Below are 143439 nucleotides of genomic sequence, written 5' to 3'. Positions count from 1 at the left end.
CTCTCCCTTTCCTGACCAATGTCTTGTGAGAGCTTCTGCTCTAGCGTCCTCTGCAGTCTACCTCTGCCCCCCAACCCCAGGGGCTCCAGGTACTCTTGGTTCTCCTCTTTCCTCTCCAGTGCCCCCCTCCCTCTTTGCCTGCCCTGCCGGCTGCTCTTCCTCTACCTATATTTTAGAAGATGGTTTCCCCATGGTTCTTGCCAGACCTAATCTCTTCTAGCTCACTCTCTGGGCCAACAGCCTGTATCCTGGTTCCAGTTTTGCCCTAATGTTCTTAGTGATCTTGTGAATCACTTAAACTCTCCGGACCTCAGTTTCTGTATCTTTAAAAGAGGATTTCTGAATCTTGGCAATACTGACATTTTGAGCCAGATAATTCTTTGTTGAGGGAGACTGTTCTGTGCACTGCAGGATGTTTAACAGCATTCCTGGCCTCTATCCCCTGGATGGCAGTAACACCTCCTGCTGTGACAACCAAAAGAAATGTCTTCAGATGTTGCCAAATGCTCCCTGGTTGGGGGGGGGGGGGGGCAGAATTCCCCCATTGAGAACTACCACTCTAAAATGAAGAGTGAACCAGGCCATCTAAATTTGTTTGCTATGGCTCCCATAGCAAAGCGACACAAACTGGCGTGCTTAAATGAGAGAAATTTATTGTCTCATAGTTTTGGCGGCTGGAAGTCCAAGATCAAGGTGTCAGCAGGGTTGCTTCTTGAGGGCTCTGAGGGAAAATCTCATCCAGGTTTTTCTTCTACTTTCTGGGGGTTTGCTGGCTATCTTTGACATTCCTTGGCTGATCTCAGACTGCATGTTCATGTGGTGTTCACCCTGTGTGTCTCTGTCCAAATCTCCCCTATTTACAAAACACAAGATATGTTGAATTAGGGGTGCACCCTATCTATGTGTAACCTCAATTTAACCAATTATATTTGCAATGACCCTATTTATAAATAAAGTCACAATCTGAAGTACAGGGAGTTAGGACTTCAAATTAATTTTTGGGCACACAATTCAGCCCATAACATCATCTTTTATGCTCCTTGTGAGCTCTAGTGTTCTATAATCTAATGAACAGAAAGGAAATATTGGTCTTTGTGGACCTCAGTGTAGATTCAGATTCTTTCTGCTAAGTTTCTTCTTGCACCAACCGCATCTCTGGACACTTCTCTTCGGGCAAACCATTCCTTTTCACTTCAGATAAATTTCAAAGGAAGTGAGGGAATGGGAATTTCAACTGCAGCTATCTACACAGTCTCTGGTAGGTAAGACTGACAAAGATCTCAAAGAATGCGAAGGGCTACCATTACAATGCTCATCTCCCATCCTTATGTTACTGTAAACACACAACACGGAACTAATAACATGAATTAATCTGCATAGTTATAGAAACTATGTTATTTTGGAATTACTCAATTACCTCCCTCTACCCCTCTAACCCTCATCCTCTCTCATCACAAAAAAGATACAGCTACAGATCTGCCCAGTCTGTCCAAAGAGACACTGTTTCTAGAGTCTAATGATGAACAACTTGGATGAGACATCAACATTTGGGGGCTGGTTATGCTTAGGTACTAAGCACTCCTCTCTGCTTAGTCTGATAGGGGCTGACCCCAGGAGGTCAGGACCTTCGGGGGTGCTGATAGCCCTTAAGGCATCATAAGCTCAAACAGACTGCAAGTAGTTATTGTAGGAGGAAGCATAACATCCCAAATCAGGAGGCCTTTTCAAGTGGATCTTCAGTGTGATAGGGCTCTGGCAGTTCCTACTCAGACGTCAAAGGCATCAGGATGTCAGATCCACAGCCATGTCTCAGACACTCTTTGTGAACACAGGAGTTCCCAAAAGAATAGTAGCTCTTTCCCTCACCCCTAATCTGTTCAGCTTGCTACCTGTAGTTGGCAAATAGTAAGTATTTTGAAGGACTCTGAGCCATTATGATCTCATAGCCATGTCTCTAAGGCCATAAGATAAAATATTTCTGCTTTTACATTCTGAAGTATGCAGTTGAGCAATTATTTGAGTAAAGTCAGAAATCTTCCCTCTCAATAATGGTGCTTTTGCCCAGGGTTGTCTGGAGAGTGCCCCAGGCCTCAGCTCTCCTCCCTCTGTTGTTGTCTTATAAACCAGAACACAAGTAACATTACAGGGGAGTAGAGAAGCAGGTGTCCAAAAGGGTGCCCCGGATATGAAGTGCTGGCACTGTTCATAAAAGTAGGCATCGCCTGAGTGTCCAGCAGTTCCTGAGAATGTGAGGACAGAAGTAGGACTTGCAGAATCTTGTTGGAGGAGATAACTGAACTCAGAAATGTCAAAAGCGCTCTTTCTAGTCTAGGTCAGAAGGAGAAGTCCTATGAGGAAGAAAAACCAGGGCAATGTGGCAGAACATAACTGGGGTAGTGGGGCTAGAAAAGTTCTCTCAGTGAAGATGACATCCAGTTGAGACCTGAACAGTAGGAAGGACGGAGCCATGAGAGGTTCTGAGAAAAGATCAATCAAAGCAGGAGGAAGAGCAGGTGCCAAGGCCCTGGGCCTGTACAGACACATCTGAGAGTGGTGCATATCCAAAGATAGACAATAAGTCGGTAAGCATAAGGATAGGGAGCTTCAGGGGCTGAAGTATGTAGAACCTTCTAGAATTTTGGGTTTATATTTTGATTGCAATGGGAGGCTATGGGAGGTTTTAAAAGGGAGGGGGAGATAGTATTGTGATTTAAGGTCTAAGAAGATTCTCTGGTTACTGTGTGGAGGATGAACTACAAGGAATGGAGAGAGAGGGGAGCTGAAAGTGTAGCTGAAAGACTGCTGCAGTTGTCCACATGAGAGATGGAGGTGGCTAGAACTAGGGTTGTAGCAGTGAGTGTGGTGAGAAGCAGTCAGGAGGGCCATGTAATTTGGAGATAGAGCTAACAGGACAAATTGATGGATTTGTTTCGTGGTTTCCCTTGTGTTGACTGGGATGGGGAGAACCGTGGGGAGCAGATTGAATGGGAGGGGTCATGGAACAATTCTGCCAGGGCTACATGATGTCTGAGGCGCCTCTTAGACATCTGTAGCCCTCAGAGTTTAACCAGAGATGTAGAGCTGCTAGAGTATGTATCTTCTAGAGTAGGTATCCTGCAGAAGCTGGGGCCCTTTGTCACGGAGCTAAACAGACCCCTGACTCAGAATCCAGAGAAGCTGAAGGAAGGTCCAGAGGAAGGTAGAGCAGTTGCAGGCCTCACTGCTGCTTCCTGCCAAAAAGTGAGCCAGGAGATCAGCAATAATCGCTGGGAACTACAATGGGGTTGCTGCTTTCCTTCCACCCTCCAAAATCTTCCAAGAATCTCCTCTGTAGCCCAGCCTACCTGGAAATATACAAGAAGAGGGAACCTGGGAAATGTAGCTCAGTCTAGTCAATATGACACATTCCAAAGCCACCACCATATCCACATGGCACGGTTGAGTGAGTGGTTGGAAATACAAGTCTGGAACTCAGGAAGAGGTCCAGGCGGGAAGGAGACATTTGGCAATCATCATAAAGCCAGGGAGCTGGAGAAAGTCCTCTGGAGAGAGAAGGTGGACAGAGAATAAGAAGAACAAAAGAGCCCTGAGGTACTTCAACACTTAGAGGTTTGTTAGAAAAGGAGGAAACATCAAACGAGAATGAAAAGAAATCAGTGAGGTGTGAGGAAAACTAGGCAAGTAAGGTAGCACAGAGGTCCAGGGAAGAGAGAAGGAAGTGGCTGAGCACATCACACACCTCCGAAAACGGAAGTCGGATGAAGACCGTGTCAATACGACTCTGCGAAGATAAGATCCAAGGGTTACTTAGGATGTCATCCGCTATGGTCTGTATGTTTGTGTCCCCTAACCCAAACACATATGGTGAAATCCTAACCCCCAAAGATGATGTTATGAGGACCTTTAGGAGGGGATTAAGTCATGAAGTGGAGCCCTCATGAATGGAATTGATGCCTTATAAGCAAGGCTCCAGAAAGATCCTTAGACCCCTTCCATGTGAGGGCATGGCAAGGAGGCACAAGCCATGAACCAGGAAGAGGGCCTTCAGCAGCATGGGACCATGCTGGCACCTTGATATCGGACTCCTCAGTCCGCAGAACTGGTAGGAGTAGATTTTAGTTGTTTACCTGTGGTGTTTTGTTATAGCGGCCCAATGGACCAAGACATATCCAGGTACAAGTACAGTACTGAATAAAAGGGTCATGGGTGGTCAGCAGTGGGAAGGATCAATCCGCATTGACCTCTGAGTTACTGGGGAGCACCTCAGAAACTAGTTCATGTTTAAGAAGAGCTCAGAAGGTCCAGTGGAATCGGAGCATTTGTGACAAATAGGATCTGCAGGGCCTTGTTCATCTCCAAACATTTTCAAGAGCCACTTAAAAGTCACAAATCCCTAACCATTTCCCAACAACCCACACAGAGACCTCTCAGCCTCCTATGCACATCTAAGAATAGCCTACTTGGCTGCAGTTGGCCTGAAATTCTTGCTTTTTGCGTCAAAACACTTGGCCACTATTTTCAGGCTGACGCTCCCGTCTACAAATGAGAAGAGGTGCCATTGCTCATTGGAAGTGTTCTCACTTATTTGTTGTTGGCAAAGGAATGTGTCAGAACCTGGACAGTAAGTCAAAGAGTTTGCTGAAAGGAATCACTTTGGTTCTCTGCCTGTGGGAGAATCTTGATTTCAGTAGCTCAAGAACAGGCAGAAGCAGGATTAAAAGATTAAAAAAAACAAAAAACAAAACGCTCAGTTTATTTAGCTTCTGAGTAATCCAGAAATCTCCAACAAGGCCTTTCAAACAAAAGGAATCCTTTCTTATAAATGTGGAAACACCACTGGTTTTTTGGAAAGCCCACTTCTGCACAATGGAAGACTGTATGAGAAAGGAGGAGGCAGACCCAGCCCCCCTTATTATAAATAAATCACTTGGATGTGTTTTGGTGAATAAATTTAGCACATTTTAAAATTCTATTTAGAAATATTGGTTTTTGACGGATTTATAATAAGCAGCCGGAATGTCTGTTTCAAGATCGCTGGTCAAATGGATTGTTTAGTTCTGCTTCAGATTGTGCTTTCTTATGGGTCTTACCACTCTAGAATTGCTAAGGGAGGGGCGTCCTCACTATCGGTGCTACTTGAATAGAGGTTGCTTGAGACTTTAGTGGGCCCCTGGCACTTTTGCCTTTGGGGACCCCATCCTCCACTGAAAAAAAAAAATCTATTTTATAACTGCATTGGTATAAAGATGACTGTGTTAAGATTATATGTTAAAATATTTTCTTTTACCCAAAGAAATTCATGTTTTTTGTTCTTCTGAAAAGAAATGAAAACGTTTTTTGTGGGCCCCATGTTAGTTTCTTATTGCTACTGTCACAAATTACCACAAATTTAGCAGATTAAAACTACACAAGTGTATTATCTTACACTTCTGGTTTTCAGAAGTCCAAAATCCATCTCACTGGGCTGAAATCAAGGTGTTAGCAGGTCTGGTCGCTCCTGGAGACAATCGGGGAGAATCCGTGTCAGCTCTGTTGAGCTTCTCGAAGCTGTCCACATTCCTTTGCTTGTGGCCTCTTCTTCCATCTTCAAAGCCAGTAGATTAACATTTTGAAACCTCTCTCTGACTCTGAACTCTGTTTCCCTCAGCTCATGTCCTTCTCTGACTCCTCCCCTCCTGCCTCCCACTTACAAGGAGCTCCATGATTATTTTGGGCCGCCCCAGATAATCTGGGATAATTTCCCCATCTCAGAATCCTTAATGTCATCACACCCACAAAAGTTGCTTTTGCTACGTAATCTCTACAGGTTCTGGAAATTAGGATGTGGCCATCTGGGGTGGGGGGCCATTATTCAGGCTACCCCAGTCCCTAACGTTATTGTGGGGCCAAGGCAGTGTGCCTGCTATGACTAAAGGACAGATTGGTCCTGACCCAGAGCGCCAATCCAGGAACAGTTTGCAGCAGAATGGAAACTGCTGCACTGCATCCTTCACTGAGAAAGTCTTGCTATGAAAAACCGCTTAGTGACACAGTCTATTTCCAGTCTGGTGCAAGCTCCTCATCTCCTAGCAGACCAGTAACCAACAATTAGGGGCTGACAGACTGACGTAGGTGGATGAGGTCTGTGTTAAATAGCTACAGGAATCTTCCCGTTATTTTACTCGTTCTCTTTCTCTCTGGTGATTTGGGCTATCCTCGGATGCACCTGTGGGCACACTCTGTTTTCTCCCCAGCAGACTGCCCTGGCGAATAATTCAGAAGGTCGGGGAGCAGGTCTGATCTCCGGGAGGTGCTGGATACTCGCTGGGGGTTCCACTGAGGCTTGTCCGAATGGGTGAGTGAATATATTCACATGAATGGAATTTAAGTATCCAGTGACTCTGGGCCCACCAAGGAAGTGGTCTGTTTACAAGTTGGTCCACAATGATCTTGAGAGAGAGTAAAGCTCTGTGTAAATGCCTTAGAGGTCCTGCCTTGGGGGAAGGGCGAGCTTCTCGGTCGCCTGGATCGCGGCTTCCAAGTGGTGGTGCCAGTGCAAGGCCCCTGAGCGCCACTGCCTCCTGCGCTATGTCTCCGCGCTTGGACAGGGCTCTCCGGATCCCCGAGGACAGTGGCGGCGGACTGCCATGTGGTGGGGGGCTGGGAGGAGCGCGCCGTGGCAGTGGCGGTGGCCGCGGAGGCCTAACAACACGTAATTTTCTTCTCACTTCACGCGTCCTTCTCCATCCGACGTGGCAGGTGCGCTGAGAAGGAACGGTGTGTGAATCGATTCGGAGAGGGTCAGGAACACGGCAGCGAGCCCGGGCCGCGCCCCGAGCCATCGATCGCCTCCAAATCAATTTGCACACCGCTCCCACTTAGGTCACCTGCCATTTCAGACAGGGACGCAACCGTGAAGTGAGAAGGAAATTATGCTGGGAAGTCCGGGGACCCTCTCTCAAGAACGTGGGGGTCAGCCTTCAGCTGCTCTGGCATCTGCAGCCTTTGGAGGGGACAGAGCTCCCCAGCCCAGGCCCCTCGCTGTCGCTCAACCCCGCCCTGAAGGGAGGGGAAGCTGGAAGGCTGCAGCAAAACGGGGCCACTCCGAAAATCTATCAGCCTTGAGCTCACCTCTGGGGTTTGGGCTGCCACAGTCATAATCCTAAGAGCTATTTCAGAAAACCCAAATTGCCAACAGTAATAATCTCTCCGCCGCGGGACTGGTTTTCATTTGTGCCTCTCAATGCACTTTACAATTAATTCTCACCAACCTCTGCCTCCCACGAGCCAGGAGCCCAAGGGGAGCCCAAGGCAAGGCTTGGAAGCTTCATGGCTCCCCCATTGAGAGGGCAAAGGGCTTTCCCACTGGGAAGACAGGCACCGAGGCCCAAGTCTTCCTCAAGGAGCCAATGACAGCAATCTTTTTTGAGGAGAGAGAAGGCAAGGCCATATGGGGGTTGGATAAGGAGCTAGAGGACGTCTCTGGCTCCTGGTGTGTCCAATCAGCCTCCAATCAGTTGAGGCAAGAGGCATCTTAACTACTTACAAGGCGGAAGACCTGATCAGTAAATGATTTCCAAGGATGCTGTCCATCTAAACCCTGACTATGCAGTGGAAATGCTGTCTTCTCCAGAGCTATGGAGACAGTGGGGTCCACTGCCACCCTGTTAGGTCGCAGGAATCCCAACAAAACAAAATGGAAGATGACTCCCTGCCTGCTAGTGCTCAGCACAGTGTAAGACACTGAGTGGGTGCTCAAGAAATGGACACTGAATCTGAAGCTGCTTCATGTTGACTTGGTCCCCTTTCCCAAGTGGATGGTTTAGATTATCAATACATTGCAGTTGGCTAGGCAGATTTTCCTTACTGTTACTAATGCCTTTTGTCTACCCCACCGGAAGCAGGACCAAGGTCCACGAGAAACCTTGTGGCAGGAGCAGAGAAAGTGCAAGTCTGTACCCACCTTGAGTTCTAAGAAGAAAACAGGAAAACCAACTCACCTATGTCGTGCCTCCTGCAGTGCTCGGGTATCCCTGTAGAGCTTTCCCTCGCTGTGAAGGAAATGCTGATCAGGTCCTCCCTGTCCTGCCAAGTCGCTCCTGCTTGTGCTTCGGATTTGTCAGAGCTCCAGGAGAGGGCTCGGGGTTAGGTTTTGCATTTTTGGAACTTGTATCTGGGGGATGGAAATAAAGCAGTAGAGACTGTGACTCAAGAAGGTCTCACTCACCTGCTCCCCGAATCAGGCCATTTGCTCCCAACAGGTGGGTTTGGTGAAGCAGGGTTCCTGAGTGCTCAGTGCCCAGACCCAGCCACGTTGGCACGTGTGGGGATACACACACACACATAGACCCTTCTGCTCAGCCCAAGGTGACACTTTCCCAGCCTGGCTGGAATCTCTCCTGGGTGACGCCTTCTCTCTGCAATCCCCGAGCTCAGGACTCTAGCTGTTTCCACTTTGCATGGAGATTAAGTCTTCTTTATAATCAGGAGAGACTCATTCAGACCCTAAGGCCAGCCCTGCTGCCCAACATACTCCCTCTAGCCCAACTGCAGGAAAGCTTATCTTCCTGTCTCATCATTTCTTTGACCTCATGAAGCACTTCCAGGGTAAATAAAGAACAAGTTTAGAGTTCACTTCAATGATATTAGACTGGGCCTGGGATGACCAAGAGGTTGATGGTGTGGTCCCCGCCTGGAAGAGCTCTACTGGTCTGGTGCATCTACCTTGACTCCTTGGCCAGATTTAATGCTCTTGGGGTCCAGGCTTGTCTGCGTCCATGCCACAAGGCCCAATTCAGCAAATATGTGACAGAATCAAGACTATGGGGATTGGAAGCTTAACTGTAACCAATTCTAACTTGCTAAATGACCTCGTAAAATTTGTTGGAATCCATGCTGGAAGATGGAATTGGATGTTTAGGAGAGAAGACTGAGTTAGAAAGAAATCGAGCATCACTGCATCATTTCTAAGAGCTTCAACTCTATCCCTGTCTTTTAAAGCAAGCCAGGGGGTAAATGCTTCTTTTCTGCCTATCTCCCCCAGTGAGCATTTTCTGAGGCAAAAACCATGTAAGAGGCATTTGGTCAACAAAGAGAAGACAACAGGTACGTTTTGCATCCTCACCAAGTAAGACTGCAAGGGCCTCCCCTGCTGAACAGGGTCGTTCCACCCAGGAAAACCACTGCTTGTCCAAGGGCCACTGGACATGTGGGTTAACTCCCTTTCTGTGACTAGCTGGGTTGTCTGTGTAGACTCTGGGTCCCCAGAAGGCAGGAAGCTGGCGTGTTTAGCTATTTATTAATCTTTGGCTCCAGCCACATTTGCACGTGGTACATACCACAGACACATTTTATTAAATGTATCTTTCTATTACTAGACGCTTTCGTTTTGAACAGGAAATACGTGCGTTTGGCACAAGAGTGGGAAGAACCAGGAGCCACCCTTTCACATTTGTTCCCTAGACACGCGGCTGCCTGAGGTCACCGGGCAAGTACTATACCCAGTTGCTTGTGTGACGTTTCAGAGATATTCCACATATGCAAGCCCTATATTAACAAGTATTCTTGGTCTGACTGGATTATTTTTATTCCTCCCACATAGACAAGTACGTCCACTTCCTTCCACTTTTTCTGTTGGCATTACCTCAGATGCCTTTCTTAGCAGCGTGACCTGTTTGCCTCACGCACAGCATACCTAGCAGAATGCACCAGAGCCGCCGAAGCAGTCGCCGTCGCGATGACACCGCCGTCCGCGCGAGGATTCCAGCCGAGCTCGGCGGTTCTGGCCGCGCGAAGGTCGCGCCGCGCCTCCGGGGGTGCAGTGCCCGGCTCCGGCCGCACGATGGCGCGCGCTTCCTGCGGACCCGGCCCTCCGCGGTGGCGCAGACAAAGGCGGGCGCTGGGCCTCCCCCGCGGGGTGGCGGAGGCGGCGGGCGCTCCGGGTGGCCGCGGTCGCCCCTGCGCGCCGATCCGGGCAGCTGCCGCCTGAGCCTTTGTCTTGCGCTGCCCGCGCTTGTGCTAAAGGACAAGGGAGAGGACGCCGGGGGCAGGTGGCGCCGGCGGGCGTCCACCCGAGTCCCGACCCGGCTCCCACGCTCGGAAGCTCGGTCCGGCTGGAGCTTGGGTTCAGGGCGAGAAGCTGGCAGCGCCGGAGTGGGACCCAAACGCCTGCCCGGGAAGCTTCCTCCCCCTTCCTCCCCTTAGCAAAGAATTGGCCCCAGAATTCCGCTCTGTGGAGGTTTTTCACCACGGCCCTGAATCCCCGGTTGAAACGCTATAGGGCCTGGGTGTCACAAACGCAGAGAAGGTACTAGCGTTTAGATTTAAGGAAACTAGTGAGCGCTTGGGTCTGGCTCCCAAGCTCAAGTCCGCAGGGTCCAGGAAAGCTTCTCTGCTCTCTTGTCCCCTAGTCCCGCGATCCCATAGAACTTTCTGTGATGATGGAAATGTGCTGTATCTTCACGGTCCAGTATTTGGTAGCCATGAGCCACATGTAACTATTGAGCGCTTAAAGTGCGACTAGAAGAACTGAATTTTTTATCGTATTTCATTTTAATGAACTTAGAGTAGCCACATGTGCTTGCATGCGTGTGGGCATATAGCTACCCCTCTTTTAGCCCGCGCAGCTTTAAGGGCTCAAGTTCATCTGGGCGGTTGAGTATGCAGTTATGCTGTTAACAGCAAAATCTTATAAAGATTCACATAAAGGACGGAGCATGTGCTTGTTACACCTGAAAAGATGCCTGAAAGAAGCTGGCCTGGCCGAGAGAAAAAGTGGTGTTGGTTGAGTTTATTTTGGCTCTTTGGGGAGATGAGTAGGGGGTGAGCTCTGTGCGGGGTAAGATGGCCTGGGAAAAAGGTGAAGAGGAAATGATTCTTTAAAAGGCTTTGCTGCTATCGCAAGTGGGACTGGCCCAACTTTGATCTGTATTTAGAGAAAATTTGGGGGCATAATCACTGTCATGTGACTGAGCATACACCTCTCTCATGCTGAGCTTCCTGGAACAGGTTAATCAAACCCAGAAGCAGCTTTGACGGAACTCGGGGTCTTCTTCAGTCCTGTGGGCTTGTAACCAGGCCTGGAGGAGGGCCTGTGCCTGCATCACTGGCCAGTGGAGGTTGGGGTTATGTCGCTTCTGTTCTCCCTGGATGGTGATAAATATCGCACAAAGACAGTAAGAAGTATCATTGTAGGTTAGGACAGCGTGTATCTGTGGGATGGAAGTCATTCCCGGATAGAGAAACTGGAGGATTAGAAGTGTTTCTTCATGGGCAGAATGTCTTAGGTTGCAAGTTGACTTCTCACTCATCATCGTCCTTTTTATGTTCAAGGAAATAGTGAAATGTAAAATTCACAAGTTACCTGCAGCCCAAGAATGCCTAATCACCTGTTTCCTCCGAGAGTGTAAAACAATCAACAACTTCCATTTATTTTTATTGAACATAAACATGTACACCTCGATAGTTTCCCTGGTCAAGTTTATTGAACATTTCCAATAGCAATCCAATGATGTGGATTCTAAAATCCGACGTGGATGCTTCCTTTTGATCTTTTAAATAACACTGGGGTGTGTGTGTGTATGTGTGTGTGTGTGGTGGAGGTAAATGGCGAGAAGGGGCGAAGATGGACCAAGAAATCTTGTATTATCTTTGCGGATTCGATGTGCCCTTTAACCTATTCTAAAGTTTCCAGAAATCAGCCTGTGCACACTGACATCTTGATAGAGCGAAAGCTCGGCGGAGGTGTCCTGGCAGGGCTCCTTGCCCATAGTAGGCATTCAGTAAATATTTGGTGAATTTTTAGGAGAAGGTAACATGGGCTGTGATACCATATCCAGACTATCATTGTGGGTTGTCCATCCCTTTTTGGTTTTTTTGTTTTGTTTTTTGTTTTGTTTTTCCCCTGGAGATGTTCCCGATCACAAATAAAGGACAAGGGGGAAAATAGTTAAGCACACCTAGAGCTGCGTCCAAACAAAAGAGGCAAGAGACTAAACAAACCCAAGGTTTTCTATTTCTCCCTGAGCCACGTAATCCCTTTGATTACATCTAATACCTGCCAAAACCCAGATGGTGTGCCCACCCATCTCCCGTGTGATAATGCCACATTGTGAAATCTACCCATTAATATTAATTGTCAGCTAGAGAATCTGTCTGAACTACTAAAGCTTGAGATTGCCTTGAGAAAGCAGGCCCTGCTTTAGCAGGGATTTTAAGATAATTCTCATTCTTTCATTCTGTATCTCACATATGTAGAATGTTAAATAATAGCAGGAGAACGCTTTTCTAATTTTGGCACATGTCTGCCTCTCACAATCCAGGTCTTAAACCACTGTTCACTTGGGGTCTACACCTGCTGACCAAAATATTACCTTAAACTGCTGTGGGCTTGCCAGTGACATGTCGGCACCCACTGTTCGCCATATAGAGAGAATTTTAACTCCCTGGGAGCTGTTTGAATTGAATGTGCCCTAGCATGCGACGCTCAGCGAGTCCCCCCTTTATTTTTCTCCCTCTCAGTAATTGACTTAGTAATCCTTGAAAAGTATTACAAAATCTTGGGGTTTTTTTCAATTATTGCCTGGGCCTTCCTGAGGAAGGAAGGCAGGGGCAGGAGAGAAGGCCTGAGAAGAGAACTTGAGGTCCAGGTGCCTTTGGGGTGCAGCTCCTGGCGGATAATCCCATCTGCAGTGTGTGATTTGGGCTATGACCATAACCATGCCCAGCGAGGCGCCACAATCCGATCGGAGTTTCCAGCTCTCTAGGTTGAGATCTCTCAGTGTTGCAGTTTCTGCTGTGTTCACTGAACTTTTTTTTTTCAAGCCACAAAATTTTAGAATCCATTTATGCCTGAAATAGATATGAAAATTTAGTAGGTGTGAGATTGAGTTTTTCCTCTGGAGTCTCCCCCCCCCCCTCAATTCTCATGGGTTATGGTACAAACGCCTCTTGACAGTCGTTCTTATAGCCAACACCTTAAACTTTATGAGTAAATGCAGAATCCAGCCCACACACTGCCTTTGTTTTTGCCAGGAGCATACAGGGCTGGGAAAAAGAATTAATTCGATATTCCGTGTCCCTTGTTCAAGGAGCTAGCTCCCCGTCATCTTGAGCTTGATGCCCAGCTCTGGCCAGCGTGGCAGCTGATGGCTGACTGACTGGGACAAGGGACAGTGCACAGATGAAAACTGGTGACGTTCTGTTCTTCTGGGTACATAAATGAATGTTTACCTCAAAGCCCTGACAGTTCTTTTATTAGCAAATATTAATTTCAACTGAAAAAACCAGAAGACCTTCCTGGAGCAGCACGTCTAAATAGACATTGAGATAATTTTAAAAACACCTATTGGTATGTAAAGCAACCTTCCTCATGAAAAGAAGTAACTGCACAAGTGGCAGAAGCCAGTTTACACAGCTAAATATTTTGATTATTTAATTTATTGCCATTATTTTACAAAATGTAAAAAAAAAGCAGTTGAATTGCAATTTTGTTCCCATTCCTGGCCAACTTCGCAATTCTATTTTGAACGAATGCTGAATTTTGGGAAGAGATGAGGGACGAGAGAGCAAATCGCTTTCTGTAGAGAGAGGTGAGTCCTCTTGGCCACTTAGTCTTCTGTGTCAATGGGACTGGTGAAGGTGACTTAGGGTCCTGCCATGAGGAGACACAGTCGCTGGGTGTTCAGCGGAAGGCGTTGTGAAATAGTGGTGTCCCTCCGCTTCTGTCCTGCCTGTGGAGGTTTTGCAAAGTGTTCTCTATCTCCTTCAAGGGACGCCGTTAAATGGGAGGCACATGTACAGGGTGAGGGGGATGGCTCTCTGTCTCCTCCCCTCTCATTGGAAAGTCGCTTTCTGATGACAGAGATGGGGACAAGTTGTTCTAAAGGCACTCAGAAGGCAGAAATTAGCACTTTTAAAACTGAAGGTGAATCAGAAGGCCTATTTCTGCCTCACATGCTTCTGTTCAACCATTTAAAAGGACCAAAATTAACTTCTGAACACATCCATTCTTTGTACAAATAATAGTGGGAGGTGGACCAAATCGTTTTGTGAAATAGAAATCCTCTCCGAGGGTTCGTTTCCAGTGTATATGTTTTCAAATGATCAAAATGCAAGTTCTTACGGTGTTTGAAAGAATTCACCCGCAGGAGCAGACCCTAACATTTCAAGCTTAGCTTTGAGCAAATTTTTATGGCTGGCTTAGAGACCTTTGAAAAATACACTTAATTATAACAAGGCAGCATTGTGCAAACATGTGAGGGTGATGTTTACACTATTCCATTCTTATCAGTTAGAAGAAACACAACAAAAATATTAAAGAGCAAACAAGCCAAAATCAATGTGAAAAGGGATGAACGTATACTTAATCGAAAAAGAGAGTGCATGTGAAAATAGTGTAAAAATTGTGAAGCATCACCCCACGTAAGGTAATATCCTATTACCATAATCATCTCTAAGCCTTAAGAGAGAGCACACAGTGCCAGTGCAACGTGGTTCCTAATGTGCTGGGGCTGTCTGCTGTTTTGTGTATTTATATATTTCAGTTGCCGGACACCGAGCCATTTTAAACCTCTTGGTAAACCAGTCTGTGCCTTCGTTTTATGCTGTGCCTTCTCAAAGGAATTTCCTGAAACCTGCAAACATTTCTGATGCTCCTCGCGGGAATTCTGGATGGCCAAGTCCAAATAGAAGCATAAGTGGTTCTAACTAAACATTCCTTTTTAGGGAAGAGTGTATCTTGAGATGAGAAGGTCAATTTGAAAAACAGTGTGAAGACATATTAGCGGAGTCTATAGACGTCTTTTAACACCATCCCCCTCACCCCCAGGCCAATTTATTTGATTTCCCCTGTAGAGGTCACCTACTGAGGTACAGTGCTAACCCCTACCCACACACACACCGTCCTGAAGGCAGAGCTGAAGACTGCAAAATTCCAATATCCTGGAGCCCTTGGGTCTTTAAAACACTTGTTTGCAGTTCCTACTCTGGTTGGAACAGAACTCAAGCCAGGGCTTCTGAGCTGACACCCTAGGAGTTCCAGGGGCTCCCCGCTCCTGCTCCAGAATGGAGCTGCTGGTATGTTCTTATAAATCCAAATGAAAAGAAATCTCTTTGATGTCTACTCTATAGTATCTGAAACCAAGTTTTCTTTTACATGAGCAAATTGAGGGGTAAAAACTTTGAAAAAACCTACTTCCTCCCAAATCAGAAAAGCAAACAGACATGAAACAGACTTCTATACTTCATTGCCTAGGATCTTGACATTTTTAATTGGCTGGCAGAAAGTTATCTAATTATAATGGGCAGGGCAAAATAAATATGTAATCTGATAGTCTGTTAGCAACTCTTTTTACTTACCACATGCAGAACATTTTCCAATTTTCCCTTTGATTGTAAATAGAAATCTAGTTTATTAAGCAGAAACATAGATTATTAATAAATAAACCACTTGATGCCTGTAAAGCACTTTGAGGGTGAAAAGCCCCTACTAAATGGCAAATATTATTATTTTTATTGCAAGCTAACGGGAGGAAAGTAAGCTAATGAATGCTTACAGAGCCCAGAAGTAGTCATCACACTTAAACTGCCATATATTATAAACTATTAAAGTTGTTTCTTAGATAGAGATGGGTTTAAATTTTAAGTTGATACTTTTTAATTTTTGCCAAGGATGAAAAGCAACACTTATGGGTCTGTAATTTAAAGAAGAATAACTCAAGGGATTAATCAGCTTTTACATTTAAACAGAAGTTGCCTAAAACATATACCACTTTTGAAAGTACAGCTAACAAAAAAAAAAAAAAAAGAAAAAGAACAGACCGAGATGTATTTTCTGAGTTAAATTGTTACCAAGAGATATAGCTTTTTATAAGTATCACTTCTTTTGAATAATATCATATCCATACACCAATCTACATTAAAATAATACCCTAAACAGAGAAAGTGAAACCTGATGTTCTAGGGTTCAGGCTCAATGCTTTCTCAGGCTATCCTCTTTTGTATTTGGCCTTGACACTATGGTTTATATGATATGTAAGATGAATGAAATCTTCTACTATCTGATATTTGAAGTAGGGAACCATATAGAAATAATACCAAGTCACAATGGAATAGTTGAAAATGGAATTATGGATGTAAGTCTGATTTTCCTCCCAGCATTTTTCAAAAGTCAGACCGTAATTATTCACTTTTGATGTTAGTTAAAGTGGACATACTGTATATTTTAATGTATTATGTTAAATTTGCTAATACACATATGAATATGTGTTTACATAACTGGAACCCACACTTTTTGCTCATTCTTATTGACAGTAGATTTAATTTAAACCAAAACACATAATTTAACAGAGAAACCGATAATAATTGTAAATGTTACAATAGAAACGACTTTGTTTAAATCTCATATAAATATATATTTTGGCTAAACCCTGCATGAGAAATCCATATGGGTTACTTGAGATTTTCCTCACTGAAAATGTCAAAGCAAGTCTTCATTCTCAAGAGAACTAGGTTCTGATCTGGGATCACAGTGAAGGTGTGCTGAAAGGAAAGCATTTAAAGACAATTTTCTTGTCTCTCCCCCACCTCCACACACACACATTCCAGGCATTTTAAAATGACACCATTATGCTCCATGTCCAGGACTGGAAAACAAAGTCTCCTCCTGTTTGACAAGATTCAGCCTGCAGTGATTTTAGCAGCCAAGATACAAGATTTTTAAATTAGGGCCTTCAGAATGGAATATTAGCAGACCCGTATTAAAACAATGCTGGCAGCCCTTATGATGAGACAGGGTAATTTGCTAATTAGCAGAAGGCTATTTGAAATGCAGCATGGTGTCCCATTTTTCATACTGGTATTTTCTACTGGGTGGAACTAGAGAAATAAAACAAAAGCCACTAAACCTCACAAAGTTCTATAAATTGGTCTCTCCAGCCCTGTAAAGACAGAATCTAATTTTAAAGGGTTTTTAATTTACAGAACTCAGCTTTGCTGCACTAGGAATGTTGTGCTAAAAACCAGAGCACCGTTCAACCAGTGATCAGATCACAATAGCTACTCTCTAGTTATTTGATTTTAGGGTTTAAAAAAATGGATAATGGCCTGTATTATTCATCCTTGTTTCCTTAAAATCTGTGTGTGCATTCATTTTTGTAAGAGGGTTTAGCAAAGGGCTGTGCATAGAGTGGATGCTGAGTAAGTATGATTGGGTGGTTCGGAGGCTTAGATACCTTCCACTCTTTATTCTTTTGAGGTAGGAAAGAGAGGTTTCCTTCATGAGTTTGGGTCTTCCTTTTTGGCAGATTGGGTCAGGGGAAGGAGTAAGGGTTGGAGGTAAAAACTTTTGGGACTCACACAGGGAAAGGCAAATTAGATTCTTGACATTAAGATTTCAAATATAGAAGCATTCAAAGAACAGATTTTTATATGTGAAGATTTCGAAAGTCAGTCATCCTGTGCATGTAAATAGAAATCACTGTCGAGCGCATCATCTTCAATTATGAAGGAGAAAGCCACGGTAATGTTCCATCCAAGTTGCGTCATTTGCATATGGACTTCTTCTTCTGCAGATTGGCGAACAGGAAAATAGGTTCAATGGCAGAGAACAACTTGCTTCAAGCCATCCTCCAAATTGCCTCCAGGTTTTATTTCTCCAAAGAGCATGTCACCTCCCACCCTTCTCAAAAGCCTCAAATGGTTTTCCACTGCTTATGGAATTTGGTCAAGATGGTGAAGCCTGCCACTCGAGGCCCCTGCCTAACTTCCCCAACCTCTCTCTCCAGACATCTTACGGCCACTCCACTCTGCGCTCTAGCTGCACCAGGAGAACTGCAGCCCCAAACTCCCCGCTCCTGTTTGCGTGCCTAGTCTTGGCTCAGGCCAGCCCTTCCTCCCTGAGCGCTCTTCCCACGTCTTCCCACCCACCAGAGCCCTGCTCACCCTTCCCCAGGAGCTGAGAAATCCCCTGCTTTGGGGTGCCTCCTTGATCTCTTCTTTATTTCCTATCCTTAGTCTGACTCGGTTTGTGGCCAGATGTGTGTCAATTTCTCCCCTGGACTGGGAAGGACTTGAGGACATGGGGATATGAAACTTTTTTCTTTCTTTCTTTCTTTCTTTCTTTCTTTCTTTCTTTCTTTCTTTCTTTCTTTCTTTCTTTCTTTCTTTCTTTCTTTCTTTCTTTCTTTCTTTTCTTAATTTGCCTTCAGTCCCCTCCACACTCGGTACAGGAGCCTGAGTATGGTAGACAACAGACCTGGTATTACACTGACTCTAAATAAGAGGCCTGCCTATGTCACATCATACACAGTATTCAATATTCTATAAATCAGAGAGATCGGTTAGGAAGCAAAAGCAAAACGAAACAAAAGCAACAGCTGCCATGTTCCAGGAATCACACTTTGAGTAGAAAGGGCGAGAAAGCAGCTGATGTTGAGGGTTATCTGGAGCAAGTTCTTCACTCCCTTCCACCTTGTTCCAGCATGATGAAAGCGACTTCTACATCCTTCCCAGGGCCTTGGGATTCACAGTTTGACTTTTACCTGCACTGGAACCGGACAGATCCAGCCCACTCTTCCCTCTGCCTGACACAGCCTGATAAACACAGACACAACTTAGGAAGTTTTGGCTTTTGGATCATGGGGCAAATGTTTCTCTACAATAAAAGGAGACACGTCCCCTCCCACCCCCTTCCCCAGAACAGTCAGGGTTTAAGAAAAGAAAAAACAAAAGGAAAGAAAAAAAAGTGATCATATTATTCTATGATTAACTGAACAGAATTGGAATTCTTTACTCTTAAGATGATTAAAAATCAACGTGCTTATTTGTCACGTCTGAGCCTGGGATATGGTTTAAAAAGCAGTACGTTCAACTCTGTGTTGGATCTCCTGTTCGACTCCTTGCCCTGATGATTCCTGCTTATCCTCTTCCTTGCTTGAAAGCCAACAACTCGGTCCATCCTAGGTGATTTTTCACAGTTTCTGCTGGTGGAATAGTAAATTCCATTGGATCCTGTTTGCCAGGCCCTCAACAACTGCTTTCGATAGCCATGGATGACAGATCTACCCACCAGCTTTCTTTCCCACAAGTAATAAGCTAAATTGTTTCTCATACTTTTTTGTATCTATGTCTCTATTTGATGGGTTACCCCTTTTTCCTCCAGGTCTGGGTTCATGGAAATTTGTTTTATTTTCTTCCTATCCTCAGAGGATACTGTGAGTGTTCACACAGGTCTCCCAACATAGTTGACATCTATGACCAAGTTGGGGTTACTGCACATTGCAGTCTACTTTACCACATCAACCCAGGGGCTTGCTTATAATCTAATAGACAGAGGTAAACAGATTTGTACAATATTCAGGAAAAGCACTAGAACCTGCATCTTCTGATAGAGCATATGTAAGTAATTAAGAAAAAAAATAATTGCACGTTTGAGAAGGTGGACTCACCAAGCAGTTGTTGAACTATAAAAATGCATTAAGTGTAGTCAGTTTCTTTTTTTAATTATTCAGGAATGTTGTTTATGTTATCATGAAAAAAAGAGGTGAGAAAATATATTCGACAATTTTTGGTTTTCCCCCATTTGAGCAGATGGCAATTTGTAGTTCAAAATTTGTAACTCAAATTATTTCACATTTTTATTAATCAGTACAATATGTTTTTAAAACAACAAACTGCAGTTAGAAATATCAGTGTAAGTTACCCAATTTGCCCAGTTCCAACAGAGAGCAGTTTAAGAATTAGAGAATTTGTTAGCAATATTGGGGAAACAGGACATTCTAGTTCAGTATTTCAATTGTAATTATTTTTATTCCAGTGTTCAGAGTATCTCATATGGGGGAGGGGGCAGTTGAAAATAGTACAGAAAATTGCAATGGGGAGCTGTAAAAAGCTGGGAGAATCTGTTTCAAGATGTTTGCTTTTTTGGTAGAACAAAAAGTGCATTTTGTTAGAGACAAATATTTTTGTGATAAAAAAACATTTTATGTGAAGTGTAGATTGGACTTTTAATATAAAAAAGAAATGTTAAGCCATTCTATTTTAGGAAGGTTTGCCGTCTTAGAATGAAAGCTGTTAGAACTGCATATATTGGAATGTTCTCACAACTGTTGTCATCCTATGTTCCTCTGCAAACCTGTTAAATTACATGAGTGTAGGAATAAGGGATCTTTTTTATTATTATTAATTGACACTCATTTTTAGCTGGCATGTGCTGGCAGGTCTTTCCAGACAAACCTCAGACCGTATAAGGCAGAGCTTCAATCTGAAAGTTTGGAAGTATTCTAAAGCTCTGTAATATGGAAGCTAGGAAGTGTAATATTAAAGTGATAAACATCTTATATTCAGTGTAATTCACAGTTTCTTTCATTCTTTTTACTATCTATAGATCTAAATCAAAACAAATTCCATAAAAGAGGGGGTTATTTTCAAGCACATTTTCCTTCAGAGAGCTCTTGAATATTTTATCATATCTATTTCTATACATATGCTATACATTTCTAGATCCCTGTTGAACAAAATCCAAGGTGATGATTAAAAAAAAACAACTATGACATTAGAATTCCCAGGAGACATAAAGTTAGCCTTTGTAAATGAAATAAACTTTGTTTGGGCAATTAAGGAATACACAGGGATATTAAGTCAAAGAACAATATGTCTGAACTATTAAATTTTTTTCCAGGAGGTTATTAAAAATGTATTTCAAATTACCAGAGTGGAAGGAAAAAATAAAAAATAACAACTTAAAACGGTTACATTTTCCTTTGCTGTTGAGAAGGAATATTGGATTTCATACGATTTGATTTCCAAATAGGATATTTCCAAATATCCACTTTAGGTCGCAGTGAGAGGTTCACCCCCCACATTCCCAATAGTGAGATCTTTTGAGCTGTCAACTGCAGCTAACTGTGAATGGGTGGACACTTCAACTGTCATCTGGCAATGGGAATATATGGATTTTCTGGGCGTCCCTCGAATTGTGCAGACCCCCGGGTTTAGACAAGCTCTTCACAAGGTCAAACAAAAAACCAGACCCGGATCACGGTGCCGCCCAGCATCAAATGGGGCAGGAAGGATAAGCTTATGATGTGAAGAGGCAATCTCTGGTGTCTGAACAGCGTCTGTGTCCTCAAATGGTTAATTCCCCCAGGCTGTCATATTGCATAAACAGATCCTCCTTTAATAAAATTAATTAGGTTCTGAGCTTTATAGGGTGATGCCCACTGACCCTTTACATGCCTATTGTTCCCAGATCCAAGCGAAAGAAAAAGGAGAGGCTGCCCAGTCGACAAGAGAGAGTCCCAAGTTGAAAGATTAGAAATCTCAAGTAGGAGCCGCGAGAGGGGGTGGAGGAAGCTAGGTAATGGTTGCTTCTGCACGGAACTTAAAAAACAAAACAAAACAACACAAAAACCGGCACCGTGATGGGGTTTTGCTAATTTCGCTTTTGTAAGCGCCGCGAAATTCAGGCTGTGTTGAGCTCCTGAGGAACATGCAGAGTAATTGCAGATTGCAGGGATGCGCAGTTTTAGTTCAAAAAAGACCCGAGGCATAGGGGCAGGGTTAGGTGGAGGGCACCACAGGATCTGCAAAAGAAAAGCAGTAACCTGCAAACCCGCTTAGATTCCCACTGCATCCCTCCCTTTTCTTCTGGCTACCCCCTAGCGCTATCCCGGGCATTTCATGGCACAAGTTGCTTCTGATATTCTTTTAAGTTTGCTAAGGGAACTCCTCGAGGGTGGGAGCGGGCGCTGGGATGGGGAAAGGTGAAATGAGGACCGTGTCTTTCTTTTTTCTTCATCACAAGGGGCTTGAGGTCCCGGTCCTGAGGATTGAGTGAGCGCATCCCGGGCGCCTGTGGTCGAAGAAAATCTGAGGCACGACAGCAAACACTGCCCGGTGTTGTTAGGGAAAAAAAAAAAAAAAAAAAAAAAAAAAAAAAAAAAAAAAAATTTAAAGGGAAAGAAAACAATCGTCGTCGACCGGATGTTTCCAATTACAGGGGAGCCAGAGAACAGAAAGTGGGTAGGGGGTGGCGTTTGGCGAGGATGCGCCAATATTTGGAGAGGGTGGGGGAGGGTTGGAGGTGAGAAGAGACGCAGGAGGATAAAATACAAGAAATGAGGCTTCTGTGAGAAGAAGAGGAGAATGGGAAAATGAAGCAGAACTAGAAAAATGACAAAGTGTTGAGTGCTGATTTATTGCAGAAGCCTCTGGTCATTTCCATATATTGAAATGCGCCCAAGCGGCCAGTCAGTCAATTTCTTTTGAGCTGCTGCCGCCGCTGCCCACGGGCTGCCCACGTGACTCCCCCTCAGTCAGCCTCTTTACCACCCAGCCCCTGAAACAGACAGAAGAAGAGGAAAGAAAGAGAGTGTGAGGCAGAGGAGGCATGTGTGTACTGTAGTGGGTGATTTGAGAAGGAGCCATTTGGGTGGGTTTTGGGGAAAGGAGGAATGTGGCCTGGGGAGGGGAGAGGTAGGTTTCAAGCTCCATTCAAGTGTTACATCCAGTTATCTCTCTGTTTGGCATCTTTCCATCTCTCTCTTTACTCTCTCTTTTCCCCTCAGTCTCTTCTTTTCCTCTTTATCTCTTCCCTCTTAAGCAGTTAAAGGGGACAGAATACACGGAGAGAAAAAGAATCTATCTATCTACAAATACAGAACGGAGATGGGTGTGGAGATGTAGGATATTCCAGTCGGATTTGATTTTGGTGTCTTTGATAACTGTCCGCTGCTTTTGGCAGATTTTTCTTAAGGAAAGGCTCGCGGGCTCGCGCGCGCGCGCACACACACACACACACACACACACACACACACACACACACACAAATCCTAGATAAAAGCCAGTGAGTTGTTAAAAATGAATTTGCAGCATTAGAGCTGTTAGCATCATTCAGCAAGCAGCAAGCTTGATAATTTCCAGGTGTTGGGGAAAGCCGTTGTCCGGGAGCTCTTACAGAGCTTATAAATCCCTGTTGGGAGGGAGAAAAAAAATCTTTAGAGGTGAATGAAATATCAAATCACAAGACTCCTATGTAGATTTATGATTGCATAAGAAGCTTGATCATTTCCATATACTGAAATGTGCTGTCCTCCTGAGCCTGCCCAGCCCTTCCAGGAGAAGAGGCGCTCCGTTCTGCCTTGATCAATGTTGACTATGAAGCAAGAAAGGCGGGGGTGGGGGGGTGGAAAGCAGGCTGGCACCAGATGGAGCGGGGTCTCGGGAAAGGTCAAGGTTAGCCCAGGCTGCTATTGAGTCGGTAGCAGCCTCACAGATAGATCTCTGCCTCGAAGGCACCCACTGGGGCTTCTCAAAATCAAATCTAATAGAAAAGGCAGTCACAGAATGAAATCGCTTCATCTGAATGCTAAAATTGTTATTAGGCTACATTAGAGAGATATCAGGCACGTGGTTACCAAAAAAGGGAGCATGCCTAGCAGTTTGTGTCTGAAAGAAAAGCTATGAATATGTTGATAACATCGGTAATGGGCAAGTAGAAGAGAGAGATATCTTTTTTCTTTTCTTTCTTTTTTTTTTTTTTTTTGTCTGAAGACCAGATTAACATATTAAATGAACATTTTTTTCCTCTCTTTTCAGCAGAACTACCTTATATTTTGAATTGCTTGGAATTCTTCTTTGGGAGGGGGGTGTTTGTGGGGAAAAAAAAAAAAAGCCATTCAATCCAGAAATAGGTGATCCTTACTGATCAAGAAGTTTGACTCACTTAAGGAATTTTGTTAGCCTCTTCCACCAGGTGTGTGCCTTTGGAAATTTATTCCTCAGGCATTATATTAGGGGTTGACACTACCATGGAAATCAGTCTTTCTGGCTTTGGACCACTGGAAATCTGTCAGAGGCCTTCCTCCTCTCCCACTTCTTCCCCACCCTCTTTTTCCTTTTGCATTCTTTTTAGAGACAGAACTGTTTCTGGAGAACATTTCATCTCACAGGAAAACCCAGCCTAGGAGAGTGCTTGGGACCAGACATGCATAGCCTGTTAGGGTAGCCGCACTAGCATTTTTCAGACAGTCTCTCCCCCCAATTATCATAATGAAACCCACATTAGCAGTTTTTAACCTATAGCACAGCCATATCTTAAAGAAGGATTTAGTCTTGCAAAATAAATGCGGGCTACACTAGATTAAACATGATGACTGCACTCCAAGGGTTAATAAATTTAGAATTAACAGATCATCCCAGCTTGATACAGCTACTATAGATGATTTAATATGCAGCCTAAGTAGGTTGACAGTCAGCTCACAGATGCAGATAAGATCAAACAGTCTCTTGATTCAATAGATTGAATGGTTGTACTGAGTGTCTAGAAGGTGAGTGACAGAACATATATGGCAGGGGTTCTGGTAAAGAGGAGCTTCGATGCCCAACTGCTGTTTTGTGCACTGGTTTTCTTTTTTTCACAGTTCACCTTCTGCAGCAATAAAGACCAGAGCAGGGGCTTAAAAATTCTCCTTCTCATATAGAATAATGGGAGCTTGTTTAAGTTTTGAGTAAGGAAAAGATGGATACCTTTAATATCAAGATCTATTTCTAATTAGTTCTGCCTAGTAACTAATACCCACCAGTTCCTCTCCTTCTCTCTCCTCCCAGGCTCTCAGGTCAGGGCTCCACAGACAGGATACAAGATTCCTGGACGATGCAGATAAAGGCAGACTCATTGCTAAAATTATATAGGTAATTTCCTCAGTCCTTTACTGTGCTCTAACTGTGAAGATCTGAATATGGAAATGAAGTGCGAAGCTAAGGTGAAATTCAAACTCCAGTACATAGCCACTGTAAGATGTTTACACTGGGAGAGAGCCCACAGGTCTGAAACTGATGGTAAAAAATAGCAAAGCTTGGGGGTGGAGGACTTTGGGGTATTGGGGAAGGCTGGGGAGTGTCCAACAGCCGAAGTATCTGTGTCATCAAGGCTTGCCTTGGCTCTAGCTAGAGATTCTAATACGTAAGTGAGGGTTGCTTTTTTTTTTTTTTTTAGGTTTAATTTCCTTTATGTATTCTGACTCTAGTATTTAAAGAAGACAAAAACAGTTCTTTTTTTTTTTTAAGATTTTATTTATTTATTTGACAGAGATAGAGACAGCCAGTGAGAGAGGGAACACAGCAGGTGGAGTGGGAGAGGAAGAAGCAGGCCCACAGCGGAGGAGCCTGATGTGGGGCTCGATCCCATCACGCCGGGATCATGCCCTGAGCCGAAGGCAGGCGCCCAACCGCTGTGCCACCCAGGCGCCCCCAAAAACAGTTCTAAAAGAAGTGTGTGTGACCTGATGTGATAGACAAGTTTATAACAGTTTTTATGATTTGATCAAGAGCGAGGGCTCCTCCTAAACCCATTAGATTCTGTCATGTGAATATATATTCAGGCAATTTAAAAATGCATATTATGTAGTCAATAGACCGGCACAGGTCTGAATTGTATCGTGTTACTCTGCTCTATCAACCCCCCCCCAAAATCTTAATATGAAAATCTGTAACAGTGACAGTAGAGCTACGGCAATCAGTTTTCCAATGTTCCTAACTTGGTTGTTTCTTTTATTTCTTTTCTTTCATTTTATTTTTGAATATCAAAATGTCCAGTCCACGCTATGAGCTAACGGCCTACAAAATTTTCCTTCAATAAAAAAAAGCCATTTAAAACTGAATAATAGCTCTACACACTGTTTACACTTTAACTTTTCCCTTCCTACTCTAACCTCCTAGTGGGTAGCATGATATTCTTCTCATTCAGAATTTATTATCATTAGGTAACCTCTAGAAAATTCTTACAATATTTCATTCTCTAAAAAACGCAGTTGCAGATCTTGGTGTGGCGTGCTTTTTGAGAAAGAAAACCTATTCCTATGTAACCTGCATATTTAAAGATTTTGAGATAAAAGCAAATCTTCCCAATTTTAGGCCAAGGACAGTGTTTAAAGTGTCTTTGTGACTGGCAGAAGGAACTCTGAACGTGGGTATGGCTGTTTCTGGAGTGGGGGTGGTGGGCATTTATTTCACATATTAAACAGATCTAAATGCTTCTGCATTTTATTCTCCCTTTCTTGGCCAACCGGTGATTGCAGCAGGGGGCACTACCAACATACGAATTACTTGGAAGTAGGCAGCTCCAGCCTCCTGTTTCCCGGACTACTTGGAGGCATAGCCACTGAAAACAGTTATCTCTCAGAAATTTGCATATTTATGGTGCCTCCTGCAGGTTCCTGTGATTGCTTTACAGTCAGGAAAGGTAACAGAAAAATATATATCCTCCTTTAAAACATGAAAAAGGATCATATAGGAACAGTGACTCTAATAGGAGACTAATCCTTGCAAAGCCTGTAGCATAAAATTTGTTTCTGGAACATTTTTGTTGTGGTTTTGTTTTAGGATTTGAAGGGAATATTTTGGAAGTTATTGGACTAAGTCCCCGATTCCTTGAAAATAGATATAGGAAAATACTTAACATCTTGAGAAAAAAAATTAGCATAGACTTACTTATTCATTGAATGAATACCTCTAAAGAACAGAAAATTCCTTACAGACACAGAAAAGCCACCCAATAGATCATTTCAAAGCCTGGTTCCATGCCACATATATTTTTTTCGTCCTGGTCATAAGCAACGAACAAATGCGCAGGATAGCTTTGGATATAAAAGTTAATTAGGTCTCAGAAGAGAATAGTTTCATTTTTATTGGCTCTGAGTTCCAAGGCTACCTTTGATACACCTTTTCTCACAGCCCTTGTGGAAGTGGTACATGGGCCACTCAGGTGTATTTGGTTCAGGATGCCAGATTTCTGTTACTCTGTTCACCTCTGAAAAGCATTCTGCCAAAGTAAGCATCACCATTGAAATTACACCCAGAGAGATCTAATGTTATCTCCACCTCAGGACCAAGGTGCAGTCCGTGTGATATTTGATTAGGGGTTTTAGTTCGGTGAGAGGCTTTGTGCAATCTTCAGTTGGCAATACCTGAACACAGGAATATGGGGGCTGAGACTTGAATTCCAAGTCGTTCCCTTTCTGTGTATCTTCATGAGGACCTTATCCTGATTTTATCACAAGTCTATTGTACTTAATTTCCTCGCCTCTGGACAGGACTCCGAGAGAACTGTTAGCGCAGCCATCAGCAAACCTCCTTAGTGATGGTGGGACTCCACAACACACAGCCTTCTCAGGAGCCCGTCCTTTCCTGTGGAAGTGTCTATCGAAATCTAGGGGATGAAAATGATTTCTCCTGCAATTAGACTTTAGAAAATAAAGACACCATATAGTAAAAGTAATATGTGCTATCAATAATATGTGGTGACATAAATGCCCAAAATGCCAATGGAAGGATTCTCTTAACACACAGTAGTCCCCACAGCAGTATTGTACTTAGGTTCCACCTTTCAACGCAACATTAGGCGATGTATCTGTTTGTTATTCTGGCTGAGGAAATTCTCATTAAAATAATTACTGCCATCGTCTTATTATTTCAGGGCTGGTATATCCACAATATTTAGGCATTTGGTATTATGTTGAAAAAATATATATATATATATACCTCAGGATTCAAATTTATTTACTTGCTGCTGGTCAATCCTTTGTCCCTAAAAAAGGAAGAAAAGATACCACCTGAAATCAGGCCTCTTTTGCTCCTTTCGGGTCCCATAGTGAAAAGTGTCTTCCTTCTAGAATATTTAAAAATTGGAAGTAATGAATCACAACCTCTTAGTATTGTCAGAAGTATATTAACTTTGAATGTTTCTACAAGCAAGATGTCGTACTGAGGGTAAATTAGCTAAAAACACAAGCCTGGACTCAGCTTAAAATTTTTCTTTTTGTCGCATTAGTTTTAAAGAGATTGAAACCCTTAAATGTGAAGACCGGTGGAAATAAAACAATCCAGCTTGGAATTCTAAAGATGTTAGTAGAACTAAAGTTTTATCGATTTTTTTTTAAAGAGTAGTCCCTTTTTGGTTTGCAGCTGCTTTTCAGTGTGATTTATTTATGCTAAAATAAAAGAAAAAAAGTTGAAGTTTGCAGGTTCTCATAAAGAAGAGTTGACTTCCTCTAAAACATGTTTTAAAATGAGCATATTTAAATCTTCTAGAATCTTTAAATCAGCACAGGCAAAAGATCAGTAATTTTAGCAAAACTCCTTTAAATGCTTAATATTCAAATAATTAATATGTATGCTTTCCCCGCTCATGTTTACAGTCCCAAATGGAGGTTGTTTTGAAAATCCACTAATCTTGTGTTCTACTAATTAAGCTTGGAGTTCAAGATTCAATCTTTTGAGGAGAGGGTCATGATTCTTTTTCCATCTTATGGGAAGAGCACATGTGATATTTCCCTTGTTCCCTGAGCAAGGCCACAGAAATCACTGTTTGGAATAGGTAGGAGGGTGGATGCCAATACAAGTCTCCAGGAGCCTTGCTTCCTTCAAGTAAGAACCAGCTAAAACAGGCCTCGATATTTGAAGAAGGTAGTATGTGAAGAATCAGGCTCCAGACTTAATCTCTCAGAGTTACTCTGTTACAATGCACTTGGATTTGAGCTGTTTGAATATTTTATTGTGTTTCAAAATCTGAGAACTGAGAACAATGAAGAGGACATTGCAATCCAGGGTAGGTAGGATTTTGAAGCTCCTGAAAATCTGAGTGGTCCACTTTGTAAGTCTTTATTCACGTACCAGACATTTTCCTAAGGTCCTACTCTGTGCTGAGGTGTGTGTGGGGGAATGATGAAAATGACAGAGGCTCTGCCCTATAAGCCCTGACAACCCAGGACCTGAGTCAGGCAGTGGTGGTGGTTTTTATGACAGAAGTTATTATGTGAAATATACACAGAGAGACATGCAATTGTTTCCACCTGATACAAATGGGGTTGCAGTTTATAATGTGTCAGTTAGATAGTGCAAATGGCCTATACTTCTTAACTATTTAAAAAGTGAAATAATATAATTTTCCACTGCATGCATATTTAATTTATTAGTGAGCAGTCACAAATACTTGTATCTTTCTCACCTGCAGCAGCATCTGAAAATGCATTTGTGGGATTCATTCCTTGATTCAAGAAATGTATTAAATGCCCACTCTGTGTTAAGGAAGTGAAACAGTGTCATTTTAAAAAGGATACATTCACAAATGCATGCTAGAAATAGCCTATAATATTGCCTACAAAACAAATGTAATACAGAAAACTCATTTCTCAAAAGTAACTAGTTATTTTATAACATTGTAGAAATTGAAAACAATAGATTATCACAGATATTCATGACCAGACCTCCTCATTTACCATTTTCATTTCTGGGAAAACAAGTTCTTTCTCTAGAAAGTAAAAATCTTGTGTCAGAAGTGACCAGAGCGGTGTTCCCTCAGACAGGTCCTTGCTAAAGGTTTAGAACTATTCAAATCAGCAGTGTGAAACCGGGGCTACACGGAGCAAGGATAATAGTGTGTATCAGTATGGCTTTGGCATGTGTGACTCCCGAACTTTATGGGATATGCTTGTGCCTGTGTATGTGCGTCCTAGTGCCTTAAAAATAAAAGGCATCCAGGAGCAGGGACCATGTCTCATGTCTCGGTGCAGTGCTCCATAAAGAAAGAAAGAATAACAATTCTTAGGACAAGATTCTTCATTTTATAGGAACCTGGAGGCTTAGATAACTGATCTTGTGCAAAGAATGTTTTTTAAGAGAAAGAAAGAGAAAACAGGCAAATTGTATACAAGCAGAAATGGGAGACTAGAGAGATTTGTTTATCCTCTACCAGGCTGCCAAAGAAAGATGAAATAAGAAGAGGCGTTTTCTACCAGAAAAGTTCCCTTTGCTGAATTTGGCAGGAAAAACAAATACTGATGATTAACTATTAGGGAAAAAAGGTGTTTTAATTTCTGGAAAAGGGACCAGAATAGTCCCAGCTATTCAGTGATCTGTGGGAAGGGTGGGTACACATCTGGAGTGGTCGTAGAGCTTGGTATTTGCGGGGTTTATGAGAAACTGGCAGAGAAGGAACTTGAGCTTGGTGACATGTCTTGATGACTACTTCTCTTTTGTTACCTAACTAATGCCAGAAGAGACCAACTAAAGCTATTGTGAGGTGAGAATTATCAAGGCTATAATGATACCTGATGATCTGGTTTGGTGGTCTGATTTCCGTAAGTGAGAATAGAGGAAAATGAACTGCTCTTCTTCTTGAAGTGAAAAGATTTCTGAATGCAGACATGGTGGCTGCACAGTTTTTGGTGGGTCCTTCTGTCTGAAGTCAGTGACCTTAGGGCCTACCAACAACACCCAGCCACGGCCACATCTTGCTGTGTGTATGGGAGGGGCATAGGGCATCGTGCATTTGAAAACTTCCTTTGAAATCATCTACCATCTGCTCTACATGGAACAGTTAAAACAACAAGAATTGGAGAAGCAAGGGCTTGAGCTTTTTACCTTCATCTTCGTCTCATTTTTATTGTGCTCTCATGGACATGTTAACTAGAGAAACCACCACTATCCCTGTCTCTCACCCCATGGTCATCACTATGCTCTCTGCCACCATCACCTCCGTTACCACCCACCATCCTTGTTTTCCTTATGATAGAATCAGCCACGTCCTCACTAACAAACATTAATTACATAGTATATTGGTGGTATACCAGGTTAATAGAACATACTGCAAAACTCTGACACACTAGATAATCTGAGGTACATCCTTCATTTATCTGTGAACAAACAGAAAGATCTCGTGTATGTGTATACGTAGTCCTTGGGTAGTTCAATGCTGACCACTACTTTCTGAGCAAATCAATTGATACCAGGAAGACACAACTTTCTAAAATAAGATGTTAATACCTCTTTTATTTTTACCACATAGTTGATAGACTAGATAATGAAGATCTGAAGTGCTTTATTTCTCTTTGGTAAATTTGTACATTTTATCAGAAAGTAACACAGAATATATACATCTGTATATGTATCTGAGGTTGCAACATCCCTTGATATATAGTCTGAATTTTAGTTGTTTCTCTCCATCTCTCTCTTCCTCCTTTTCCCTCCCCCCCCGTATGTATGTATGTATTTTCTAAGATAATAAAATAATAAAAACTTACAATAACAGCAAAGAGAACTTGTCCAAATAAAGGACTAACTGCCTATAAAATTTCCTTTTAGACAGTGAAGTCACAGCTAGAAGTTGGCAATAAGACCATCTGAAACCACTAAAAATCATTTCTGTGATGTTCTATGAGGAAGAGAAGGAGGATAAGAGGAAGGAGTGGGGTGGGTAAGAGGGAGAGGGAGAGAGAGTTCTCCAAAAGCTTTCTCAGCTAAGTTATTCTGTCTTTTATAAAACAACTTCACATCTGGACTGATAACTTGAATTCCACCCAGTGCCATTTAAATAGCCCAAGTTATAAACCTCTTAAACTTGAGGTTTATAATAGAAACACTGACAGACCCTTAACTATAGTGCCTCTATAGTAATGAAAGCACAACTATTTCATTATAGCAGTGTCTGGCAGGGCTGCTATAATTAAGAGTCTGTCAGCGTTTCCATTATAAACCCAAATTTTAAGAGGTTTTTAACTCACATTGTTTTAAATCACATTGGGCTGAAACTTGCTGTACAAAATGTCAGACCAGATGTGTGTGTGTGTGTGTGTGTGTGTGTGTGTGTGTATCATGTTGCTTTTCCTTTTATTTACCCCTCCCCCTGCCAAAAGAAGCAAATAGGTGAGGCTTGTTTTGTGATTGGATGTGAAAAACATGTCCTGAAAAAATTATTACCTTGTTAAAAGAAAACGAATAAAAGGGGGGGCAGAGAATTAAGTTTGAGATACTTTTTTTAAATTTTTGATTGTTCTGACTATTTTTCCTTGAGAGGTGCTCTCCTTTGGGAAACCAGATTTGTACAGATCCAAAAAACAGTGCTAAAAAAAGGAATCTTTTGATACTGGATTCCTGATACTGGTTTATTTGGAAGATGTTTGATAATGTAGGCTGCTGGAGATGATGGGAATATCTTGCATTGTATTCTTAATTATTCAATTGCCCTAATATTTGGGATGATCTTTTTGAACTCACCATCCTTGGTGGGAATCACTTTTAGGCTAAAAGTAGCTCTTATAATAGGGTTGCCTGATCAAAACCATACTGGCTCTGGGGGAAACTAGTAGAATTTGAATGGTCATGTTGGTTTCATTCACATGGTAATAGGATTTATTCACTTAATCACTCCAAAACCATTTATTGAGCACCTACTGTGTGCGAGTTTTGTGTGTTTCTAATGCAGTACATTGGACTGGATTTATTGCCCAACACTGATGTGTCTTTGATGTCAATGTTAGGGAACTAAATTGAGTATTTTACCTAGCAGTGTTCTAACCAGAACTCCTTCTTGTCTTCAAAGGGGCCTTTTACTTAAATGGTGAGACTGCTTCCCCCTACCCATACATTATTGACTCAGCACACAGCAGCCCAGTCTAGAGGCAAGTATAGACTTAATTAGAGCAGATTCAGCTTTCTCCTTCTTTTTTCCCCTCCTTTTCTCCCTTCCTTCCTCACTGCCTCCCTAACTTCTTCCCTCCTTCTCTCCCTCCTTACCTCCCTTCTTTCTTTTCTTTCCTTTTTTGAGATGGGACCATCCAGGTAGGTGGAGCAGCCTACCAGCCAGCTAAAGGCCCACGGAGCCTCTGGAGAAATGCCAGACTAACTGTTCCCCTAGGAACCTCCTGGGGGATGTCTACCCTTGCATAAGGTGTAGACACCACCCCCCAGGGGCCTCCTTAGGTCCTCAGCTCTGGATCACAGGGGCAGTGGAGGGGGAAGAAATGTTATAAAGAAGTGGGGGCTGAGGGAGGCTGGGGAGAGGAGGGGTCCGTGACCCTTCTTTCACCTTTCCATTTAGGATGCCCACATAAAGCCCACCCCCTTTCTCACACACAGCCCCCCCCTTTTTTTAAATTAAATTTTCCTTTGTTTTAAGGACACCCTAGCATTCAAGAATCCTAAATGCAAAGCCTATGTTAAGTATAGAATCTAAACCTAAGTTTTATTTTTATGAAGATGACTGCCCATTCTCTATTTTCTGAGCTGCTATTGGGCCAAAAAAGAAGGAGAAGGGGAAGGAGAAGGAGGAGGAGGAGGAGGAGGAGGAGGAGGAGGAGGAGGAGGAGGAGGAGGAGGAGGAGGAGGAGAAGAAGAAGAAGAAGAAGAAGAAGAAGAAGAAGAAGAAGAAGAAGAAGAAGAAGAAGAGGAAGAAGGAGGAGGAGGAGGAGGAGGAGGAAAGAAAGAGAAAGGGGGGAGGAAGGAGAGAGAGAGAGAAAGAAAAAGAGAAGAAAGGAAGAAAGAAAAGGAAAAAGGAAAAAGAAAGAATGAAGTTAAAAGTAAGGTGGGACTGATTTAACAATTTTTTAACCTTTCAGTCATTCATTTATTTATCTTTAAGCCTATAAAGGTGTTTCCCCCTAAAGGCAGACAGTGAATATTTTATTTTAATCTTGTAGTTTCCATCGAGACAGACCTTTAACCCTTCATTCTCCAGCTCAGCCCGAGTCCCCCGCGCCAGGAGATCCTCCGCACGAGGGTTGGGACTGTATTAAGTCTCCCTCTTGGAGCTGTTTGTTGACCACATTCACGTTCAGAGCCCTGGAGCTAAAAGCACTTTACACCATAAAATAAAAGCACTGTCTTTTTTTCTAAAAGGTTACGTCTGGAGGCCACGCGGCTCATACTTCATACCGAAAACTACTGAAAGGACTATGAAATCCTCTATGATTTACACTCTCTCACTGCATTAGGGTATAGATCTACTCGACTCTAAAAATACGGTGGGTTTCTAACCGACGTGAATATATGTGCATTATTTCAGAAAGTCTGTTAGAAAACTTGTCAACACATTATAAAGCATAAACCAGGACTTGGCTATTAAGTACGGAGATCAGAGGCAGAATATATACTGCAGGAAGTCCTGGGGAGTCTCCTCCGCGGGCAAGATAAAAAGGGGGAGGAGGGGAGAGGAGGGGTCGTCTGTTGGCCTGGAGTTTACATTCAGTGTCGTCACCAAAGGTTTGGGAAAGAGCCCACGGAGCGTAATTAGCAAAGGTTCCACAGCTCCAAATGATTACCTGAACAGCCAGAAAATAATTTTAACGTTGTCATAATTTATTACTTTCTAAAAGCCACTTTGGGAAAGGTAAATATACTTATTGTGTATCCAAGTGTGCGCGTTTAAAATGACCTTTCACCCCTCTACAAAAGCACCTGCATCGTTAATCAATACTTATGTAATATTTTTTAAACCTTTTAAAACAACACATTTTTCTTTCTTTGAAGACACATACAAACCCTCCCCCTCCCCCCACTTTTGAGCTCTTTAGCAAGCATCCAGCAGGATTGAGGGAGGGGGCATCATTCTTAGGGGCGAGCACGAGGGACCGGCAGTGGGGGTCCGCGACGAAAAGGGATCAAATGCCAGTACACAGCCCAGGTTTTCTGGACTGGGTGAAATCAGGCTGGGGGAGGGGCGGGAGCGGAGGGCAGTTCCTATTTCACTCTGGGCATTTTATGGTGGTGAAATTAAATATATGTTAATGGTGGAAACGTCGCTGCTTACCTCTCCATTGGCACCCAGGGAAAGCAGCTGCAAAACTGGGTTTTTAACGTATGTTTTAAGATGTGGTTTCGGAAGGAACCCCCTGGAATCTGAAACAAGTGCAATAACATAGCAGACCTACTTGTAAGTAAGTGCTTAATTTCCTATGATTTTTTTAAAAAAGAAAATCAATAAAATGTTGCCAGTTATTTATTGGAAATAACCACAGATAGCGGCCCTGATAGGGTGCCGGTTTTAGAGAGCACACAATTGTGTAATGAATTGTAATTCAGAAGACTGTTAAATGTGAACCACAGAACCTTTCAGAGGTAATAAAGTCATTACTTTTTACACTACAGCCAACCCTGAAAAGCTTTATACACACCATTATATATAAATCATACATATATATTTCCACAACACACATTTGCCCATTTATATACCTTCTCTATATATGGACTTTTATGGATGGATGGGGGAAATACTTAAATTTGAAAAACTCGGTTTCGAAAGAATCTGACTCACTATTGTTACCTGAAGAGGCTTTTATTTTATTTATTTATTTATTTTTCAAAGACCTCCCAGTTGCACTTTATTCTTCCCTCTCCTCACCTTCCCTCCAACCATTATTCTCCACACACACACACACCCTCCCGTGCAATGACACTCTTTTGGTTGCTCTAAAGCTAGTTTAAAAAGACGAAGATGAAGAAGAAGAAGAGGAGGAGGAGGAGGAGGAAAAAGGAGGAGGAGTAGGGAAGGAGGAGGCGGAGGAGAAAGGACAAGAAGAAGAGGAAGAAGAAGAGAAAAGTCAGTAGTGGGAGATGCCGACCTGCTCTGAAGAACTCATGAGGAAATGGTATAACGCACCCACTACAGAGCTTTACTGCAAGTGAATCTTCCTGCTTCTTAAACAGGATTTGAATGCCCCCCCCCAAGCTGGAGAGAAACAATAACAAAATACATTTACGCAAACCCAGTTCAGCACATATCTCTCCTAATGTTGAGCGTCAAAACCTTCTTTCTTCCTTAGTGGGGCCCGACGCTTCGCGGAGCCAGGCAAGCCAGTCATTTTCTAATAGGTTTGAAACTTTACTAAGACAACACGAGAATAAACAGCCGCTTGCCGGCGCGGCAGGGAGGTGGGTGCACACTCGCAAGCCGGGGGCTTTAGCTTAAAGCAATAAACCCCCCAGCCGGGTGGGTGAATTTACGGAAACGACGTCCCTTAGACTGAGGAGGGGGAAAGAGAAGACGCGAGGGGTTGTGGAGCTGCTTGGAGGAGAGGGAAGGAAGGCTCCTCGTTCCGCAGACACACACTCACACACGTCCACCTGCAGCTCAGAGTCTCGCGGACCGCAGCGACCCGCCTCCACCCTGCACCCTCCGCGCCTCCTTTAGACTTGAGTCCATTTGCCTCTCCCCCCCTCCTCCCCGCCCTTCCCGATTTGGAATCGCTGCGCGGTCTCGGCGGCGGCGGCGGCGGCTGAGGCTACAGGGTGGCGCAGGCAGGCGGGGAGGCTGGGAGGCGGGAGACGCCGGGGGACTTTGCAGACACGTTTCTGAATAAACTTTCCAATCGCAGGGGGTGCTGTTGCTGTACATTTTACGTAAAACTGAAAGTATCCCACGCCAGAGTGAAGCCCGCTTTTTGACAGCGGCAGCACGCGCGCGCGCGCGCGTGTGTATGTGTGTGTGTGTGTGTGTGTGTGTGTGTGTGTGAGTGTGCGCGCGCGAGCGCGTGTGTGCGTTAAAGAGACAGGGGTTTATTTCCAACAGGTCTTTAATTTCCCGGGAACGTCTGTAGAAAGGCCGGAGGGGCCTGCGGGCTCCAGGGCGTGCGCCTTGGCTCTGGGCGCCTGAGCAACACGGCTTTGACCCAGGGCGGTCACCCCACCACCGTGGTCTCCCTGCTGCTACTGAGAGACAGTCGCTCTCTCTCCATTCCCCATTTTCTTTCCCCGGGTAACAGCACAGGAATAGTTGTGCCCTCCCTGTAAGAAACATTTTTCTGTCCATTCCTCTTTGCTTTAGCAGTTGCTCTTGAGTGGGAGGGGGTGTGTCCATTCCTGGGACCCGGCTCGAGGACCTCCCGCGGCGCCGGGAGCACGTTCCCAGGGACTGGAACTCTCAGGACTGCCCATGCTTTGTCCTCTGGCCCGCGGCCGCTCGGTGAGGTGGACGCCTCGGCGCCTTCCTCGCCCCGGGCCGCGGCGCTCCCCTCTGGGGGCTGGGACGTGCCCCGAGTCTGACTCCTCGTTCTTTATTCCTTGGCCTCTCTCTTTGCAACCCTTAGGAGTCTCGAGTCCGTGCTCCCAGTTTCATTCAGACCCAATCGCTTGTCAGGGCGCTCAGATCCCAGCACCCCCCCCCCCCCGCTCGGCCTTGGGGGTGCCCTCTAGCCCGGGCCTGCGCCGCCTCCCTCGCCCTTGCCCCCTCTCTCCAGGCTGCCCGGGCACCTAGAGGCCCCGGAGCTGCCTTTCCGTACCCGCAACCCTCCAAACTTGGGCTGGACTTCGTTTTGCCGCGCTCTTCCTCCCGCCTCCCCTAGCCCGCTGCGGAGCTGTAACTTGGAGGCTCAGCTCTCAACTTCGGGTGATTTTTCTTTGCTATCCTCTCCTCAGGCAAAGTTTCCCGAGCGCAGCCCCGGGCTCAGGGCTTTCACTACGGCCCCGGGCGTCCGCACGCGGGGAGCGAGCGCTGCAGCCGCGCGGTGGTGAGGGGAAGTGGGTGTGCGCACGGAGGAGGGTGTCCGGGAGCAACTCTACCTGGCTTCCCTCCGCCCGCGCTTCCCGGGACCCAAGCTGCAGCCTCGCCGTACACTCTTGCCTTTTTTTTTTTTTTTTTTTTAAGTAATCTTTCTTTTTAGGGTCCGCGTCGGGGGGGGGGGAGCAGGGCGCACGTCTTGCTCCCCCCACCCTGCTCCCCCCCAACCCCGCCGCCCCTTTCTTCTCTCTCGGCCACGCTGCCGCCACGGCGCTAGCTGCGGCCACTGGTGAGCCCGCGGCCCCAGCGCCCCCTCCCCTCCTCCCGCCCCTCCCCCGGGGGCCGCGTCTGGCGTCTGCGGAGCCCCCCGCCCCGCACCTCCCCCGCCCCGCACTGGCCATTGGCTTGTCCTGGTCTCTTTTTCATGTCCAGCCCCTGATGTGTGTCCATTGGTGTGAGCTTCCCCTTCCCTCCTCCCCTTCTCTCCTGCTCGCCCTGCCCATGTTTTGTGTGTCTCTGTCCATCCAGACTCCTGACGTTCAAGTTCGCAGGGACGTCACGTCCGCACTTGAACTTGCAGCTCAGGGGGGCTTTTGCCATTTTTTTCATCTCTCTCTCTCTCTCTCTCTCCCTCTATCTCTCTCCTCTCTCTCTCTCTCTTTTTTTTTTTGCTTAAAAAAAAAAAAAAGCCATGACGGCTCTCCCACAATTCATCTTCCCTGCGCCATCTTTGTATTATTTCTAATTTATTTTGGATGTCAAAAGGCACTGATGAAGATATTTTCTCTGGAGTCTCCTTCTTTCTAACCCGGCTCTCCCGATGTGAACCGAGCCGTCGTCCGCCCGCCGCCGCCGCCGCCGCCGCCGCCGCCCGCCCCGCAGCCCACCATGTCTCGCCGCAAGCAAGGCAAACCCCAGCACTTAAGCAAACGGGAATTCTCGCGTAAGTAACCCAATAATAGTAATAATAATTATTAATAATCACGAGAGCGCGCAGGACGAGAAGTAAGAGCGAGGGGGAGAGAGGGGTGTGTGCATGCATTTTTTAATTTTTTCACTAGATGAACCTCCGAGAGTCGGGATAAAAGAGCTTAAAGGGAGAAAAAAACAAACAAACAAACAAACAAAAAACAAACCTCATCCTATCCCGAACCACAGCCGTACCTATACTTTTGGGATAGCACGCACCTTTTAATTTTTATTTAATTTATAAAAATTTGACTCCTCCTCTTTCATGCTTTCCGCTGCTTTATTTCGCTTTTCGAAAAGGAATGCAATGATTTCCCCTCCAATTTTACAAAATAATGAACAATGCTTTGGATGCGAACAACTCTCTTGCAAACCTAGAGGAGGGAGCTGGAGGGGGAAAGGGGGGTTGCTTCCACTCACCGAAGGAAGGAAAACGGGGCGGGAGGAGGGAGCCCAAGCCAAAAAAACAATTCTCTGGGAGAAAAGAGGTGAGACTGGCCCTCGGACAGCAGCGCGCTCACGGTCAAGTGTGCATCAGGAGGAAAGTAGTCATCTCCACAATAGTGAGAAAGTGGGATTGTGGGAGGGGGCCCCCCGGCGCTCTGCAGTCCGCCGAGTGTGGAGAGGGGCCGCGGCGGCCGGGAGAGCTTGGCGACCGGGAAGGATGGGAGTCTCGGCCGCCGCTGCAGCCTTTTGTTCCGGCCCGAGGTGGGTGTTTGTCCCGCTGCCTTTTGTGCCGGCTCCTCGCGCTTGCCCTTCCGCGCCTCCGCCGCCGAAGTGCAGGAGCAAGGGCCCGGGGCGAGCGGGAGATGGAGGGAGGGCGCTCGGGCCGCCGCCGCCTGGGTTCCCGCTGCCCGCCCCTCCCAGTCGAACCTCAGTGGCGGCGAAAAGACATGAAAAATAAAATAAAAATAAAAACAAAAATAAAGCAAGGCAAGAGGATATAACATTTCTTGCCCCCAATCAGAAGCCAAACGCTCAGCCTGCAGTTTTCTGCAACGCTCTCCTCTTTGACTCCCCCACCCCCCCCTGCAAAAATCTCAATCTCTGTTAGAGGGGGAAAAATACAATTACCCCCTTCCCCAAAATCCCTTTAGTTGCAAACTTAGAGCGCCGGCGGCATGAAGAGGGAGCGAGGAACTCCCTCCTCTTACTATTTTTTGGAAGATTTTCAAAAAAAGTGGAAGTGGATTTTGATTGGGAAAAATCTCGTGTCTGAATGTTTACAAGCACCGCGTGTGCGGGAGCCTCCTGCCAACAAACAGACAGAGGACCGAGCGCGGCGCGGCAGCCCGGGAGCGGGCGGCGGCGGCGGCCGGGCCTCGCCCGGGCCTCGCCGGGCCTCGCCGCGCCCCCGCCCTGCTCGGGATCGCCCACCCCGCGCCAGCCGTCTGCCCGCCGGCACAGCGGCAGGCCGTGCGGCGACTCCGCGCCAGCCGGGTCCACAGTGCACTCTCGCCCCTAGCACAATGCCCAGACCTCCTCCCAGTCCATCAGACTGCGAAATCGGCTGGGGAGAAACGCAGCTTTGCGAAGCATTTTTATTTTTCAAAGCAACTGAAAAAGCGCGTATGCTCCCCCCCTCCCCCGCCCCCCGACGTTCTTGTCCACAGCTCCCGACCGCGGGGAGGTCACCACGTGCTTTCCTTGCCCTCCCCCCCCAGGTCTGGCCACTCGCCCCCGCCTCCCGAGCGCGACCAGGCCAGGTGGGGAGTGAGTTGGGGGGGGTGGGGTGGTGGTGGGCAGAGTAGTGTGTACGAATGTGTGTTTGGGGAGTGCTGGATCCCGGTACTTCGTGCACCCCGCCCTTGAGTTCCTGCCCTCTAACCCAGGCCTGTCTTGGTCAGGGGTGTGTGTGGGGGGGGGGCGGTGGTCCTTTTGAGTCTTTGTGGGGTGGTGGGTGGGTTACCGTGTCCTGGCTAAGAGTGGTCTGGAAAGGCGGGCAGTGGGCACTTAGGAAAGTTTGGCAGCCGGGGAAAGAAAGACGTGAGAGGGCCCACATCCCTTCACCTCCTCATTCGTGACCCTTACTTTAATTTTTGTTGCAACTTAAAAACAACACCTATACCCAGTTTTGTATTTATTAAAGGGTTGGGGGGTGCGCATAGGGAGTTGAATTTTTCACTAGGCCTTGGAACTTGTCACACACTTCGGAAGCTCCCCCGCCCCGGCACGTTGCGGGGCCCTCCCTCTCCCCACCCCCGCGCATCCCTCCCTCGTCGCTCTCCCCCGCCCCCCACTCCCCCGGCCGCGCCGGATGCGGAGCAGACGCGGCGCGCGGCGGTGTGAAGTTACAGCCCGGCCAGGTACCGGCGGGAAGGAAGGGCAGTGTTCGCAGGACTCGGGAAAGCCGGGCCCTTCTTTGGAAGGATGCACTGGGGGCTCAAAAGACGGACTGAGGCTTGCAGTCCGGGCTGCTCCCCTGTCCCCCACCCACCCCGGGTCCATCTCGGGACACTCCAGGCTGGGTGGATTTAGCCGGCCTCTAGCCTTGTCTCAGTGCGGTCTTTGGGTTAAGGGACTAGTATGGAGGGGTTGCGGGGGCCGCTTCTTTCTCATTTTCTGGGTGCGCAGAGGGGGCGGGAGCCATTTCGGTCTTCAAGACCCCCCCTCCTCCCCAGTTCTCCGCTTCTTGGGCGGACTGAGCCATTCGGTCGCTAGGAGGCAGAACAAGATCAAGAAAGCTCAGCGAACTTGAACCTGTACCAGAGCCTCCCCCACTCACCGCTCTGCGTTTCTCGGCCGGGGAGGGACGAGCCTTGCGAGGGTGGGGGTGGGGGAAACGGACGGTTAGGCAGAATTCCCTTTCTCCCCCCATCACCCCTTATGTCTTTGTTCTTCCTTTTGACTTTAAAAATGCTTCTGGCCAGGGCTGCGGAGAAGCGCTTGGGAGCGCGGCAGACAACCCAGTGCGCCCGACGCTGAGTGGGGTGCAGTTTTCGCTTTCTTACGGGGCGGGCATTTTTGGTAGCGGGAAAAGGGGAGTACGCACTCTCAGCCTTCGAGGCAAGGCCAAAGGGAGGGATCCAGCAAGTTTGCACTTAGTCTCCGGGTTCACTTCTTCTACCCCCACACCCCGGCGCAAAGCACGGACAACGACGGCTACGGTGGGATTGCACTGAGGCTCTGCAGCCCGGCCCCTGGCTCCCCCGCCTCCTGCAGCTCTCGCCTCGGAGCCCGAAATCACAACAATAGTAATAGTTATCATCATAATGATGCGGGCTAGCAGCATCATTAATAATGAATAACCGCAGCCGCCGCCGCGCTGCGCACACTCGTGCCCGGAATTGCGGGAGAAACGCATCTGCAGAGATTCCCCCAAAGTAAAAAGTGTGAGCCTGGGGACACAGAATGAATTTCAGGGCCCCCTCTTGGAAGTGCGTGTGTGGTGATACCGAGACTGCACCAGGTTAACCAGCCGAGTTTTCTAAGCCTCACTTCCCGTTTCTCCAACTGGCGGGGCCAGGGAACGATGGTCACCATGAGGCCGGGCTGGACGGCGGTGGAGGCAGCAGTAGGGGCCCCTGGCTGCCCGTCGCCTCCCTGCCTGGCCCGGGCCCCACCGCCCGGCAGCCGCCGCTGCACGTGTTTGCAGCGAGCGCGGCCGGAGGCTGCAGCCAGCAAGCTGCTTGCTTTGTGCCTGAGTCCCGGCGCCCAACTTCACTTTCTGCAAAGCCCGCCCCCGCCGGGCCCCCTGCCCCGGGCCTGTGGCCGTAGCCTTCGCTTTTGTTTCTTTGCTTTTCCTCTCTGCATTTCAGACTGGGTTTGCTTCCTTACCCTGTTAAGACAATCAAAAGGAAGGACTTGGAAAGCAAACTTGAAGGCATAGCTCCTTTCCCCCCTTCCCCTCCCCCAGCAGCCCTCGTTTCCCTCGCTCCTTCCCTACATTTCTTCTAAAGCTTTTTTTCTTCTTTAAATTTATTCCTTTGCAACTGCAGAGAGGAAGGAGATCTCAGTCAGCCGCTGGGGCATCGAGACGTTCCAGTCTGTTTTGCTGTTTCAACGCAGAAGCATTTTATTTTCTATTTCTTTCTCCCTTGTAGAGAATTCGCGGCTAATTATTATGATTATTTGCCCACTCCCTTCCACTTCAATCCTGGACTCCCCGCTTTGTAGCAGGAGGTTTAGGCCGGAGCTTAGAAACGATGGTATTGTGGGGGCGAAGGAGGATGGAGTTGAATTGAGGGAGGGGGTAAAATGGCTGAGGTTAGGAATGTTTTTAGGGAAAGAGGAATTTGCATTAAAATACAGAGAAATTATCAGATGCCCAGAAAGGAAATGTTGATTACCACTGAGAAAAGATGTCAATGCAAATCAGTAGACTACACCAAGAGAATTGTATTTTCATATTTTCTTTGTGCCCCACTTCGTCTCATTTTTAATAATATAGCAGCAATAATAAGAACACGTTTTGGTATTTCTCTGAACATAACTAGCCAAATGTTTTGCAAGAAGCCCGATGTTAGACGTATTTCATACATTAGGATATAATTCTTGTTAATTAGCAATAATTTACGTTAAGAGCATAGAAAATGTTGAGGTTACAGGTTTTATATCTGTACATTTGATCATCTTGTTATTTTCAAGAACTTTGCCTCCTATAAAATTAATTAGGTGAAATGTGGAGGTGTAATCAGCAACCTCTGAATTACCACTTCATTTCCTGGTTTTGATTGTAAATCAGTTCAGTCACTACATTTAGAAGACTTTAACCAAGTCTGTTTGCACCGCATTACCTTTAACTATTTGATACCTAGGCGAATATTTCCCTTTGCTCCTAAATAATATTTCTACTTTCAGAAATATGTCAGGCCTTGGGGATAAAAAAAAAAAAAGAATCTTAACAGTGGAGTTTAAAAAATGATTTTTTGCAAAGGTTCTGCGTAGTACTAACTTTAATAAAGCAGAATATTATCTCTGAGTCTTTCTTTAATCTGTGAACCTCAGAACTTGTAGTTAATGCTGAACAACAACCAAAAAAAGCACGTTTATCAATGTGTACTTAATAATCCTTAATTCAGATAGCAGGGATCTTGGAGATGACTTCCCTATTCAATTCCTCACTTGGTCAAAATGAAAGCAAATGTAGAAAAAAAATGACATAGAGGCAAAATGCAAAAGCACTTCCGTTTATCTCCTTTTATTTGAAAAGCGTGCATGTGTATTCTGTATTTATCTTTTGGTCAGTATGTTGGGCAAAGAAACATAAGTGCTTACCTTGCTGTCTTTATTAGTGGGAATATAACCTTCCTATTCCTGTGGTGACCTCACGTTAAATTAGGAGGAGTACCAGAGGCTAGAAATTATGACATGTCCTACTTGAGCACAGGTGCAGGTAGGCAGGGCTCTCTCAATATTATTTCACCCGGCACATCTGGGAGTTACTCCAGATCTTCCCCCTCAATATTCAGCCTGGGTAGGGTTGAAATAAATTTAACCTGAGTTCACTGGATTTTTGCACTTTATCAAAATCGGTTCCAATATTCTACACTCAAATTAAAATCTATTTTTTGATTCTCTGTGGCTTTAAGTTCATTAAATGTGAAATTGGCAGCTTGCTAAAGAAGGTCAGACTGATTAACTGTTTAAGACTTGTACATTTTCTGCTTCAGTTTTATTAACTGGCAGCATCCTGGATGTGTTTTGTATTTTGTGATTTTTTTTTTTTTTTTAATAGAGTAAGCATTCGGTTTCAGGAGCAGAGACTTAACTCTCTTTTCCCCTTTGGAAGGTTCAAAAATGATAGGAACTGTTCAAATGAGATGCTGGAGTATTTTGGTGCAAAGTTAAAAAAAAAAAAAAAAGGAAACAGGAATGAAAGACATATCTACCTAGTTATACCATCCGCTGGTGATTATGTGTGTAGAAATAGTCCCATAATGAAGCGTTTTGGAGCTCATTCAGAAAATTAGTCAACTTTGACAACATTAGGCGAAGTATTTCAAGTCTAAAGAAAGGACTTCTCAGCCTTGTTCTGAAATGTGGCGTTTGCTTGACCATTCTGATTTTTATGTGATGCAGGCCACCAAGTGCAAACATGTTTAGAATATTTTAGGCATTCCTTTCTTCAGAATGAAAAAATGACTAATTGGCTTATTTTCTTAAGTACTCAAAAGTATCCCATTTAGCTAATGTGTCTGAGAAGAATTGCCAGTGAATTTGGTATTTCTTTGATTTTGTGGCACTGCTGAGAGTGAGATCAGAAAGGTTTTTGGCAATATGAATTATGCTGCGTTATGATTATTATTTAGATCCGTTTCACAGGTGAATGCAGTCGTTTTCTTATTATGATGGTGTAAATGTGGCACATTTTCTGTGTGATATAGTAGCTTTCTGATTTATGAAGCCATGTCTCTGTACATTTAGGAGTATATACATTCACACACAAAGGGGGTGTGTGTTTATTCACCTCTCCTTTTATTCTTTGGCACAATGGACAACTTAGTCTATAGGAAAAAAGAAACAAATTTGGTTTCAGTCCATGTTTTATCAGTTTTGAGGGTAGTTACTATTTAAGCTTTCATTATATTCCCTGCCTTAAGGATTTATTTAACAGTCAACATTGTTTCTAAACTCGCAAACCAGACACAGTTGTGTGTGTGTGTGTGTGTGTGTGTGTGTGTGTGTTTTCTCAGGAGTTAGGCAAGTCAGAGAGTTTTCTTTAAATATATGATGATTTGTCTCATTGATAAATTTGCTTTCTTGTTGATAACCTTCATATCCTTATACATTTTAGGTGCTTATGTTTTCTGGGTATTATATGAAGGAGCCTAGAAATTTATATAATGTGGTGGGATGGGATGGGGTTGAGAATGTATTTCCCCCTTTCCTCTGTTCTCTGGCGCTCTAATAATTGTGCTTTTGTTTCTCCAACCACAGCCGAACCTCTTGAAGCCATTCTTACAGATGATGAACCAGACCACGGCCCTTTGGGAGCTCCAGAAGGGGACCATGACCTCCTCACGTGTGGGCAGTGCCAGATGAACTTCCCATTGGGGGACATTCTTATTTTTATCGAGCACAAACGGAAACAATGCAATGGCAGCCTCTGCTTAGAAAAAGCTGTGGATAAGCCACCTTCCCCTTCACCAATCGAGATGAAAAAAGCATCCAATCCCGTGGAGGTTGGCATCCAGGTCACGCCAGAGGATGACGATTGTTTATCAACGTCATCTAGAGGAATTTGCCCCAAACAGGAACACATAGCAGGTAAATGAGAAGCAAGGAGAAAAGCTGTTTGCATGTTTTCTTTTCATTTTCAGAGGTGCTGTAGTCAAGCACTAAGGAGTGGTGAAGTGCTTTCTGTATTTCTCCATGTGACTGTCCATGACAGTCCTGTAATGTTAAAATAATCATTCCTATTGCTTACGTCCAGAACACAAAAAAATAAATATTGTCCACTTCACTGAGTCAGATGTAGGTGGTACACACACCTGATACCCTCTCTCTGGATCTACTGATGCTGAATTTCTTTTCTTTTCTTCCCCCCTTCTCATTTGTAAGTGTTGAACCTTACTTTACCTGGCCCAGTTTCCACTGTCCATTTCCAGCCATAGTGACAAGTCAGAGGCGAAAGTGGCCACACAGGCATTTGGTAGTTTGGCCGATGACCCCTTTGAGTCAGAATACCTGGTCAGACCTCCCTAGGGGTACCGTTAGTTCTCAAGGCTTCCATGAAGCGGGGTGGGCCGGCAGGGCATTTTGGAGTGGGTAGAAAGAGTTAACTGGGCTTCAGGGCTAGCCTCGGATCCGTATTGGCTGTCAGCCCGTATGGGGCTGTAATTAAACACAGCCCCGTGGTGGGATGACACTGTGACCTTGACTTTAAGATGCCATTTTCGACTGGCCAGGCCAGAGTAGAGAGGGCAGTTGCTGAAGCGCACAGACATGCTTACTCGAAAAGTTTAAGGGCATGTTGGAAATTTCAAAAGGTTGGTTTGACAGGAACGGCTGCTCCCTGCAGCCTGCCTCCTCAGCTAAATGATAAATGCTTCTCTGTGCTCTCTCTTGTCTCTGATGTGGTTTTGACAGATGTATCTTGATTTTGTTTGTGGTTTACACAACCACATGTCACCCTTACAAATGTCCAGTCCAGACTTCACTGTTTCTGCTATAACACAATGTAAAAATTCTCTTGGAAAAATACGTACACATATTCAACAGCTCTCTTTCCTTCGGTTAATTTTAGCAGAGAGGTAGCTAGGTGTGTGGGTTTCTCAGCAGCTCATGGGGCAAAGGAATTAGCAGCTAACAGAGGGATTTATATAGTGACCCTTAAAACGTGTTTTAAAAACACAAGACAAAGTGAATGCGGAGTCTGTGGTGACAAAAAGGCCAAGCCTGTTGGTGGATCCCTTTCTTCTGTTTCTCCTGCCCCTTCCCCTAAAAGGCAGAAGGTTTGTTCAGTTTTAGGAAAGAGAGTGCGTATAATCCATTGATTCACTGAAACTTGGCTTTCTGACCTAGTTTGACCACAGAGTTGAACTGTAGTAGGTCAGCGGTCCAGAGAGGATTAAATGTCGTATTATTTCTCCTTTCCCCCACTGGAATTTGATCATTAAAATCAAACGTGGCATTTTCTTTCTTTCTTCTTCTTCTTTTTTTTTAATGCTTCCTGCAGTAACACTCAGATACTTCTCATTTAGTGAAATGAGAAATCTGTACCAGAGAAGCTGCATTTACAAAATATTTTTCTAGAATCCACCACGTTTAGCTTATGTGACATGTAGGTTAAGATTTTATACCCCCCGCTCACCGCCCCCCCCCCCCCCCGTAGGATATGGCAATGACCATTTCCATGCGCTGTCTTGTGACTGGAAGGAAAACGTAACGCATGATTAATGAAGCAAGAGCAGGCGGAAGGGGATTTGTCGTCTTCGGAGATCCAAAGCCTTTCTAAATCACCAAATATGGAGTAACACTTGCGTGATGTAACATCGTATTTACATATCGAGCTGCTCGTTTAAAAGACAAAACACAGTGTCTGTCAAGCAGGAATTAAAACCACACTTCTTACTGAGGTCCCAAATAGGTTATTCACTCTCAGATTAACCAGCTCCAAAATTCTGTGCTTCTGTACTTAGAAGAGGAATCTAAAAGCTGGGGGGAAGGCACTGTAGTGAAAGCTTTTTAATGTGATAGTTGCGAATCTACATAAGGAAAGAAAAGATATTTTCCTTAACTTCTGGTTGTCATAAAGATTTTTTTTTTCTTAAAACCTAGTACAATAGCAGAGCCTAGAGAAGCACCCCGCCCTGCCAAAAAACAAAAACGAAAACAAACACAAAAGAAAGAAAAAAGAAAAGAAAGCGAATTTAAAATGTTTTAGAGTGCTAATACGAATTTCACTGAGATGAAAAGCAGTGTAAGCTATCTAAGATATTCAATGGGTGCACGAGCGCTGCAACCCAGGTGAGGTAAACTTTTCATGCACAAATAATTACAAAGCCTTGATTCCTTTCATTGTGTTTAATCACCTGTTCCCACCCTGGAATTGGCTGAACATAAATAGCGTGGTCACATCTCAAAGCGAGATGTCAGTAACTAGAATCACGACTTCTCATAATTCACAGTAATGAATTAAGAATTTCCTATGGTGAAATTAACATTCTACCATTGCACATAAATTAAGATGCCCTGGCTCTCAGGTGCCTCTGAGGGGAAGTTCTGGAAGACGGCTGTGCACTACTAGCCCATTTCTCTCAAGCACGTCTTCCCAATTCCAAGTCTGCTTTTCTTTTTATGGTGAGGAAAGAAACAATAAGAATAATCATTCAGTAGATATTTGAATTGTGTCACAAAAAGAAAGGAGAAGCAATGCTCCATATTAGGAGAGAGGTCTATTGATGAATCTCTAGAAGAATACGTTTGGCAACCACATAAAAGGTAGTCATTTAAGTGCGCTGTGTAGAAACGGCTTTATTAAAGTGATGTGAGTTGGATTCGAGCTCAGTGTGCTCTGTGCCATTTTATAGGCAGGAAGCAGGAATAAAACAGTGACAGATTTTCCTGAGATAAATAAAGCTTAGAATTTGGGGCTTTCAGATAGGAGAATAAGGTAGAGTTCTTTAAATCCTTAGTAAAGTGATGTACATTTTGACTGTACACAGGCCTCTCCAAGATGAGTAGTTTTGTAGAAAGGGTGATTTTTACCTGGCAGATAGATGGGTCTGTGGGCCAGCACTTCACCCACGTACATGTGTTAACCCATCGACGTTGATCAGGTTGCTTTTCCATTTCATTCAAATATTCAAAATATTCCGTGACTGTGGTCCATTGAGACCATTAAAATCGTATTAATTTAACTGGAAATGAGCAGGTATATTGTATGGGGCCCAGTTCATGTATTTGTGTGTCAGATACTCACCACGAGGTATTAGCAGCCTGTGACTGGCAGTCAGGGCTTTTAATAGGGGTGTTGCTGTGTTTTCTAGTCTTCTATTTTATGATGGGGGAAATACTCATCAAAGACTAGTGAATGGGAAACTGCTGTTCACTTATAGAAAAGGCCAAAAATACAATCCCACAGTGTCAGATTTGAGGTTTTGGCTTATTATACACAGAATCTTCAAATTAGGGTTGGGTTGTCATGAAGTTAGCTTTTTAAGACAATTGGGGAAAATATGACCAGTGCTATAAAATGTAGTAAAGTCTGCTACCATTGATAAATATTATTTTTTTCCCCCTTAAAATAATGAACATAGGCCTTTGGATCAGGATATTCCAAAATCATTTGCTTAGGCAATATACCTCATCACTGGATGAAAATATGTGAGACAGTTACTCTAGTGGAGGGAGAAATACTAATTCAAAACAGAAATACATCAGCATGTTACTTAAAGGTAAATCGAGTATAACATACTTACGCTTTTCGGAATCTAGAAAATCAACCTGCCTTTTCCTTTTGTACCCATTCTAATTCTTTCCCTAGCTCAGACTGGATTTGGGATGTATTTGTGTATTTCATGGTGTAATTGGAAATGAGACTATAAATTATAGTATCCTAGTATGACTACTTACTTTTAATTTCTCTTTATTCATGTGATTCTGAATAAACACCACTGACTTCTGAAGTGAATTTTTAGCATGGCAGCTGAAAAAGAAAACAACAAACAACCCCCCCCCCCATGTACTGGTGAACATTTTACTTACCTTCCGAATCCAGAGAGTTGAGAATATTGTGTCCTCATATAAATATCTAGGATTTTCATTGGGAGCCTGTGTTTGTGAGGCCACTACCCAAAGACTCATGTTCATGAGTCTGGGAGTCCTATATACAAGCTGTATTTGTAAATAAGACCAAGAAAGGTTGTGAACTGGCAGCTTGGATGTTTTGTCAAAGTACAATGTCAGAGAAACTCTCTCTAAGACAAATTGTAAATAGAACTGTCACAGTGATTGCATGATTGAGCCACAGAAGTGTCTTACAATTGTTGGCATTGTCAGAGGACTTTTGAAAGCTTAATTAAACACAGTGGCCCGCATGGCTGCTAAATTTACTTCAGAAAGCCAAAAAGGAAAAAAAAAAAATCTAAAATGTGGAAGATCCCAAAGATCCCAAAGTTCTTCAGACATCACCCTTTTGGTGACACAGAAAAGATGCATTGTGCATTTTCCTAGTTGTCTTTTATAAATACTAGTTTTGAGAATAGGGCCACGTGATATGAAGATCCTCCTGTGTGTGATGTAGAGATTGTGTTCGTTTTTCTGTCTCCTGCTGTTACAGACAGTTAATGTAAAAATGGCCTTTTATTGGAAACACAAATATGTATTCACTTCAAGAACAGGAGCAGAGGGGGAAAGTTTCCCTCCCATTCTCTGTGTTCATTCTGTGAAAGCTTAAAAAAACAGTGCTGTAATTTCTTAAATCACCCCATTCCTTGTGTTGCAAGTTGTGCCTTTTCCTTTAAAGGATCTGAAATCTGTTTTGCACACCTTTCTCCTAGTGAATGTGGCATTTAATTGTGGAGCTGCCCATGGGCTGGAAAATGCAACTGGGTGTAGAAACGTGCAGGCAATGTCAGGACAGCGAACCTTAAGCTCAGGGAAGAGGAGAGTTGGATGCATATTAATGGCACATTTTCGAGTCCTGGAAAATCATTAATTTCACACCGCAGTCTCAATGTAGTTTGCCTAATGTGCGAGGACTAAATTGGAGTATATAACAAACGTGCAAATCCTAGGGAAGCATTTTTCAGAATTTCGTGATTTCTTAAGTGAAAGTATTTAAGAAGGAGAATAGATGAATGGTGGCGGTGCACACGAGCCAGTACGAAAGGAAGAAAAGTTTGGCTTTCCTTTGGTCCCGGGAAAACATGAAATCGAACCAAAGTAGCACAGCTAGGGGAGATGCACCGAGGTTGCGGCGTTCCATGTGAATTTAATGTACTTTGGTTGGTCTGTTCACACCCTGTACTGCACAAAGGAATCATTTGACAAAATTTACCCCAAGCCCAAGTCTGTTTTTACATACCGTAGTACTAGCTTCGTGCAATAAAAAGCACTTAACATCCAACTGGACCCAGCCTGGCACCTTGCCACTTTTTTAGCAACAGATTTAATCACCAAGGATCTTTAGTACCTTTCTGCTTGTTCAGACTTCATTTGGGTCATGGTTATGTCAGCAGTGTTGTTATTAATACGAGGATTAAAAAAAAAGATTTTAACTTAGCACCCATTTTTAACATTGTCTCAAATCAAGCAGGTTTTTATTTTATGTGTCAATTTGGAGGACATTAATAAAGTTCATAAATATGTTCAGACTATGTAATTTAATGGATAATAACCAGTACTTTCATTTGTAATGACAAATAGAAAATTGGCCATTGTATCCCTCCCTCCTCTGTTCTCTCCTCCTACCCAGGTAAATAAGCATCCTTAAACTGCTTCTCCCCTTTACTTCCAGGGTATGGAGGCTCTGGCCAATATCAGTAAATTTACCTTTGTAATTTGCCATGTAGTTTTTACAACAATGACCTAATTAATTTGAGCACGAACCATATTATTGCTACTAGAGTCATTTTCTGTCACAAACTTAATTTCCAGGAAATGTAACCTGACGAACAAGAATGCTTTAGCTCTCTACATGTGCTCCTAGAGACCAAAGGCAGATTTAAAATAATAATAATAATAAAAAATGCCAGCATTATTAAAGCCAGTATGCTTGATGCCAAACTCAATTTGAAGCCAGTAAACATCAGACTATTTCTAATCAGTTTTAGAATGTAACGGATTCCATATTGGGTTCACTGGAGTCTGTCTCTCTGCTTTTTACTGGCCAGCTGCACTCCCTATGCATTTTTAAAACATTTCAGCAAAGGCTTTTGCTGTTCTTAGCAGGGTTAGTAACTTGGGGTCTATTTCTGAGCTCATTCGTCATTCTGCAATGGCATTGAGTTAGGTTGGCAAGGGAAGGATATGAAGCATGGGGGGTGGTGAGGTCACTTCTGACCCCAGCAGGGAATAGGTGGGCTTCATTTGCCTTTACAATAGGCGCACAGTTACTGCACCTTGGAGGAGCACTCAGGTGCCGCTCAGATGGGCGCATGTAAATGCCCTGTCAGATGCGGAGCCAGAATATTAATGCTCCTTCCACCACCGCACCATAATAAAGCTGTACACAGCAAGCTTAATATGCAGCCAGTCTGGGGAATTGTGTAAACTTAGATAGCCCAGTGTGAAAGACAGCGATGTAAAAATGCTCGATATGCTACAGTTTCCATTCTTGTTCTCCTTTGATCTATAGCAAAATGAAAACATCATCCTTTCCTCCTCTTGGACTTGTCTCCCCAACTCTGCCACCTCCCAATCCACCACCAGAATTTTTTGCATGTGTGGTATGGAGAAATGCGACATAATTTGTTTCATATGGTTAATTACAGGCGTTTGAATATTTAAAATTTTAAATAGCCGCAGTTCCAGCTTTTCCTGTTAAAAGTATGTGATTTGAACAAAGGGAATACAGTGTAAATATTTGTGGTGATTTGCAACACCCCTCTCTCCCCATTAAACACACACACACACACACACACACGCGCGCGCACATGCACGCGTGCGTGTGTGCGCGCGCACACACACACACACACACAGACATCAGTTTAGATCTAGTGCTGACTTAAAAGACTTCTGTACCTTCGTTTATACTTTTTTTTTAACCAACTCTCAACTGGAACTCCATTAAAACATTCACCATTATTTTTGAGTCCTCTGTTGCTTGAGGTTTTAAAGAGGATTTTTATAATGTGTTCATTTAACAGAATCAACAGCTGTCAGAACCAGTTGTGGTAAATCCACAAAACGTACAAAAGAAAATACACACGTTTCCTGAAACAAAACACTTGGAAAAATAAGCTGCCAAGAACGGGCGAATGAGAAGTTTGCAGACAGGGAGCCGGAGCGTTTCATCTCTGGGTTCACCCTGGAGACCGATGTGAGCGGATCTGATGCAATGCCGCTGGAAGGCTCACCTGACCAGGTGGCTGATCTGAGGCAAGGCGCTGCACGGAGGCTGGCCTGGGCTGCAACTTGCTCCTTCTTCTGGCCTCCTTTTTTTCCTTTTTGATCTCTCTACAGAGATAAAATACCAAGTTCGTAGAGTGCTAAGCAACAAATTATATCCACTAAAGGTGAGATGATCAGATTTAAACTTCCTGTAAAAGAGGTGAGAAGGCGCCTAGCACACCCTTTCCAGATGGGGTTGGCAGCCTGTTATGCCGAATGGAATCAGCCCCGCCAGGGAATTCCCAGTGGGACCGAGGAGCAGGCCTGTTGCTGAAGGGGATACCTGGGGACCTTTGGTCACTCACAATGCGTTTCTGTTTGTATCCTCACTCCTGTGAGCATTGGCGATGAACAATTACACCTACAATTTGATCTGAGTTTTAGATACAGGTGAGTCCGCTGATTAAAAACTCCCATTAAAATGAAGAATGGAATTATTGTGCAGCCTGTGAAGGTGCTTTCAAACAGAACACAGGTGCTGTTGTGTCCCCCGCCCTCTGGTTTCAGTTTTCTTTTTGAATTTTCTACAAAACACAAGGAAGCCTCATGCTAAGCATCAGGGCATTTAAATTCATATTCATCAGTTGTTCATTTTCTTGATATGTAATGATGCATAAAAAAACTGGGGGAAAAATCACAGCTGTTGATTTTTAGAGAAAGAAGGTGTAGCTTGGATTCTTCACTTAGTTGGAGCACAAGGCCCTACATGCCATGTTTGATCTTTTACAATTTTAAATATGGAGTTTCTTTTTGGGCCCCCCAAACCCCCCCAAAACAAAAAACAAACCCAAAACAAAAAAAACCTAAAACAAAACTCTGAAGCATTTCCCTTTACTGACTTAGGGGATAGCACGATTTCATGATTTATTTACATTTAGGGGGCAGCTCACAATGAACCATTTAAGGCTCCTCTTAGCCCCTCCTCCACATGTCTTTGAGTTCACAGTTAAAACAATACATTAGCCAATGTTAAATTTTTAAATCTCGTGAGTTTCTCTCTCTTACCCCATCCTATCCTAAGATTAAGAAAAAAAAAAAAAAACAACCAACAACACAACTATTCTTTTACATTTAAAAGTGAACATTGGCTACTGAAGAATGATTTAAAGCCTGCGAAAATTTTTAATAATAAATCGTAACCTTCTCATGTTATGTTTTTGTTATGTTAAGGGGAAAAAATCAATAAGGAAAAATTTAATTCTGATAAAGATACTCTTGGATCTTTGAAAACAACTGCTGTCCTTTTAACTAAAACATTTGAGCAGCTTCAAAGACTATGTATTTCTTCTGATCTTGGAGCTGTGTGACTGGTAGCAAGAAAGAAAAAAAAATCTTATTCTACATACAAGTGGATTGCTTAACAAGTCTGCACAGACACGTACTTGTTTGTACAATAGAGATAAAAATTCCTGTATAAAAATAATTCAGCTGCTGACAGCAGGCATTGTTGTTGGACCTGTCTTTTGTGCTTGTCCCAGCTCTGGGCCCCCTCTCCCCCCTATCTGCTTGGGACAGCTTGCCGCCTGCAGACTCCTGACCAGAAGTTAATTGCTATATATTAAATGTATAGGTATTGTGTCTAAAGAGGAACCGCTCAAGCCTCCCTGTATGCATTCCCCTCTCCTTTCTGGTGTGATTGCGGGGCTGCCAGCAAGGGGGTGGCAGGCAAACGCTCTAATAGGGAAAATGACGTGAAGGCAGTTAGGGGAAATTTGGCCTTCAGGTCCCATTTGCTCTGCAGTGTAGCGTCAGTTTCTAAACTTTTGTTTTTAATCTAATTCTGATTTACTCTGTCACATCCCGTATCAGCCCTCATTGACCTCTACTCATGTAGAGTAACATTAGTGTCAAATGGGATTGGTCAGGACTGTGGACCTGTGGCTCATACAGATGGTTGTGAATGTGAGTTACGTGGAGCTCTGCATCCGACTCTTTCTAATAAACGTTAAAATGGGGCACATTTCTGAGCAGGGCGCATGGATAAGAGAGCTGGGGAGTCAGGGCTGGTACTTGGGTTTTTTCCCCTTCTCTCTTCTCCTCTTTCCCACGTCTTGGTATACCTGCGTTTCAGGTAGGAAGATCGATTCTAGGAAAAGGGCTGAGGCGGGGTGGGGATCGGGTGGGGGGGTGGTGGAAGGTGGGGGAGCGGCAGAGAGAAGTCACTGGAATATTTTCAACATAATCACCAAAGCAGAGAGGCTTTTGGGTCCAGAAGCATATATATAAGCACGGGCACGTGGTCCTTTCTGAGCTGTTATTCTCAGTCTGACTTGTATGCTAGCCGAGATAGGACTTAACGTGTGCTTTCATCTGGGTTGGGTGTATGGGATGGGGAAGAGGAGGCATTCACTGGGAATTCTGTCACTAGAATTTCTTAAATATCAGGAGGTTAGTAAGGTGCGAGTTAGCATTCGAAGTGTGAGATAGATTCTTCTCCATACTTGTCATTGGGAAGCATGAAAATTCAAATTCCCACCATGTAATAACAGGGGTGGGGGGTGGGGGGGTGGACACCACGACTTTCTGAATGTCAGCTGATGTCTGCATGACCTGTTCCTCTTGAATTAAATGCTGCCAGTGTAGGATGGGGGGAACCCCCAGGAAGATAAATACCCAACGACAGGATTTTCACTCCTCAGAAGTAAACCAGATCTCACTCCTCTGCCTCATATCCTCTCCTTTCTTGTGCCTTTCCTTTTGGAAGCAGAAACTTCTAAAACGAATGCCACTCCAAGGCGATGAAAAAGCTGTTTTTATACCACAGTGGATGTTTACACAGGAGACTCAACTTGAGGGGAAAAAGGCTTTTTGGGAGGGTGGTGGGACTTGTGTTAATCTGTTTTGTTGGAGGCCGGTGCAGTATATTGCCTGTGAGCAACTCTGGGCTGTTTTTGATAAATTACCATGTTTAGAGATAGGTTTGGCTCTTAAGGGCTTAGTTTTATGAACAAAGTCCGTAACGATGTTTGCAGCCTCTGTTTGTCTCTTAGCCCCTTTGGCTTCACTAGAAGCTCAATGTTTAGTTTAAGCTCAGTCTGGAAGATATAACAATTTTGCATTAAAAAAATGAGGAAATCATAGGAAGAAAAACCCTTTGCTTTTTGGATGAATCTTACTGATAATTTGCTAAAGCTCATTTGAATTTTAAGCACTTCTTTAATCTTCAAAGGCTAAATTGCTTTATGAATATGCATGGTGTGGGCAGACTTCAGTTCATTACCTAGTTGTAAATTCTAATGACCATTAGGTCCTTCCAGTAATTGCGAATTGTTTTGCATTTTTGATTGGCCTATTAACATGTACATTCGGTGCACATCAGGCTGGCCTGTCAGCCTACTGAAGGAGAAAAAAAAGGTGAAAATTGTTTATAGCACCAAGATTCTTAGATTTTCAATCTTGCAAAATTGATGATGTAAAAAAATTAAAGCAGTGTTTTTTCTTCTCAAGATTGAAAGTTCACCAAGAGATTTGACATATTTAATTTACATGATGACTTTGCACTCCTTCATTAATGCAATTTGCATATGAAGCTGTTGTTAATCACTTTTGATCATGTTTTGTGTATTAGCTGCCTCAGTGGCTCTCCTCCTCGGATGCCCCAGTAGAAAGGAGCAAAATGATGCATCTTCTTGCCAAGTTTCCTTTAGTGAATTGAGGAATTAGAAGTCTAACCTTGAGTAATTACATATGTTTTATCCGTTTTCTTTTAACGTTAAGTACAGTTTGTGGAAGCGTTGGCTGGAAGTCTTTCTCATTTGGGGAGAAGACTGTGAAATTCAAGTGTATGATTGAGGCACATCCAGAGCTGTGCGGAAATATGTGCTGCCTGTCCCTGTTCCCCCGCGAAAGTTGTCGGGCAGTTTCATTGTTAAGCAGTTTGATGTCAGGGAGACTTGAATTTTCCAGCGTATTAAGACATCAGGCTTCTCCTTTGAAGAGAGGTGGCTACAGAGTACAGACAGACCTTTGCAAACAATGCTTTGGGTTTCTTTAAATATGGGAGCACCCACACGTCTGGGGCTTGGGCTTGGCTGACTTATTTACCTTTGAGCTCAAGTAAGTTTTCCTGTGGCCTCGTCCAGCTTCTGCTCTCCGCTGCTCTGTGTCCTCCCCTAGTCACGAGAGTAAATCTTGGTCTCTGGGCTCCTGGGTGCCTCCTTCAAGGTACACATGTGCCCTGGATGTGACAACAAGGTGCTAACTAACGGTTTCCGATTTTTGAGAGCCTGTGATTTTGGGATTTGCCCTTGCTGTTGAATAGCCCGTGCTGTATTACTGATGCTCATCTTTGGTCTATGAGTTTATCACTGGTTAACAAGCAGAATCAGAACACGGAAACTGATATTCTGATTAAAAGGAATGTTTAATGAAAGAAAATAAATTGTGATGGAAAATGAACAGTGTGTAAGAAACATAACTACAATTTTAACCTCCGAGGGACCCTAGTAATGCCCTACCGTGACTTCCATCCATACCATGCTAAAAGCATGCTTCAGTTCAAAGTTGTTAATATTCAGCTGGGAAACAGTATCCAGAACACAAATAAATTATTAAGTGCATGAACTTTTTAGGCAGTAAGATGAACTGATGGGGTCCATCTGTGAGATCCAGGGGCTTTTTATTTGTGTGTGTCGAGCGATTCTGCCCTCTCCGACTTCACAGCCTTTGGTCTCCGGCCAACTGCATGCATAATTGATTCCACACGCACTATCATTTTCTTGATGTAATTGCTTTACTAAGATATGATGAAATCTAATGGATAATTTGCTATTTGAAAATGGGCAAAAAAATGTTCATACTTTTTATTGAGGGGAGGGCAACAGAGAAGGGGGGTATTCAGATGACCGGCTATTTAAGAAAACACAACAAAACGAAACAGGCAAAACTCACTCATGCACTCTGCTTCAATCACGTTGCTTGTGGGTAGGAAGGTCTTTGTGACATATGGAAGCCAGTGTGTAAATCTCTCTCTATCTCATATCACCCTCCTTCATTCCTTTTTTCTCTGTCTCTCCTCCAAACTTTACAAGAAAGGGATCCTAACAAGGTAAAAAGTAAACAATTTAGTCATCACAAGCCTTATTATTCAGTCTATCCAGGAGTTTTGCCATGTCGGTTTATTTAACTTCCAGGAATGTAAACACTGACACAGCCCTAGAAGCAGCCAGAAAGATTACAGTATTAGAGTTAAAAACCGTGAGCATGGAGTAGCTGTGCTTTATACTCAGCTATAATAACACTTTACATTGAAACATAATGGTAAGTCAAAACCGACTGGAAACTTCTGCTTATATGGAGTACAAATTTCATTCTAATAGATTGGCATAATCTAGTGTACCCAGAGTAGATTGTTATATAATGGAGGAACTGTATAAATGTCAAGTACACAAATAATTCTACGGGAAGTAAATGAAAAGTATTACAATTTCTTAAATCACCATTAAATTTTGTTGGTGGGACAGTCTCATTAGGTCCCTCAAAATCATGTGTGGCTTTGCATAAGTCTTTTAAAAATGTATTTTGAGGGAATTTACGGACGTTGAAACATTGTTTTAATCCAAACCAGTTCATGCTTTAAATGTACCTTAAAAAAATTGCACTGTTTTTCAAAGTACTTAAAGGGAGTGGAAGGGTAGAAAGCATATAAAGTGAATCCGTCTCACTGTGGCAAACTGTTTTTCAAGTAAAGTCATAATAATGAACAACACATGATCTGAAATTTGATCAGCAAACATGTACTTATGCCAAGGAATTTCCTTTCTTTCTTTCTTTCTCTTTCTTTCTTTCTTTCTCTTTCTTTCTTTCTTTCTTTCTTTCTTTCTTTCTTTCTCTTTCTTTCTTTCTTTCTTTCTTTCTTTCTCTTTCTTTCTTTCTTTCTTTCTCTTTCTTTCTTTCTTTCTCTCTCTCTTTCTTTTCATTCTTTTCTTGATTTCTTTTTTCTTAATTTCTTTCTTTCTTTCTTTTTTCTTTCTTCCTTCCTTCCTTCCTTCCTTCCTTCCTTCCTTCCTTCCTTCCTTCCTTCCTTCCTCCACTCTTATACCAAGGTTCTGTAAATCAGTAAAGTAGGGGGAGATGAAATCATAATACACAGAATGGCACAGCTAAGCTATCTTTTGGAAGAAACATTAAATTCACCACCACTAACAACAACAACCACCACAAAAAAACCTTTTTACAAAACTGGAAATGACAGAATAGTTTTAAAAAGGAAAAAAAAAAAAAAAAAAAAACCCACCCCACCTTCTGATGCTCAAAACTTCAAACTATTAATAGACCACCAGTGAGATAGACTGTCTTTGTGCCTTGAAATGCAAAATGAGGGAAATAATTAGCAGAGGAACAAAATTCTCAAAATTTGAAGAACTTCTGTGATTACTGGGGGTACAGTGAAAAGAAAATGCAAATTTCTTCCTGATCTTAATTAGATTCGATTGTGCGGTGGGTGTGTTGGATTTGTGGGGAGAGGCGGGGGCAGGGAGTGGGGGAGGCGAGGGTGGGGGTTGAGACGAGGGGCTGTGTAATACAGAGACAGGTTAACAGGGGCCTGGTGGTGTGTGTGTGTGTGGCGGGGCGGAACGTGGCTTCTGGCGCTCTTGCAGTAAAGGGTGCTGATGGAGTGAGAATTCTGAGCCCTTAGTTTAGCTGGGCTCATTTCCCTTGGGTCTAGGGGATTCATTTGAGGGGAGGGGTGGGCACAGTAATAAGAGCCAGGCTGCCTTAGGAAGGGGAAGCTGCCTGTGGGTTACTTTCCCCGACCACAAGGGAAAGCTGTGCAGGCAAAGCTGTGCGAGACGTTATGGGCTCTGCCTTGTGCTCTGTGGCCATCGCTCAGCCTCTCAGGGGGGAGTCCGCACAGAACCCCCAACACCAGAGCACCGCCTCCCCGCCCCCCTCCCCACCCCCCTCCAAATGCACTCTTTAGAGTTCACTGGTGGTGGTTGGCCAGAGTCCTGCCAAAGTATGTGCAGCAAGTTTCACTGGCTGGATTTCCCCTTGTGTGAAATAATAAAAGCCCTGGCCAAGGCTTATGAATCTATTTTTGTTTCATTAATATTATTTATTATGTATTTTATTAATATTTTTAGGAGGGACTGTGCTCTCATTTGACCATTTGTAGTTATAATTAATACATTCCGTACTGGTTGTAAAAAGTGTATTTGCATTTAATTGCAAGTCAGGCTAAATTAATGGATATGATTTAAAACAAAACTCACTTAAAATAATCTTGCAGGGAGCAAAAGAAGGGACAGTCCTTGGATTAAATTTATTTTCTGGGTGTCCGTGGTGAGAGGGTTGAAAGGATTATGTGGGTCTAACGGGAATCGTGTGTGTGGGGGTCCGAGGGACATGGGGGCCATATAGGGGAAGGAGGAAAACCTGGGGAGTAGGAGGGGCAGCCAGGAGCTCCAATCCTTTCTTTAATTTCTGAGGTTACCAGGAGGGGCTTAAGCAAAGTGGTCAAGTCCATCTGCTCCGGAGAAGGTGGTAAAGAAAAGAGGTTAGTGGCAAGAGGGAAGAAGCACAAAGGGAAAATTGTACATTGGGAGCGTTGCTCTCGGGGCCGTGGTGTAGCCAGACTGGTTTAGCAGACAGAATGATAGATTGTTTTGTCAAGGGTCCCAGGGTGTGCCCTGAACTTGAAGCACTTTGTTTATCTTGAATAGAAAGGGAAAAGCACAGACATAATCGATGTCTAGTTTTTAGGAGCTCGAAAGAGGTAGGAGAACAGAGAGGAGTCGGGGAGGTGGGGGAGGTGCAGGCCTTGGTTGTGGCTGTCCATTAACAGATGAACTTGGCCGAGGGCCAAGCTTTAGATGAGAGCATGTCAGGGCCCCAGTGCAGCCAAGCCTTTTCAGTATTTTTGTGTGTTTTTTTGTGTTTTGTTTTTTTCTTCCTTTTTCTTTCTTTAAAAAAAAAAAATACCTGCTGACTGTACATCAAATGCTCCCAGGTCTTTGGCTAAAGGCAAGAAAGAAAAAAAAGACACACAGCTCAATTTTTTCCCCTCTGAACCAGTTGAGGCCAGTCTTTTGGCTACACACACAGGTTCTATCATCTTTCCTGGCTTGCCATTGGGAAAAAAAGAGTTGTGATAACGCCAGTAACCCGAGGGCCCCGGACGGGAAGGGGAAGGGCTCGGGGTGTTCAGGGGAGCAGCGTGTGCGAGCGCGTGCGCTGCGGCAGACGTGCGCGGAGCAGGGGCGGGGCGTGCGGGCCTGCGAGCAGGTAGGAAGTCGGTGCGAACGAATTCTTTTTTTTTTTTCCTTTTTATAATGGCTGAAGTTAAAACTCCTTGTTGGGAAAGACCTGTGAACTAGGCTGTTGGTGCCTTGGAAGGACAATACACCAGCAAGGCCCAGGAAAGGCCAGGGGTGGTGAAAAAAGCGCCCCCGTTGAAAGGGCAGGATTTCCCGTGCAGGGCTGATGGCAAACCCATGTGTCTGGGCTTGTTTTATTCTCAATTATCTTATCTTCTTTGGTCTGTTTCTGTGTTTTTTAGTTTATTATGACATTATGCATTCACTTATGAGTGTTGGCAAGCAAGAGTCATCAGCCCAATAACTTCCTGACATTTTTAGCTCTTTTAATGTGCAGTCTTTGCCCTCCTGCCACAAGTGGCGAGGTAATTGAATTTCCCTGTTACTTACTGGCGGGAGGCATGTTCTGGTTCCCACCAGAGGAGCTGCTGGCGCTAAAGCTGGGTTCATAGCATTCTACCTAGGGGACACCCGGGCTTCCAGGTGGTTTGGGGGCCTGTCCGAAATTCAGTTTACACAATAAAAGATGTTTTTTCCCATCACAGACTTGAAAAGGCACCATTGTGAACAGCCACATAAAATAGGATAAAATCATATTTACTTCCCCAGGCTGAAGCCTCAGCCGGGAGGTGGACTTTTTCTCCTCCTTATCTAGTAGCAAATAGAAACTGGGAAAATTTGGAGGCCTCTGAGCTCATCCCACAGATGACCCAAAACACTCAGCCAAGCCCCTTAGATGCTGTTTTCATTCCCACCAGTGGGCCTTTGTAACCTGTGTGGTAACATGGGGAAGCCGGGCTGAAAGAGGGGGAAATAAGCCCTTAAAAATGTTTATCTCCTTTCATTTCCTTTTTCTCCCCCTTCTTCAGCTTCTGGCCATACGTGAAATAAAATGACGAAGAAGTGCTGCCATTTCTAGTTGTGTGAGCTTGGGCAGATTTCTGCATCTCTCTGAGTTTCCATTTCTTCGTCTGTAACATGGGGGGAGTCGCAGGACCCCCACCCCCATGGGGGACATCATTAGCATGGCATGAGGACGCTTGCCTGGTGGGCCGTAAGCACTTGAGAAAACCCAGTTATTATTATGATTCTGACTCATGGCTTAGCACTTTTCTCTCCTATAAGAACTGGGGTCTCAACATAGTTCCTCACAGTGTGGGGGTAGTAGGTTGGGATGAGAGGTGAGCAGGGCAGGGAGGGTTTGAATGGGCTCAGAGCCTCCTCCTGCCTCAGAGTCGGCAAGAGGCTATTGGGTGGCAACAGTCGAGTCACCGTTGCAGATCTGGTGAGGTGGGGTGATTGGAGGGGCTTCTCCCCATCGGCAGCTCCCTCAGTGCTTGGCCTCTCTCCCTACAGAGGTGGGCTGCCCCACCAGGAGAGTATGCCCAGGTATGTGACACAGTCACTCTGGGTTCAGATTCCTGCTTCACCACTGACTGGTTGGGAGAGTTTGGGCAAAGTGTTTAACCTCTGTGCATTGCAGATAACCCAGAGCACCTCCCTTCTAAGGTGGGTGCAAGGGGTAAATGAGAGAAAGCACGGAAATTGCCTGCCCCACAGGATGCATTTAGAGAGTTGCCATTGCTCTACCATGTACCTGACGCATCGTCTCTCTGTTCCACAGCAAGCCCAAGAAGGAGGTCCTATTGGCCCCATTTGGTAGAGGAGGCAGTTGGGGCTCCCCAAGGGTTAAATAACTTCCCTGAGGGTTCACAGTCATTAGGGGTGTAATCCTTTGGCTTCCAGTCGTTATCCTCTGTCACCTCCTCAAAATGTTTGCAGCTTTCTGCAGTGGAGCTGGGCACCAGTTGGGTGGGAAGTTCTGGTGGTGGATGGTTGGCCCTCCTGTGGGTTCTGTGGTCAAGTTTTTTAGTCTTCTGGGAAAGAGAAGAATGTTCTCATCCAGTTCCTGGGCGGCTGTCCTGGGCATATTGGCGGAGCCTTGGAGCTGTTGGAGGGAGTTGCAATGTGAGGAATTCTGCTTTGCAAGTAGTCACTTCTCCATCTGTCCAGAGTAAGGGAGAAATGGGGCGAGGGTCCTGTGAAGAACAGGAAGGAGGTTTTACTACATGTGTGTGACTCGGTTAGGAAATAGCGGTAGGCTGACCAAGTAACCAAGCTAGGACTTTTAAGGGCTGGTGAACCCTGGCTTCCAGAGTTTCTGTTCTGTTGTCTCTCTGGCATTTGCTTCACTGACCACACCTTTAAAGGGTGGGAAGCGTCAGAATTATGCTCTGCGCGGGAGAGCGTGTGTGTGTGTGTGTGTGTGTGTGTGTGTTGGGAGTGCTGGGGGTAATAATCTACTTCTAGGAGATTTTCATTATTGGCTGAACGAGTGTTGTGGTAAGGCAAGTCCGGAAAGCACGCTACGAGACCTGAGAAAATTTTTGAATGGAAACTGCAGTCAACAACTCCATATGATCCGCATGGGGCTTTCCCCAAGGCAAGTTTTCAAGTGCATGGTGGCCTCCCCTCGTCACTCTGCAGGCTGCTCTGACACCATTAATATTTGCTGAAGCAAGACCTGAGGTTCATTGAAGAGGGATTATATAATGTATTCCAAAACCAAATGTCAGGGTTTTCCTTTTTATTACCCATCCTTTTGAATCGGCCAGGCCACCATCGACCACCATTGATACAATTTCAGAGTCCGCTGAGTAGTGAGGAGGCACCTACTGTGTGCGGGGGTCCGGTGGGGGACCTGAAGAGTTGCCTTCAGCTGTGATGAGGGTTGGCTGGAAGTTCTGCTCACACTTTTATGCTCTTCTATTCCGTGTGAACCAAGGGAGGTTGTTCAGATCAGATCCAACACCAAAGGGTTGTCATGGCCATGGATCCAGGAGGTCTTCTGAATTGGGGGTGGGGGTGGAGGTGGCTGCTGAAAATACATGTGGGTGAAGAACTCCAAGCCTTACACTTCAGTTCTCACTCTGCCTTGGGACTGGATCCTTGCTTCCTTTGCCCTCGCCTCTTCCCCTGGCTCTCCACGTTGTGTCTCCCTGCCCCTGGTTCAGGACCGCAGCCATCTTCCCCGATCACCCCAGGAGAGAAGCTCTGAGTTTTATTCCTAGGCTGAAAAGCAGAAATGATAAAAGGAATACCACTGCTTTCGAGGCCCTATTTTTCCCCTCCAGTGTTCTCCCCATTCTCTTGAAAATCAGGCCAGCTCTCTGATGGTGGCCTTTTGTTTCTTTTTCTTTTTTGGTTCTGCCTTCATTAAGGTAAGCACGAATTTAATGTCCCAAGAGGCAGGCCGGTGACCTTTCAGGCCAAGTGCCTGGATGTGGCAACGCTATAATAAATATTGAATGGTGAGAGCAATGGAAATTTAACAAAGCCATAACCGAGGAGACCGCAGAGGGGCAGCGGACTGGTTAAGAGGCTGTTGGATGAGCTGGGTAGTATTTCTACTTCAACCTGATTGAAATGTCGACTAAAAATCAATGCTGTTGACTAGTGATAATTTACAACGTTCCCAGTGCTAAGTAGTTCCCCGCTTAAGAATGCGTTGGCTGGGCAGAGATTAGTGCCGGGAGTTGTGTGTGTCACAATGAATCAGACGCATTATAGGTCAGCCCTTTATTTGTTTCATCATGACTTTTACACAGTTGTCATGTAATTTATGGCTGCTTTCACGTTGTCAAACATTTTCATTGCATCTTCTTCTTTAACACACTCCTGACACAGACACGCTGTCTTGGAAGGCTTGGTATTATTTCATAATCCGAGAGGAGGCCTATAAACCATCAAATTACACTATCTTCAGGCTAATCTAAACGCGCTGCAGATTAAAATCAGAGCTCATTTGTCCCTGATGCAAATTATTAAGTTCTAATTATAAATATCCATTTAATTACCCCATACATTTTTATTTTGCGGACCCTTTTGAGCACTGCTGTCTGCAACCGGGCGGGGGGGGGGGGATGCATAGGAGACAATCTGCAGTAATTAATGTACACTTCCCAAATGTAAAGGATAAACATATGCTGCTTTGTTTGTCTTATTGATTGATTGATTAGATGTATAGAGACTTTGGCATCGGCACAATCCAAAGTTGAAATCTTTTTTTTTTTTTAAATGAAAACTATTTAAAAATCTTTGGGGGAAGAAAAAGCAAAATAGAGCCAATCCAGAGCTTTCTGCTAGAATACATCATCCTAAAATATGGGATTTTCAACTAGATTCTGAATTTGAGTCCATCTAGATTTTGCAAAAGTTAGGGGTAAGAGAAACCCTACCTGTTTTGTAGCTAGAATATGAAATCATCGTTACAGAAAAAAACAAAACAAAACTGTAGTGTTAAAAAAAAAAAAAAAAAGAAAGTCATCCTTATTTCCAGCCCTGTTGCCATTTTCCACTAGGAGATAACATTATCTGCCTGTAATAGGAAGACAGTCCATTTGAGAACATTATGATAAACTATTTTTGATCACCAAACAATAAAGTAAAACAAAAAGAGAGAGAACATAAAAATTTGTAAAGGCCCCATAACTAGACGCCTACTCTTCCATGCAGGCAGTGGAAAAATGACCAAAACGGGTTGGGAGGGTGGGGTAGGGATTGAGGTCTCTGGGGATTTTTCTAGAACCAAATTTTGACTTCTAATGATAGCGAGAAGACACTGGTCCGGGAACCAGTATGCCCGGGTTCTAACTCTGAGCAGTGAGACTTTGGTTCCCTTCCTTTTAGTTTCCTTGTCTGTAAAATGGGTAGTTTGGAGCTGGTGCGTCTCCAAGCCTCCGTCCTGTACCAGCATACTCTGAACACCATAGGCAGATTCCCCGCTTCCTCTCCTTTCTGCTCTTTTTGGAATCTCATTGACGAATGGGGCTTGCCTGCACAGAGGGCAGAGTATTTTCTTTATTTGCCTCAGAGGTAGGAGCTATGGTGGTGATTAAGGCTTGGGCTCATGATCCCTCCGCAGGAAGCTTAAGAGCAACTTTCAAATTGCTGGAAGCAAAATTGAAGCATGGTATAATGGAATGGTGATAATTCACAGAAGTTTCCAGCCTTACAAGATTTCTCCGTCTTTTAATTGTTGCAAGCTGTTTTTTTTTTTTTTTTTTTTAATATAAACTCTAAGGAGCGTAATGTGTATTTTCTCCAAGCTTGCTTTTTTGGGCAACTGTAGCTATGTCAAAATAGAAATACGTTTGACAAAGAAATCAGTTGAATTTAAACAACCAGGTATTTTAAATTCAATTAACTGACTGAATTCAGTGATATTTTCCTTCTTCCTCCCCCAAAAGCTGGTTTCTCTGTATGGACATAGCCTACATATGCTGAGTTCTTGGAGTTACAAATTCTTGCTTGTTAAAGGCATCCGATGCAACATGTTTAGAAGAACTCTCCCTCTGTTAGTGTTGAAGACAGCATAAATTGAGGGAAAATGTTCTTTTTTTATTCATCATGTAGGTAAAAGCATATGGCCTGTTCTGGGACATGTGATCTTTGCAATCCATTTTCTAAACTTGGTGTTTACCATTGACTTTTAGCACGGATGTTTCTGTTTTCCACACTGTCCAGCAAATACCATTTATACATGGCATGAAATTAGATATAAAGTGATGTTTTCAGAAGCATGCTGATAAACAATGTTCAAAGTTACCCTTTGGATAATGATTATTTAAAACTTTCTTTTATTATCCCACGTGCTAAGAGGAAGGGGGAAATGAACCAGTTGTGGGATACATGTTCCTCGTAGAACACAGGCACTCTTGAGATCTATAGCTTCCATAAAAAAGCAATTTATTTAAATTACTGCCTCTTTAATTTATAATGTTTTGGGGGATTTTTATTAGGAGTGCTCTATTAGGGCACTGATAATCAGCTGTTGCAAATTTTGCCTACTCTTCTGTCTCTGGCAGAAAAACAAAACAAAACAAAATGCTAAAAAAACAAACCGGGAAAAGGAAAAAGTTGAGCCCTGACTCAACCCAGAGGAAGATAATGGGCAGACTGAATGAATGGCAGCCACCCAGAGGTACGACTTTCCCCTCTGGTTATTACTTGAACAGAAAGCACGATAGCATTCATGCCCAAGAGATAGGCGACAAAATATGTATTCAGATACGAAGTTTAGGATTTCATAGCCCCATAGTCTCTCTTCTCCCCCTACCCAGCATTGTATTGTGCAAATGTATCCGCGTTGTATTGTTAATGTGTGATAGGATGCTACCGCTAGGACAGTCTTGGCTCACTAATGGGGTCAGCTGTGTCACAATGTGATATATGGATTATGTTTACCGTGGCATATTTTGTTTGCGAGCTGGGCTGTGAGACGGGAGCAGATGATAAATGAAGATACCCTACAGGTTTTCACACGAGGTCCTGTGGTCCCGCGTCTCCAAAACAATCAAGCACTGCTGATAATGGCGAGGTAGTTGTGGGGACATAATTGACTTCAAAGTTTGAGATCTCTGGCTGAAGTTTAAGATGTGATAGTCCATTACGTTAATGTCTTTACTTAAAGCTCCTGTTTGACTTAAATAAATTATTTAGGGTTTGTTGCTTTTACTTGGGTAAATTCAGGAATCGTCAGGCTAGTTAAATAACTTTCTGGTGGGCTTTCTGTGCCTTCATGATTCATTTGCTTGGGCTCCTGTGTGTTTGTATGATTCCTAAATCTATTTCTCAAGTTTCGATGGCAATGAATGATTTTTCTTACTGGAGTCTTATGTGGTATCTCTTTGGGGGAAAAAACCCCTCCAAATACAGTGAAATTATCATCAGAAGATGTAACATACACACATACACACATGCTTATACATATGTACTACATGTAACATACATACAAACAATGCATGTATAGTATGTGTATGTATATATGGTGTGTGTGTGTATAGCGCGCATGTGTGTGTGTGTATATATATCTATATATATATCTATATCTACACATATGTATGTGCACTCCAGATATAGGTAGAGAGAGAGAGAGATCGAGAGTGGGAAGATCTTCAGATTTTCCATTTAGTTAATATAAAAGTTTTAAAAAGTCATCCATATGAATACCTCTTGTCATCAGATTCCAACTTAGGCAAATGCATTTCATGCTGTTTGTCTCTGAGGGTCTGTTGCTCGCATAGCTCTGGATTGAGGGGCACAGTTTCAGATTTAGGGACAACAGTTGTGAGCTGAACTCCTGGGTGGTAGCCTGTACCCTTTGCCTTCACGGAGTTGAAAAGGCCAGTCTCTCTCTCGGTGGCGGTAACACTTGTTGCCACGAAGTCCCCTTCTGCAGGGTTCTGCCATGAGAGCGTTTCCTGACCCGTCTCTGCATCCGGTTAAATGGACGTCGGTAATCTGTGCACAGTTACTTCTTACTTAGTTTATATCCTGAAAGATATTAAGTCCAACAAGCTTTTACCCATCGAGTCTACAGAGAAAACGGCCAGGCAATTTTTGTTTCAATCTCCGTGTCTCTCTGGAGCACTAGTTCCAGAGGCTGATCAATAGGTTTTATTGTAGACCTCACTGTCTCTAAAAGCACTGTGACCTTATCCTGTCTAAAAATAGTATTTGCTCTTGCCTGCAGAACCTTGACCTGTGAAAACCCATTTGGAACATAACTGACATATCTAGTCAGCTGTATATCCAAGACATGCTCTGTGAATGAATTCTGTGCAGAACTGTCCAGGAGAACACTGTCTTCGAAGAAAAATAAATCCCAGTTCTGAACACTGGGAGTGCATCTGCTTGCCTAAAGCGGTGATGGCCACACAGTGGGCAGTGAGGAAGACTCAGGAATTGGGGGGATGTTGAGAGGGGTGAGGACTCTCACGGAGGACTCCCACAGGGTGCATCTGGTTGGGCTGAAGTGCAAGGTGGCTTTAAGCAAGGTCCGTGACCCTCTGCAGAGAGTGTGATTCTCCGAATGCTTTTCTTAGCCGCTTTAGTCTTGAGCCTTGGTGGAACGGGTCCTCCAAAGCAGGACCTAGATGCGAAGAGGTATTTCTGGTCTAAAGGAACTCCCCTACTTAATGATAAGGAATTATTGTCACTTCAGTTTTTTTAGGTTTGATAATGGTTTTGTGGTTTAAAAAAGTCTTTAGCTTTTAAAAATACATACTGAAGTGTTTGGTGATGAAATGATAGGATGTCTAGAACTAATGTATATAGTGCAGTGGGTAGGGTTGGCGATAGGGTTATAGAGAAAACAAGTTGGACTATGAATTGCTAGTGGTTGAAGTTGGGTGATGCGTACTTGGGAGGTGATCATACCATTCTCTGTACTGCTGTATGTACGTGAGATTTTCCCAAAAGTAAAGGTGTTGCCTGCCTGCTCAAGAGCAAAATGGCCTTGTTCAGTGGATGTTGTTTCTTCGCCAACAGTTCAGGTCAGAGGTAGTGAAGGGACAGGTATACTTTAGGGAAAAAAGTACTTGTGAACTCGAGTCATGTATCTGGAAAGTTCACTGTGAAGGGGGGGGGTCCTCTTAGAGTCTTCACTGTGCACTGTGCTTCGTTCTCCTGGAAGAGAAGAGCTGCCAAAATTTGTTTCAGCAGGTGAAGAGGAGTTGGAGGTGGAGTTTAATTGAGTTCCAGCACCGGTGCCTCGTTTCTTTGTGGTGGGTGTTGGCAAGAGCAGGTGGGAAATGCCCGTTCACCTGGCAGTGTTGAGGAAGTGAAGGCTCTTGGGCCTTCCTGTGACCACTGAGTTCTGGCTATTTCAGAAAGGTTTCCCCGAGAGGAAGCTGACCATGCTCTAAGGAAGAGGGGGACCAAAGCGCAGTGGAGGGAATTCTGGGGCATAGCCTCTGGAAGATGGGAGGAAGCAGGCCAACGATGGCAGAATTGTAAAGGAGCATCTGTTCTGTTTAGCAAAAGCCAGGGATATGGCTGCTTAGCTTGAAAGCGAGGTCACTGGTGGGCCTAGTGCAGCTGGTCTCATTAGAGACGTGGTGGGCCTGGTCTGTGGCGCCTCTGCCGCCTGGGAGCTGAGACCAGCCTCACCGAGCCATTCCCAGGCAGAGGTCCCTCTGGTTTCACAAAATGTCCGCTCCTGCTCGCTTCATGGAGAGGCTATTATTAGCAAGTGTCACTCAGTTATCTGAGAGTGGCGCTTTTAGCTGCCATCGAAGTGCCTGACACTTGGGTTTACAGCAGATTAAATTAAATTTTAGACTGGTTTGGCTTCACTGGCAGTAGACAATAGGACCAGCTGTTGTAGACATGTAACCTGCACCCTCAGGAAACTCTTGTCTCTGCGCAGGCGCTCACGTGTGCACCTGTGGGGGTGCTGAGCGTGCAGATGACTCTGGGGCGGTGAAGGGCCTGACGAGCCACTGTTGTGGGAATGGGGAGGGTGCCATCGTCTGGGGCTACCGCTGCGTGCACCTCCATTTTCTCTTCTCCACGTTTCATCCTTTCCCAAAAAAGTGTTCGTTCTGACAAATTGTTTCTCCAACTTGGTTTTATTGTGCTTGTTGACAGAAGGGAGTGTACAAAGCTGGAATAATCTTTCTACTGATTGCACATCCATGTCACTATTTTTCTGCAAAGGGGCTAAGCTTGCGTGAAAACACCAATGGAAACCAACAGAAGGGTGTAGATGACTTTGGGTTCGTTACAGCATGGTGACCAAGTTGATGTGATGGGCAGGACATTTGGAAGGTCTGGTTGCTCCCCTCTACTGCCTCGTATCTCGGACTCCCGTGGGTCCAGCAGGCACACCAATACGGGGCTTGTGGGGACAGTCTCCTCTTTTGGAGGCAAATGTCTTTGCTTTCCTTGGTGCTTGGTTGTGGTTGTGCCTGTGAATTTAGGACCTTTAGGCCTCCACTGTTGAGTCAGAGCAGGGCAGCATACATCAACAGCACTTACACAGTTCTTCAGAAAAGTCCGTGTGGATAACGTCTCCTTATAAACAGAATGCAGAGGCGTACATTCTTCACCGAAGGGCGATGCTCTTTGCTTTTATAATCTGGATTTTAGAAAATCCTGTGGCACTTGATTTCAGTTCCTCAGACTCCAGAATTTATACTCACTGATTAGAAATACATTATGCAAATAATTCAGTTTACATATCCAAATACTGTTTTGCATCATTCACACCTCATGTCTTGAAAAAAAAAGTGAAATGTTTCCTCAAAATAAACAAAACCTGCAGAAGAGTTTATTGTAAGGGTGAAAATTAAAGAGGCACCCATTTGCCTGGGAACTTTTGAGGAAAATTTTAATACTCGTGCATAAATAATTTTGCACTTTTTTTTTCTTTTTGGCTTCTACCCATAGGACATGCCATTCAAGGTATATTATGTTACCTTTGGCTTTCTGAATTTTTCAATTATTGGGAAAAAGAAGCAACACGCTACATCAGATACACATTTGTGCATATGTACGTACAGCCATACGTGAAAGGTTAAGTGGAGGAAATTGAAGGAGGTACAGACATTGTTTACCAGTGACATGATTCTTCTGCTAGAGAAAGGGGAGAGTAGAGGATGCAAACTGTTGATAACCCTCGTCAAGAGAGAGGTAACTAGGCATAGCCATGAATGCTTAAGTTAGAGATTAGCAAATGGCAAGGCCCTGCGAAAGTATCTCTGCTTTCAGTGGGTTTTTATTGTCATTGGAGTAATTCAGGGGAATACAGGATGTGACCTGGCGGCCTCGTCCTTGTAAGCCCGTTCCCATGCCCACGTGAATGTCTAAACCAGTGGCTTTGACCTCGTATGTCAGAGCAGAATTGGCGTCAGAAATCTGCCCAGGATTCCAGTGGTTCCAGACTCACTCTCTGGGGCAGTTAACCTACTGCTGTTGCAAAGCACGTCAGATTTCAGGAGGAATCTCCCTCGGAAGGCAGGCAGGATGGCAGGAAGGGAAGCGAGCGGGCGGGCGGGGACCTGGCCTTCCCTCTGCGGTGGGAGTGCCGTCATCCTTCTGGGAGGGTGCTCCACACCCATCTCCCCTAACAGGTTACAGACACATTTTTGGCACCACATAAAGTAAGCGTCCCAACATGTTTTTAATCTTTAACTTTCACGTCGTTAAAAGTCTGATGTACTGACTTTCAGCTGCCTGCAGATAGTTCAGGGCACAGCACCTGACAGGTGTAATGTTTTGTGTTTTATGTCTCTCAATATGGAGGTTATAGAATCAAAAAGGCTGCAGAATGCTTTAAAGATGTTGATACCCATATACCAAACTCTCTTGGTCCTTAGGCTCTTTCTTACCTCACTTTCACACCTACATTTTTTTTTTTTTGTAGCCTGTATTCAAAAGGGGCCCTTGGTGTACTGGGGAGACAGGAACCCTCTTGGCCTGGTGTTACCTACCAGAGTGTCAGGACTGAGAAATCCCACTTCTCTTCATTTTTTTCTTTAAGGGTTGAGAGATGTGAACCATAGCTCTCAGAGAACAAACTCTCCTTTTGTCGTGGGTCATGGGGAGACAGAGTTGGTGGTACCGTGGCTGCAGGTCTCAAGTCGAATGGCGGAAGGTCAATGCCAAGAAGCCCCATGAACTACCACTGTGAACTGCATCTTAACTTCTGCCCGTGGAGCAGCGGCATGTTGATGGCCCATCCAGTTTGACTGGAGCCTGAATAGTAGCTGTGGGGTCCTCAGGATGCCCCATGGCACCTCCTTTTACATCCCGGTTCTGGATGGACTTTCAGAGGAACTCGGGTGTGATAAGTGGGCTCTTGAATTTTCCTCGGCATTCTCTGATGGGTTTATGTTTCGTCTCTCACCCACCCCTGGTGGGTGGTGATTCTCAGATTGCGTGCGATGCTTCTCGCCTTGTCCCCCCGTGTCTGTGTGTGTGAGAAACTGACATTCTCATGTGTGATGCCCTCCCATGTGCAGCTTCTGCTGGCCCCCGCCTCCTAGTCTCCACTTGAGTAAGCATATTGAAATTCAGGTGAATCTGAATGTCATTTTGTAGGCACCATCTCAAGTCCTCTCTAACACAGACACTTACAAAGTAAATATATTTTATTTGTACTAAGTAGTAACAAAATCATCTGGACTCCCTTCCTGATGGGCTGCAACACTCCCGTGTGGATCTTGAGGTCTGATGCAGTGGGCCTTCCTCGAAATGCCTGTGCGGTGGGGGAGCTCAGCAGATGTTGACGGAGGGACCCAGACAGGATGAGTGGAGGCCCACCAAGCCTTGCTGGAGGGAGTCTGGATAGAGAAAACCTAAGGCCTCGTTTTGCGTTTTTAAATTGAGATAGCTATTTTTTTAAAGTGCTTTATAGAAATGTCTCCCTGGGGCACCTGGGTAGCGCAGTCGTTAAAGCGTCTGCCTTCGGCTCAGGGCGTGATCCCGGCGTACCGGGATCGAGTCCCACATCGGGCTCTTCCGCTATGAGCCTGCTTCTTCCTCTCCCACTCCCCCTGCTGTGTTCCCTCTCTCGCTGGCTGTCTCTCTGTCACATAAATAAATAAATAAAATCTTAAAAAAAAAAAAAAAAAGAAATGTCTCCCTTTCCCTAAAATTGACTCTGAGGGCAAGGGTCTTGTTCGTTTTTGACGAGAGTATCTGAGCAATCAGAGAAGAGAGTACAGGTTTTTGAGCCTGGTGTCCTTCATAAAAGGGGGAATATAAGTATTTATTGAGCATCTTCTTTGCGGCCATAGAGTCATGAAGTCCTGTCATCTACCTTCTCATTATACAGACGAGGAAGGTTGAGGCTGAGGAGGGGCGATGATGGGCCCGAGGCCACTCACTAGGCAGTGATAGAATTGGCCCAGAGCCTGGGCCTCACATCCTCACCCTGGCTGACTCGTACAGCGTCTCCTCACCCAGCAGGACCCGGGGTGACCCTTCTGTGCTTCTGCCGAGAGACTCGTGCTAGCCCTGATGCTCTCATGTGTGATGGCTGGAATGCTTCTGAGAACTGGAGCTTTGCTGAGGAAGACCCCAGAGAGTGGTCGTGTGCCGTGACCTTTCCTCAAGGCTTTCTTCTTTCCCTGCCCTGCTCCAGGCGGGCTTGGCCGCCATGTTTCCTGATAGGGCTCATGCCATGTGGTAGTTCTGAGCCTTGCACCATGTGCATATGGAACAGCTTGGCATTTTTATTCCGATCGTTGAACATACGGAGTGGGATGGAGCTGGGGCGGTGGTGGAGCCTGGACCCTCTCAGTGGCAGACGGGTCTTGAGAATTGGCCAGCTCAACCTCTTCTTCCTCCACATGTGTTCTATTTTTAAAGACATCTCTCAATAGCAGGAAATCCTTCCTTTTGTCTACCTTAAATCTCTTATGCTTCAGTTTAAACCCATTTCCTCTTCATTCCAGAGAAGACAGAGTTTCTTATCACTAGTTTTGGGCTGAAACCCCTCATATTTTGGAATCCTTTGCTCTGCTCCCTGGCACTTCTCCTTCCTGACTAATCTCTGTTCCCTGAATTTGAATTCATAGATCTGTTATCTTTTAACCCGTTCTTTATTTTTGTACCTCTAGTTAGAACCTCCTGGTTCTAACCTTCCCAGATCTTTTACTCAAACACCGGTCTGATTACTGAAGAATACACTGGTGAGATACTTAGTGTTTTCCACATTCCTTACCCTGAGATCTGCGCTCAGGTATCCTGCCTACTTTTTTAATAAAAAGCAGGCATTCATGTTCAGCTCGATGTCCATGAGGAATTCTAGAGCTTCTTCAGCCATCTTTTTTTTTCTTTTTTTTTTTTTTCAGCCGTGCAAAGTTTATTGAGCGATAGTAAAGTGATAGTACAAAGCTCCTGAAGAGGGAGGGGACCTAAGAGGGTTGCCCTCTTCAGCCATCTTTGAGTGCAGTTAAACTTTCACTCCCAACCGTATTGAAGCCACACCTCTCCCTTCCTAGGCGCTCCTCTGTGTGCTTGTCCATTCTGAACCTAGTTCTCCACTCCTGTCCCAAGCCCCCTGGCCACCTCTCTGCCTCACCAGGTGGCGGAAGGTTATGATCCTATCTCTGAGGGTGCCTCCTCCCTCTTGGTTCCTCTCCCAGTGATTCTGTTCATGGAGGCTGAGAAATGGTTCCTCTCCCAGTGACTCTGTTCATGGAGGCTGAGAAATACAGTGAGTGGCCTTTCTTGCCTCACTTACTGCCGGTGAGAGAGCTGTTCATAACTTTCCGCTGACATCTGGAGAACGTAGGCTTTGGAGGAGCAGAGCCCAGATTCCCTGGGAGCCAGCAAAGCCAAGTCTTTTATAAGTTTCCAGCACAACCTATGTTATAGTAATAGGAGTTGGTCATTGTGTTTAATAATAAAACAAAACCGGGGCGCCTGGGTGGCTCAGTTGGTTAAGCGTCTGCCTTTGGCTCAGGTCATGATCCCAGGGTCCTGAGATTGAGCCCCGCATTGGGCTCCCTGCTCAGTGGGGAGCCTGCTTCTTCCTCTCCCTCTGCTGCTCCCCCTGCTTGTGCCCTGTCTCTCTCAAAAAAATAAATAAGATCTTCAAAAGAAAACATAGTAAAACAAAACCTAAGTGCACATGAAAAGCACATCTTCTCTGCGTGCTGGGGTGAGGAGAGGTGACAGCGAGTGTGTAGGATGATATGAAAAGCATTACGGACATGGGAAAGCATTTCAGAGCACACAAACATGGCATGAGTAATGGCAGGCTTATAGCCACAAGGCTAGATTTTCAGCCCTGCCTCCCTTTTTTGTACCCCCATTCAATCAGGTAAGACATATATGAAGTGGTGAGAAGAGGGGCCGCCTGCCCTTCAAACTGCAAGGCATTTGTAGCTCAGGACCCCTTCGTGGATGTTGGCCCCACAGAGCCCAGAGAACACCCCCTGACTGGATCTTTCTTGGACTGACTCGCTCACTTCCCGTTCTGCCTAGCCCAGAGGCGACTCGGTAATCCCCAGTGCATGACCTCACAGTAGGCTGAGTGGCTTGGGAGCTTCAGCCTCCAGTCTCAAGTCAGGAGCGCAAACAGGGAAGCTGGGAAGTCGAGGAATCAAGAGTCGGTCGGCAAGGCCTGCGTCCATTTCAGACGCTGCTTCCGGATCCTGCCCCTCTGTTTGCCGCCACATTCTCCTGGCCTGAAAGCACCGGGCTGTGTTTCAAGGAATAAGGAGATGGCCCGGTCCCATACACATGCACTGAGTGCTTGTTTCTGGCTTGCCTTTCCCTGAACTGGATGGCTTCAAGGCCATTCCCCCAAGTCACTAGGAATGTGTGAGTGGGGACCCGGAAAAGGCTCGACCCTCCCTATGGAGGGAGTGTGGCTCTGGGATTAATGAGTATTCACACTGCTTCCTGGGTGCTAGTATTTTCTTCTGCCAAAACTGTAACCTTTTGGAAGGCAGGGATCATGTTCTGTTTTTTTGTATTTTCGTGCCCCACATAATGCTGGCTCCTATATGGTGTTTAGTTCATTCTTTGTTCTGGCTTATTGATTGAAAATTGAAAGGCCAGGCTTTGCATTGGCTCTTGGCTCCGTGTGGGGGAAAGGTGCGCAGGCTAGGTGAGTGTATTTTCCTCTCTCTCCTGGTGGACAAGATAAGGAGGGGTTGCGATGGGTGTGACGGCTTCGCGGGCTTCACTCACAGACACCTTTTCTCTTGACTGAGTGGCGAGCTCTTTGCTTATAGCTCTAACCCCTTCTTGCCTGGAAGTGGGTGTGGGGGAGGCTCCTCGGGGCCGGGCAAACACTGAGAAGGGCAGTTAGGGATGCCCTGGGAGTGAGGGAAGCTGGAGCAGAACTTGCCAGGAGGAGCATAGCCTGTGTTCAGTGAGTGCTGCCTTTCTTCTGATCGCTCTGGCTGATACTGGGCTGGGTTGAAGTGGGGATTCTCTCTTTTCCGTCTATGTGTGTGCAAGACCTTTGATATTTGAGTAGGGAAATCCTCTCTTATCCGTGGAATTCACTAACTCTTGTGGCATGTTCCCCTTGCAGTGTTGTGAAGAGAGTCATCCAGACCAACTAAATTTATTTGTACAACTTTGATTTCCTCCATAAGAAAAAAAAATTCCAAATGAAGTTCATGTGTAGATGGTCTGTTCTCCAAGTCCCGGGACTGTCCAGAAGTGGGTTGCTCAGCAGGACTGGGCTCAGTGCTGCTGTCCCATGGGCGGCCAGGACAGCTGTGACCTATCTCATGGTACCGAAGGTGGTCCAGCATGAAAGTGTTCCCCTTGAGAACCTTCGGGAGCGCTGCTGTCTGGATGTGCTCTTAGGAAAGTTCAGGAGGAAATGGCTGATGTGGCCAGAGAGGTCCCTGTGCTCTGCCTTCGCCCCAGCGCAGGTCAGCCCACCTGCCTGCCTCTCTCAGGCCTGGCTGCCTTCCTAACTCCCTCCCCTCCATTCCTGCTGCTTCTTTGGAGATGCAGGACTGTGGCCTTCAAGAATTGAAGACAGTGGAACTCGAATGCAGGTGTTCCCATAGGCCAGGAAAGTTCTCTTCCATGGAGGTGCCTGTCGGTGGAAGGCAGTGAGTTGCCGGCATGTTGAGAAAATGGGTCTCCTGCCCATTGGACTCCAAGGTGTTTGTAACACAGGACCGCTTGGTTAGTGTGGACGCAGCTGTGCTCTAGCCTAGAGCTAGGTCTTACTTCTTATTTCCCAGGTATTGGTGTGATGAGAGGAGTAGTTGTGGCAGGAGACATTTTTTTTCCCATCCTGGCCAAGGGATGAATTGGTTCTATTGCGGATGGGAGTAGGCTGCCAGCCCTCAGATGGGGGTGGGATCTAGAAGGGAGAGGGACAGGGAGGGTTCTGGCAGGACTTGAAGATAAGCTCCAACAAGAGAGAAGAAGCAGGAGTTCTTGCTAGAGACAGAGCCAGCAGCCACCCCTGGTGAAGATGCTCCTACGGGTGCTTGGCCTTAGGGTGCCTGGACAGTGGCTTCTGCAGAGTAGCCTCAGTGGGAGCATGGAAGCAGCCTCTCCCTTACCACCTGGCCTCGAGCACCCCCGCGGCCTGGGCCCTGGGGGCAGGAGCTCCATTTAGTATCACTCCTAGCGCAAGATTCCTTGTCCCACCTTCTAACATCTTGTTGTGGTGTCAGCTGCATAGACAGGGGGTGCTGCAAACCTAATTAGCATGTGAATCCCTTACTCTGGTCCTCCTCCTTCCAGGGGAGGGCATTTCAAAGAGTTGTGGTGGATGAGAAAGACAAATTCACCACCCTCCAAGGATTTGTGGCCCTTGGATTTTGGTGCTTGTGGGGATAGGTCCTCCCTACCCCTGAAACTTCTTAAAAGGTGACCGTTCGGTGGGCTGTCCGTATGCTGCCTCTCTTGGGGGTCACCAGAGGTGGTGGTGTGGTCAGGTGTGACTTGTGAGCTGTGACCTGGGTGTCTGTTTCTGGGCGAAATTCATCTCTGAGATGGCTGAGTGGTAGAACGCCTTTCTCCTGTGTCATCCAGAAGGATATCATGTGGGTGGGCTGTGTGGTCAGGTGTACTCCTTAACTTGAGATGTGTTGCAGTACAACCTGCCTGTTCTCCTACCCCTCCTTCAAGGTGACTCATAGTTGAGAAACTGAAAGAAAATTAACCGTCTTCACCAGACTGTGAACCTCCCCAGGCATTGAACCAATCTCAAGTAACGGGGATGCCCCGATGCCTACATTTTCGAAGCCTCTTAAATTAGATGAACAAACTTGGAGTTATTTGGGGCTTTTGTTTTCACAGGACCAGAGAATTCGAGGTGAGAGGAGAGGCAGATGCCATCTCATCTCATTTTAGTTTCTATTCACATGTGTTTATTGAACATTTACTCTGTGCCCAGCACTGTGCTGGGTGTTAGACGTGCAAAGGTGAGCAAGACGAGGCAAGTTTCCTCTCATGAAGGGTTCTCATTTGGAAGATGGGTGTGTGGGGGGAGGGGAAGGAGGGCAAATTCCTTACACCTGAGGGCCACACGTGCAGCCAGAAAATCTAAAGCACACAGGCGAAGAGAGGGCAAGTGACTTGGCCCGGCCACCCTCAGCCGCGAACCCAGATAGGTTTTTCTGAGTCAAACCCATGCTTTTTCTAGCATGTCAAGGAGCTGTCTTTAGCAGCTCAACCTTTATAGGTAGGGATCTAGGTGCCTCTGAACTGCTCCCCTTAGCGCATCCTAGGGAAGCAGGCTTCCTCTTCTGACCGTTCCCCAGGGAAAGTGAGCACAAAATTTCCTTTGTCACGTCCACTTCAAGTGTTTCTGAGCCTTCCAAGTTGTGTGGATAAAGTTGTGGCCCCAGGTCCCTGCACACGTATTCATTTTGGAGTCAGCTGAGACACTTGTATGTCCTGGGAGGACTTCCTGTATCTTTGGCCCAGTTAGGACTAAGCCCTGAGCCATATCCTTTCTTTGGCATTTGAATACCTGTCCCAGTTACTGGAAGGCCAGCTTGGTGAGTTGGGGGCAGCGAGTAAAGCACCTCATATTCTTATTTGTCTGTTTGTTTTGAAAAAAAGAATTCTCACTCGTTTTACCAGTCCCCCTGTTCTTGCCTCCATGGAAACAAAGTGCACAAAGCTTGGAAAAGAATTAGTGACACTCCCCCCCACCAATGTCTTACATTATGAGCTTCTTCTATGCCTCCTGCATTTTCAACGTCTTACAGCTTTTCTGTGGCTTGGAAAATCCGTTGACTGAGTGATGATTGTTTTCATGAAACGGTACAACGTGTAAAGCAATGGTTGTCATTAATAGTGCAGTTATGTAGAGAGTAGCTCTTTAAGCCTTCAGTTTCAAATCAGATTAGCGCTCTGTTAACTTAAAATAGCCCCAAAAAAGAAGAAAGAAGAAAAAAAGAACTGTCGGAAATCAGAGGGAAATATTAGCATTATGAAACATGTTAACAAGTGGCCATTAGCACTTTATGTCTGCGTGAATAGCATCTTTAAGTGTTTTATTGGTAACAGAATGGAGTGGAGTCACATAGAATGGCATTACTTTTCAAATTGGCAAGTTCTTTTAATTCAGACTTCTCCTTGTTATTGCCTACTGGGGAGCATTTATTCACCTGTCAAAATGTACACCAGGGTGGGAAAAGGTACTTTAGCTGTTCTGGCTGATCCCGGGCTCTCAGGTGTGAGAGTTTTGTCCCTCTCCCAGCCCCCCGCCCCCAACACCGCTCCACACTGGGAGGAGGATGAGTCTGAACGCACAAACGGGATGAGTAATGCTTTGGAGGATGCTGGTCCAGTGCCCCCACACAGCCTTGGGGGTGAGTATGTGCCTCTCAGTGTGCCTGGACACGTGGCTGGCTGCGATGACGTGTGTTTGCATGGATCGCGGAGCTGGAGGAGCTCCGAAGAGCTGCGGGTGGTGGGCATCTCCCCAGGCTCCTAGTTTCTCCTTCCGGAGGCTCCTCCTACACCCTAGGGAAAGGGCTCCAATTTGGTCTGGACTGGCCTTTCTCAAGAGCACCCCCCCCCCAATTCTTTTCCTTTCCCCAACCAGCTGAACCCCTTTATGTTATAATGCGAAGTGCTGTTCCCTCTGGGCCTCAGGGCCTGTGGGGGAAATGGAATTTTTGGCAGAAACTCAGACTCCAAAGCCGAAGTGACCCCAGGTCTGGCTGCCTGATGGTTTTATAGATACGGCGTTGAGTGGCCTCCTGGCAGTTTGGGATTCTAGAGGTTCCCTCATTCATTTTTCAACACATTTTTTGAACACTTGCCATGTGCCAGGAACTGTTCTTGGTGTTGAGCACATAGCGATGATCAAAGCATTAAAAATCCCTGACCTCGTGGTGTTCCCATTCTAGCTGGGGAGACAGACAGTAAATGAATAAACATGTGAATTATATAGTGTGTCAGAATATGATCAGACTGCTTTGGAGAAAAATAAGGCGGGGGACGAGAAACAGGGAATGTGTGGTGGGCACACTTTAAATAGGATGGTTAGGGATGGCCCCACTGAGAAGCAAAGGCTCCAGGGAATGAGACAATCGGCCATGTGGATTTCTGGGGGGAAGAGGGTTCTGAGCCAAATGGATAGCAAATGCAAAGACTTTGATTGTTGGAGGAGGAGTAAGGGGCCTTTGGGGTCCGAGTGGAACGAGTGAAGGAGGTGGGTGGGAGTGGAAGTCCAGGGGATGGGAGACCAGTGCCTTGTCAGCCATTGTGAGGACTCTGGCTTTGACTCCAAGGGAGGAGGAAGCCACTGGAAGAGTGGCATCATGTGACTTAGGTTTCCAGAAGGTCACTTTGGCTGCTGTTTGAGACTTGCATGTGGGGAGGTGAGGCAGAAGTATTCAGGAGGCTGTTGCCAAAATCCAGGCCGTATGATGGCAGCTTGGACCAGGGTGGTGGGCATGTAAGAGGAGGCTGGATTCTGAAAATGTTTTGAAGGTAAAACGAAGAGGATTCGCCGAGAGATTGGGTGTGGAGTGTGAGAGAGGAGTCAAGGGGGACCCTAAGATGTTTGGCTGGGTGACTGGAAGGATGGAATTGCTGTTTCCTGGAACAAGGAAGGCACTGGGAGGTGTTTGAGAGGATGGAGGTGCTCATTCCAAGCTGTGGGGCTCCTCTTCCTCTTCCGCTTTGGGCCACAGGTGGCCGTTAGCCTGCGCTGCTCAGGGAGGGTTGGGAGGGAAAGGACCGTGACCCGCATGGGGCGGCTGGGAGTCCTCCAGTAGACTGCTGGAAGCTGAGGTGGCTTAGGTCAAGCTCTAACTTGTAGTTATTTAGAAAAGGTGCTTTTTTGAGCTGTTTTGTTCGGTTTCTTTCTCTATTGTTCGTTAGCTACCAAAGACAATTTGACCTTTTGACTCAGAAATATGTGCTTTGTGTCTTGTGTTTCTTTTCCTTAGCTCGTTTCCTCAGAGCTCAGGAAAATCATCAGGGGCTGTTGGTGAACCATGGGATTTGGGAATGGGTATCCGAGCTGCGTCTTTCCCTGGACTTCACCCTCTCCAGGTGCTGGAGGATTATCAGGAATCCATGGCCACTGTGTCTTATACCTCTAACGAGTCCTTTTCTGAAGATTTCTCTGTGGCTCTGCTGTACCCAGATCTGCCACTCAGCCTGGGCTTTGGAATTTCTTATGGAAATCTGTTGTCCTCCTTTCCATAGGTCCACCTCCTCCTCCCTTTCCCCATTCCTGGAAAGAAAGTTGGCTGGCAGATAGAGTGTTTTTCCTTGAAAGGAGAGAGGAGAGCCCTCTAATGGAAAAGTAAAATAATTCTTGGAATTCTTATTACACCCAAGCCAGCCAAAGTTGAGACCAAGTAAATTATTTGGGGGTAATTTGCAAGGGCCTGAATCAAACAAATTGCTTTCTTACACTGACCTCAGCTTGAATCTTTAGACCAAAAGCTGGGGATGTTAGGAGTTTGGTAAGAGTGAGCATTTTTATCTGAGCCATCTTTGGTTTTTTGAGGGGGATTTCCTAGGCTTTAGGGCTCACAGGTGAGCATCTTTTGCTATCAGCAGACTCCTTATCATTGGAGGCGCTCCTTTGCCCTCAAGTCTCGAAAGGCCTTATCAATAGTAGCATGTAGGGCATGAGGTGTCCTAACACCCATCGAGGCGGGCTCGTTTTCTCTTCATCTCTTCCACGGTGCTGGTGTGGCTACATGCAGTACAAATTGTTCTGGAATCCGAGGTGGCCCAAGGGAGCGCCCACAGAAAAGTCTAGGCTGCCAACTTAAAGGTTCAGCCTGTTGTCGAAGAGGCTCTAGAGGAAATCCAAAGATCTCCAGCCTTTCCCGTGGTCCCAGATGTATAAGCAGCAGCCTCTTCCTGAATCAAGCTGGGATGGGTTCCTGACATCTTCCCTCTCATAGCTCTACCCCTCCTTGACCAGTTTGCTCACGTGCCTGAGAGCCTTTGCCCACCAAGCATATCCTTCCCATCCCGGAGGAACGCAGTGTCCTCTTCGGAAAGGGAAAAGCCCAGCGCAGGTCCACATTAGCTGTTCCATAAACTTACAACTGCACTTCTTTAAAAGTGTGTCTTGGGGATGTTTGTCTTGCAGCAGCTGGCAACCTCCTTGTTTTTGAAGATGTCAGACTCAGGGGTCGGGCTGCCCTACTGGGCCGCTTCACTACTGCGGGGAGAATGGCCTGGGGTGTAATGCTGTGTCCCCCAAGAAGCTTTTCTCTGGCACTCCTTTCACATCATGCCTTGTCTGCCACATTCAAAAACGAGCGTGGCTGAGTTTGAGTTTCCTCCTATTTTTTATTTATGTAATCTTTTTTGTAGCTGTTGTTTGGATGGGGGGGACGGGTGGACAACCCTAGGGCAGTTAGCGTGTTAGGTTGGCTCTTTGAGTTGAATAACTACTTAGCTGTTGCTCAACTACTTTTGTTTGTGAAATAAAGGGCAGTAAGCACCATGACATAAGAGAATTTCAGGTTTATTGTGATTTCTTTTTTGTGTTTGCATCTGCCCTGCTCAGTTAGGGCATTACCCGTAACCCCATAGGAACGAACACCGAAGACCATATGATTTTAGAGCTTTAGAAATCTGCGTGTGTAATATGTCTTTTGTGAATTTTTTTTTTGTTCTTTTGCTTTAGAAACAGTAATAATAATCCATGGTAATTATCCCATAGTATGCTGTCCTTTGTTACCGGAGCACTGGATTAGTGTGAAAACGTGTCCTGTATACAGTTTCAACAGCTTGATTTTGCTTCTTCCTTCCCCCTTCCACCCCCCCTTTTCTGTCTTGTGCTATTTGGAAGACAATTTCCACATTTCTGCCATATGTCTTAGAAAAGCTTAGGACTTAGAGGCGGTAGCAGACTTAGGACAGCAAGCTTAGTTCAGGTGGGGAGGTGGCCCTGTACAGCAGACCCTGTTACACGCAGACCGAAAGCTGTTGAAACAGCTGCCTTTGGAAAGCACGCTTCGCCTTGCCTGCCCTCTTTTCTTGAGAAGACTCCCAAACATCTGAAAATGCAAAAGCACTTCACCAGGTTTTAACTTTTCTGGCTCAAACAGAAGCAGCTTCAAATCAACAAGAGCACAGCAGTCTTTATATATTTTGTAGACATTTTTTGAGCTTTTCAAGCAAGACAGGCCCCTCCCTTCCTTCCTTCCTTCCTTCCTTCCTCCCTCCCTCCTTTCTTCCTTCCTTCCTTCCTTCCCTCCTTCCTTCCTTCCTTCCTTCCTTCCTTCCTTCCTTCCTTCCTTCCTCCCTCCCTCCCTCCTTTCTTCCTTCCTTCCTTCCTTCCTTCCTTCCTTCCTTCCTTCCTTCCTTCCTTTTTCTTAGTACCTTGTTTTGCATTCTGCTCAACTGGAAGAGCATTTAATCCTTGGCCTCCTGTCTGTTGAGATATTATGTTTTTTTAATAGTGCTTGTTTATGACTAAGGTCAAAGACAGTATTTCAGAACAAAAATTAGAGTTAGTTCATAATTGAGTACATATGTATGTAACTGTTTATTTTTATAGTTTGCTAATTTATTTTTAAACCGCTCGGTTATGCCAACATGTTTATAGCTCTGTTCATCACGTGCTTTACAGTCAGGGTGTTAAAAGGCACATGCTTTTCAGTAGTTTGGATCTCAAGTTAAATTAGATAATGCTATTGGGTAGCAATTTAATTACATTAATTGAACGTTTAGGTGGAAAGGCAGTTTGGCAGTGGCTATAATGAAATAACATTTATAGGTACACATGTATAAATCTCAGCATTATAGACATTATTTGAGGGTGCTGACAGAAAAATGGACATATATCAGGCGTTTAGAAGGAGATGTGAGGGGCTCTACCATCGGTGGTAAGTGCTGCCTTCGCAGTTCCGGAGGCTGCTAGGGCACAGCCATCTCCTTCGTGCGCTGCCTTTATCATTAGGCCTCTGAGCAGAGATACACAGAGGCACTTGGGTGGCACTTTCCTGGGTGGCAGCGTGCCAGTTTGGGCTGGCTCAATGAGCCCAAGGAGACAAGACACAGTCCGGTGAGGCCTTCGTCACCTTGGAGGGTCGAGGCTTGGCACCCTTGGGTTTATCTCTGTGGCACTCCAAGCCAGCTCTGTCCGGAATCCGAGGAAGGCTGTCTCAGGGTTCCGGGGGATTTGACAGACGGGGGTGGAAGCAACTGGCAAGGAGAGCCCTGGGGCATAAGGTATGGCAAATCAGCCCACAGCTCTTGCCGGGGAAGGTGGCTTCCTCTGAGGCAGAGGGAGTTCGAGGAGGGGGCCAGAGTCCCAGGCCCCAGTCAGTCGCCTTCCCTCCATGCCCTTGGACGAAACGGGAGAGTTGGCATTTGGGTAATATGACAAGTTATTTGGGGCCTGGGTGTTCCTTCCCACCTGTCTGTGCTTTAGTGTGGTGGGTGTCAAGTGATGGCTTGCAAAAAGGGATTTTTAGGTGTGCTAACAGCAGATTCTTTGCCTGTGAGTCATTCATTGTCTTCTGATGCCATCTGGTCCCACCGGGCTGCAGAGCCTGGTGTGCTGTCCTGTCCCCTGCAGCACCCGATGTGGGTTATTTGCCAAATGCCACCGCGCCTCCCTCGCAGCGTCTGGCAGATAAATCAGGTGGGTCTGCCGTTGCTGCTGGGCATTCTCTGGATGTGGAGTTTTCTGCCCACCGTTGTGTTTGGGGGTTCTGTCCCCCTCCCTCAGGCGGATTTGTTCCTGGCCATATCCGTAGTTGGCCCTCGCCCTTGGGAGTCAGCCATGAATGACTTCATCTAAAATTGAAGACCCAGCTGGAGGGTGAGCCTCCTCATCACACAGTCACTTTGGGTCCCTTGCCTCTGGGTGGTGGGGGTGGGTGGGAGGGCTTGTGATTTCAGAGGACTCTTGCTTTGATGGCCAGGAGGTCTCAGTCCACTGAAAGCAAGCTGGGGGAGCTGGGAGGAAGAATGGGCAGCTGTGGCTTTGAGGGGAAGGAGTCCTGCTGGTTGGGTCAAGAAGGTGAAGGAGGGTTGGTCTGGCTCCCAGGGAAGGACAGGAAAGCTCTCATTCCTGGTTGCAGATGCAGTGTTTGTCCAGCGGAAGGCAGCCCCACTTGGTTGACTAGACTACCCGATGAGTGATTTTCCCCAAGTTGACAGCTGGTCCAACGCATTTCACCTACAAGTCCTGACAAAGTGGTGTGTTCTTTTGGGGCTGTTATTACTGCAATAGGCATTTGGAAGAATCTGGAAGGATGGGGTTCCAAGGGACGACCTTGAAGCAATTTCTCGGTATCTGTTCCTTCCCTTCTTGGCAACCCTCTCACTTTTTTGGTTTATGAAAAATTGGACCCATCCCTTTCAAACATCCACTGTGCTATTAACAATGAGAACAGCAATAAAATCACAGTATGTGTATGTGGTTCTTGAATAAGCCCTTTGATGAGCACTGTCAGATCTGAGCCTTACCTCAGGAGTAAACTTGTGAAGAGGCAGTAGAGGTGGTGTGTGAAGCCCAGAGAGGTTAAAGGGCATGTCTGGTCTTACACAGCTACGGGATAGACTTAGGGTTTGGACCCAGGACTCCTCCCTCCTGGCCCTCCATCCATTCCACAGCCAGCCCACAGGGCAGACAGTCGGGGCTTGCAGAAGGCTTCCTTTTTGGTGGAAGGTCTGTCTGAACAGTTGGGAGCAGGGACGTCGGTGGGGGAGTGCTCACTGGGAGGGGAGGCAGGTGATGGGAATTAGGATGATCCTTGAGGGTTTGCGGGGGCAGAAATGTGCCTGACATTCAGCCTTTCTATATAGTTTCAAGAGTTTATTGCCGTAGCCCCTAAGTTCCCGGGGAAATGTGAAGTCGGAGAAGCTTCTCAGTAAGTACCTCAGGGACGGTTCTTGGTGAGCGGCAGTAGCTGTTTCTTGGGCTCACACCTGACTCCCTGCGATGCTGAGGAAGGGCTCGGAAGAGGAGGGTTTGGGGGAGACAGACACGGAGCTGGTTGTTTTACCATACTTGGTCTCCCGTTTGCACTTTTGTTTGACTTCACTTTTCCTGGATTCCAGGATGCTGAGCTCCCATTGCAAGGAGAGCATTAGTGTAAATATAAAAACCGCAGGTAGTTACAGGTTGACTTGTTTGTTTTATTACACCTTCCTCTTTGGGAAAGCAGGTTGGCAGGGTGGAAGGTTCAAGCATGTGTAATGTTCTGAATTCAGATTGGTGGCCTCCTCTCTCTTTGCAGTGGGTGGCTGGGCAGGGTGAAGCCCCGAGGCAACTGAGAAAGGGCAGGGTGGGCCAGACAAGCCCCTGGAAGGCCGTGTGCCTTCGTCATCACTCCTGCTCGTGTGCCAACGGGCAGCCATGTGTGATGTCGGGGAAGCCACTGTGCGGTGTGAGCCCTGGGCCCTTTTCGCTTGTGTAAAGGCTCAGTGGGCATTTCTGTTTTATGTAAGGAGTCCTGCCAGGCAAGTGTGAATGGAAAAGGAGACCAGAGCCCTGCGGTCCCGGGGCGGTGTAGGCTGAATGATGCTTTTCAGAGTTCTTAGAATGTGCCACCCAAAGCCATGAATGCTTTCAGTAGGCAGTGGCAAGTGTGGGGTTTTGGTCTCGTTGGGCCTTTCACTCAGTGCCTTTCATTTCCGTCCTTCTTTCCTTTTTTTTTTGAATCAATAAACAGTTGATAATCAGTTCTCAGAAGGTTTAGATAAATGCAAATTATTGTTGAATTTTAAAAACTTTGCAAAGAGAATTAAACTCTGCCGAAAGCTCCAGAATGCTATCCCTCTCAACGGGTGCTGGGTTTGTATTTTGTCTACCAGATCTTCTGGACAAGATAAATGAGTCCTTACAAAATGTCACATTTCCCTGGCAGAGCCATCTGGGTGTTTGACAAAGTCTTTCAGAGCTGGGTCGGAACTGCTGGGTGTAGAAAACAACCGTAAACCCTGAAACAGCCACTGGGGTGGGAGCTTGGACGGCACATAGGCCTTTCCAGCCTTGGGCCGTGCATAGGGAGTCTAACCAGTAGGTGGGAGGCATCTGCCCTGTCCTGGGAACAGAGGGAGGAGAAGGAACAGGGGAGGTTGTTATGGTGCTCAAAGGAAGCAAGGGGCAGCTGTCTCCCAGGGAGAAGTCTGGGTCCTCAAATGGCTGCTCAGGCTGGAGTGGGTGGCGGCAGTGAGGGTTTTAATAAGAAGTCAGAATCCCTGGAGAATTGGGGTTCTTTTGCTGCTGCTCCCCTTTTCTGTCTTGGCTCTCCTGGTTGGATCTCAGTCTGTCCTCCCACCTGCTTGGAGACGGGATGGCCCGTCTTCAGAATGGGGCCAGGCTTCAGAATGGGGCCAACATCATCAGGGTGATGTTGGCTCCTCCCTCTTGGGGCTGGGGGTGACCCAGTTTGGAGGAGGTGGCCCGCACCCCTGCTCCCACCCCCGAGGCAAATGTCATGAGTGGATCTGGGGCTGCTCCCTTCCCCACAGATACCTTCATGACTAGCTTTGATCCTTATTTAAACACATTCCATGCATATTAACATGATAGACACATTGGTTTTACTCCAAGCAAGTAGCAGTCTAGCCTAGATGGGCCCTGGGCCCTTCAAAACAGGTGGGTGTTGGAGGAGAGTAGACAACAAGCCTCACTGTTCTGGGAGCCCCGGATGGACCAGTGTTCTCTCTGTGTCTTGCTCACCCCTTCCCCCTCACACCCCATCTCATTTTACCCATGAGAAACTTGACTCTCTTAGAGATTAAGTGCCTCCTCCTAGTCACATAACTTCTTAGTGACAGGACTAGAATTTATGTCTTTTGGTTACCAGTTGAGTGCTTTTTCTGCTCTACTGTATAACCATGATCAGAGCGAAGTTTTTTTTGATTGGGATTTCTCGAGTGCATATTTTAATATAAGAAAGCATGGGATTGGATGTGAACAGTACTTGTTGATGTAGGAGGAAGATAAGGGGAGGAAGCCGTCCGGGGACAGTTCTGGAGCAATACCTGAGATCTGGGAGTCGTGTGTACAAAGTGTGTGGTGGCAGAACTCAGATATGTGCTAGCAAGAACCCACTGTGCTACCCTTCTGAATTCCACCGAGAAGTTATTCTGTCTGTAATTTTATTAGGCTGAGACTTTTTCCGATGGTTTATTTTTCCGTTTGCTCACAGCCCATAGAAGAGAGCCAGGGAGGGAGGCCAACGCGTTTGCACTATTTACCTACTCCCTGACTCTGGAAATCAGCAGCGTTGCCGTGTGGTGCCTTGTTGCACCAACTTTCACAGATCAGGACAATAAACTGTAAGCACATCAGCTCCCTTGGAGGGACCTTATATCTGATTGTTGCTCTGATAAGTATCTGTACAAATATTTGTATGATTCTGATCATCTTGGGTTGTGTTGTTACAACATGCAAAGCTGTCCGTTTTCCAGGACTGCTGGTGGTAGAGCTTCTCCGTGCAGTGAGGCTTATTTTTGATCTGGCCTTTCGTCTCTGAAACCCTGCTGGCCTGAGATTTCACCTCGAGCAGCACAAGTTTTGTAGAAAGAAACGTGATGTTACCCCCTCCCATCATTCTCTGTAAAATAACCAGAAGAGACCCTTCTGGAGTGCAGAGAGGCTGGCATAACTTCTCAGAGTGAGTCTTCCTGCTCCCCTTGCTTAAAGTATCATGTGAGAGGAGCCCATTGCTGTAATTAAGCGGCGATGTAGGATTTTGGAAGGCCTTTATCTCTTCAGGTGAGCACCGGAAGAGAGCTTATAAACCACTTGCAAGTTGCTCATCCTACTACAAAAGCGTCCATTTCCCTGAAGTATCCACGGCTCCCTGGGGCACTTAGACGTCTGTCTACAGATCCTTGAGGATTTGAGCTGCTAGACTGTGAGCTCCTTGAGGGCAAGGAAGGAGGCTAATTTCGTTTTGTTCTCTCTGCCATGAAACCGTACGTGTGTGGAACAAATGAATGAAATTGGCTGCTATTGAATATCGAGCAGAAGGAAGGAAGAATTTCCAGAGCAATGATGTCAATAAGTACAAAACTGGATAGTTAACTGACACTTTTCCAGAAGCAGGTCTTGTTTTGGGAGATGCGCCAAGGGTGTCTTGTTGGGGGGGGGGGGCTCATGTGGTGTTTGGAGACCACTGTCGTTGATTCAGTCAACCGTGATCGGGCCAAGCAGCGCAGGTTTTCCCCCGTGGCTCACACGAGGATGTGGAGCCCCGGAAGTGCTTGCGAACCCACTCTGCTGGGTGACCCAGCTCCAGCAGCTCCTGAGCTCCAGACACTATTTTTTCCTGGGTAATTTCACCCTAAACATCTTCGCCAAAGATGTCTTTGCTGCGAGCATTTTTGCTGCATCACTAATTGGCCCTAAGGCAGTTTTGCCATAAAAGGTAAAAAACCCCCCAAAACCAAAAAAAAACCTGGTTGACAGTTTGGTTTCATTTCTCCATCAAGGCAGTCCTCCCATTTGTATATGCTATAAATCTCAGCTCTCATAATGGTCTCTCTGGTGGTGTAGAGTTTTGAACCCACATTTCCCATAGAACTTCAGAATAGCTATCAACTGACAAGTGACAATATGCCAAGAACAAACAGCAGTGTAGAAGGCTTTCACAATGCAGTACAAAGCCCAGTTACAGATAAACATCCTAGTATTTGGAAACAGATGCCTCTCTTAATGAAGGAAGAAAATTTAGCAAGAAAAGAAGAAGTGGGATGGTGAACGAGATGAATCAACGAGCAAGAATATGTATATCATGAATGAAAGACTTCGAAGACAAATGTTTAGGTACAATCCGCAAAATAAAATCAGTTATTTGCACCGTCTTGCCATGAATCAACACTATACATTTGAATGTATTCAAATATTTTGTATTTTGCAATAAAGTCTTTTTAATTTTGTTATTCATTTTTCATGTTTCGTTATGTCCTTCTCATTGAACGTCCCTTTTTTATTTTTTGTGATTTCATCTTTTAAATGGCAAAATTGCCTTACGGCCAATTAGTTACGGGGTGAAAATGTTCGCTGGAAAGGTGTTTATGGTGAAAATATGTAGCAGCCCCCGGAAGCTGGCAATACAGTGTCATCAGGCACGTTCTGCTGATGGACAGACTGAGGCTCAGGGACCTTAAAGAGCGGCTCTGGGTTGCACAGCTGGGGAGGGATGGGAGATGAAGATTCTGGAGTCTTCATCTACCTAGTTCTGGGATCCTGCGTGCTCACCCTGCTGACCCCCCTGAGCGTGAACCCACGTGCCCCGCTCTGAGCTCCGGGCTGACGTTCCTGGCCCGGCAGCCTTCACCTCACCTGCTGCCAGGTGCTGCCTCTCAAGGTGGCAGCCGCCGGCCTGGCTCTGGACTTGGTCCCAAGGGCTGGGGAGGAGTGGGGTACCCTTAGTCCTTCCCGCTCTTCCTGCATCGTTCACAGGGCCTCCCCTTCCTGGTTTCCCTACCACAGACACTGTCTGCCTGGCTCTTGGGTAGCTGCCTGCTCCAGTGCGCCTCCCCGCCAGGGATCCTTGGCCCGGCCAGGCTGCGGCCGCTCCCCCACCCTGCTCTGAAGGCATGTCTGTCAGCCCATGGGGGTGCGGTTCATAGGCGAGAAGTCAGAGGCGCTCTGCCTGAAGGAACTGGTCCCAGGGAGCCTCACCTGTCCCCCTCCGCTCCCCGCCCTGGCTAGACTTGGGGAGTTTTCCTCTCAGGGTCCCGTCTCCAATACCAGCCCCTCTGCCACCTCAGGCATGCCCCCAGACCTTTCCAGGCCTTTGGGTTTTCCATCCTGGGCACAGAAGCAGGACTGTGGGAGTCCCAGCCCTCAGCGCCCTGGGCATAGCCCTGACATGCAATCGCTCTGGCAAGCAGCCTCAGGCAGGCCTGGGCAGAGGACCGAAAGGAGGAGAAGGAGCGAGTGGAGCCGCAGCAGACCAGAGAAGAGACAAAAGCCAGCTCCTGAGCAAGCTGCCTGGCGGTGGGGTGGGTTCCCCGGCTGGAGGGCTGGCCCGGGCTGGCCTGCCCTGGGAGGAGTCAGGTCGGCGCCTGCTCTCTCAGAGTCTCCGTCCCGCTGGAGGCTGGCCAGCTGCTGGAGCCCTGTGTGGGCGATGAACACAGGGTCTTGCAGTCTTGAAGGTTAGGGGTTGGGAAGAGGAGGAAGGAGAGAACTGAGGTAGGCCTCCTTCCCTGCCACACCGTGGGGCCCAGGCCCGGCCTCAGGGCTGTTTCATAGGAGCGGAGCGCTTTTCCTCACTATAGTCCGCCCTTTGGTCTCGGGGATCTCATGGTCCCTGTGGCTCCCTGACACCCGTACGTGGGGCTGGTGAGTAGGTCAGGCTGGTTAGCAAATACCGTCTTCAGAAGGCCGCATTTTGGAGTTCGGGCCTGAAAGCCGGTGATATCTGAGTTCATTCCCCTGCCGGCTGGCTGGGTGCCCTGAAACAAGTTGATCAACTCTGTGGAGCCTCAGGCTCCTTATCTGTAAAATGGGGATAATTAACTTTCCTGTCCACTGGGAAGAAATGTTCTGCTTGACTCTCTCTCAGAGGTGTTAAAGAATGTGTGTCTTCCCCAAAGGGTATTGTTCCAGAAGGCACAGTCCTGGTGGCCTTCTGACTTCAGCCTCAGCGCTGGGGGGCACCGTCCTCTGACGTCGCGCGGCAAGGCATCTGGCCCGAGCTCCCCCTGCTCCCTCAGCCTCTGCGGCCAGACACTGTTCTCCAACTCCCTGGCTTGGCCCTGCAGGTGGGAGAGGATGATGGCAGCCCTGGGAAACTGAGTCCCAGGGGACAGGCCGCAGGGTCATCTCCCAGAAATGGTGAAGGTAAATGGGTTTCTTGTCATAGTGTTCTTCCCTTTCTATGCCCATTTTCAGAGAGAGTCAGAGGAAGGGAAAATGGGGAAGATAGGCTGCCCCTGCCTCACACCCCTCACCCTACCTGCTTCCTGTTCTATTAAAGAAATGTCATTTCTGCATGAGTTGGACAATCATCTGGGTTCGATTGAGGTTTATTGGTAATTCAAATCTATGTGTAAGGTACATATGTATTTGTACACAAATTCGAGAGGCTTCCATTAGCAACAAAGTCTCCAGGCCCTTCAGAGAATCAGCAGCCTGGCCAACAATAGAGTGGGTCCAGGACAGCCTTGGGCCTAGAGATGACCTCTGCAGCCCCACTGGCTTCTGGCCTCCTTGTCCCCCATCGGCCTGTTTCCCCCTCTCTCCTGTGCATACACATAGGTGAATAGAAGGGTAGGTCAGATCACCCCTGCTCGTTTCTCTTCAGCACACTACACCGATTTGCTATTAAAATTTGAAGACAGGGGCGCCTGGGTGGCACAGCGGTTAGGCGTCTGCCTTCAGCTCAGGGCGTGATCCTGGCGTTGTGGGATCGAGCCCCACATCAGGCTCCTCCGCTGAGAGCCTGCTTCTTCCTCTCCCACTCCCCCTGCTTGTGTTCCCTCTCTCGCTGGCTGTCTCTATCTCTGTCGAATAAATAAATAAAAAATCTTTAAAAAAAAAAATTGAGGACAGACGCAGGTGCCAGAGGTGGCTATGCTATGACTATCCCAGGCCGCTTCTAGGAAGGGAAGGGGGTATCGTGCTTCATGGTGCCTTCCTGGTATCAGGATGGTGCCGTGCTTAGAGGCTGTCCCTCCCCGTGTCCTCAGTGCGCGCCCTGCAACCTTGTAGGGACCCCTGTGTCCGGCCCAGCCTGGGTGTGCGTCTTGTGTGCTTGGTCGGCACTGATAGGGGTCACTGTGGGGAGGAGATCTCCTTGCAGCACACTGCCACATGGCCTGTGAGCTGTCCCTGAGGCTGTGCCCGGCTTGGAGTGTCCAGGCTCTCTTCTGCCAGGGCCCTGCTGGTTATCACTGTGGGCATTATCTCCTCTCGCCACCTCTGCACTCAGGGCTGTGGTGTCCCCTTGAAGAACCACACACCCATCTACCCAGGGGCCCTTCTTGCTTAGAGTCTGACCCGATTCCCCCCTCCTTCAGGGACTTCTGACTCACCCCCATCTTTCTCAGGACAGTGTCCTTTCCCAAACGATCAGACCCAGCTCTCTGAGGACTGCCCTATGGGTCCCAGTCCCTCACCGCCTTGGGCCTGCCAGGTTTTGTGCCTGGCAGTCTTCAGCACTCAGACCTTTGTGGTTCTCATGATGGCCCTCGGCCGATGAGGTGGTTTCATTTAGGATGGTGCACAGGACCCTTTTGAGCAATTCTCTAGTCATTGGCAAAAGGAGAAATGGGACAAAAGAGGCCATGGAGTCCCTCTGGGGGAAATGTGCACTGAGGATAAGGTGGTAGCACATGGGAAGGGGGAGCAGAAGACTGGTCTGGAAGGCCTTCAAAGGGAGTGAAGTTTGTTACATTGCTCCATCAGCTACGAAGTGCCCTTCAGTGGAAGCTGTCATCACCATCATCATCATCACTGTCATGGCCGTTATCATTACCATGCCGAGGAGGTAGGTGTAACTGACCAAGTCTCGAGCTGATTCCTGACTTTAGAGGCCATGAATTGGTTTACTTGGAACACTGCAGTTCAACTCAAGAGCTGGTGTTTGAGTCTAGACGTCAAAACTTTCCGGTATTCCCCTGACTTACTAAATTGAGGGCTAGTTTCTAGGATGTGACTTGAAGATGGCTTCTATATCCTTGAATACTAGTTATCCATACTGTGAAAAATCTGAATTCATCACACAGAGCAGGAAAAAGGTGATACTTGTTTAAAGATTTTTTTGCACAAGAGGATCCATGGTGGTATTCTTTGCAGTGGAATGTTTCTGTAGCGAGTGAGTGTTTACGGGTCATTAACTATTCCATGGAAGGACTTTGGTAGAGAAAAGGAAGACTGCAAGGAACGAGATGCCTAGCTCTAGGCAGAGATGCTGATTAAAGAGAATTAGAATCTGCTGGCCTGCGGGTGTCTGCTAAGCACTGTGTGCGCTCCATGTGGGGAGCGAAGGCGGGGGCGTGCTTCCTCCCCTCTGAGAACTTACAGTCCCTTTGGAAGCAGAGACCTCTGGTGAAGTAACTGTGAAGACACTGTTGTGAAGGGAGAAATCAAGTGCGAAGTTGTGTTTATTCACCTCTTATCATTGTTGATCAGAAAGTGGGCCATGCTTTACAAAAATTCAGTTTACATGCTGCTTTTCAGGACGCGTGCTATTGCATACGGTGAGGGAGGTTTGAGGAAGGAGTTGTCCTAAGACGACTCCTGGGAGCGTGGAGAGAGCTCACAGTGGAATGCAGAGGGTTGGCTGTCCTGGAATTTAATTTGGACTTGACACTTCAAAATGGCCCAGGTCCCTGATGGATGGTGGGAGTGAGAGGGTGGTGAGGAGAGAGGGTTGTATAAGAGAGGAGAGATGTACTCAGCAGGCTCTTCCAGAAGAAGTAGCTTGCTCAAATCTGTGTCTTGAACCAGTGGCAAAGTGGAAGGTGGCTCTCCTCTTTGTCTTCCCGCTCTCCTGCCTGCTGCTCCTCTGAGCTCACTTTGGCTGTGTGCGTGGAGTGGACCAGAGGCCAACAGCAGACCTGTCATCAGATGGTCAGCACCAACTCTGTCTGCCTGGGAAATGGTATCCAAGAGTTCCTGATTGCGGCCTGGTCACCTGCGTCACAGGGCTAGCCACTGGCCCCTTGAGTAACCCCTTCGGGATGGTCAGCTCTCGGCCCTTCCCCCGACTGTGGCAGCCTGCACTACCTTGCCAGGCAAGGCATTCTCTAAGTGGCTTTATTGGACTTCCGCTGTAGGGGTCATAACCTCTTCTCCCGGCTTGCAGAGGCCCTCCGTGGTCCTAGTAGTCTGGGATTTCATGAGTAAGTGCATGTTCCCCATCTGTTTCCTCGCAGATGCGTACTTTTCATTCATCCCCCCTCCTGTTGTCCTAAAAGCCTTCATTGTCAATCAAGTTTTCACATATGAGGGTGGCCCTGGCCTCCTTCTCTAGTTCCTCCCTTTTCTGGCAATCTTTCCCAGCTCTGTAGCATGTTTCTTAGGTGCTTAAAAAATATTCAAAGAATAATGAAAATGTCCTTGTACCGTGGAGGCTGTCAGAGAAACGATAGTACCACATAGAGCGTGGAGCGTGCGGTGCGCCCCCTCTGCCCCGGGCTCCCACAGCGGTAGGGGGTTCGGGTTCGGGGGAGAGCAGTGAATTGCCTGTTCCCTGAGCTGGAAGGGACTTGGAGTTTGCCAAGCACCTTTTATGTCTATGTGCCTGTGGAAAGTCCCTTTGGAACATTTTTACTTGCAGGTAAGTCCCAAACTCTCAAACCACAGGGGCCACATCAGACACATAGTGTCTGTACCCCAACCTGGAAGGCAACCTGGCTGCTTCCACTGGCCGAACCGGACTCATGTCTCGGAGGTTCTTCTTTGAGGTATTGATGGGTGAGCTGCTGCTGTGAGTGGAGAGGACACTAGGCAGGACTTGGAAGTTATCTAGGGTGGTGTGGCTGAGAAGAGATACATAGCTGGTGTGCTCCAGGTGTGTAAGTAAGAACAGGTGGCTGATGGCGGAGCAGAGTAGTCCCAGCCTTGGCCAGAAAAGAGATATGGCATCCACCCTTCGAGCACACCAGGGTCAACACAACTGTAAGAACTGGTCTGGTGCAAGCTAACAGTTGCTTTTATCAAAGGCCCCAAGGAAGGGTTTGGCCTCCGATTGGGGTGGGGGTAAGGGTGGGGTGGAAGAGGAGTGGTAGATCTCCTGGTGTGTGGTGGTTTGCTCAGGTGGCGTCTTTTGGAGGACTCTCTTGGTGGTGGAAAGTTAGATTTTTATTTCTCAATGGGAATAAAATTATTTGTATGCATTGCCATGTGGACTAGATCATTCCTCCTAAAATTGTAAAGGAGGTTAAGACCTGCCCCCATCTACATTCTCCCCACCTCGTCACTATCCATTCAGTTTTCATCTGTCTGTCTGTCCATCCGACTTGCATATATAGTCACCTATCAGGTTCCAGCTACTCTGTGTTCCCAAGTGACTGCCCCCCCCCCAGCCCCCGGCCAGCCTCACATTGTTTCCTCTGTTCTCTCCCTCTTCCCTTTCTGTTACTCTTGGGAAAGGGGCTGATGACCTCATTTCTGCTGAGGTGTAACTAATAAATACCAGGAGGTATATGTTTTATTTCACAGAGCAATTACTCTGTTGTAAGTACTTTCTGAGTATTAACTCATTTTATTTCCATAGAAACTCTATGAAGCAGATACTATTATTATTCCCATTTTTCAGCTGAGTCAATTTTTTATTCTAGCTGAAGAAATGCAGTGTGGTGGTGTAATACCATAAGCCAGGAACTGTTTGTCATCACAGAACCAGCATCTATCTTCCCAAGTCTGGCTTTGCCAGTCAATGAAGATTAGGTAGTTGGAATGAACACTTACTCCTCCCTTTCAATATTTCATCTCAGCTAGGGCCATTTTCGCTGTTCTCTCCCCATACTCCCATCTCTGCAAAGATGGCATGAGATTGAGGAATTAGTGATCATTTATTCCAGCCTCCTTATTTACAGTGGGGTGACTGGGTTTCCAGAGAGGTGACAAGACCAGGCATGGTCATCTGGCCAAGTAGTGGCAATGAACAGATGAGGAGCCAGGACTCCCAGCTCCTTGACCCATGTCTTCCACTATCCCATACCATTTTGTCAGCACCACCGTCTCCCACCTCACACTTCCTCAGTCTATTTAGCTAATGGATCTGTTGCCCCAGGAATAAGGATTTGCACAGGTGTCTTAAGTAATGTAGGTATGTGTCACTCATGGGGCTTTGTTTTCTCTTTCTCAGTTTATTGCCAGTAGCAGTCTTTGTTCTGTTTTCTTCAGCTTCTTCTTTTGGAGTTGTTGTCTATTTAAGATGGCTGCCTCCTCTCGTCCCCCCCACCCCCATTCCCCGTGTCTTCCTTTAATCTGCTTCTGCCACTGCCTGGGGCCATTGGGCCTCCTGTTGTGAGGCTTTAGCTCCTTCATGGATCCTTCTGCTTCCTGTTCACCCACTGTCCCCCAGCCCTGCCCTCTTACAGCTGGGGGGGGGGGGGAGAAGAGGGTGAATCTTCATTTCCTCCCCTGGTTCTCTGCTGTCCACAGCATTGGGCAGCAGCTGTTTCCCCCTGGGCTGTTGTCTGAGAGAGGCCTTGATGTTGTCTTTCTTCCCAAGGCTTTTGGCAAGGTAGAAATTATCTCTAGAACCCTTGGCTGCTGTTCAACTATACAGCTAATGGGGAAGGTCAACCACCTCCTTCTCTGACCTAGTGGGGGGCTCTTAGGCCACTCGACACCACATTTAAAAGTTACCCTGGACTCAGAAGGGGCCTCTGAATGCCCATTATAAAAAAGTTTTGAGGTCTCCTTCTATCACTTTCTTAGGTAGTGGAGAGGTTTCTGCTTAGAATAAGGTGACATTTGGTAATTGAACCAAACAGATGGCTAGGATACAGGCTTTGGAACTGAACTCCCAGGGGAATGGTGTGGAGGTGGGGCTAGCTGAAGGGTAACAAAATGGGGGCTCCCTGGACTCTCAAATACAAAACCTTTTCTGTGTTCTCAAAACATGAGTTGCCCTAGGTATTTACCTAAAAGAAATTAAACATACCTTCATACAAACACATACATAAATGTTCATTGTAGCATTGTTTTTAATAGTCAAGAAGTGGTGACAACCCAAATGTCCATCAGTAGGTGAATGGATAAATTGTAGTATAGCCATACAATGGAATACTCAGTATAAGAATGAAATAGTAATACATTTCAAAAACATGGAGTCTCTGCATCATTCTGCTCAGTGAAAGAAATTAAACACAAAAGGTGACATGTTGGGGCGCCTGGCTGGCTCAGCCAGTAGAGCATGCAACTCTTGATCTCAGGATCCTGAGTTCACGCCCCACATTGGGCATGGAGCCTACTTACAAAAAAAAAAAAAGAAAAAAAAGTGGCATATGGTTTGATTCCACCTATATGAAATTATAGAAAAATTAAAACTATACTGACAAGAAATAGATCAATGATTAAAAGGGCTGAGAGAATTAGGGGAGAGGATTGACTGCAAAGAGGGTCATGAGGAAACTTCAGAGTGATGGAAGTGTTCTCTCTCTTGATTTTGGTGGAGGTGAGACAGCTGTATACAATGGGCAAAATTCATTTAACTGTACACTAAAAATGAGTGACTTTTATTGTATGTAAATTATGCCTCAATAAAGACAAAAAGTAAAAACCAACCACTTGAGTTGGACCAGCATGGAAGGCTGTCTGTCTCTCTCTAAGCCTTTAACTGCTTGTGTCTTCTCAAGACTCCAGCCATCTCTGAGTGAGGCACCAAAGTACATTTCCTAGAACTCAGAAGGTTCTTTGGATTCTGAGATTTCATGGAAGTTGGGAGCGACTGGGAGGGAGACAGAGGCAGGCTGAGATGGTGTCATCCACCACGAGCAGAGCATGTGTACCTGTGTGAGAAATGCGTGAGCACTTGTGAGTCTGTCAGGGAAGGGGAAGTAAAAGGGAGGGTTTTTGTTGCATAGAATTCCATTGGGTTTTAATAACTAAAAAGGGGAGAGGGCGCCTGAGTCGGTCTTATTCATTGACAATATCTTCTCCTTGGGTGGAGATCCCAACTGTGTAATTGTCTGGGGAATTCCTGTAAAGTGAGAGTTTTTATTTGTTTTTAATTTTCATCGTTCTCTCCAAATTTGTCTCTCATGCAGTTTCCAAGGTAGTCAGCATAAATGCGATACCCGAACTTTACACATTCATTGGCAGACTTGTATAGAGTGTGTTTCCTGACCCCAGCTTGGTGCTAAGGCTGCATAGACTTCGGTCCTTAACACGGAATACCTCTGTGCATGCATAGTGTTGGGTCCCACCTGGCCACGTGGCCTGACTCTGGGTCTTGGCTGTCAGGGTGGAGGGGGGATGCCCAGGGCACTTTGATCTGAACAGTCTGCCCAGCCTGGAGAATTACAGGCCACATTTCAAATAATAGTTACATTAGCTGCTACCTTAGTTTTTGCTAGGCCTCCCCTTTACCACACCCAGTAGCTAGAGGGGGCCAAGAATGTCCATGTTTGCTGCTCTCTGGCATCAAAATGAAGTCCTTTTTTAGTGGTGCTGGATTTAAAATCATATTAAAGCTGTGTTTTTGGAACTTAGCTTTTTGCGTGCAGGACGTGCTCCTGCTGAGCGTACTTCTTTGCAGATGACCATGGTTAAAACACAGCTCGAGAGCGGGGCGCCCGGCTGGCTCAGTCGGTAGAGCATGTAGCTTGGTCTCAGGGTCATAAGTTTGAGTCCCATGTTGGGGGTGGAGTTTACTTTAAAAACAAAACAAAACAAAACAACCCCACGGCCAGAATGTTGCACAACCTTCAGGTTGGTTTTCACATTGAAAAAGTGTTCTTTTTTGCTACCTCTGCCAGCCAGATTCAGTTGGCCTGGTCGGCACACGTACTTCACTTCTGCTCTTCTGCAGGGTGTGGGGTGGCTGTTTAAAGAGGGTGGATGTTAATGCTAATCTTTGTGTAGCATAACATGTTACTGCCACTTGCCTTTTTTATCTGGAAGTTCAAGCAGATATCAGAAGGGAACTGTTTGTGGGTACAGAGATGGTTAAAATTACCATTATGCGCAGAAATGATATTTGGAAAAAATAACTTCCCTTTTAGAAAGTAAATCAGTTATTTAAACATTATTTATTGAATTCCTAGGATATATGTTTATCATATATCACATGCTGTGCCGGGTACTTGGAAATAAAATTAAAATAAGTAGAGGACAGGGTCTCTGCACTTAAGAAGTGCTTTGAGAAGACATGGAATTTAGTAGAGGCATGGAGAGCTAACCAGCGATGTAAGGACTGGGTAGGAGTCCAAGGTGGTGCAGGCAGTGAGGCTGGAGAAGGAAGAGATTGATTCTTATGCTAAGGTGGCTAGTAGACCTTTAGCTGGGCCTTGAAACATGGGCGGGATTCCAGGAAGTCAGAGAGGAAGAAGAAAAGCCAGAAAGGAAATGAGAATGGAAGGGATTTTGCACTTGAACAGAGTATTTTCAGTGGTGCAGAGAGGAAGCTAAGCCTAGAATAGAAGTGTGAGGCTGGATTATGGAGCTCTGAATGGTGGCTTAAGGAGCTAGACCATATCCTGTTGACTGTGGGAGGCTGTCAAATCGTTCTGAGCAGAGGATGAAGGCTGCGTTCTAGGAGACGTAAATGGAGGATTCTGCCCAGGGGTGGGGTGGGCAGGTTGTTGGAATTCTCTCTATAATGTCTCTCATGCTGAGTTCTCCTTTGTCCACATATATGTCCTGGAGGACAGAGCTGGTCCACGGCAGGGTTTCCTTTCACAAGCAGGGTGGAACCAAACATTGTAGGATGCTAGCAAATGGGTCTGTTCTCAGTGTATAGAATCATTTAGGTCTTGGAAAGTTTTCATTTCACCCACATTATGGATGGAGAGTTGACAGGAATGGAGTTTGGAAGCAAAAGCCCATCAGCTTCCACACTGTTCTCTTGTCCCTCTCCTCCAGACCATCCATGTTGAGGAATTGTTCAGGGCATGGAAGTTTTCCATGATGGCCTTTATCATTCGCATGTGAGGAAACAAGGCAGGCACCAAAATCCCTAGCTTCTGAACTCTCTTTAATAACGTCTTCCTACTCTGGGCATCAGTAAGCTTGCCTGAATTTAAAGAACTTTTTTGGATGGGGTAAGAGGAAAGTTGACAAAAGGGGTGGTAGATAGGCATTTGGAAAGCAAAGAAGATCTGTGGGCTCAGGAGATTAGCCAGGGAAGCACAGAAAGTCAAACAAAGCAGAGACCCTAGTGAGCCCAGAATATTCGGGAGGAGAACTCACCTCTGTTCGGATTTGAAATGATCAGAACGTCTCTTCAGCCACCTTTATGGTACTTCTTCCTGCAGGCAGAGTTTTTTTTTTTTTTTTTTTTTTTGCGACAAATGTTAGTCAAACAAGCATTTTTTGTTTGTGATTGGTCACTTGGCGTGCAGCATGGCTCCTTGTCGTGGACAATGAGGAAGCCATTTTAATGGCAGACAGGGCAACTGTGTGTTCACTGCAAAGGAATAACAGCTTCTAGGAGAACTGGTGGCTTTGGGGAAAAACTCACAGTGGCAGAAATTAATTGGAAAGTAGGGTAGAACTGACTTCCAAAGGCTGGTATTATGTGGATTTCGATGTGCTGTAGGCAAAACGACATAAAGGAAATGGAATGAGAAATAGCGTAAGTGACTGGCAAGGACGCTATTGGCTGGTAGACTAGTGTTGACCGCTCCCCCAATGTGAATTTAGTGAGGTGTTTCCGCTTTATCTTCCCCAAACTCTCTAAAGCCACAGTGTTATTGGGGTCTGAGACATCCTTCAGAAACTTCATGGCCACCTATTGTTTTATAACCAACAGCAATTTTTTCTTCTTTCTTTGAAGATAAATTCATTTTGGGTGGTAGTGACTTCAGGCTGTTTTTGAATCTTTGGCCATTTGTTTGAAATTTTTTCTTTTTTATTTTCACATCAACCAAAGCTAGAAGTTTTACCAAATCCTCTTGCAGTATAATCGGTGTTTCCTTTCACCGGGGGGAGCAAACTATTTACAGCTCTAACAGCGTTTACAGTGAATTGTATAAGTGATACTGACTTCTGTGTCAGCAAAAAATGAAACAAAAACTGATCATAGATGACATTACCTAAATGACAGTACCTACGTGTGTCCTTTCTTTCACATTTGCTGTAATCCTGTTACAGCATTGTCCTATTACCCCAAGTACTGTCATCTTTAAATGCTGTCAAATCGTAACTGGATTGCCAAGGACAGAGGAGAGGAATCAGAGAGAGCACAGTGGCATTCCCCAACACACTGCAGAGACGGCTCTTTCCCACCCCATAGGCTGAATTCTTGGGGAAATTGCTCAGTTAAAATGATGACTCAGGTGTCTTTTACAAGCTTTGACGAAATAGCCAGATTCGCTCGTCATGTTCCTGGAAGGAAAGAAAGAAACATTCTCTTTTAACAGCTAATGAGACACACTCTTCCAGGATAATGTTCATGTTTCTGCATAATGAGAACTCTTTATAAGTAATATTATTGTGTTTTCAAAACCAGGTCAAAAGTAAGAGCAAAGAGAGGGCTCTATCTAAGAATTTAAAATCCAGTTGTTTATCATAATGTTTTCCCAGACTTGGTGAGGAGACTCTTTCAGAGATGGGAAACTGAGTCATAAGACATTTAGAGGCAGATGTTACGGGACAGCTGGAGTTGGGAACATTCATATTTTGGGTTTGTTCCACATGTCCATGTTCTTCCTTATATATTCAGACCAGATTAGTATCCAGATTTTGCTTAAAATGTTCATAACTTTCCAGTCTTCACCTTTCTGCAGCTTCTGTAGGTAGACTAGTTGATAGCGAGATGTCTGCATTAAAATTAAGCCTCTTGCTTTTTGCACTCCATTGCTCATAAATAAGGGAGTGAGAAATGGTTACCCAAGCACCCTTATTCAGCCTAGCTTGGCTGCCAGAGAAGAGGGCTAAATTTAAGGGGGACCAGCTAACACTTCTTTCTCATGCCTCTTTGGCTTTTTTTTGCTTTTTATTTTTTTGCTTTGGATTTGATAACAGTATAACTTAGTCCTTCCTTGATCTCATTCTGTATTCGTTTTTTAATATATAATGTTGATGAGTGTGTTCTATTATTTATAGCTCTCCAGAAGGTTCCCAAGGGAAGATAATCTCCATTTGAGGAGATGATTTCCCAGTCTCCGTACAGATGATGCAACAGTAACTGGCCACTGCCTGGCCTCCCTCCGGAGTTTTTCCCTTGCGCTCTCAGTGTGTGGCATGTGGGCCGCAGACACCCCAAAGCCGGACTGCAGGTGCAGCCTGGGATGTGCTGACATTAACGTGAAAGGACTGGCTAATTGACTTGCAAAATATAGGTTAGGGAGTTTTATGGGATATCAAATTATCTTACTCTTTCTCTGATTAAAGACAAAATATTATATTAAGTAGATCATTACATGGGTAAAAGGTTAGACCTTCACACACTTGGAGGTGTAGCGCCGACGTTGCCCCTGCTGTCGGGAGGTAGAGGCCCGGTGGCAAATAGCGGACGGGGGCCCGGAGGCTCCTTGTTCACAGAAACGTCGACCCGTCTGAATAGAGAAGTTCGATTCAATAGGGGGGGTGTTGGCCCTGGCTTTGAGTGTCCTGAGTCTTTTTGATTCTGATAGACTAGAATCTTGAAATGAAATATTAACTTGTTCTGATTCCATTGCTGTTAGCAGGGAAAAGGGCGAATACGTGAAAGGGGGGAGTGAACAGTGGCCTGAGCAGCACCGGGGTTTCAGAGATGGGGTCACTCCCAGTCCGCCTGTGCAGGGCACTCGCGGGGCAGGGAGTGGAAACATCCTGTCAAGGGGTGCGGTCGTTCTATGACTACCAGCGGCTTGGCTGTCACCGCATGATGCCTTGGCCAACCGTCTAATGGTATCAGGTTGTTTCTGGAAGAAATTTCAGTCCTAATCCCGACGCTGAGGTGGAGCTCCCGTGTGTCTGATCCCCATCTGCCGGCTAACCCAGCACGCTGCCCGCTTCTGTGCGCTACTGATTTCAAAGCCTGAGGACCTCAGGCCACCACAGGGCTTGTGGTTTGTAGAAAGGGGCAGTTTCAAAGCTTTCCCAGGCCAGATGTGTTGTAGACGCGTAGGTCGTTAGAAGGTATTTCTTAAAATGTGTGTGTGTGTGTGTGTGTGTGTAGAGGAAGCAGAGGCTTCTTGAATTTCTCACCTCAGTACCTGACTACATATATGTGCATGAGGTAGGCCATCAGTGTCTGCCACCCTCTTCCATGTGTGAGAAGAAGCCATGGTTGCCAAAGGGGAGGTGGGCAGCGTGGGCCGGTAGAGCTGTGCTTGGTGTCTTGATTTGATGTGTGGGGGAGAGAGCAGATCACAAGACATTCTCTGGAAATGAGCCAAGGTCCACCTGCAGAGCAATGACCCTGAAAGCCCCCGTGCCAGCCTCCCCAGGATGTCTTGACCTTCAGCAGCCTTTTTGTCAAATCCACTTCAGAATGGAGAACAGTTTGCCTCTGTCCCGTCCCGTTGACCTGCTGACAGACAGGAGTGTTAGAAACTTTGAATAGATATGGAAATAGAGCCCTAAAAATACTAAACAGACCTTGTATGTTGCCGGGGGTGGGGGGTGGGGGTGGGGAGCAGAAGGTTGGAGAAAGTAGAGGAAACGCTAAAATGTGCAGCCTCATTCCCTAGCCTTCCTGTTGAAAATGGGGATCGGAAGTAGCAATAGCTATTTCCAAGAGAAGACAAAGCCATCTGTTGGGCGAGGGAGTTCGTCTGGAAGGCCTGGAATTGCTGTGCGACCTTAGGGAAACACTTGCCTTCTCTGGGTTGAGCTCAGCCCGTGGCTCACAAGGGGCGGTGCTGGTATTTATAGACCATGTTTGAGAGTCCCGAGTGGAAGGCAACTTCACTTCTCAGCTCAGAATAGCAAGCGTTGTTTCTTATTTCTAGGTTGCTGGGACAGCTTCCTAGGAGTCTCATAGTCGGCAGCTTGGTGACGTTGGATGAAGGGTTCATCTTTTCAAATGAGTTGATTGGTTTTTGCCACTTTCCACGTTACTTTCTGGGTCTAGGTTTTTCCTTATTTTTTCCTCACAGGCAGTATCTAACTGAATAGGGAATCTAGCCTGGCTCACATGATCCTGCTTTGTCCGTTGGCTTTAAAGGCACTGAGGGTTTTCCTGGGACTGGTGTCTGGAAGCCGATGGCCAGACCGACAGCAGCAGGATGTGGGTGGAGGCATGGGCCCCTTTGGGGTTAGCGGCCCACTGCGGCTGTTGAGGATGCTGTCCTTGGGAATCTTGCTGGGGTCGCCTTGCTCCACCCTGCCGGGTCGCTGTGACTTTGGCTAATTCTGGGGTTGTGTGAATTCGTCGGTCTAGCCTATGGCATCCCACCCCATCCCGTCCCATTGCATTTCAGAAGCCAGCAACTTGCAAGGCCAGGCTCCCGTTACCCTCGGCTGCCTGCGTTTGTTTGCAGGACGTCAAGGAAGAAATGGGTCTTCTTAGGGAATTGGGCCCAGTATCAAACTTGGAGTCAACGTGGGAACTATGGCAGCAAGGGATAGCTTGTTTATCCAGGGCTGTCCCTTGTTCTTGGTGGGGGTGTGCAAATAGTTTTTATATTGCCTATTTTGACTTAAATACTGGTCTCTTTGATGAAATAAACACAAATTTACATACGCATGCTCAGGGAGGCATCACCCATCCTCTTGTCCACTCTGGCACTTACCGGAAGTGAGAAGCCTATAATTTTGAGGTCTTTCGTTGGAATGGTGATCAAGGCAGAAAAGCTCAGCCCCATATGCATTTTTGCTTGAGTTATTAACCTTTCCTTCCTTCTTCCTCTTTTTTCCCTCCCCCTCCAAGGTCCCCCTTCCCTTAAGAAAAAACATGTGAGCTAGGCTGGAAGTAGAGACTTGACCTCCACCTCACCAGGTGCAGCTGCTGACCAGCACTAAAAAATGGGAAATATTTTTTTAAAAGAAGGTTGGGGAGGGGGGAGTTTCTGTTCCACAATCACTGCTGTTTCAATAAAAAGCAACCTGGTTTATCTGTAAAACCTACTTCCCTTTCTGTGAATATGACCGTTTTCAATAGCAGAGGACCCTGATTGTGTGTGTGTGTGTGTGTGTGTGTGTGTGTGTATGTGTGTGGTGGGGGCAAAGGGATGGGAGGTGACAGAAGGGAGATGCTAGCGAGAGGATAGAAGGAAAAGAGACGAGAGGTGGAAAAGAAAGGAAAGGGGGAAGAGAGAAGGCAAAGAGGCAGGTGGGAAAGAAGACTGAAATTCGAGCTATTTTTAGCTGAATGTGAATGCAGATTTCATCAGGCTTGTTGGCTGTGGGGAAACACTGTGTGGGGACAGTCACCTTGCATGTAACTTCCTGCACAGCGGCCATAGTGACTAAATTTTCTGACACTGTCAGAGTTTGGACAACCCTGCCGGCTCCTGGAAGGGCAGCCCAGCAACTGTCACAGGCAAAGCATCCAAAGCGTGAGCTGTCGATAGTGACCTGCATTTGCAGAAAATCTGAGGGCTTTCTAATTAACAGGGGAGCTCTAAATTAGAGGAAAGCTGTTCGACAAGCCCCCTCAGATGCGGTAAGTGTCACGGCGCAGATAATCATTACATCTAACAAGCTTCTGATTTTTAACAGAAGCTATGAGGTGAGCTTGCTTATAATAGTTCAGTTTCAAGGGGGGGAAAAAGCCACCCTCCCTCCCCGAAAAGGAAGAAAGAAAGAAGGAAGGGAAGAAGGAAAGAAAGGAGGGAGGGAAATGAAATTCTCACGCGAGCGCTTTGGGCAAATGCTCAGATCCCATCCCTGAATTCTTGCCTTTGTTGCCAGCCGAAGCATTCAGATACATCTTCTGTTTTAGATTTTCCTTACTGTAATCTGTGTCTGCTAATAGGCCAGCTCGTTCATTTGATGTTTCCGGGAGACAGGCAGCTTCTGTGAGTTATTTCTGACCATCGCGTGTTCCGCAGGGTCTGAATTGTTGAAAGCAGTGCCCCAAACTGTAACAACTTGAACATTACAATCAAACACATCATAATAGATGACAATTGATTAGGGTTCTCCCTTGAACAGAGAAACAGACTAGGGGCTGATGGAGACCGCAGCTGTACCTGGGGACTTGTCTGAGATCACTTGGGCTTCATCTGAGCTCCGGCCTCCTGACCCTGTCCGGTGCTCTTTGCACGGGGCAGGGGGATTTGAATCCCAGTCTGAAGCATTCATTTAAAACAGCTTCCAGAGGCCTGAGTGCTGTGGATCATTTGCGTGCCTTCCTTTGGAGGCGCTCCCCTTGCAAGACCACTTCTCTACCAGGGGATATGCATTAGAGGAGGAGAGGGCCGTCAACCTTGATGGCTGGCCGTGGTGGCTGAGGATGTGCCGCATGTGGGGTAGAAGTTCTTTGGCATGTGTGGATTCCCCCAGACTACCCACGCCATCCTTGCAATTATTCATGGGAAATAAAATAATATAAATCACGCTGCCTGATCCTTCTCAAACAGCTTACAGAGTAATCACAGGCTGAAGTGCAGGTTTTCTTGCAGTGTCTTTATCAGTAAATCAGATTTTGAGCATTTATCAGCAAAAGTTAGATTTAAACATCATTCCTGTAATGTTTGAAAGAAAGATTTGTTTCAGTGGGGACTCTGCCAATCAGTGATCTTCCAGCTTGACTCTGCTATCAATTATTGCTGCAATTATTTGTCTAGCTGGATATTTAAAATGTCATCAGAAAGAGATGATTACATATTCCAGAAAGCAAGGCACTGTATAATCAGATGAACTGAATCCAGTTAAATGTAGTGTGGTACCAACCTGTCCTTCAAAGTACGATTGTTGAGCTACCACCAAAGCAGCAGCCTTCTGCCCGGTTTTCAGGAAGCTGATCTTAACCTTGGGATGCAGTGCGCAGCCGGGGTCGGGTGATACTCAATTATGGGAAACTTTCCAAGTCTGAAAATGGAATTGCTCCTTCAGATACATGAGAAGTGCATTTTAGTTATCTCATTCAATTCATCTGCAAATCTATAAATAAGAAGTCCCTCTATTCTTCTTGCTTCCTGTGGATTTAAATGCCAAATCCTGATTTGTGGCAAAGTTGTCACATGCCCCTTTTCCCACTCTCTCTGCCTGGTGCCCAGGATCTAAGCAGTGGCAGTAGAAATTACAACTGTTTGGAAGCCAAGAAAAAGCTCCATTTCTCACTTTTCTCCAATTCCGGATATTCTCGGCCCTGCTCCATCTATCAGCCTTCTCCCCACACACCTCCTCCACTACACACCCTCCTTCTGTCCGCTCCACGAACAGGAAACAAATACAGCTTCAAATTTATTTATTTATTTATTTATTTATTTATTTTTTATGGAGGAAAGAGACCACAACCTGAACAAACAACAAAAAACTCCAACCGAACTAAACTCTGTAGACAGAATGGTCCCAAATGTTCCAAATGTATAGAAATTTCCCCTTAATAGGCTGACCCCATTTCTGGGCATCGGGAGTGCCCCTGATGAGTAGGATTTTCAGTCTGAAAATGACAGCCAAGCCCTCAGCTGGGAAACGTCATTCCCTCCCCATTCTCACAACTGACTGGAGGTTGCGGGGACAGTCTCTGTATCTTGGTGGGTTTCGTGAGGTAGAGAACATGGTGGGCTGCCTGGGAGCGTTCTTCTCAGTTCACCTGCTACACAGTGTCCTGAGCTTTTACGACTCCACAATACTTTGGTGGTCAAAAGGCTCTCCCACCCTAATATAAAATGTACTGGGGGTCTGTTAAGAAATTAATCTCAGGGTACCTGGGTCGCTCAGTCATTGAGTGTCCCACTCTTAATCTTGGTTCAGGTCTTGATCTCACAGTTGTGAGTTTGAGCCCCGTATTGAGTGCCGTGCTGGGTGTGGAGCCTACTTGGAAGGAAGGAAGGAGGGAAAGAAGGAAGGAAGGATGGAAGGGAGGGAGGGAGGGAGGAATCTTATCTGTGGAAAAAAAAATACTTTTTAAAACATTGGAGCCTTGGGTTGTGTGCATTTGTGGGAGAGACAAAGATGGAGGGGGTAGAACATCCAAAAAAAAAAAACAACAAAACTCAAAAAAACCAAAAAACTTTAATAAAAAGTCACAACCCATTGAAACAGAAAAGAAACACTGTCCCTGCTACAATCAGTGTTGGCCAGGAGCTGGCAGTGGACAGCCCTGTCTCCTTTGTCCCCTCTCCTCCCTCACTGGCTGTGCTCCAGGACCCTGGCCTTGCCTGGGCTTCCCTGCCAGGCCCTGCAGCATATAACTTGCAGTCCCAGCCCAAGGTGACCCAGGTCAGCTGACCACACAGCCCTTTTGTGGGGGGACAGATATTGCTTTGACCCTTGAAAGCGGGTTATCTGCTTGTGGTGGGTGAGCTGTAGCGTATCAAAGCCACAGAACAAAGGTGTGAAGGGCCTGGTTTAGCTCTCGAGTGATGGAGAGGAGGCCCTGGGTTCTGAACGTCTGCACTGTTCTTGGGATTCCTGCTCTATTTTCGTTTTAAGGGTGTACATTTCTCTCTTCGTGCCCTCTAGCGTGTTTCAAGCAGAGGTGGGGGCCTGGGCCCGTGGGTGGGCAGGGAATCTATGGGGCTGTCTCCAAAGCCCATGGCCATGGTGTCACACACCGCGGCCCTTGCCAGGCCTTGGGCTGGGGAGCCCAGGGCCTCACGGGGCATGGCAGGGTTTTGCATTCTTTCTTTCCCAGGCCTCCACGGGGCTGCGCCAGGATATGGTGCAACTCATGGGTGATGCGGCATGGGCGGCTGCCGGTGTTCTCCTGCATGTGAGGCGGGGAGGCCGCTGAGACCGGCCCGCCAGCCTTTTCTGCACCTTCCATGGCTAGCTGCCTTAGCCTGATTTTTAAGCCCTTTTAGTGGAGGAAAACCATGGGTTCTAAATAGAATTATTTGAACTGAAGAACTTCACACTGTTCTTTCTCTTGGGGCAGAAAGATAGGGGTGTAGGTGGGGGATGAGAATAGAGGAAAGTGTGGGAGATTACCAAAAAAAAAAATTGAGAGAGGGAAAGGAAAGGGACCCAGATTAGGTAATTGGGGCCAGTTCATCAGAAGACTTAAAAAAATTTGACATCTATTGTAACTCTTCTAACTGTGTAATTATACGGTGTTTGGAAGGTGAATTATTAACCTGATTGTCCATAACAACCATTGAGTAAATATGCAATTACAGATTGGCAAAATTGTACAGTGAACCGATGGGCCAGCAGCCACTTTCAGGGGGCTGTAATCATCTCCTGGGTCAAGGCTGACCCGGAGGTTCCTTGGTTAGTGAATCATTTACTGGAGAGACTTCAATGACCTCAGGAAGGGAAGGTTCCTCTGGTCACTGCTGGCTCCATGGTAAGTTCCTTCCAGCCAGCTTGTTGAGAATAAAGGGTTCTCTAACATGAACAGAAAAGTCCGCTGAGCAGCGCTCAAGTTCTGAGTGTTTATTGGGAGGCTTTTCTCTGCCCAGAATGGTGTTGGGCCATGAGAGGTGGACAATACAGTCTTGGTTCTCAGAAGCCTGAGAGTTTAGTGGAGAAATGGGTGCTGGTAGATGCACGATGATCACAGGGGCCGCTGGACCCAGGAGAAATGGCAGTGCAGAGCTGAAGACGAGGAATGGCATAGCCATTGTCGTCCCCTCCATTGTCTAACCAGGGCCCTTTGTGAGCGTCCGTGCCCCCTGCCCTAGGTGCAGGGGGGCGGTCATCTCAGTGGGGCCTCCTCCCGGGGAAGTCCACAGCCCTCTCACACTGAGGAGCCAGCCTGTGTCAGCCAAGAGCCGCAGGCCATAAATGCAAAGTATGGTTGAACAAAAGCAGCTTTTGAGTGAGAAAGCTGAGTGGAGTTGTCCCAACCTGTCAACTTCAGATTTCTTTCCTCCTCCCCATAAATCAAAAAACGGTTGGTGGAAGGGAGGGACAGAAGCGTTTCATTTTCAGATTTTGTAAGAAAATAAAATCAAATCAAAAGAACCTGTCCCACGCTGATACCTTACATGCCAAGTTTGAGCCCGAGGCAAATTTTTGTGGCCATGTAATAAGCCTCTTTAAAATGGTGACAGACCCTTGACTCTTTGCCTTGAATTACACTGATAAAAGACATTTTATTGCGTTAGAGCTGGGGCAGGAGTACAGGACGGTTCTTGCCTGGTCGGCCTCTTTGAAACCGCGTCAGCCCTGCTGTCCACACTCCCCACCACCTGACAGGGTTTGAGCGCCATGGCGGCAGAGATCTGTGGGCCGGTGACAGAGGGGGCTTTCTGCCCAGCAGTGGGAAGTTGAGGCTCTGGAAGTAAAAGGATTTTAGCCTGAGGGGCTTGTTAGGGAGAGTGGAGTGTCTCCCTTCTTAGTAGACATAAGAGATCTTGACACTGGTGGCTCTAGGTCAGTCTCACCTTTGGGACCGCCCGGAAATAGAGCACAGCTGGGAAAGCGAACCCTCTCAGACCTCACTTCCCAGGCGGTCTTAGAGAGATTCCAAAGACAAAATGATTCCGGGGTCTCCCCTGTAGTGTAGGGTCCCTTTATGCCCCCTTGATCCCTGTGGCATAGGGATAAGGGGATTGTGGCCCCTTTGTCCAGGGAGGCCAGGTCTCCACCGGCTAAGCCCCGAAGTGAACCTGTTCACTGTGTAGAAAGGAGTTGAGATGGTGCATTGTTGGTTTGACGAGTTTGGAGGTGTCTGATAACTTTGGGTGTTACCCTTGCTGAATCAACAGAATTAGCAAACCCCAGAACAGCCAGCAACACGCACCCTGTTGCTGGATTGGGAACTCTTGAATGAGTGCAGATGAAACATGTGGCCATCTCTTTTTTATTCAGGAAATTTGTTCCAGGTCGGTTATGGGTATAAATGAAGGATTAGAAATTGCCAGGAAAATAACTAGGAAGCCAAGAAAATAGGCCTCAGATAAATAGGCTATGTCCATCTCTCCTTTGTTCTGTGGGATTCTGTCAGGTAGGTTAGGGCTGAGGCCAGAGCTTGGCTGCTCTGTGCCCAGAAGGAGGGAAGGTGCCGAGGGACTGAGGAAGACGGTAGCAGAAGTTGGAGGAGCTTGTGGGCGGGCAGAGGCCTGTTTCTGAAAGAAGGACTAGCTGCCTTGGGATGAGGCCTGGCCTCACAGGACCAGAACCCTCCGTGATTCAATCTCACCTCAGGCAAGAGGGCAGCCTAGTTTTGTTCCTGAAGAAATGTCAGAGCCTGACCTGCTAGACCATTTTTTTCTCTTTTTAGTTTGTAGAGCTTTGAAGCCTTAAATTAGTTCTCAGAATTTCCGAGCACTTCTGTATTAAGCATAGGACATAATAGGTCTTAATTCTGGAGAATGGCCAATTCTTGTTCTAAGAATCTCTTGGCCAAGATTGTCACCGAGCATTTGGCCTGTAGCGTCTGCCTTCCCCCTGCGTCAGACACACACACACACACACATCACTTTATAGTCCCAGGAAGGCAAGTGATTGCCTGTAAATGGCATTAAGACTTGTGTCTAGACAGCACACTCTGCCTTGGCTCACCTTGAGGGCTCCTGAGGTGAGTGCTGGTGAGGGGCAAAGCTTGGTCCCCAGGAAGGTGGGCTGGGCTCTGAGCTCCAGCCCTGCCTTCATGACCCGCAGCAGGACGCTTCTGACATCTTCTGTTTCCTCTCTGGGGAGGTGAGGATAACACCTTCCCTCATCCCACAGAATTACTGTAGGGCCAGAATGCGAGGTGGATGCTTTGGGAGGAAGAGAAACCAACCCACAGAGGCCAACACATCCTTCCTTAAGAAGGGCCAGGCTGGGAGACCTGACACAGCCTTCCTGGGGCTGCCTATTCTTTGGGGCCCCTTTCCCTTGAATGGTTGCACAGATCAGTCCTGGAAGATAACATCAGAAGATTCTCCAGCTCTCTAGATCAACAATGCCTCTGCCCTCCCTTGTCTCTGCAGCAGCACCACACTGTCCCACCCTGCTATCGTCCTCCTCCACAGCACCCAAGAACACCTGAAAACATCAAGGATCTCCTTCTAAGTGCCAAGCTTAGTTTTCTTAAGCTTGTTCTGTTATTTTCTTGAGACTAATGAAAATGGTGGCATGGAGGCATAAATTACATTTGCTGTGAATTGACACAGATAAAAAGGCTCGGGGTGGCCTCTTCAGAGTAATTTGGGAGTTGCATGCTCTGCCAGCTTTGACAGACAAGTCCTCTGCTCTGGGTGGTGTTATCAGAATTAAATGTTTGCGGAGCAAATGGTCAGTCTCATTGGATCCATCTTTCTGGCCCAAATGCCTTTCCCTCCCATCAGTGCAAAATGTTCATTCCACCCTCCTCAGGCATCTAATACTTAAGTCAGGAGAAACTCAAGTGTGGTTTTCAAGGCTTTCCAGGTGTCTGGGACCATGATTTTCCATCCTTTTCTGCATTTCTCCTGTGGGCAGGGGGCATGAGTGGTATCTGTGAATGTATTTGTGGGAAGCTGGACAGTTTGGGTGACAGAAAGGAATTCAGGGCAGCTCTTTGGATCACTGCCCCCTTCTCACCACAAAGGTATTGCTTTGAGCCCCACCTTAAGGAAGCCCAATACCCACAAAATCTCATCAATGGCAACTGATAAATTAGAGGGTGATTTTTCACATTACAGAAAGATTGTTAACTTTTCAAAAGGTTTCGCCACAGGGTTCCTTTAAATAGTGAGCTCCCCCACTGAATTTAAAGTGTTTGTTTACAGATCATTAACTACTTGACAGAGAGGTTGGGGAGGGGGTGGAGGAAGAAGCACTTAAAAGGTAAAATGTTAGAAGCCCTGCCAATTTTCGATGGGCCTGGAAGGGTGATGAAACATCTCTGAAATTATGTCGGTTAGCAAATGTGATTCCGTTTACAGAAACTCACTTTACACATGGCTTTCCAGGAAACCTTCATGTTGGTTGAGGGCAGGGACCACAGGACCCTGGGGCCTTGCCGCCCTGGTTTGAGGTAGCTGGGAGAGGACTCTGGCTTTCCTTACAGTCCTGTGTGTGCCCTCACGAGCTGTGGGTGCCAGGCTCTGGCATGAGGCCGAGCTTTGCCACTGGACGTCTGGCGCGGACAGCTGAGACCTTTTCCCTTGACATTTAGCCTGAGTTTGTGGAAAGTTTTTTCCTGGTTCTCTTTGACCTTCAGTCTCTTTGGCTCTGGACCCACGTAAGTTTCCTCCTTGAAGCTCAGACAGGTGAGCTTGGCAAGATTGTGCCCCAGGAAGCCGAAATCCACCACTAGGCCTACTTTCTGAGCCTAAGAATTAGGCTGGCAGCTGGACCCAGCCCACACTGGCCCGTAGGTTCCTCCTAGTCCCTGCGCGGGCACCAGGGGCTCAGGCCCATCCTGGCCAGCATTCAAGATGGCCCACAGCAGGTCTCTTCATTGCATCCCAAACTCCTGTCCTAGATCTGGTTTCAAAGAGACTCTGACTGGCCTGTAAAACAGGAGGGAGAAGCCATCCATCGGATCCACTCTTCTCTTTTTAAGGACAAGAAAACTTAGGGTCAGAAAGGGGAAGGGATTTATTCAAGGTCATGGACAGCTGGTGAGTGGCAGAGTTGGGACTGAAGACTCTGGGTCCCTGACTTTGTGCCAGCAGCCTCTCCAGAGGAGTGAGTCCCTGACATCCTAAAGGAAGAAGAGAATCTGGAGAGTGAGGGTCAGTGCGGTTCATGGGCCTGGGTGTCTTTAAAAGTAGTTCTTATATTTTCCCAAGTAACCTGAAAAAGACCTCAGGGAGAAGCAAATCTTCATGTGCACTCATGCAAACACACACACACACACACACACACACGCACGCACGCACACGCACGCACATATGCCCCACCCCGGACAAACAACATCCTCAAATAAGGACTCAAAACGGGGGTGAAGGTAGTACCCCCTCCTTCCTCGTGGCTTTGAAGAGAAGAAAGGGGGGAAATTTGGAGGGAAGGTCAAGTCGATGATTGAAGAGACAGAGCAGGGTAGGAAAATCTCCACATTTCTTGCACAGTCATTTGTTGAAAATGTGTCAGCAAGTACAAGCCCGTCTTAAACTGGCAATGATACATCTGAAATAGATTATTTAAGCCAGGGAGGCAATATTGCAAAGAAGAACGTGGCTATCAACACTTGTTTGTCTGACTCAGAGGAATAAAACAGTGAATTCTGCCTCAGCGGACCACCCACCATTCATCAGGGGAGAAAAATGGCGGTGAGGGGGGCGGACAAAACAGGACAGATGAACTTTCATGAAGAGATTCATAAGCGTCTGCGTGGCTGTGTCCCTTATTTTAAGAAAATGTGATATTTGGAAGTATGAACTTGTCAAAGCTGAAGACTTCGCAGAAGTCCTCGGAGGGTTTATATAGATGAACAGGTCCTCTGTTGTCAACTGAATGGATCGGTGTACAATATTTTGATTTAAATGTGGCTACCTGTTGGGCCCCATTTGCTCTGTGCACACCTTGGCCTTTGCTCCTATGAACATCTGTACCTGCTTTTGTTTTTGTCTAGAAAGTCCTTCCTCTTGGCTCTCCAGGTGCAGTTCATAAGTTACCTCTTCCTGAAAGCCGCTCTCTTCCCTTTCAAGTAGAAGTAATTTCTCGTCCTTTGAATTTTCATAGCAGTTTATCTGTGGCTCTCTCATGACAGACTTTCTTCATGGGAGTAGAGCGATTTCTGTCCAGGCCTTATCTTCTCTTCTAGCTGAAGGCTGCTGTGGGGAAGTCTGTGTCTGGGTTTTCTTTGTGTTACCCACAGATGCTGGCCCATTGCTTTGGGCCTCACAGGCCCTCAGTAAACAGTTGTTGAATGAATGCATGAAAGAATGAATGAATGGAATTAACCTGGGCGACACGTTTTGCATAGTGAGATGCACAGTTAAACAAAGCGAAGAAAACTGTCCTAAGACAATTTGTCTTTATATAGGTGCCCTTCCAGTCTCCTTGATAAGCTCCACCATTCTAAGGCAGAAGCTTAAAGTGTAATAAAAATTTATCTAATTCACAATCAAGTGAAAATACTTTGGGCCCAGAGCCAAAGAATATTATTGGAGTACACTTTTTTCAACACCCTAAATTTAACCAGCTGGAATTCTTTTTTTAAGGACCATCCTATTCAACCTTTTGAAATGAAGGATTTGCCTTTTAGTGGGAAATCTGCATTTCAACACAAAGATGGAGCACAATGTCTTTAGTTTAGTTACTCTTCAGAAAAGTAAGCTCTTTTTTTTTCTTTTTTGAATGATATGCTTTGCTTATGTTAAAGGCACAGACTGCAAAAAAATTTGTTTAGGCCGGACAGATAGGTAGCTTGCATTTTTTGCATTTTTATAGATAAAGGGGCATGAAAGGTGTCATCTCTCCTCCCCTCATTGGGTGAATTCCTAGGATAAGAACTCGAAAGGTGAAGTTAGTTTTTAGATAGTCAAGGCAATGATAAGAGGATAGAATTGGTCAAAAAAGAAGAGTTTTTAAATGAATAATTGATGAAATGGACGTCACCGATGAAGTATCAGAGAATGTAGAGATCACGAGCAAGTTTCAGCAAAGAAATTCTAGAATTCTCGCTTGCTTTCATTTGTACAGGATACACTTTTTAAAGAACATCACAATTTGATAAAACCTTAGCTAGTAAAAAAAGCAATGATGGAAAAAATGCGCATGTAATGCTCATTTCTAGAACAAAAGGGAATGCAATTTTGACAATATCAGAAGGTTAATTAAGAAGTCTGTTAGCAATGATAAACCTGGCACATCTTCAGTTTAGATTGACATGACTCAAGACATAGGCATAGCTAATGTTTGCTCTATAATATTGTGACAAGTCACAGAATCTGAGAGAGAGGAGCTGGTATCTGTTGTAAACGAGGGTCAAGAGCTAGAAAGACATTTAGTGGATTCGCTTTCCGGTTAAAGAAGCCTCTGTCCCAGACTAGCTGCGTGGTGGTTTTTTTTTATTTGGATCCACGAATATTGATAGAACTGGAATTGGTTCATTCAGGAAACTGTACAAACTTTCAGGATGCAATTTAAGTGTAGTCTGTAAGGTGGCTATTGGGTGGGGGAAGAGGGGATTTGAGAATTTTGGAGCTGGAACAGAGGGTCAGGGTCCTTTACTTTGGCCTATCGCCTAATATAGAGATTCCCTCCCCATCATGGTGGGTTGTCACTCATTCTTTTCTTGAAGACCCAGAGTGAATGGGAGGTTACGGCTTCCCAGGGTAACCCATTCCACTTGGGGATAACCCTACTCCTTTTGTGCCCTACCTAGTTGGAAAAACAGGGAAGTTTTCTAAAAACATATGTTCAAGGGGCACCTGGGTGGCTCAGTTGTTTAAGCGACTGCCTTTGGCTCAGGTCATGGTCCCGGGGTCCTGGCATCGAGCCCTCCCACCCGCCTGCCGGGCTCTCTTCTGAGCGGGGAGCCTGCTTCTCCCTCTGCTTGCCGCTCCACCTGCTTGTGCTCTCTCTGTCTCTCTTTCTGTCAGATAAATAAACAAAATCTTTTTAAAAAAGTATGTTCAAGAAAGGAAATATATATGCATGCATATACATTGTAGTAAACATCAGACATCTATACGTCCGTGTAGTCCTCTCGAGAGGCCTGGGGATTTAATACCTGATAAAAGTCAGGCACCCAGAACAGCCATCAGGTGTGTTAGAAATGATGCTTTGTGCTTCGCTGTTTCGGTACATTTGGGGATCAGCAGTATTACTCGTCGATGAGTAGACTGTAATGTGGCTGCGTTACATACGCAGTGATTAATTTCAGAAACAAACAGCATGTCAGTAATAAAGGAGTCTTTGAGATGTTCTTGAGGAAACCTAAAACTTGATTTAAGGCAACCTTAAATTCCAGGGACATCCCACAGGGCTCGTAGAGCTCTGCATCAAAAGTTGGTACCCACTGTATACAGACATGTAAAGTGACCAAAGTAAAACATTAAATCAAAACCATTCCCAATTGATTGCAGATTTTTAATAAGACCTGAAAAATAAAGATTCATTATTTTTTATTCAGTTGTAAGGAAACATTGCAACTTAATAATGCGTAAGGTGTTTCCAAGGCCCTAAGTGGAAGTGCTGGGTCTCGAGAGACCTTTATGAACCAGCGCAGGTTGAAACACCTTTCACCACAGGAGTACGGGCGTTTGAAGAGCCTGATCCAGAAGAGGGCAACGCATCCCATTTGTGAGTCCAGACAGGGAAACAGAGTCCAGTTCTCCCTCCGTCCGTGCAGTGCGCCACAGCTGCTCTCTCAAACATTGCAGCTTTTATGGAAGTGGTGAGGACACCAGCTGTCTGGCGTAAACTGGTTTGGATGTTGTCTTGTGCAAAGAGCATTCCCTGCTTGATGGAAAGCATGGGTCTGTTCTCTGCCCTGTCAACGAGGAAGGGTGCCACCTGGGACTCCATGTGAAGGGATTCTTAGGTATGTCCCAAGCTTGCTCTGTTTCTGAGTGTTCTCAAGGAGGTGTGTCCCCGACAGGAGGGACGACAGTCTCGTAGCCATTCTGGCTCTCTGCCAGAGAAGGATGCTTCCAGCTTCCATGGCTCCCCTTGCCCTAAGAAGCGGTATTAAACTAGAACTGTGCCTACATGTCACCCGGAGGAGTTGTTAAACGCAGATGGCTGCACGGCCCCCACCGCCAGCTTTTTATTGAGGAAGTCTGAGGTGGGCCTGAGAATTCGCATTTCCAGCAGGCTTCCAGGTGATGCCGATGCTCGGCCTGGGTCTGCACTTTGAAAACCAATGGCCAAAGAGTACCGCCAAGGAAACAAAAGAGAGCTTAGCCAGACTGCCCACTTTCCAGCCCACTGCTCCCTGGGGGAAATGAAGAGCAAAGGCGCTCAACCAGGGGCGGCTCAGGCCGGTGGAGCTGCTCCTTGAGTGTGATGCTTAGACGCAGTCGTTGAGAGACTTTGCCCAAAACATGCTGAAATAATTGAAATCATCATAGCAAAAAGTTAAGCCCTAGGGAGGCTATGAACAATTTAGCATTTCCAGTTCCTGTGAGAATGTCGACCAAGGGGAATGTGTTCAGTGGGAGAGGCTGCAGAACCAGCTGGGGTTCCGCATTGCCTTTGCTTTGACAATCTTCCTGGAGGAAGAGAAATGCAAGGGTGGGTCTCTCAGAAAGACAGTGGCAGTAGCTTGTTAAGCTGCTGGGACAGTTTGTCTCTCTTCGGCGGGCTAATTCTGCAGGGGAAGCAGAGGTAGAGGGTGAAAGTGGTGAGATCTGGGGCGGGGGAGGTGGGGAGTGGGGGGTGGGTAGCTGAGAGGTTCAAGAAGCAGATTAGGTGTTGTTTTCCAAGTTTGAAGCCAAGTCAGTTTATTTGGACCCTTTGAAATCAGGCCCATTCAACACGTCTGGGTTGGACTCTCTCCCAAGGGGTTGTTACAAGAAGTTGTTTCTCTTAAAGGGTCAGGAAAAAGGGAGCCCTCCTCACTGGCACTTCCTGGGCAGGAACCTGGGGAAGAGATAGATGGATATCCCAGAAAAGAGCACTGGACAGGAAGGCAGGAGACTAATTCTGATCTTCACTTTAACCATTTCAGCATAGCTGTAGGCCAGCCACTTAATTTCTCAAGGCCTCAGTTTCCCCCATCTGTAAAATGAAGGCATAGACTTGAGGATCTCAAAGGTTTTTTTTACAATTTAAAAGCCAAAAGCTGGGTCGTGGTGCCAGATACCCAGATAGTCTCCTTGATGAGCCCTCGCTTTGCCACGCGGCCTGGCCCTGTGGAAAAGGGGACCAGGCTGTTGCCCCCGGAAGCTCGGCTTGCTCAGGGCCGACAAGTTTGTAGACAGGTTTGCCAACTGAAGGTAAACGTGAGTGGTCAGGCCCGGATTAGGCTAAGAGCCCTCCCATTTCTTGCTGGAGCCCCTATCAAGGCACCTCATGGCTCTTCTCAGAGGAAGTGGCAGAGAGTTTGAAATCAGACTGTCCCCATGCAGGGGTCCAGGTCCCTTGCTGCATTTCTGCAAGGGTCACAGAGCCACCTCAGTTGTGTGGGTCTCCTAAGGAAAGGATTTCCATCTTGGTCACAAGACAAACTTAGGAAATGGCTAAGGCAGGACCAAGTGCAAAAGTGGGTTCTCAGACTTCTCGTTGAAAAACACAATGACTAAATCTGTAGTTAATTTTACCCTCTACTCTCAATACCCTGTTTATAATATAAACAGTCAAATGAAGACATACTTTTTTTTTTTTTTTAAGTCCAGTCTTTGCACTTTTCGCGGGTTCATTTTGTGGTATTTATTTTGTTTGGGGTTAGAGCAGAGGATATGCCTCTCAAGATGGTCTCCGAGACCAGCCCCCCTTTGCAGGCCTGATAACAACAGAGTATAAGATCTTCCACGAGCGCCACGCCATTGTTACCCACCAGGCTCCCCATGAAAGGGAGCCTTGTGCTGACTGCCCTGGCTGTTTTTGGCAGCGTGAATCTCTATAAGGAGAACAGGATGTATTTTACACTTGAGACCTGCTATCCTAGAGTATAACAACAACATTTTTAAGTGCTCTTAATATTAAGCTAATGGAAAACATACTCTGTTTACTCACCATCAAAGTCTGTTTTTCTTCTCTCCCTCCTCCCCCAATCATCACAACCTCCCAGCTTCTAGAACACACTGAGTATCTCCTGCTCCATCGATCCTACGCTCTGTCTCAAGGTTGACCTCTCCATGCTTGGTTGGCTCAAGGTGGACTTGGAAAAACTAGGAACTTACCACATAAACCATATAATCCCCAGGTCGCACAAACCAAATATTTCCTTTCTCACAAAAGTCTCAGTGCTAGAAATGCTTGATTTACTGCTAGATTTATGTTTATTAGTGTGAGAAGCCATTTCTCCTCACCAGAGAGCAACCAAGTGCAGTAGAATGGAGAAGCTGGGCCACTTTTTCTGGGTGCCGCTGCTACTGGAGTGCTCGTTCTCTCCTTGTCGCGTAATAGTAGGATTCCTCACCCTCAAGATGTGGACTTGGCCAAACTTATTTGAACCCCAGAAGTCTAATCTTTATTCTGCACTGCTTTGTGTTGTAAGAAGCCATATCTATGTGGGGTATTTCATTGATCTGATTCTAGAGTGTGGCCCAACCAAGTCCGGAATGCCCTGTCATAGTGCCCAGTTTGAAGGTGCTGTCATAAGTACAGCTTGGGAAGAGGGAGCAGTGGGACAGGGAAGGCAGAGTGAGCCTCTATTCTAGAAGAAATGATTCACAGATCCACTCATTTCCTACCTACATATTGTTTTTTGCTTGGGCTTGTCTTGTAAAGTAAATGTATGCATGTCAACCAGCCTTGCAGATAAATCCCCTCCATTTTGCCAGTCTACCCCCTAAAATTACCAATTTTCCCCTTGCTGTGTATACATCTCTTATTATAAGACAATAAACAATAACAAAGAAGCAAATGAACCAAAGACCATTCCCCCAACTAAAACAAACCCCTTCACTTTTATCGAAAAAGACCGAAATCAAAAACAAAACAAAATTGTGGAAATAACTTCATCGCTGTTTTCTCGATCTAGGCCTTGGGCCTGTTAACTATCTGCAAGGCTGTTGTAATGATGTTAATCTATTTTAATGGAATTGAAATGTGATATCCTGTGGTTTACGATGCACATTGTTTATAGCTTTAGTGCTTGATTTTGGGTTTCTTTCACAGATAAACTTCTGCACTGGAGGGGCCTGTCCTCCCCTCGTTCTGCACATGGAGCTCTGATCCCCACGCCCGGGATGAGTGCAGAATATGCCCCGCAGGGTATTTGTAAGTTGAGCATTATTTCTTCTACAAATGTCCATGTGTATGAAGATGAGAGTTTCTGGAAATTACCCTTACTTTTTAAGTACTGAAAGTAGTTACTTCCAAAATAGATTGGCATCCTCATCGGCATTATTCCATTACTCATTTGGCACCCTCTCCCCCACTCCACTCGACCCCCTCCTCTCTTTCCCTCCCCTTTGTTGTTTTGTTCCTCACTGAAGACGTGGAGCTGACAGCAGCTCATCCCCGGGGGTAGGGGGGGGTCTCCTCCCCAGGGTCTCATCTGGTTCCGTGGCTGGTGACCATATACCATCTGTGTGTTGAGGGCCCATTTTATTGCTGGACGTTCACTTGCATGGCCTCATGTAGGACTTGGAGTTTATTCCGTGGCATACGTGTTAACAGAGGCCAGAAATGAAAGAAGTCAGTTTAGAGTTACTCTAGAGTTCTCGTGCATGTTATAGATGCATTTACGTATGTATTGAAATATGGCGTATTTGTATATATACGTGGTGCATTATATGTGTGCATACGTATACAGTTTCTACTTCTTTTTCTCCTAGTTTTAGAGACAAATGCACAGCATTGTTGCTTAAATTCAAAAATACCACTGCCACCCCCATCGTGACCATTAACACCATCCGAGTACTTGTTCAAACCAACTTTTATGGTGGCTAAATGTTTATGAAATGTAGATTTGTACGTTCGTGAAAATGTGTTTGAAAGATGTTGTTTTAGAAGGTAATACAGTTTGCTCTTCTGTGTAGAAACAAATGATATGAGTCATGCATGGCTACAGAGTTGGATGGGGGTGAGGGTTGCTTCTACCCCAAACACGAAAAAGCAGCTTCCAGAAAAAAATAAGTGTGCCATCTAATTTTTATTTAAGGAATGTATTTTTATTTTGAAAGTATGTGAAAACCTGTTGTGGAAAGAAGAAAAGAAAGGGAAAGTATCACAGAAAGAAAAGAACAAGATGCTGCAGGTGTTCAGCTAGAGAGGGCACTGGTTTTTAGGTGGAGAGGTAAAGTAGACCTAACCATCTTGTGAATGGTGTCTGCCGGGCAGCGCATGCGCCCTGAGACCAAATTTGAAGCCAGTTGTTTGTTTAGTTAACTCCTAGGTAATCCTAGGTAACAAAGAGTTATTGTGTGAATTTCACAAGTCCTCAAGTCCTGAGGGCTGGGCGGTGCAGGGGTTAAAAAGCACCTCTTCTGCCACCCCCTCCCCAACACCAAGCTGGGCCTAAGCCTGGCTTAGGTCACGGATTGTAGAGAGTTTAGGGGGTTGGACTCATGGTTTCGAGTCCCTACATGCTGACTGGGTGGGGAGAGCGCTCCTCGTTTGGCTGGGGGTCCCTGGGGCCCCCAGTGGGCCGTGGGAACAGAGCCACCCGTGGAGGGAAGGGAAATGAAGGGAGTGGGGCCGTAGAGGGCAGGGTGGAGCTGATTGGCCAAGGGCTGCTGGCCTGGGAAACAGTTCAGTCCTCTCTTCCGCTGACCCTCCTGAGGGCAGGGAGCTGGATTTGAGGGGCGGGAAACTAGGAGCCTGATACAGAGCCCATTCCTTCTCCCCCTCTTCCTGCAAAGGGAGGGTGCCAAGTGTGCTGGTGCCCATGCGGGCGGGACCAGTTTAGGAGTGACCAGACAAGGTATGTGGAAATGGGTTGTGGAGTTCCAGAAAGCTCTCCATCAAAGCTGGCCCCCAGGCCACTCAGCTGCCTTAACCAGCTGCCCTTGGCTTTCAGAGCACTTAGCACTTACCTTGTGGCTTCCCTGCTGGTGGACCATAGTCGTGGGCCCTAATATGGCCCCCTCCTTCTCCTCCTGCTGCCCGCTAGCCAGGGCCCCCCCTGTGCCTGGGGTGAGCCCTGGATTCCGGATTCCAGCCTTCTTCTGGAAGCCCGTCTGGGCGTACAACATGGTCAGTCATCATGCTAGGTAACTCATCAAGCCTGGGAGTAATGAAAACTCACATGCGTGTCGTCGGACCTGGTAGTTTACATATGGCTTTTATATACGTCTGTCATCTGAGCCTCACGATTCTTTCAGGTACTGTTTTTATGCTCATTTTACAGATAGGAAACCTAAGGTTCAAAGAAATGAGATGACTGGCGCAGAGCCATAAGCTGGTAAATCGTAGAGCCAGGGGGCTGATGTCGGACCTTGTTCTTTCAAATCCTGAGGCTTAGATCAAATGACTCTTCAGCATTGGCGACAAACTACAAAACGGGGTTATTCCTTCCCATACAGTAAAATGAAATAAAATAAAAGCCGGTAGGTGAGCTAATAGCTGATTTTAACCATTTGATGCCTGGAGTCCCTACACTTGGGGCCAGGTCTCAGTTTATTGCTCTAAATGAACACAATCCCCGTGAATGCCCAATGAGGCTCTCGAATTGAGAAGCTGATTTTCGTCAGAGTAAATGAAGAATATTATTATATTTTACACGTCAATAAATCAATGTAGCCCTAATTTTGCCACGCAGGAAATCAATTCTGGTCTTTCTAAACCATCAAAGATGTTATGAACAAAGTAATTTCACAAATTATGGCAAGTAACACATTTATTGATGACTGCAGTTTAGGAATTGAGAATCTGTGAGCACCGTAATATAATACGGTGCACTGGCGTGAGCTGAGTGAAACACAGATTATATGGTGAAACTGTAATGCATCATTTGCTATTAGTGGACTGGTAATAATTACCAGTTTCAAAGCAGCTCTTTCGTTGTAATCTTTAGTCTCAATCGTAACAGCCCTTCTCATTGACATCATGATTACACTAGCTGCCCTCATGATCTAGAATATCTAGTTGATAGGAGGACTAAAATGCGGCAGTGAAAACTGTATGTTGTATGCTCATTATGAGATGAAATGCCATCTTCTCTGACCTGATGTGTGAGAGGAGAGGGTAACAACACAGTGCGAACATATTGTAGCATGATCAGATCACTGGCTCTGAAAACAAAATTTTGGGAAGTTCAGAGCAGCAAAACAAAATAGACTTTTCGCATTGAAGCCTTTTGGAGAAGATACAGGTGAGATCCTGAATGCCTTTCGGCCCTGACCAGTGGCCGTTCCGCTCAGGGTGCACGTGCAATCGGCATTGCTAATTATGGGTCCAGTCCTGGGATTCAATAGAATATTATAAGCTAAGATGTGATTTTTAAGGCATTTGGAGTGATGAAAGTGTTAAGGACTCATTTCAGCTGACAAATCTCCTTTTTACTTATCCAATTCGGATTGTCAGGCTAAATGTATGATAATAACACAGAGTCCTAGAGAGGCAAAGGAGAAAGCCGCGGAGGGTCACGTTAGTTGGAACCAGATAGTTTTTTTCCTGCCTATTTAGGACCCAAGTCATTGTTCAACAACAACAAAAAAATTATGAAAATACTCTCAATGATGCTTTTTATTTCCCTTTGAAGAGAGGAGGCAAACAAAAATAGGCAGATAATGTGATACTAATGTCAGCGTTTTCTTTCAAAATCTTTCTGCCTTTTTTTTTTCTCCCTCCACATTAGGCAAATGTTGGAAACCTAATTTTGGTATCTTATCATCTAATCTTGTTAAAGAGATTTACCCAGGAGTGGGATATATTGAGTGAGATTATAAATGCATTGTAAAGTAAATTACAAGGTCAGGGCAGGGAGTCCATTATTCAGACAAGTGCTTGAGCAGGGCTGGCTTGTTTTGGAATGCAAGTGTTTGGGGCTCCTGAGAAGACCCTGCCAGCTTTTCTTTCTGACTTGCTAAATGGAGGAATCATAATTGATTAATTCCTCATTCCCACTCTTTAGCTCCATGGTGGATTTTTTGCTTTAGAAAAAAGTTACTGACACAGACTAGCTGGGGGCCTTAAGTGACTCGCCTAGTCCCCCTTTAAAAAGACGGGCTAAAGTTTATTTCTCATTTATGTTTTACACACTGTCTCTTTTGGAATCCCTGGGAAGTTATCTATTTTTCTCTTCCTTGTCCTTTGGCCACCAACATTTGTGCCCTTTTTAATGCTGTAGTTGACTGGTAAACTGTTAGTTACTCCCTTGGTGTATATATATTTTTAAATGTAGCTATCTCCAAAAATGAATGATTGTGAAGTCAAGCTGGCCCCTCTCTGCCAAAGTGGCATTTACCACTCTCGGGTTCTTTTCAGCGAGAGAGAAATAATGTGACTTAAGCAGGGCCCCTCTCCAGACGGCTTGGCTACTGGCCAAAGAGTTGACTAGCTGAATGTTTCTTTCTCAACTGGAGCTGAGGCTCAGCCGAGGGCGCAGGATGTTGTATAATTTGGTTCACGTTGTTAGCCTCTCAAAATAATGAGGAGGAGGATAGTGTAGCATTTCTCAGCCTGCTGCCCGTCATGGTGCTGGCTGCTTTAACTGTTCTTAAACTCGGATGCTGTGTCTGCGTAAGTTGGCACCAGCCACTCCTCCTAACTTCTCCAGACTTGCATTTGTTTGACTGGGGGACAACTCCTAAAGATTTGATACGGCCTGTTGGTTAAATCCGAATTAAATTTCTCTTTTGAGATTTTTGCACCATCCTTTGAGATAAAAATGGGAGTCCCTGTAGGGTGTTGTGGAACTAGAATTGGGACTCACTGATCCTCACACAGGCGGGGATGTGAGAATGTTGCTAGTCTCTCTTCTGCGGAATTATTTTATGAGTATCTCCTCATTTTTAACAATATCAACAATTAGTATGTTTCAGGCTAAGATTAAAAGCATCTCTAGGGCCATAGAGAATTGTAATGAGTTGACCTTCTCTTTTTTGATATCTCTATGAAATGATTGCCTCTTTAGAAAGTTCACCTGCCACCCAAGGGAGAATAGAACGATGGGATTTAGCAAGCAGAAAAGTTTCCCTTAGGTCACCTTGTCCAAGTCCCTCACTTAACAAATGAGGAAACAGAGGCACAGAGATGAAGTAGTTCGCCCCAAACCACAGCTGGCGAAAGAGTGGGAAGCTCAGATGTTTGCTGAGGTTCCCTAGAATGTAGGGATCCTCATTCCTAAGCTTGAATTGGTCCAGATTTTTCTGCTTTGGAGATTGGATTTTCAATTCTTAGATCTGAATGAAATGGCAGAAAGACTGATTGGACAAATATTTATTGGGCACCAACCACCAGATGTGCCAGGCACCAGTGTAGGCACAGGGACTACTAGGTCAATTAGAGCTTAGGCCTGTGGGGTTGAGGGCTGGGAGCAGGGAAGGCTGGAGATGAAACATAAATAAGCAATTGCTAATGCCCTCCTCTGTGATTAAACATTGATGTTGGTATTGTATTATTTTGCAGGTAAAGATGAGCCCAGCAGCTACACATGTACAACTTGCAAACAGCCATTCACCAGTGCATGGTTTCTCTTGCAACACGCACAGAACACTCATGGATTAAGAATCTACTTAGAAAGCGAACACGGAAGTCCCCTGACCCCGCGGGTTGGTATCCCTTCAGGACTAGGTGCAGAATGTCCTTCCCAGCCACCTCTCCATGGGATTCATATTGCAGACAATAACCCCTTTAACCTGCTAAGAATACCAGGATCAGTATCGAGAGAGGCTTCCGGCCTGGCAGAAGGGCGCTTTCCACCCACTCCCCCCCTGTTTAGTCCACCACCGAGACATCACTTGGACCCCCACCGCATAGAGCGCCTGGGGGCGGAAGAGATGGCCCTGGCCACCCATCACCCGAGTGCCTTTGACAGGGTGCTGCGGTTGAATCCAATGGCTATGGAGCCTCCCGCCATGGATTTCTCTAGGAGACTTAGAGAGCTGGCAGGGAACACGTCTAGCCCACCGCTGTCCCCAGGCCGGCCCAGCCCTATGCAAAGGTTACTGCAACCATTCCAGCCAGGTAGCAAGCCGCCCTTCCTGGCGACGCCCCCCCTCCCTCCTCTGCAATCCGCCCCTCCTCCCTCCCAGCCCCCGGTCAAGTCCAAGTCATGCGAGTTCTGCGGCAAGACGTTCAAATTTCAGAGCAACCTCGTGGTGCACCGGCGCAGCCACACGGGCGAGAAGCCCTACAAGTGCAACCTGTGCGACCACGCGTGCACGCAGGCCAGCAAGCTGAAGCGCCACATGAAGACGCACATGCACAAGTCGTCCCCTATGACGGTCAAGTCCGACGATGGCCTCTCCACCGCCAGCTCCCCGGAACCCGGCACCAGCGACCTGGTGGGTAGCGCCAGCAGCGCGCTCAAGTCTGTGGTGGCCAAGTTCAAGAGCGAGAACGACCCCAACCTGATCCCGGAGAATGGGGACGAGGAGGAAGAGGAGGACGACGAGGAAGAGGAAGAAGAGGAGGAAGAGGAGGAGGAGGAGCTGACGGAGAGCGAGAGGGTGGACTACGGCTTCGGGCTGAGCCTGGAGGCGGCGCGCCACCACGAGAACAGCTCGCGGGGCGCGGTGGTGGGCGTGGGCGACGAGGGCCGCGCCCTGCCTGATGTCATGCAGGGCATGGTGCTCAGCTCCATGCAGCACTTCAGCGAGGCCTTCCACCAGGTCCTGGGCGAGAAACATAAGCGCGGCCATCTGGCCGAGGCTGAGGGCCACAGGGACACTTGCGACGAAGACTCGGTGGCCGGCGAGTCGGACCGCATAGACGATGGCACTGTTAACGGCCGCGGCTGTTCCCCGGGCGAGTCGGCCTCGGGGGGCCTGTCCAAAAAGCTGCTGCTGGGCAGCCCCAGCTCGCTGAGCCCCTTCTCCAAGCGCATCAAGCTCGAGAAGGAGTTCGACTTGCCCCCGGCCGCGATGCCCAACACGGAGAACGTGTACTCGCAGTGGCTCGCTGGCTATGCGGCCTCCAGGCAGCTCAAAGATCCCTTCCTTAGCTTCGGAGACTCCAGACAATCGCCTTTCGCCTCCTCGTCGGAGCACTCCTCGGAGAACGGGAGCTTGCGCTTCTCCACGCCGCCCGGGGAGCTGGACGGAGGGATCTCGGGGCGCAGCGGCACGGGAAGTGGAGGGAGCACGCCCCATATTAGTGGTCCGGGCCCGGGCAGGCCCAGCTCAAAAGAGGGCAGACGCAGCGACACTTGTGAGTACTGTGGGAAAGTCTTCAAGAACTGTAGCAATCTCACTGTCCACAGGAGAAGCCACACGGGCGAAAGGCCTTATAAATGCGAGCTGTGCAACTATGCCTGTGCCCAGAGTAGCAAGCTCACCAGGCACATGAAAACGCATGGCCAGGTGGGGAAGGACGTTTACAAATGTGAAATTTGTAAGATGCCTTTTAGCGTGTACAGTACCCTGGAGAAACACATGAAAAAATGGCACAGTGATCGAGTGTTGAATAATGATATAAAAACTGAATAGAGGTATATTAATACCCCTCCCTCACTCCCACCTGACACTTCCTTTTTTCACCACCCCCCTCCCCCATCGCCCTCCAGCCCCATTCCCCGTAGGATTTTTTTCTAGTCCCATGTGATTAAACAAACAAACAAACAGAAGTAACGGAAGCTAAGAATATGAGAGTGCTTGTCACCAGCACACCTGTTTTTTTTTTCTTTTTCTTTTTTCTTTTTCTTTTTTTCCTTTATGTTCTCACCGTTTGAATGCATGATCTGTATGGGGCAATACTATTGCATTTTACGCAAACTTTGAGCCTTTCTCTTGTGCAATAATTTACATGTTGTGTATGTTTTTTTTTTTTTTAAACTTAGACAGCATGTATGGTATGTTATGGCTATTTTAAATTGTCCCCGATTCGTTGCTGAGCAAACATGTTGCTGTTTCCAGTTCCGTTCTGAGAGAAAAAGAGAGAGAGAGAGAAAAAGACCATGCTGCATACATTCTGTAATACATATCATGTACAGTTTTATTTTATAACGTGAGGAGGAAAAACAGTCTTTGGGTTAACCCTCTATAGACAGAATAGACAGCACTGAAACAAAATCTCTATGAGCTAAATGTCTGTCTCTAAAGGGTTAAATGTACCAATTGGAGAGGAAAAAAAAAAGGCCTTGAATTGACAAATTAACAGAAAAACAAGTTTATTCTGTCATTTGGTTTTAAAATATGAGTGCCTTGGATCTATTAAAACCACGTTGATGGTTCTTTCTACTTGTTGTAAACTTGTAGCTTAATTCAGCATTGGGTGAGGTAAGAAACCTTAGGACCTAGCATATAATTCTATATTGTATTTCTCACAACAATGGCTACCTAAAAATATGACCCATTATGTCCTAGTTAATCATCATTTTCCCTTTAGTTTAATCTTATAAGCAAAACTGATTATACCAGTATAAACGCTATTTTGCTCCTGGTGAGAGCTTAAAAGAAATGGGCTGTTTTGCCCAAACTTTTATTTTTTTTAAATGATGATTAAATTGAATGTGCAACTTGCAAAAGCCCTGGAATACAATTGAAAGCATTAGTAAGGAATTCATTTTATGAAGATAACTTGTTTTAAATAATGTCTGTTTAAAAAAATTCTGGCACCGAAAGAAATAGATCCAGATCTACTTGGTTGTCAAAGGACAATCAAATGATAAACTTTAAGACCTCGTAGACCATATTAAAAAGAAGAGACTGACAATAAGGTTTGACAGAGGGTAACAGGAAAAAAAATGTGATCTTTTAGCACAATGTGGTACTATTTGCCATTTTAAACTAGAACAGGTGTATAAGCTAATATTGATACAATGATGATTAACTATGAATTCTTAAGACTTGTGTTTAAATGTGACATTCTTAAAAAAGAAGAGAAAGAATTTTAAGAGTAGCAGTATATATGTCTGTGCTCCCTAAAAGTTGTACTTCATTTCTTTTCCATACACTGTGTGCTATTTGTGTTAACATGGAAGAGGATTCATTGTTTTTATTTTATTTTTTTAATTTTTTCTTTTTTATTAAGCTAGCATCTGCCCCAGTTGGTGTTCAAATAGCACTTGACTCTGCCTGTAATATCTGTATCTTTTCTCTAATCAGAGATACAGAGGTTGAGTATAAAATAAACCTGCTCAGATAGGACAATTAAGTGCACTGTACAATTTTCCCAGTTTACAGGTCTATACTTAAGGGAAAAGTTGCAAGAATGCTGAAAAAAAAAATTGAACACAATCTCATTGATGAGCATTTTTAAAAAAAACTAAAAAAAAACTTTGCCAGCCATTTACTTGACTAATGAGCTTACTTACTCGGACTCAACATTGCAAGCGCTGTGAATGGAAAACAGAATACACTTAACATAGAAATGAATGATTGCTTTCGCTTCTACAGTGCAAGGATTTTTTTGTACAAAACTTTTTTAAATATAAATGTTAAGAAAAAATTTTTTTAAAAAACACTTCATTATGTTTAGGGGGGAACTGCATTTTAGGGTTCCATTGTCTTGGTGGTGTTACAAGACTTGTTATCCATTTAAAAATGGTAGTGGAAATTCTATGCCTTGGATACACACCGCTCTTCAGGTTGTAAAAAAACATACATTGGGGAAAGGTTTAAGATTATATAGTACTTAAATATAGGAAAATGCACACTCATGTTGATTCCTATGCTAAAACACATTTATGGTCTTTTTTCTGTATTTCTAGAATGGTATTTGAATTAAATGTTCATCTAGTGTTAGGCACTATAGTATTTATATTGAAGCTTGTATTTTTAACTGTTGCTTGTTCTCTTAAAAGGTATCAATGTACCTTTTTTGGTAGTGGAAAAAAAAAAAGACAGGCTGCCACAGTATATTTTTTTAATTTGGCAGGATAATATAGTGCAAATTATTTGTATGCTTCAAAAAAAAAAAAAGAGACAAACAAAAAAGTGTGACATTGTACAGATGAGAAGCCATATAATGGCGGTTTGGGGGAGCCTGCTAGAATGTCACACGGATGGCTGTCATAGGGGTTGTACATATCCTTTTTTGTTCCTTTTTCCTGCTGCCATACTGTATGCAGTACTGCAAGCTAATAACGTTGGTTTGTTATGTAGTGTGCTTTTTGTCCCTTTCCTTCTATCACCCTACATTCCAGCATCTTACCTTCATATGCAGTAAAAGAAAGAAAGAAAAAAAAAAAGGAAAAAAAAACAAAAACAATGTTTTGCAGTTTTTTTCATTGCCAAAAACTAAATGGTGCTTTATATTTAGATTGGAAAGAATTTCATATGCAAAGCATATTAAAAGAGAAAGCCCGCTTTAGTCAATACTTTTTTGTAAATGGCAATGCAGAATATTTTGTTATTGGCCTTTTCTATTCCTGTAATGAAAGCTGTTTGTCGTAACTTGAAATTTTATCTTTTACTATGGGAGTCACTATTTATTATTGCTTACGTGCCCTGTTCAAAACAGAGGCACTTAATTTGATCTTTTATTTTTCTTTGTTTTTATTTTTTTTTATTTGGATGACCAAAGGTCATTACAACCTGGCTTTTTATTGTATTTGTTTCTGGTCTTTGTTAAGTTCTATTGGAAAAACCACTGTCTGTGTTTTTTTGGCAGTTGTCTGCATTAACCTGTTCATACACCCATTTTGTCCCTTTATTGAAAAAAATAAAAAAAATTAAAGTACACAATGTAAGCTTCTTGTGTCCTCATTTGACACACTCTGTAAATTACTTTCAAGAAAATAACAGGTTTTAAGAGAAGGCCAGCCAGTCTTTTTCAGGATTATTTCTATGGGCATTTTGATGCATGTATTATACCCTAAAGGAACATAAAGTGCTTACTATATTAAAATAGACATATCTCAAAACATGGAAATAGTTTTTAGATTTTATAGTTCTAGAATAATTTTCAAGAAATGGAAAGTGTTTTCAGTCTGATGTTAAAAACTTTCCCCTTCATGTCTTAACAATAATCCATTCAGATATAAATGAAAAATTTACTGGTAATAGTATCTTAAACTTTTATTTCCTTTGGATTTTTTGCTGTTCTTGTTGTCTGAAAGTTTTCTATTCTCCCTTCCCTGCCCTATCTTAGAACATAATGTAAAAAAGGTTTTTAAAATATCAGCTCTTTCGTTTCCATATGAGTCTTTCTTCATACCAAAAATAACCTCATCCCCCCATAAAAATCCAGAAACAAAGGCATCAGGTTAAAGAGAGGGAGAGAGAGAGAGAGAGAAAGAGAAGTAACCAGTAGTTTAGCCAGATGTGGCAAATCTGTGCTATCAGCCACTGATTTCCGGAGATAGATGGTGGTTTGCCTTGTGATTCTGAGGTCCTAGGGATCAGAGATGGGACAGATCTTTTAGGTGTTCTTATAGTGTGTTCCTGGCTGATAGCAGATGAGGGGGGGAAAATACCCTTCAGTGACTTTTTGCCCAACTAACAGATTTATGAAGTGAAACATAGTCTTTGGAAAGCAGGTTAGGTCCCTTATAAAAACACCTCCTTAGAAATCTGTGTTGTCAGTTTTACAAATACTGCACGCTGCAGCATCTATTTGCTTTATTAAAACACATACTTCTGTGATACTGTCTCCCTGTTCCCAGTGTAGATGAATGGATACAATGTTGTTCTTCTTTTTGTGAAAACCAAAACAAAAGCTGTTCTGTTGTCTTCTTGTGGTAACATTTTTTTTTTGCTTAGTTCTTATGCCCTGGTGCCTGTGAGGTGGCCTTTTCATGTAATGCCTTTTATCTGAGGCAAGAATAGTTTTATCCTTCTAAAATACACAGGAAGTAGGTGTATTTTTTTAAAGCCAGTTTGGGTGGGAAGCAGGGAGTGGAGGCAGAGAGGAATCCCGTAAGAAAGGATTTGGGGCTGGGTATAGGGGCTGGGATGAGATGGACGTTATCTTGCAGGACTTGGTAATTGGCAGTGAACTGAGAGGCGATATCTGTGTTGGAATTAGGTTACTTCACAACTGAATCCAGAATACTATTCAAGATAGAAATATTCCCCAAGGGCCATGCCAGTTTTAGATGTGGTGGCTTCTGCTCCACCATATTAAATGTCCATAAAACTGCTGTGTGTCCCTATTACTCTTTTATTAGGAGCTATGAGTGCAGCTGTGCAGGTTTTATATACAGTGTTCGTTTTAATTTTTCAGTATATGATGCTCTTAGCATAATTAGGTTTTGCATCCTGACAGACAGAATTAATGGTGGATACTGTATACTTACTTGTATGTTCAAATTTCTTAAATCAAATGGGGAATGGGGAGGGGTGCAAACATCTGGGGATAAATCACAGATTATGTTTGATTTACATGGTCCCGAGGTTAAATAAATTTATTGGGAGACATGTTCTTCAGGGTACTTAGTCTCCTGACTTATTGCAGCCCTCTTATAAAATCTTATTTCTGAAACTGAGTGAACAATAGGAGGCTGAAAACCTAGGCAACAGGAATATAACTTAGAAATGGCATCTGTATCCGGGACCCCAAAATTAAAAATCTTAATGCAAAATAACAAAAAAAACATTTCCAACAGAGGATAAATTCATCATATTTCTTAAATGAGGAAATACTAAGGATATTAACATTTTTCAGAATTCTCCAGTTTATGTGATACCCCTGATGTGTTGATGCGATGTTCTCTACATACCTGAACTCTTAATGCTTAAATGTTCCCTTTTATCTTCATTTGGAGAACAACTTAATGAACAGGAGTACAGCAAATACTAGTTCTTACAAATTTTAACTTAGAAACCCTCCCAGTGCATGGACTATCTCTATCTCGAGACCATTTCCTATCTTCTCTTTGTTTAGGACTTAGAAAAGGACTGAAGCCAATACATTTTAAAGGTGGCTAAGAAGTGGGTTGAACACTTGGTCCGTCATTTGTACCAGCCATGGCAGGAAGTGTGAAGTAGTTGAGTTTTTCCCAGGGCGTTCTGTGATAGAACTGTTTATTTAAATACCATTTTTGTATATGTAATAAGTACGTACTGTATATGTTCATAATGCTTGAAGTGAGAATTTGAAAGGAAATGGCAGTGGGGGTTAGATATCATTTCATTTGGAGAAATAAGGAAATGAGGTGGTTTATTCACAGACACTAAAAGTTTGTTAAAAGGTATTGGGATATTTCAGGCTTTCCTGAAAAGGAGTTGAGGAGTCTCAGGCCCCATCCTGTCCTGCTTTGAAAACTTTACTCGCAGAGAGTGAGGGAGGAAATACGGTGTTTTTTTGTTTTTTTGTTTGTTTTAAAAACTTCTTTCGCCCTCCGTACACACACACAAACATGCTTTCTTATGACTGTGTTGTAGTCGTGTGTTTTTCATTATGATTCTGTGACTCCATCGTTCCCGGGCCTGGTGTGTTCAAGAATGTACCCATCCCATTCTCTTTTCTTTTTTCAGACAACTTCCCATTAAAAAAAGAAAGAAAGAAAGAAAAAGAAAGGGAGGAAGGAAAGAAGGAATAAATGTGGGAATTTTGCCAGTGTGAGGATGGGATTGGCAGCGTTCTTTAAACCTGCTTGGAAAAGTGTTCTTTAAAAGACTGTTAACTTTTAAAAAGGCGTGAGGCACTTAGCAAATTTTCCTAAGTGTCTCCTAAGGCCCTGCAGCTTTCCCAATTAACGATAAATGAACCCATGTTTAGAGAAATGGACATCAGAACACATAGCCAGAATTGGGATTATGTACATTTATTCCAGGGCTGCTATAGCTGCAAATGGTAGACATGGGTTGTTGGGTGTGCAGTTTTGCTTGCTGTCATAACAAGATTAACCCTCTGTTTCATTTAGTAAAACACATGGCCAGTGAATCAGCCTTTAGGGGGATGGGTCTGTTTCTCTCTCTCTCTCTGTTTCCCAGTGTCATCTATGGTCATGGGATGCGATTAATTCTTCCCTTTCAAACCGGAAAGGAGACCAATTCCGTTCATGTGGGTCATTGTACTTAAGAACCTAAACTTGCCTGAACACAACTTCAATCATTGATCCAAATACTGTTTTTCCTTTCTGTAAAGTGGCAAAGACTTCTTAAAGGGAGCGAATATCAGGTCCTTGTGATTCAGGAGAAAAGGCAAATTAAACGATTTCCCCAAAGTTTATCCTCTAATGCAGGACCCACCCCCTGACCCCCAAACCCATAGGGGGCTGTGCTTTTCAATAACCGTGAGCGTGGTACATGCCCATGCTGTATTTTGTCTGTGAGGGTTTTCAGTATTTGCAGCAGGTCGGACAAGGACAAAGAGGTTTGATGGGGGTGTGAGCTAGAGGGGCCTCAACGACAGTGACAGGGCTGGACTGGGAACGGGGTTCCCGAGAGCCCACCTGGACACAGGAGGCCCCTCAGTCCGGGTCTCCACTGCGCAGGGAGAATTCGGGAGAGCAGCTGAGCTCCAGACCCTGGGCCTCCTGCGGCGCCAAGTCGGGGGAGAGGAGGCCCCAGGCCCCTGCTTCGGGTCGCCATGGCAACGAGCCCTGGAATGCCACAGTGGTAGCCCTCTTCCTCGGCACATCCGGACTCCCAGTTCTGCTGCTTCAAGTCAATGTACACAGCAAGGGAGGAACCCCGGAGGAAAATAACCACTCCCTTCTTCCCTTCACCATTGCCTTTCCCCCTTACCAAAAAGAAAAAAAGAAAAGAAAACTGCATGTTTGAAAGAAACTACAGGCAGTTTTTGGTGCAATTTGGGAGCAACTATTTTGGGTTCTGGTTTCCTCTTCGGAGATTTGTTCGCCTCTTGTAAATCGTTGGCTGCTTTGACGTTGAACTTGATGACATTTCATGTTTTCGTTGTGCTGCTTTTACATCAATTTTGAGTTTGTTTCTTTATAATTTTATTATTATTTTAAGGAAATGTCCCCCTTCCCTCCTCCCTCCCCTGTTCTCCTCAACCAAAGGACTGTTTCCTACTCAGTTTTCTCAGTCATAAGGGAAAGTGTTTCCTTCCAGGTGTGTCCCAAGTTTATTAGGACTCTCATACGAGTGGGTAGAGTGGGTAGCGAGCGGGTCTGGGTCCCTGGCGGGAAGGCAGGGAGGGAGGCATGGGAAAGGCACTCAGAGGTCAGAGATGTGGGGGGAGGGGACTGAGTTTGAAATCATGTTAAAATGCCAGTGGCTCAACCTGTGGTGGATTGAAGTTCTAGTTTTAAAACGCTAGTTAGAGAACAGAAAATCACTGGGCCAAGTCACACCTGTACTTTTTTTTTTCCCCTCCTCTTGTCTCCAACCTCTTTCTAGGTTCTTCACACACCCCCATTCGGCGTAGTACCCAGAGAGCTCAAGATGTGTGGCAGTTTTCGGATGGAAGCTCGAGAGCCCTTAAGTTCTGAGAAAATTTGAAGCCCCCAGGGGCGGGGTGGACGCGTGCCGCCCAGCCGACATCTGCGTGGTCTGTCATCCTGCTAGTTTGTGATGTTTTCTGACAGTAGCCTCCAAGAAGCCGTTGTGCGAAGACAGAGTCCTGCAGAGTCCTTCCTGCCTGGGCCTGCAGTGCCATTTTATTTATATTTTTTAATAAAAAGTAAAAACAAAAAAACAGACCCACATTGGAACAGTGAATCAGTCCCATTACAGAGGGCCCACGGACCATCGCTGTCCTGAGCGGCGTCCTGGCCCTTTTGAAACCAGCCAACCTAATTACCCGTATTGTGGAAATGAGCATGAGTCCCCCAACCCCTTGTTTCTATACATTCTATGTTGTCTTTTAAAAAGTGTGCTTAACATTGACACAATAAATGTTGGAGCTTTAGGTGGTGTTTGCTTGTTCTTTAATTATTAATGCTTATAAGACAATGCAGCTGCTTATGACTTTGTATTTCTGTACCCGTTTCCTGCAGACATCCATTGGGTGGATAGGAGGAACAGATTTGAGGAATGGGTAGGAGGTGTAGGAGGGGAAAGAGGTGACTGCTTATCAGATGGCATAAATTTTCAAGGAGAATCAAAATGCAAAACTTGGGAATAAATCATAGCAATATCATAATTAATGTAGTAGTAGTGTTGCTGTTTATTAATGCTGAAGTGTGGTTTTCCTAACTGTCTGACTTATAATTTGCATACCATTAAATAATGCATAATATGGCACACTGAATTCTGTTTTTCAAATATATGCTTTTGGTGGCTACCATGCAGGATTCGAATTTGTCTTTTAATTTAGCTCAAGAAAGATAACGTCACTGGGTTAGTGGTAAATCCCAAAGAAAGTGATAAATGTCATGTCAGGAGTGGCTTATTAAATATTCTAATTTTAGGTTCCCAAACCTTTAGCAAATATATCTTAATACAGACAGACAAACACACATAGAACTTCTTTATTACTCACATTACTTATATCAGGAAATTTGGGGCAGATTTTATACAGGGGGAAAACTGGGAGGAAGGAGGTTCACACCAGAACACATGGTTATGATCGTGATGTCCATTCCTCAGAAATTAGTGACACAAATAAGTTAGGTCTACAAACAGGTGATAAAAAGCCCTTCTGGTCCAGTTAATTTGCGAAGAACTTTTCTCAGTTTGGTGTTTTCTATTGTCTGGAGAACCAGAAGAGAACTAGAAACAATACAGCATATTAAAATAGGTTTATAAATAATAGAACTCAGACACCTGTGTATTATAGATTTACATATTGGCTGTGAACGTAAGTGGGGAAAATCTTACCCACTCACTACCCTCTGGCTAGATTACCTAGCCTAATGAGAAGATAGCAAAATAATTGGCATCTGGATTCTTTCCTGCTTATTCATCATAAATAATGACTTCTTACCGTAGTGTACTGCCTTCTACTTTATACAGTGCTTTCATGAACATTATTTCATCTGATCCTCGTCGGGACAGATCTCACAACTTCCACTTTGTGGGCGAGGAGACTGAGGCTCGCCAGGGCTCAGGGCTTGCTGGAGGCCAGGATGATGAAGGGGAGAGGAGGGAAGCCAGGTGTTCCACTGTCTAGTCCAGAGCTGATTTCACTGAATTCTTTTTTTTTTTTTAAAGATTTTATTTATTTATTTGACACAGAGACAGCCAGTGAGAGAGAGACAAGCAGGGCGAGTGGGAGAGGAAGAAGCAGGCTCCCAGGAGAGGGGCCTGATGTGGGGCTCGATCCCAGAACGCCGGGATCACGCCCTGAGCCGAAGGCAGACGCTTAACGACTGAGCCACCCAGGCACCCCGATTTCACTGAATTCTATAACTGATCAAAGAGAGTGTCTCCCTGTGTTAGCACACAAGTCGTAAATGTTCATAAATGCACACGTGTATCTCTCTCTCACACACACACACACACACACACACACACACACAGATCAAGGATGTGCATAGGTCAGGGCACACAAAGTTGTCCCCTCTTTCCAACAGCCGTGGGCACTGCAAGAGGAACTTGGAGCAAGGGTCCCTCCTTGTCCTCTTTCCCCAGTGTCTTTTCCATGACAGATAAACAACCCTGATTGACTAGGTGGCCTTGATGAGTTTTTGAGAGTTCCTCTCACCTAGGTGGGATGGGGCTTCCAGACAAGTTATTTCCTGGAGAAACACTCTCCCTGCCCCATGCTCTGCCTTTGTGTTGTTGAAACCTGAGACCAGTAGGGATTCTGTGACAGCATCCTCCCTGAATGTGTGCTAAGCTCCTTGCTGATACTTCGAAAAAGTGACACCGTTTCCAAAGGGAGACCCGACTGAGATAGAACAATCAAGATTTTTTGGACAGCTTCAGCCTTGGTAATTGCACTTGGTGTTCACTACACTTTCATTTCTGGTCTACGTTTCTGCCTCTCTACCTCTTTTTTCTTCTCAGAGTCAGAAAGTAAATGGGTAATTATAAATTATTGGATAATTGTAAATAATTGGATCCATTATAAATACATGGCTATCTCTAGAAGTGGGATTTTTGTTTTTTGAGGGGGGTGGGGGAGGAGATAGGGTGTGGGTAAAGGGTATCTTTTCTTCCACCTCCTTTTGGGGAAAAAAAAAAAGATGCCTCATTAAAAAAAGAAAAGACCATCTCTTTCCCCCATATCTTTTTCAGTTGAAAGAGAATAAAAGTTCATTTATGAAATGACGACGTTGTGCTAGGGCTAGAACTTTTGAAAACCCACACAGGATTGATGATTTGGGACGACATCTCCCTGTGCAGTATGTCAAGGTCGTGGTTATCCGTGAATGGTGGAAGCCGAAGAAGGGACTGACAAATCTGATCGGGGTCCTCACTGTGCCCTCTCCTGAGAGTGAAACTTCAGATTGCAGAGAGATTAATTGGTTGCCCAGCATGTACTGAGCACGGATTAGAGGACACAGTTTCAGGTGCTCGGGAGGGTGGGGACCAGACACGGGACATTGTTCTTACCCTCCCAAGCCTCGTCTATGAACATTAATTCTGTGGTCTGTCCAGACTGTCACCCTAACAAAAAGGTCTGGTTAGACGCTGAGTCCGTGATGGCAGAGGCTCAGTAGCTCCTACGGCACCTAGCACCCAGCCTTTTGAGTATTGACAGCGATGGGGAAATGAATGATTGTAGCAAAAACTGGTGGTAGTTTAAAGAAAAATTTAGGCAAGGAGAGCAAACTTGGATTCTACTGAGGTCTCATTGAGTGTCCCAAACCTTGGCAGGAAGTTTCCTGGGCATTTTTGCTTGGAGTTTTTGACAACTTTTGTATTAGAGTCAAGCCTTGCAAAAGATGAAGCACATCTTTCAAGTTTTGTGTGCACTGACACAATTTTCCTTTTTTTGAGGGCCAGTTGAGATTAATGTTGAAGAAGATGATTATTAATATTAACACATTTTCCCCCTACGTTAATGTTTATTTCTATCAAGAATTCTTACTTTACAAATCAGTGTCTCCAGGAAGTAGTGGCAGAGAGGGTCAGAATTGAAGTATTTTGGAGGCTGTTGTTTCTCTTCTACCATGCCATGTAGCTTTGGCTCCTTTTGGGATGGAGTGTGAAGAAACAGATTCGAGGAATTTACATACTGGCTGTGAAGTCAATATGAAGTTCAACTGGAAGTTCAGAAACAACGAATGTTGCAAGCACACCTTCCTTCTTCAAGGATCCATTCTGTCTGAGTTCTTAAGCAACAGGGAAACAATAATGCTATTTCTTTTCTCTGAATCTCTAGCAGAGACAGCACTCCTCAGTTTGCACTCCCCCAGGGTTACATTAAGACAAAGTACTTCACACTTCCAGCACAATCCAGAAACATAATTGTTTTCCTTCCTTTCTTAGTGTAACGAAGATACCTTCTTGTTAATTCACATTACTTTTCGTCTGGCTTTTTATTTTTAAGAATGCTCCCAGAAATTACCTAAGGCTTATAAAACACTTTTATAGATATGATAGAACGAATTTTCCTAGGGATTCTAGAAAGGTGGGCCAAGAACAGACTAAAGCTGAAAGGAACCCCAGCAATCATTTCATTTTACAGATCAGGGCAGCAGAGTCCCAAAAATTAAGTGAAGGACCTAAGATCACACAGTTTGGGGGGAAAAAAAGAAAAGTGAGAGCCAAACTTGAAACCACACAGTTAGTGTTTGAGTCAGAATTGGAACTCAAGCCTCCAGCTCCTGCGCAAAGGAATTCAAGCGGCAAATCTCTCTCTTGTGACCTACAAAATTCAGAAGCAAGAGTGGCAGAAAAGTGTGCATTACGGAAGGCTTTAAGAATAAAATCAAAAGCTTGTTTTGGTGCCAGTCCTAGTGGGGAGCATGTGAGCATGTCCCATATTTCAAGGGTTTCTAAGCAGCATCCCGATGGCAGAGAACATTTAGGTCACTACCTGGAAGCATTCCTCCTTTAATTCACCCCTCCAATGGTAGAAATAAACTTAGGGACCCAGAATTGCTGCGAGACAGCTTTTAAAGTTAAAAGGGCATAAAAAAGAGCTACTCATCAAACCAAATTCATCTCGAATGACTTAAATAGATTTCACAATCTGTTCCATTCTCTAGACAGGATTTAAGAGAAACACCCACTTAATTTGAATTTCAAGGCCACATCACATCCTGTTAGAGAATCCAAATAGCCAATAGCATGACCTGAATCTTGTTACTGGGGATATTTAATTTTGAGTTCAAAGGTGGTGAAACAGCAATGAACTACAGGGAGGATTGACTGAACCGGGATACAACTCTGTGTCCTGAGGATTATTCGCCTTCCTAGGCTGGTTAGGCCCTGCGTTCTTTCCTGCACCAGAGAAATCCTTCTCACTTCCCCCCTCGATCAGAGGGGTTCCTGGCTCTGTTCAGAGATGTACAAATCCCGCCTCACCCTTTATTAGATCTGCTGTGTTCAGCTCTTCCGCTGCCATTTCTTTTCTCGCCAGCTATCCTTTGATTCGCATTCACTTCTTTGAATGGACATGGGTTGACTCTGAATGTCTCCAGGCCTGATGGGGCTGCAGTTGTGTGCAGCAGCTGTTTAGAGCCTGCTCGGGCAAAGTCATCCCTGCAATAGGAGCGGGACAGCGGGAAGTCTCACAGAGCAACAGCGAATCAAATATCCCTGTTGAGGAGGGTCTGAGAGGAAGTAATGGCCTGGTTCCACCCACCCCCCCCCCGCCCGCCATAGTCCCCTGAATTTCCTGAAACGGCACTGCCAACCAACGAGCAACTTCTGCTGACATCGCTATTCCTTCTGCTCCTCTCTCCTGGCTGACTTGTCCTCTCTCCTCAGACACAGAGAAAGCCTGCTGAGAGGAACTCGGAGATTACCTTCCTATGGGCTCTGAGGTTTGCAGAGTTGTTCACGCCCCTGCTTCACAGTGCCCGGGTGTTCACCTGTTGCTTGCCTCACCACACAAAGGGGAAAAACCGAAATGCAAATCCTCCTCCTCAGAAACGCACTCAAAGCTCAGAACTCTGAACACAAGAGACTTCCCTTTAAAGTGGTCCCCTTTGTGTGGATTTGCCTGTAGCCACTACGCCTTATTTGTGGAGTTCTTTTTATTTTTTGAGTTCTTGGAGGGTACATTTTCTTTTCCCTCTGACAGGATGATGTACTGGGGATGGACTCCTGGGCACTATGGTCCAGGCCAGCAAATGGTGCCAATCTCCGAGTCAGCATCTTTGGGTCGTGATCCTGGCTTTATTGTTGCCATGCTCACACACCTGGTGTCCCCTCTCTCTGCACTTGACCTTATACGAGGCCCATTCCTCCCTCTAAAAAAGGAAGGGCACACCCTGCTTTCTGCCTGCTACGACCCAGCAGCACACAACTGTCACGGTTTTATGAGCCACCCATATGGTCCTGACTCTGTGTAGGATTGGGGGTGTTGATATCCAGTCTTGATGACTACAGGCAAGTGGGGTTGGGGTCCATCTTAAAGGTGGGCTTTTCTTTGTTTTTAGTTAGCTAACCCATTTTCTTTATAATTTTATGGCACAGGAAAAAAAAAAAGCTGCAGCGATTTTTGTTTAGGATCTAAAGCTGTCATCAAATTTCAAAAATGCTCACATTTGAAATTGTGACATTTGCAGTGCTCAGGGTGCATTTTATCACTTCGGTACACCGTGCAAGGCTGGTGGG

The 143439-nt window shown here is 45.5% G+C and overlaps 1 protein-coding gene across 9 annotated transcripts; it reads left to right on the top strand.

Moving 5' to 3' along the window:
• Nucleotides 1-37708: 37708 nt before the first annotated feature.
• BCL11A (BCL11 transcription factor A) lies at nt 37709-137671 on the top strand. Of its 9 annotated transcripts, none has more exons than XM_045788029.2 (5): nt 37710-38186; nt 45092-45421; nt 121979-122080; nt 127376-129118; nt 137161-137671. In XM_045788029.2, exons 1-5 carry the CDS (start codon nt 38132-38134, stop codon nt 137250-137252), a joined length of 2322 nt encoding a protein of 773 aa, XP_045643985.1. In that variant the 5' UTR covers nt 37710-38131; the 3' UTR covers nt 137253-137671. The 9 variants fall into 9 exon arrangements, with proteins under 9 accessions (XP_045643982.1, XP_045643985.1, XP_087719548.1 ...); XM_045788025.2 differs by having other exon boundaries at nt 37712-38186; nt 127376-129270; XM_045788031.2 differs by having other exon boundaries at nt 37738-38186; nt 127376-127518.
• The last annotated feature ends 5768 nt before the right edge of the window (nt 137672-143439 follow it).

The sequence above is a fragment of the Ursus americanus genome, chromosome 7, assembly GCF_024610735.1.
Source record: "Ursus americanus isolate L20-20 chromosome 7, mUrsAme1.1.p, whole genome shotgun sequence".
Taxonomy (NCBI): domain Eukaryota; kingdom Metazoa; phylum Chordata; class Mammalia; order Carnivora; family Ursidae; genus Ursus; species Ursus americanus.
Note: the sequence above shows the minus strand (reverse complement) of the source record. Positions and strands in the feature narration are given on the sequence as shown.

Bases quoted from the DNA above. Each gene is read 5' to 3' on its own strand.
- BCL11A (XM_087863421.1), top strand. From the start codon at position 38,132: ATGTCTCGCCGCAAGCAAGGCAAACCCCAGCACTTAAGCAAACGGGAA. The intron at 38,187-45,091 runs GTAAGTAACCCA...CTCCAACCACAG, and splicing joins AAGCAAACGGGAATTCTCGC to CCGAACCTCTTGAAGCCATT. The intron at 45,422-121,978 runs GTAAATGAGAAG...TTTCTTTCACAG, and splicing joins CAAACAGGAACACATAGCAG to ATAAACTTCTGCACTGGAGG.